At 44.7% G+C, this 144,179-nt stretch overlaps 1 protein-coding gene across 1 annotated transcript; it reads left to right on the forward strand.

Moving 5' to 3' along the window:
* Positions 1-47,425: 47,425 nt before the first annotated feature.
* Positions 47,426-85,187, forward strand: BMP10 (bone morphogenetic protein 10). The gene is made up of 2 exons (XM_069214182.1): positions 47,426-47,901; positions 79,193-85,187. The coding sequence occupies exons 1-2, from the start codon at positions 47,571-47,573 to the stop codon at positions 80,140-80,142; spliced, it is 1,281 nt and encodes a 426-aa protein (XP_069070283.1). The 5' UTR covers positions 47,426-47,570; the 3' UTR covers positions 80,143-85,187.
* Positions 85,188-144,179: the final 58,992 nt, after the last annotated feature.

A 144,179-nucleotide genomic window follows, 5' to 3' on the forward strand; every position in this document is an offset into this window, starting at 1 on the left:
GTCCTTCTCCTACCTGGCGGCCAAGACATGGAACTCCCTCCCCACCAACCTCAGGACCACCCTGGACCACTCTGCATTCCGGAGACGACTCAAGACCTGGCTCTTCGAGCAGCAGTAACCCCTTCCCCTGAGCGCCTTGAGACCCGCACGGGTGAGTAGCGCGCTTTATAAATGTTTATGATTTGATTTGACTTAAAGCCTTGCGTCACACATGTACCTTTGCGTTGTGCAAACATGAATCAACACTCTTGTAAATATGTCCCAAACATAATTCTGGCATCACATTTTCTTTTTGGCAATAGTGGGCTTTTGGTATGCACTAAGAGGGTCTACACCAGGTGCCAAAAAGACCTGCTGTTGACAACAGCAAACACTGGTTGCTCGAATTTTCAATAACTTTACATCAATAGTTAACTAGGACATTGGTTAATCAGAGGCACATTCAAGGAGATCCTTTTCCTGCTTGGGTGCAAGTGTTACTGTAGCCTCACTCAGAAAGTGTCATTAGACCAATCTGAGCAATGTAATTGAAGAGTACTAATTTTAACTAGTGTAGAAAGCTGTGCAGAAGTCCAACGGGAAGCCATTTGGTTCAAACTTCCTCAATGTCTTTAGGCCACCTATTGCCATAAACACCTCTACTTTGGTTAGGGAGTGTTCCGCTCTCAACAGCCTAGGGAACCTCCTCTTTTGTATATACTCATCCAGAGCTGCTTTACCGTACCCACTTTGTTATATAATTCCATGCAGGATTCTCTTAAGAACTGCATTTTATCTGGCTTCATTCTGCATACTCTCTCCTACATGACTTTGTGCCTAGATTTCCTTTAACTTATTGGCCAAAGTCTCTGTGCTTTATTTCTCCCTTCAAAGTATCTTATAATAATTTCAGCCAAGAAGTCCATCTCCAGGATTTTCAGCTGCCACCCTAAGGCAATTACTTGAATCCAGGCCTTCTGGGAAAGTGTTTTCATGTGACTGGCTTCAGCCTCCCGGGGTTCTTTACTGAGTTTGATCCTCAGGACATCCCTGATGGGCTTGAGTCTGGCGGACTTCCTTATAAAACCCCCTCTTTAAGGGCATCCTACACATTATTTGTATCAATGTCTTGACTGTCAATCACTTTAAGGTATTTAGTAATGCTTTTCTTGATGCTGTGTTTCAAAAGAGTATCTTTAAGCAGACTTTCATTGAGGAACACAATTCCAGGGTTTCCTTGGCCAGGCCTTTGGGTGTATTAATGTACATGAAATGCACCAATGCTCCAATAGGGTTAGAGGCCCCTGATGCATCTCTTTCAGTAAACAGTACTTGCCCAGTAGCACGTAGACCATCTCACATACCATTTGTGGGCTGCTGAAGATGGGAGTGATCCATCTGCATTGGATGGAGGTAGGGCCAAGTTTCTATCAACCCTACATCATTTAACAATCTCTTCCCGACATTTGACATCTCCCCTAGTGCCACATACCTGTTCTCGGTTCTATTTGTTTACCTTTCATTACTTGAATTAAGGTGATAAACTGGAGGAACGGACACCCAGTCCAATTTGCCAGCGTCTGTATTGCGTCTCGTAGTAAGCTCTTCTGGCCTCGATTACTTGGCATAAATGAAATTATTGTGAGCACTTACTTTCAGTATATACCCTTTTTGTTATCTACCTACCTTCTTTCTTGCTACCAGGCCTTAACACTTATCGAGGAGACCCGAACTCAGGTATGTTAAAATGTAACAGCTAAGCATGCAAAGCAGTTGGAGATACTGCTGTCCTTTAACTCATACAAAGTCCCGCCATAATCAACCCTTACAACAATCATAATGAACACAACCTTAAAACATAGCTTTATCTAAAAGACCAACAACCGGGCCAAACAACAGTCCTCTCCGATTCTACCTTAGGTTTCCCTTCATTTATGTGTACATCCAACACACGGCTAGCCTATTTTAGACCACTGTCACCCCTACTGCTTCAATCAACACTATAACATCTGCCTCTCTATTGTTTGCTTTTTAGATGACCATATCTAGTGTTCCCAAACCCTACACTGCCTTGGATCCCATTGCCTGCCCCACGCCCACCATTCCCCTCTGCAGCTCCTAGACTCTTGCTGAGTTTCTTTAGTTGTCATATGACCTCTCTCCATTTCTTTTCATCTTCTCCCAAATCAGCCATTCATCTCCTTATGGCCACCTTTTGTCATGTATAATCTCTTTTTGAACACATTTAGCCCAGGGGCCTGTCTGCTTCAGATGGCTTTCCTTTTTCTATACCTAGGATGGAGCAGGCTTCTTCTGGCCAATTCATGGTCCATTTTCTTCCTCTTCTTTCACAAATAAGATGGAAAGAATTTCCCTATCTATACCTGACCACTAGGTTCTTAAGGAACCCAGTTCCTGGCTGGAAAGCTTTCCTCTTCTTTATCTTTACAGTTACTAGGGAAAGATCCTGGAACATTTGAGGTTTCACGCCATAGAAGGACAGTTCAATATTGTTCTGAAGTTTGATCTTCATTTTTTCTTTACCTTTGAAGTAATTCACTTTTGCCAATACATCTTGATCCAGGCTACAGTTGGCTTAAAACTGTGCAACTCTGTGCTCATGAGATACATGGACTGGCCATCCATCCATCTATTTGCCCCAAGCCAGCATCAAACAGGTTCTGAACATGTTATTTAATATTTTTTCCTTCTCTGCATTTAGGGGTTCCCCTGGCTCTTATATCATACCCCTCCATCGTTCTTCAGACCTCCAGTTTATCCTAAAAGGAAATGCCTCGATCCATTAGGAGGAAGAATCTAGCCTTCAGATGTTTCTGATCTAATGCAAGTTCATCCACCATTTCTTCCAAAGGATTGATCTGCTCATCCATCTCAGATACATCTATGAATGTTTCCTTCAAATCCTGCAAGAATACTTGTTTGTCTTCTTTTGACTGAGTTTAAGTCTTCCTTGATGTCTCTGAAGAACTGCATCATTAATGACTTGGTTACCATTTGGCTTCTTCAGACTGCGTGTCCTGTACCCCAGGATAAGCCATTCCTCATATGGGCCACTTGAGGACTGCTTGTCACTATTCTTGTAGGATCCTTTCTTAAACAAGTCCTAGATGTTTCTATCTTTCTTGGTCTTGCTTTCTGAAACAGGTCCTAAATGCTTCTATCTTTATTGGTCTTGCTGCACACCATGTTTCAAGTGCACAGCGTATGAGCACCTGAGCATCACACCATGCTCTGTTTGCAGTAACAGGAACTGGGTGTAGAGCAGCCTTGAGACAAGAAACATACGTGGGGTGGATAAAGTGGATCATGGATAACAGGCAAGTGCTTCTCAATTGAAGTCTCATGGGTGATCCCCAGGGAGAACCTTCTCCCGGGGTCTTTCTGCTACCGTGAAAACTACAGGGCATATTTATGATCCCTGTGCCATGCTGGAGCATCACTTTTTTTTAATGCTCTGGTGGTGCACACTACATAATCAAATCTATGATGCCACGCAAAGCCACTTTGGGTGACTTTGCATGGCCTCATAGATATGGAATAAGACAAGGCAGCACAAGTCACTGCGTTGCCTTACTTTGCGCTAGGGAAGTGTTCCATGGGCATTGCAGTGAGATTTCCCACACAACACCCATGCATTTTGACGCTGCTCCAGATTTACAAAATGACGTAAACCTGAGGAAGTGCCAAAACCTCACACCTCCCGAGGGGAGGCAACCCAGGTGAGGCACTCCACCTTAGAACACCACCATACAAGAAAAAGACTATTGGTGGTACATCCTTCTCCGTTCAAGCAGCCAGGCTACGGAATTCATTACCCCCAAATGTAAGATCCACGCATAACTATCTTGCCTTCGGAAGGCTACTCAAGAGTTGGCTCTTTCCTTCATAATCACCATATTCAAACACCAATGCCTGTGTTAATAAATATTTTTAATCTGATTATGTTTATATTCTAGATATGTATAGTTCTTTAGGAAATATATATCACTACTATGTCATAACAACAAATTACACACATAGGTGGTCATTATGGACATGGCGGTAACTACCGCCAACAGGCTGATGGTCCGGTCTGCCAAATAATGAAGCACATGAGAAACAAGCAGCAGGCCATCCACAATGCCATTTTGGTAGTCCTGCCGATGATGGGGGATGTCACCCTCAGCCCGGCAGAAAGGCCCTACTCACCCACCAAATTATGAAACACCACACCACCATCAGTTCCGGGGCGGGAACCAGCGCCAGGCAAAGCGTGACAGAAACGACCCATAGAAAGGGAAACACTCACAGTAGGCACACAGAACATGCCGACGCAGACATGGAGCAAGTGTTAGATATAATCCCAGTGCTTCTGTTTGTCATATTTTCCAGGACCGTGACTGACAACGAAGACGATGGTAAGTACCGCTGCCTAGTACACATGGGAGGAAAGGGCACAGTTACAAAAACACCCATCCACACCTCAACGCACTCCCAACCCCTCCCACCATCCCAAGCCATACATACCATAACAAGATGTACTTACCAGACACAAGCCAACAAATATCTGCACCAATGCACACACCTGTGCACCCCCCGTGAAACGCTGCACAATGGCTCAATTTAGCACCAGCAGCTCTGCTGGGCACTCAGTTTAATAATAAGAAATATATTATAAAATGTCCAATCAAGGCCATAGGCCAGTCCATAAACAAGTCTCGTAAGGGCAAATATAGGCTACACTTGACTCCTACGGTGGCAAAGGAAACTCCACTGAGAAGGGGAATCAATGGGGCAGCCAGGCACCTTAGAGAACGGGGCTGGGGGTTGCGGGGTGGTGAGTCAGGTCTGAAAAGGGGGGTCTTGGGCTTAGGTTTAGGAGGTGGAGGCGGAGAGGGTTTGGGCTTGCCCTTGGAAAAAGGGGGAGTGGGCCTGAACTGGGGGTGGCAGAGGGACCTGGGGCAACACGGGTCTTCCTTCTCCCTGGGGAAGGGGCATGAGAATGGGAAGGGCAGACAGGGGAGGACTTTGACGAGGAAAGAGTAGACTGGGCTAGGGCATGGGAACGTTTAGGGACAAGACTGGGTTCAAACAGGTCAATGCGGGAGAGGAAAAGCTTCTTAGGTGCAGTTGGAGGGGATTTGGAGCTAGGCCTGGGAGTGGAGGGTGAGGGAGTGGTGGTATGAGGTGTAGGTGTGCTGGACATGGATGCAGGTGCATGTTTAGTTTGCTTATGTTTGGTGGATGTGTGTGGTGTGGATGGGTGTGAACGTTTGAGTGTTTTGGAAGGAGGGGGTGGAAACAGTGGGAGAAGACAGGCTGCCTGTGTACATGGATTTTGTGTGGGTGTCTGCAGGTCTGGTGAGTGTGCTGCAAGTGTATGTGAATGTAGTTGTGGTGAGTGCAGGTGTGGTGTCTGGAGTGCATGACTGGATGTCAGCTGTTGTGGTGACTGCAAGAATGGGGGCAGCAGCAGTGACTGAGGATGCAGTGCATGTGGGTGTGCATGATGAGGTGACAGACAGGGAGGCGGGGAGGCTGACACAGTGGGGGAGGTGGATGTTGTTGTGTGTGCTTTTGTATGTTGGGTGTGTGCCTGCCTGTGGTGGGAAGTGTGGTCCATGTGTTTCTCAGTGTGCTTCTTGTGTGTTGATCTGTGTGTATTGCTGTCTGTATGTGTGTTTGGGATGGGTGAAGGGAGTGGGGTGCTGGAAGGGGTAGAGGTGGTAGGAGGAGGGATGGAAAGACCAGGGACACTGGCTGCCGTCAAAGAGGAGGCCAGAGCCTGAAAAGATCTCTGTAGGCCAGACATGGCACTGTGAATGCCTTCCATCTGGGATGCTAGCCCCTCGGTGGCATTCACGATGGTTGTCTGCTCTACAGCGATGGTTCTCAGGAGGTCAATAGCCTCCTTAGTGAGGGCAGCAGGGCTGACTGGGGCAGGGGATGAGGTGCCTGGGGCAAAGGAGATGCCCACCCTCCTGGGTGGGCGGGCACAGGCAACTCGGTGGGGAGCAACAGGGAGGGTTGTGATGGTATGAGGGGTGGTGGAAGATGACAAAGAATGGGTGGGCCCAGTAGGGTCCACCACCACCAGGGAGCTGCCATCTGTGGTGGTATTTGAGTCACTACCTCCAGTGGTAGTTGCCACCCCTGTGGTACTCCCCTCGCCCTCCAACCCACTGGTCCCCTTGGTGTTGGTGGACTCTGCCTCCTGGGAACCGTGGACTGCAGCATCCCCACTCGCTGGTGCCACAGCTCCCTCACCAGATGATGCTAATGTACACAGGGACATAAGAGCACAGGGGTGGGGAAACAAAACAAGAAAGAAGTATGTTAATTCCAGGAAATATGTACATGCTGGGACACATACACTCCCACCCAGCTCAGGCACAAACCCTCAGCAGACACAACACATGTTATGAATGTGCCTCTGACTGGTAGGCATGACCCCATAGTATACTACATTCCCATCCTGACCCACTACTCTGATACACTTTGTGAAGTGTACAAATGAGAGACGATGCCAAGCCAACACATCTTCAAGTTCATGAGGCTACATTGAATACAATGGGCCAAACAGGGCACCCCTCACAGGCCCACAGACCCTGCCAAAACTAGCTATGACACTATCCCATGGAAGTGGAGGGGGCAGGACTGCTGGGACACACCTGTCTATGCGCCTGGAACTACTATGCATGCACCCCTTAGCATCCAACTACACTTATCATAATGGCATTACAACAGTGTTGGTACTCACCCCCTTGTGGCTGCTGTGCTGCCTTCAAGCGTCCATCCAAATCCGGATAGGCCACTGCGCAGAATGTGGGCCATTAGGGGGATCAGGGCCCAACATGCACCCCTCCCTTGTTGGGAGGCCTTCCCCAGCTGGGCCTCTCTGGTCTTCCTGGCCCAGTGCCTCAGGTCCTCCCACCACTTCCTGCAGTGGGTGCTCTGCCGGTTGTAGACCCCCAGGGTGCGTACTTCCTTGGCGATGGCTTGCCACAGTACCCTCTCCTGATGGGCGCTGACCTGCATGGGACACACAGAGTAAAGAAACAGATGTCAGTGCGGGTGCCCCATACACAAATGCCATACCCCTTCGAACTGACATGGCCCATTGAGACATACATATGGACAAATTTCAAACCAAAAACTGCCAGACACAATACGGGTGAGCAAGCACACAGCGAACAAAAATGCATGCAGTTATCCAACACATTCACATACATCTAAAGAGGACAAATAGCAATTCACCTGCTCCTCTGGTCTCCATACAGCTTGGCATACAGGGATAGGATCCCGTCTACCAGCTTCACCAGCTCCTCCGCAGTGAAGGCCGGGGTCCGTTCCCCTGTGACATGTGCCATCTCAGGGACCAGAGTCAGGACACCGCAGCACACGCAGTGGAGTTCTTCCCTTCTCGTAGTGCAGGAGTCAAGGGCCTGTCAAAATGGCGTTAGATACCGCGATGGTGTGCACCGTTACCCCCGGCGGGGATCATGATTGGCCAAAGTTCACCATTGACAGCCATGTTATCCAATGATCAGGTGCACAGCGGTGAACACCATCTACAGCCATGGTGAGTTACACCAGCGGAATGAAGTCGCCTCCACACGACACTACCTGGATGGCAGGAGGCTGCCATTTTGCATCCACCACGTCTCCATAGCCTGGCCAGGGGCTTCCGTCTCCCCATCGTCGAGCACTGACATGACTACTGGTCCCCCACATGTAATCATGGTGGGATGTGTGTCTACACTGTGATGCCATTATGACTGAGACACCTCACCACACATTAGCCTGACAGGATTACCTCATTCTTTGTGTTTGTGTGCGTTACATATGTGTCGCATTGAAAACATGAATTGTGTCACCATGTGATGCAAGTGTATGTCCAAACCCAAGATGTGTTCCTTCATCACCCATAGGTACAGACCCATGTGGCAAGGGAGAGCCCCATCTGTTTACAGACCCCTAGTAGATCTGGCCACCATGGAGGAATGTCACCTCATCATAACTTACCAACTCAATCGAGCTACAATCCTTGACCTCTGTGCAGAAATTGATCCTGTTCTGAAGGTGGCTAATAGGAATCACCATGCCATACCTACAACTGTGCAGGTACTATCTGTGCTCCATTTTATGGCCACAGGCTCATTTCAAGTGACAGTGGGCATGGCAGCCGGGGTATCTCAGCCAATGTTCAGCCACATCCTGTCCAATTTCCTGAATCCACTTGTTCAACACTTGCAAAGTTATGTCTAGTGTCCGTAAAGGGCTGATCTCACCACCATCAAATCTGGATTCTATGCCTTTGCAAATATCCCCCATGTAATAGGTACCATTGATGGTACCCACATAGCCCTCATACCCCCAAGAGTAAATCAACAGGTGTATTGGAATCGTAAAAACTATCACTCCATGAATGTCCAATTGGTGTGTACTGCTGATCAGTACATTTCACATGTCAATGCAAGGTTTCCAGGATCAGTCCATGATTCATTTGTCCTGAGAAGCAGAGGTGTGCCACACGTGATGGGACAACTACAGTGGGGCAGAGCTTGGCTCATAGGTGAGTGTGTATGACACTGGAACAGTTACATAGCTGACAGCCAGGCTGCATGCAAGTAAATTATGTGTGTTTCAACCCTCTTTCGCCCACACTTGCAGTGGATTATGGCTACCCCAACATGCATGGCTCCTGACAGCTGTGAGGAATCCCAGGACAGATGCAGAAAGGAATTATAATGAGGCACATGGTTGTACTAGGACCATAGGACTTCTGAAAGCAAGATCCCGTTGCCTTCATCACTCTGGAGGATCCCTGTGCTATGTCCCTGACAAGGTGAGTAAGATAGTGGTCGCCTGCTACATGCTACACAACTTGGCTGTGAGGAAAGCTATCCCACTTCTGGAAGAGGAGGATGCTGTCCAACTAGCCCTGCCACCTCAGAGGAGGGATGAGAGTGATGGTGAAGAAAAAGGGGAAAACATCACCTCCAGGACCCAGCTAATCCGGCTATACTTCCAGTGACTCCCAGGTACAGTTCCTATGATGCTGATGGCGTCACTGCATTGTTTCAGGCTGACTCACGTAGTAAGTACTGTGGTGTCCTTTACCAGTGATAAGGCCAAATCATGTCTGAAGTGGCAGATGCCATTTAACGCAATGGAATGTACAGTGTGACATACTTCAGACACTACAGTATGTTAGATCCCCTCCTACAATAAAAGCCGCATTGTGGTGGTAACTGGCTAGTGCTTTCACATTCACAATTGATAGCTCATATTGATTAAGGACAGATATTTTGAGTGCACAGGTGTATTTATTCCAAGTCACAACATCCATGACTGTTGTGTCAGTGGAAGGGAGTGGGTACATGGTGAACAACATACTCAGGTACACATGCTCAGCTGTTAGTTGCACAGGGGTATCGTCCATGGGGCCATTGGAAGATGGTGAGATGGCAGTGGCATGTTAACGAGATAGCTCGGTGGCACACAAGGGAGACAGTTCAGGGCAAAGTCACTTCCTGGCACTAGGCTTGTTCTTGGCTGGTGTTTCAGTGGGATGTCTGGGTCTAAGGGCACGTTTGCCAGGGTGAAGCTGGGCTGCAGGGGTAGGGGTGCTGATGTCCTGTGAGTCTTCTGGCAGTGTCACCAGTCCAGTAGCTATTGTAGATGTAGATGGCAGGGCAGTGTCCTGGCTGGTGTAAGGGGCCTGCAGTTGGTTGGAGTACTCAGGCTGGATGTTTGCCTAGCGCTGCAACACCTCTGCGATGGAGGGGATGGTGGCATTGAGCTGTTTCCATTGCTCTATAGCCTCCTGGTGGTGTGCTACCTGCAGCCTTTGATTCTGCTCCAAGGGGACCAGGATCTGGCCCATCCTGTCCTGGTAATGGTGGTATGCTCCCAGGACCTCAAAAATCACCTCCTGGGCAGCAGCATCCCTCCTTGGGCCACCCCTTGTGCCACTGATGCCCTCCCACTGGCCCTAGCCCCCTGTGCCTGTGTCCCCTGCACAGGTCTGGTGGTGGGTGGAGACTCGGGCCTCTGTACATGTTTGCAGCCAGTCTGTGGCCTGGTGACACTGGTGTGGGCTCGTTTGGCCAGAGCTGATGGTGGTGGCTGAGTGGTAGGGGTGTCAGTGGTGTCCTGGGTGGGGCTTATGGAGGGTGACTGTCCAGGGCTGTGGGATGGGCCAGGGATTTCCTCTGTGTCCAGCCGTCCCTCTGCACTCTCATGAGTGGGGCCTTCATCTTCAGGTGGAGGACTGGCACTCCTTGACGTCTCCGTCTGGGTGGCATGTGTGTGAGAGAATAGAGATGTGGGTGTCCTACACTTTCTTGTCAATTGCCGCACCAGTCAGCAGTAATTGGCGGTTGAATTCCCATGTAGTGGCATGCAAGGTCCCTTTGTGTACATTGTGATGCATTTATTGAGGGGGTGGTGGTGTATTCTGGGTGTTGTAGTGCTACTGGGATTACATGCATGGGTTGGTGAAAGTGCACAGGGGGCTGGATGGTGATTTGTGTGGGGGATTGTGGGCATGCAGGTGACTTGGATGTGAGTGTGTGGGTAGGGGATGGGGCCCTGGTGGTAGTGAGAGGGATGGGGTGATACATGCATTAGAGTTGTGGTGACTGTTAAGGTATTGCAGTTGACTTACCCGAATCCAGTCCTCCAGTGAGTCCAGTGAGGCCCTCTGGGTGCAGGATAGCCAGGACCTTCTCCTCCCAGTCAGTGTATTCGGGGGGGGAGGTGGGGAACCACCACCAGTCTTCTGTACGGCGATGTTGTGCCTGGATGCCATGGAAAGAACCTGCCTGCGCAGGTCGTTCCATCTCTTCCTGATGTCATCCCTTGTGCCTGGATGGTTTCCCACGGCATTGACATTGTTGACTATCCTCTGCCATAGCTCCATTTTCCTGGCCAAAGGTGTCTGCTGCACCTGTGCCCCGAATAGGTGTGGCTCAACCTTGAGTATTTCGTCCACCATGGTCCTTAGTTCCCTGTCTGTAAGCTGGGTGCTTAGGGGGTGCCATGGTGTGTATTGTGGGTGGTGTGTTGTAGGTGTATTGGTGAGGGTGCTGTTGTGGTTGGGTGTGTGGCTTGGATGGTGGTTGAGCAATGTATGAGTTTTGGTGGTATTTTTGTGTGTGTGACTTTTGTGATGGTGAGTTCACTGTATGCGTGTTGTGTTGTCAATATCTGTTGTGCTATTGGGATTGCAAAGGATTGTGGGGTGTGTATGTGTGTGTTTTAAAGTGTTGTAGATGTGTCTCAGGTGTGTGCTTTTCAAACTTGCCAATGTGTGCATTTGTTGTTGGCGGGTCCCATTGCTGACCGTGGTGGTCCGTACGGCCAATAGTCGTTCGACATTCACTGTCCCCCTAGCTGATTTGTGTATCATTATTTGGTGGATGGGGGATTTGTCTGCATGGCGGTGGCAAGCTGAGGTGTACTGGCTTTCTACCCTCGTTGGCCCTGGTGGTGGGTGGAGGTCATCATTATGCGGCGGTATGCAGGTCACCGCCACTGGCGGTCTATTGTTCACCGTCAGCACGGCGGTCGGCGGTGATTGCAGACAAGTTCATAATGAGGGCCAACTCTTTAAACCTGTGTAACAAATGTATATTTACTCATGGTTAAATATGTATATGTATATGTGTGTGTGTGTGTGTGTATATATATATATATATATATATATATATATATATATATATATGTGTGTGTGTGTACTTATGTATGTGTATGTTATTCTATGCTTCACATGTTCATAGGTCATTGCATAGCTCCTAGATAAGTTGTTATATTAGATACTTATGAATACCTGCTGTCATTTTTATATCACACTAATCAAATATTTAATTATCATAAAGCATTTGACTATTCAAAATTGAGGAAAGATAAATTAATATTAGAAAAATACACTTATTAATTAACTTCAAATATTACAAATCTTGAAAGTCTGTGTTTCTGCCGTACTACTTTTCTTCAAACATTATTATACCTATTATTATTATTACTATATATTTACATATGTATTTATTTATTACTCTAGTCCTACTGTACTAGAGAAATATTAAAAAAATTCTATACATACAATTCAAATTATAAATAAGTACATTAAAGTAAAAAATAATAATGAAAAAATTAAAGAAAAATAAAGAACGATTAATATATATATATATATATATATATATATATATATATATATATATATATATATAAATTTATAAATAAACAAAAATAATATACGTTTACTCTCTTGTAATCTTTACTTTGTCTACCCATCACCATATGTCATGTCTCTATCAATCTATCCTCCATCCCCACTCTGACTCATCCCAAACCCATTCTACTACTTTCATCTCCAAAATAACCCTGCCTAAGCTCTTCCCTCCTCTTCCACATCTAGCTTACTCAAACCTCAGTTTACTACCATGAGCTCCCAAACAAGTATACAACATTTTCCCTGTTATCTCAATTTTGACTCATCCAAAACCCCTCCTGCTTCTATGATCTCCCTAACCCTTTCCACAGACTCTTCTCTCCTCCGTCTCTCCTTTACTCAACCCAAGCCTCATCCTATTACTATAAACTCCCAATTAACACTTCTGGAGTCTTCCCTCCTCTATCCCTCCGTTACTCTAGTCAATCCAACTAACAAACTCACATATCCTCTGCTCAAATTAACTTATAATAATTCTAAAACTGTACTCATATTTCCCTATACTAATCCACCACTAATTCTTCTTGGGTTCCGGAGTAGCGTGCTACTTGCCGAAAAGCACTTTGACGTCTGTTCAGGGGCAGTAAGCGCTATATAGATACTATTACAATACAATAAAATAACAAGGAGAAACATTTTGATTTCTCCTAGCTTTTTTCCACTTTCTATGTGTGCTGCATTCTGCATTTTCCAGCACGCATTGAAAAAGGAAAGTGCCTCTCCTTCCAAAATGATTCTGTGGTTATGAAGCCTACATAGGATGGACCTTTCAATGGATAGTGGCCATCTGTTCTGTGGCAGAATGGCCACTGGTCAAGGGTTTTCAATGGTGGAATGAGATATGCATTAACATACTTGACCTCTTGACCTCTGCTAATTTACAAAGGCGACCCAATCTGGTAAAGGCTAAATTACCAGATTAGTTCAGATTTGTTGGCATTCACAACAATGCCAGTTATATAAAATTCTTAATTCAATAGAAATGGAATTTACACATTCCTGAAGCCAGATAATAGATTTAAAAGAATTGTTGAAATGAAGTGGCCTCAGTAATTCAGTAATCCTGAAGTTCAACTGGGTATATCATAATTACTAGCATTTCTAGAAAATGCCTTAGCTTGTTCCTATAAAAAGGCTTACTTTCGTGTATTTAATGTTAGACACAAACCAAGGACAATCATAATATTTTCACTATGCTCTATGGAAGACATTTAAAGAGAATACAGTATTTACCAGAGAGTTCCCATTTTCTTCAGCCTAATGGCAACTTGCACTCACCTCATTTCCGAGGCAAGGTTGATCATGAGAATTAAAATTGGTACCTCAAAAATGATAGGCCAAATATCGATTTATTAAACTAAATGATTTTACTATCCATTAATCTAGTTTCCTTCTTGGAGTGGTAAAGAGATAACTCCTGAATCTAAGCATGAGGAAAGAATTCCCTGTGATATGGTTCAATCGTTCTATTTATAACCCTGAGAGAATAGAAAATAAAGAATGCACAAAGTTATACATGTTATTAGAACAAAGACAAAATCCTGAACAAGGATTTCAGTTATAAATGAAAGTCATTTTTGTAGGGATTATGTGAAGAGATTAAAGTGGTTAAGTGGGGTTCACTGTCATACAATATTAGATTGTATATTACAACAAATACACTTAAGGTGCATATGGGTAGGTCACTGATAAAGAAAGAGATATGGTCAACATTACACTGCTTTTAGTTTTGTTCCTAGGGAGAATAAGAATATGATGGTGGTCGGAGGGGGCAGAAACTAGAGAGCATTGCTTTTACGATGGCTTGCATCACATCTGATGTGCATATTTAATTTAAACATCTATAGAGTCTATAATATGAACTACACTTTCTCCTTCTGAGAACAAAGGAACAATTCTACATAGCTATACTCAGTGTTTTATTTGTAGAAAATTAAGTGCCAGGGTCCTCAATCTCGTCAGGAGGTCACACCAAGATTCCAAGTTCTATCTTAATAATGTGTGAAAAATGTCATCAATTTTTATTATCTCTGTACCATTATCATGGAATCATAACCAACTAAGTTAGTATAGCATACGTATGAAAATCTATCTTTCTTTTGTTTAATTGCAATTAATATCAGGTTTTAAATATTATGTATAATACTGTTTTTCTCTGTTTATTGTTTCTGTTAATAATTGTATCATTTTTGTAACTTAATCTCTATCATCTATGTTTGTTAGATAATAATTTAGGATTAGGTTGTAGGGGATTAAGGTTGGACTATATAAAATGTTTTTGGTACTTTATAAAAACATTTTTGAAACGTATGTTTAAAAAATATGTTTTCATGCCCTTATCTAAAGTGTACCTTTTTAATTGAATGTCTATCATTTCAAGCATGTTTTATTATGTTAGTTTTAGGGGGGAAAAAGTTTTAATAATGTAAAAATATTTTTTGTTTAATTTATATATAACTTTATATATTTTTAATGTAACACTAAAGTTTAAAAAATAGTTTAACTTGAACTTACCAATATCTTTAAATCAAAACTGTTGTTGTGCTTTTCTTTTAAAACTACATATTTTTCTTTATTTATTTTAATTAAATGTTTTAATTTATTATTAATATTCCAGAATCCAATATTTTCAACAAAGTAGTTAAGTTTGGAGTTGGAATAGTAAATTCAACTTCCCAAGTGCCAACAGTTTCACTAATGCAACTATGTTTGGTATGGGGATAGTATATCTATCCCCCACCCTCAAAGTAATGTGATTTTTAGGTTATAGTTAGTATGGGGCTTTGTCACAGTTGTTCAAGGTGTGTGTGGGTGGCCTAATTAACATAATTGTGATTGTAATTGCATTCATATAGAGTTTACTACCCTTGATGAGGCTCTGAAGTGCTTTATGACGAGCAGCAAGCTACTCAGGATCACAGGGTTAGTGGTTAATCCACTGGTTAAATGTCGGTTATTGCATTTATTCATGTGCTTTCAAAAACATAATGCATGCATTTAATCCACTTACTTTGTAATAGATTACATTTAATACCATTTGGGTGTAATCATTTCTGAGGTATGTGGTTTCAGTTGAATGGTTGGTGAGACAAATAGACTGACAGAGATTAGGTAATGTTAGGTTGCAGAGATAGGGTTTTAAAGCCGGTGAAGTTGTGATCAATAAAATGAGATGTCAGCCTTTTGCATAATTACAATAAGAGAGATTGAAATAGAGAGGTATGATGCCAGGAGGAAGCTATACTCAGAAATAAAAGGTATGCAGGGGATGGAAGGTAAGAAGAGGATCACTCTAAAGAAATGTAGAAGAATCAAGCTTAAGTAAGTCAAAGTAAAAAAAATTCCATGCAAGGTTCTATTAATGTAATGCGAGAAAGTTTTCTAAGATAGCAAGCAATCTAAGGATGTAAACTGTAGAAAGCAATTTGAGGATGTAAGCTGCAGAAAGAAAAACATTATACATAGTGCTCCATGTGAGTCTGTGTCTACACATCCCTTGTTATGTTATGTTGGGTTGTATAGCGCACTAATCACCGAAGAGCGTATCCAGACGCTTGGTCAGAAGTGCAGGTGTGTGATCCCCAAGTTGTTCATAGTAAGACCCTTGTATTCAGCTTCTTGTTGCGCTCAAGAAGTAAGGAGGAGGCTCTGATGTGTAGTGGGAGGTCGTTCCATGTTTTGGATGTGATGTAGGAAAACAAGAAGACTTCCTGATCTGCTTTGATGGATGTGGGGTGTGTGTGTAAGTAAGTGTGAAGCTAAGCGTAGGTATCTGGTTAGCTGGTGAAAGTGTATGTGGTTGCTTAGGAATGCTAGTCTGGTGTTGTGCAGAGCTTTGCAGGTGTGTATTAGGGATTTGAATTGTCTGTGTTTGTGGATGGGTAGCCAGTGGAATGCTCTGTGGCGAAGTGAGATGCCAGTGTAGCAATGGAGGTTCGGTATGAGTATTGCAGCAGTGTTCTGTATGGTCTGAAGTCTGTGTAGGAGTTGCTTGTTGATTTTCGCGAAGACCTGTACTTCTGTCTTGTTGGAGTTGAGCTTCAGGCACCTGGTTTACAACCAGTCTACTACCATGGTCGTGCAGTTGGTGAAGTTAGTTCTGGTGGTGGTTGTCTTGTCCGCTAGGGAGAGTATGAATTGGGAGTCATCAGCTTAGGAGGTGACGGTGATGTCTTGTGATCAGATGATGTTCATGACCGATATCATTTATTTGTTGAAAGAGGTGGAGTGGAAGGACAATTTCGGTGGGACTCTACAAATCAGTTTATTGGTCTCTGATGTAAAAGGTGGCAGATTGACCACTTGGGTTCTTCCTGTGAGAAAGGAATACATTCATTTGAGAGTGGATCCTTGCATGCCAATCTTGTAGAGTCTTCTGATGAGGATGTTATGGGCGAGAGTGTTGAAGGCTGTAGAGAGGTCGAGCATCATGAGGGCTGTTGTTTCAAATGTCGTTGGTGGCCACAAGTGCTGTTTCGGTGCTGTGGTTCTTCCTGAATCCTAACTGAGTATTGTTTAGGCAATGGTGGAGTTCAAAGTGGGTTGTGATTGCTTGTTGATGGTTTCTCAGTCACTTTGGCTGGATAGAGGAACATGGAGATGGGTTGGACATTGCTCAGTTGATTTAGTTTAGTTGTGGGCTTCTTGAGGAGGGCGTTAATGTCTGCAAGTTTCCATGCTTCTAGGAAAGTGGCAGCCGTGATGAGGTGTTGATAATGTGGGTCAGGGTGGTGTTGATTGGTGATGTTCCCAGGTTGTAGATGTGGTGTGGCATGGGTCCATTGGGGCCCCTGAGTGGATGGTGTGCATGACTGCTGCTGTCCCGTTTCTGGCGAGGGTTATCCTTTTGGTCACGTGGCTTTCTTGGCTGGTGGTGGGTAAGTTAGCAACTAGTTCTTTGGGGTTCAGTTGCTAAGAGGGGAGGTCAACCTGGTTCCCAGGGTCACAAGCATTCATTGACACTGCCTTGTACTGAAGGATTAGAGAAGCTCTATAACCCTTTGACAGCTGCAGCAAAACTCGGCGTTAGTCACTCCAGGATGATTCCTCCTCGCTTGGGATCTGGTAGTATGTGTGCTGGTGCACCTCGGACTCACTACAATCGGGCAATAGACAGGCACATAGTGAGAACAGGCACAAACATAACCAAAAACCTCCAAATATAATACAGGTGCATGCTAACAGGCTTGCAAGCGTTCACCCACAACTACACACACGTGAACGCATACAAGCACTAACATACAATTACCCACACTCACAAACATAAAACACATTCTAACACAAACACATATAAACCAGCAGATGCACCAGACACACAACAAAACAGTTCTCTCTCTCTCTCTCTCCCTCTCTATCTCTCGCACACCACATACATGCACTCACATCACTGTACTCTGTGTATCATAGCGACAGAAGCCTGGTGTGTCAAGACATGCATTGTTTTCCTGTTAAAGACTGTGCAGTACTGAGTACCAGCCTGGTTGTGTAGAAAAGCACAGCGGGGTGAGAGCCATATATGTTTAAACACAAATAATGCCTGCTGAATACCATTTCAAGAGGCCTCAGCTTATAGCTGAAATCCATTCATCTTGTTCGCTGCAGCGATAGTTTGTTTTAAAGTGTCACTCAAATATACCACGTGACAGCTGTTTATCTGAAAAATCTTGGCTCTGCAGAACCTGACACTGAATTGATGTGGAAATTGAGTTGTGGGATATACTGAAAACCAAAGTATAATCTGACTCATGGCCATGCCATGAGTGATGTAATATGTGAGATCACAAGCAGGGGCATAACTTGGTCAGTAAGATGGGGTTGTGTGAGCTTCAGATTTTCCGACAATCAGACTGGCATATAATTTTTAAATACATTATACGACAAGCAGGGTGCATGGGAGGGGCCTAAGGGGCAGTTGAAAGCGAGTAGTACCTCTTTTAATGTGGATTGGTAGAGGTACTAAGGGAGGAAAAACACAATATTATGTGAAATTACCAATATTTCTGATGACTTTAAAAACTGGGAGCGAGAGAGTGTGTGTGAGTTTGCATCTGAATGTACGTAAAGAATCCTGGTGAAATCTGGCAGACATCTCACAATACCCGACTGAAAGCATCTGTACCCAACTATTGATCAGGACATTCATTTATTTGGGGGGTGTAGCATCCCACACCTCCCCCGCTGAAGCTACGCCCCTGGTCACAGGCAGTGCATTGTGAGGGCGCAAGTTTTAGTTAGCTCAGGTAACTATAACTGCTGAATTTCTATGGTGTTGTGTGAGTAAAAGCTGAGCCTAAGTATAATGTCCCTGTAACCTTTGTTTTTTCAGTGAATATATATATCTATCTGTATATGTATCTTCACTGAAAAAAAACAAATGTTACAGGATCGTTATAGTTAGGCTCACATTTCACTCATACAAAACCAGTGAAATTCAGCAGTTATAGTTTCCTGAGCTAACTATAACTTGGGGCCCCACAATGCACTGTTTTATGACCTCACATATTACATCACTCATGACACGCTTAGTGACATCACTGATGACATTACTGATGACATCTTATATGACATTACTGATGACATCATTTAGTGTTTTCTAAAAGTTTGAGTGTTGAGCATATATACCAAGGTATTACAAATGTTAAAATAGTATACTTTCTGTACTACTAATTAGTGATACAATTTATAACATATATTATGTGAGTGGCTGTGTGACTGTGTGTATCTGTATGTGAGTGGGTGTATGAGTGCCGGTATGGGTGTGTGAGTACGTGTGTGAATGTCCGTATGGGTGTATAAGTGAGTATCTGTGTGAGTGAGTGGTTGTGGAAGTGACTATACTGGCAAGTGAGTGGGTATGTCAGTGACTGTATGGGGGAGTGAGTGGCTGTATGGGTTGGGTGAGTGGGTGTGTAAGTGACTGTATAGGTAAGTAATTGGGTATCTGAATGGCTGTATGAGTGAATTACTAGCTGTGTAAGTGTCTGCATGGGTGAGTGAGTGGCTGTTTAGTTAAGTGAGTTAGTGTGTGAGTGGCTGTATTGGAGAGTAAATGTCTGTGAATGGATAGATGTGTGAGTGCTTTAATGGATGTGTGAATAGGTATGTAAATGGTTGTGTGGGAGTGTGAGTGAGTGTGTAAGTGCTTGTATATGTGAGTGAGTGGCAGTGTTCATAGGCTGTATGAGTGAGTGAGTGTGTGTGTGAGCGGATATATAGGTGACTAAGTGGGTGTGTAAGTACCTGTATGGATGAGTGTGTGTTTCTGTGAGTGGTTGTAGGAATAGCTGTATGGGTGAATGAGTGGTTGTGTGAGTGCCTGTATGAGTTACTGACTGGGTGTGTGACTGGCTCTATGGATGAGTGAGTTGTTGTGGGAGTACTTGTATGGGTCTATGAATGGGTGTTCGAAATGGGGTCTGTAGTTGGTAGTCGGTTTGCACCCTGACAAAGTAGGGACCCTCTAGTCAGGATAAGGGAGATACCTGCTCAGATAACGCCTGCTCACCCCATTGGTAGCTTGGCACAAGCAGTCAGGCTTATCTCAGAAGCAATGTGTAAATCATTTGCACATAACACACAGTAATAAGTGAAAACACTACAAAAGGACACCACACCAGTTTTTGAAAAATAGCCAATATTTATCTGTGCAAAACAAGACCAAATACGATAAAAATCCAACATACAGTAATAAAAATATGACTTCTGCAAGATTTACTCAAAAATACAGTTCCTTGAAGTCAATAGCTCCACCTGGGGCTATCACAGTGTCGTGATCAACAAAACCAACAATTCAGGCCGGCTGCGGTGTCGCGGGCCAGCTACGGTGTCAGGATGACCCAGCAAATAGTACCTTGGATTTGTAGGGTGTCGTGATCCTCGCGGTGAGATCCGGAGAGCGGCGTGGCTGAGATCGCGGTGTCTGTTCCAGAGTCGGTGCAGGAGTCGTCTGGCCCTTGAAGTCACACACGTTGCAGATCGAACTCCGGGCTGATGAAGTCAGGAGCACAGGCGTGGATGGCATCGGGGCTGCAGTGCGAAGTGGGACGATGCGACGTGCGGTGCCCACAGGTTACATGCAGGCAGCGGCTCAGTGACGGCATCCAGCGGCGTCAATCAATCTAATATCTTAAGTGAGTTACTCACCCGGTAGGGTCTCAAGGCGCTGTGGGTGGGGTGGGGGTGTTACTGTTCGAAGAGCCAAGTTTTGAGGCATTTTCTGAAAGTTAGGAGGTCCTGGGTCTTGTGTAGGTTGGTGGGGAGGGAGTTCCAGGTTTTGGCAGTGATGTAGGAGAAGGATCTGCCACCGGTGGTGGTGCGTTGGATGCAGGGCACAGTTGCGAGGGCGAGGTCGGCGGAGTGGAGCTGGAGAGTTGGGATGTGGTAGTTGATTTGTTTGTTGAGGTAGGCCGGTCCAGTGTCATGGAAGGTTTTGTGTGCGTGGATTAGGATTTTGAAGATGGTCCTTTTGTTGATGGGCAGCCAGTGTAGGGATCTGAGATAGGTTGAGATGTGCTTGTGGCGAGGGAGGTTGAGGATGAGACGTGCGGCAGCGTTTCTCGATGCGCTGGAGTTTTCTCTGAAGTTTGGATGTGGGCCCTATGTAGAGGGCATTGCTGTAGTCCAGTCTGCTGCTGATGAGGGCGTGGGTGACCGTTCTTCTGGTTTCTATTGGAGTCCATTTGAAGGTCTTGCGTAGCATGCGGTCGGTGTTGAAGCATGAGGACGATTTGGCGTTGATTTGCTGAGTCATGGAGAGAGACAAGTCAAATATGATGCTGAGATTGCGTGCGTGGTTGGTGGGTGTTGGGGGTGGTCCTAGGGTGGTAGGCCACCAAGTGTCTTTCCATGCTGTCTTGTTGGGTCCAAAGATGATGATCTCGGTTTTTCCTGAGTTCAATTTGAGGTGGCTTGCTGTCATCCAGCTGGCGATGGCGAGGAGTACAGCATGTAGGTTATTCTTGGCGGTTGATGGGTTTCTCGTGAGGGAGAGGATGAGCTGGGTGTCGTCGACGTATGAAATGATGTTGAGACCGTGGGGGTGGATGACGCTGGCGAGTGGAGTCATGTAGATATTGAAGAGGGTGGGGCTGAGTGATGATCCTTGGGGGACCCTGTAGGAGCCTGGCCTGGCTTGTAGTGGGTACCAGAGGTACTTACACCTTGTGCAAGGTCCAGTTATCCCTTATTAGTGTAGAAGAGGTGTTTCTAGCAGCTTAGGCTGATAGAAGGTAGCTATGGCAAAGCAGCTTAGGCTGAACTAAGAGACATGTAAAGCTCCTACTATACCACTGGTCATATGCACAATATCATAAGAAAACACAATACACAGATATACTAAAAATAAAGGTACTTTATTTTTATGACAATATGCCAAAAGTATCTCAGTGAGTACCCTCAGTATGAGGATGCCAAATATACACAAGATATATGTACACAATATAAAAATTATGCAGTAATAGCAAAAGGAAGTAATGCAAGCAGTGTAAAGTTACAATAGATTGCAATAGGAGCACATAGGTATAGGGGCAACACAAACCATATACTCCAAAAGTGGAATGCGAACCACGAATGGACCCCAAACCTTTGTGAGCTTGTAGAGGGTCACTGGGACTGTAAGAAAACAGTGAGGGTTAGAAAAATAGCTGACCCCAAGACCCTGTAAGGTAGGTGTAATGTGCACCTACAACCCCCAGAGAGCACAGAAGTCGTGATAGGGGGATTCTGCAAGGAAAACCAACACCAGCAATGCAACAACAGTGGATTTCCGGACCTGAGTACCTGTAAGACAAGGGGACCAAGTCCAAGAGTCGTGACAGTGTCGAGAGTGGGCAGGAGCCCGGGAAATGCCAGCTGAGGGTGCAAGGAAGCTGCCACTGGATGGAAGAAGCTTGGTGTTTTGCAAGAACGAAGAGGACTAGGAACTTCCCCTTTGGAGGATGGATGTCCCACGTCGTGAAGAAGCTTGCAGAGGTGTTCCCACGCAGAAAGACCCCAAACAAGCCTTGCTAGCTGCAAGGGTTGCGATTAGGGTTTTTGGATGCTGCTATAGCCCAGGAGGGACCAGGATGTCGCCACTTGGATGAGGAGACAGAGGGGGTGCCCAGCAAGTCAGGGACCCCTCACAGAAGCAGGCAGCACCTGCAGAAGTACCAGATCAGGCACTTAGAAGAGGAGTGAACCAGAGTCCACCTGAAGTCAGAAAAGGGAGTCTCACGACACCGGAGGACAACTTAGAAGGTTGTGCACTGCAGGATAGAGTGTTGAGGACCCAGGCTTGGCTGTGCATGAAGGAAATCCTGGAAGAGTGCATAGGAGCCAGAGCAACTGCAAATCACGCGGTACCCAGCAATGCAGTCTAGCGTGGGGAGACAAGGACTTACCTCCACCAAACTTGGACTGAAGAGTCACTGGACTGTGGGAGTCACTTGGACGGAGTTGCTGAGTTCCAGGGACCACGCTCGTCGTGCTGAGAGGGGACCCAGAGGACCGGTGATGCAGTCTTTTGTTGCCTGCAGTTGCAGGGGGAAGATTCCATCGACCCACGGGAGATTTCTTCAGAGCTCCTGGTGCAAGAAGGAGGCAGGCTACCCCCAGAGCATGCACCACCAGGAAACAGTCGAGAAAGCCGGCAGGATGAAGCGATACAAGTTTGCAGTAGTCGTCTTTGCTACTTTGTTGCAGTTTTGCAGGCATCCTGAGCAGTCAGCGGTCGATCCTTTGGCAGAAGGTGAAGAGGGAGATGCAGAGGAACTCTGGTGAGCTCTTGCATTCGGTGTCTGAAGAATTCCCCAAAGCAGAGACCCTAAATAGCCAGAAAAGGAGGTTTGGCTACCTAGGAAGGAGGATTGGCTACTAAGAGAGGTAAGAGCCTATCAGAAGGAGTCTTGACGTCACCTGCTGGCACTGGCCACTCAGAGCAGTCCAGTGTGCCAGCAACACCTCTGTTTCCAAGATGGCAGAGGTCTGGGGCACACTAGAGGAGCTCTGGGCACCTCCCCTTGGAGGTGCAAGTCAGGGGAGTGGTCACTCCCCTTTCCTTTGTCCTGTTTCACGCCAGAGCAGGGGTGGGGGATCCCTAAACTGGTGTAGACTGGCTTATGCAGAGATGGGCAGCATCTGTGCCTAGCAAAGCATTTCCAGAGGCTGGGGGAGGCTACTCCTCCCCAGCCTTCACACCTATTTCCAAAGGGAGAGGGTGTTACACCCTCTCTCAGAGGAAATCCTTTGTTCTGCCTTCCTGGGCCAGGGCTGCCTGGACCCCAGGAGGGCAGAAACCTGTCTGAGGGCTTGGCAGCAGCAGCAGCTGCAGTGGAGACCCCGGAAAGGCAGTTTGGCAGTACCCGGGTTCTGTGCTAGAGACCCGGGAGATCATGGAATTGTCTTCCCAATGCCAGAATGGCATTGGGGTGACAATTCCATGATCTTAGACATGTTACATGGCCATGTTCAGAGTTACCATTGTGACGCTATCCATAGGTAGTGACCTATGTATAGTGCACGCGTGTAATGGTGTCCCCGCACTCACAAAGTCCAGGGAATTTGCCCTGAACAATGTGGGGGCACCTTGGCTAGTGCCAGGGTGCCCTCACACTAAGTAACTTTGCACCCAACCTTCAGCAGGTGAAGGTTAGACATATAGGTGACTTATAAGTTACTTAAGTGCAGTGGTAAATGGCTGTGAAATAACGTGGACGTTATTTCATTCAGGCTGCACTGGCAGACCTGTGTAAGAATTGTCAGATCTCCCTATGGGTGGCAAAAGAAATGCTGCAGCCCATAGGGATCTCCTGGAACTTCAATACCCTGGGTACCTTAGTACCATATACTAGGGAATTATAAGGGTGTTCCAGTATGCCAATGTGAATTGGTGAAATTGGTCACTAGCCTGTTAGTGACAATTTGGAAAGCAGAGAGAGCATAACCACTGAGGTTCTGGTTAGCAGAGCCTCAGTGAGTCAGTTAGTCATCACACAGGGAACACATACAGGGCACATACTTATGAGCACTGGGGCCCTGCCTGGCAGGGTCCCAGTGACACATAGACTAAAACAACATATATACAGTGAAATATGGGGGTAACATGCCAGGCAAGATAGTACTTTCCTACAGACCCCACAAATGGTCTTGGTGGCTTTGGACCGGAATGGGGGGAGGCGAACTCTCTTAGTTCTATCGGAAAGGAAGGAGTTGAGCCAGTCCAGCGCTTTGTGGCGAATTCCAGCATCGAAAAGGCGTGTATGAAGGGTTTGGTGGCATACGGTGTCGAAAGCTGCAGAGAGGCCTAGAAGGATGAGGGCAATGGTTTCACCTTTGTCCCGTCTGGTCCTGATGTTGTCTGTGCAGGCGATGAGGGCAGTCTTGGTGCTGTGGTTTTTGCGTAAACCAGACTGGGAGAAGTTGAGTATGTTGTTGTCCTCCAGGAAGCAGGACAGTTGTTTGTTTACTATCTTCTCTATGACCTTCGCAGGGAAGGGGAGTAGAGAGATAGGTCAGTAGTTTGTGAGGTCTTTGGGGTCTGCTTTGGGTTTTTTGAGCAGGGCATTGACTTTGGCATGTTTCCAAATATCTGGAAAAGTTGCGGTCTCGAAGGAACTGTTGATGATGGCCCAGAACTGGGGAGCAAAGATTTGGCTAGCCTTGTTGAAAATGTGGTGGGAGCAGGGTCTGTTGGGGAGCCTGAGTGGGTGGAGCTCATGGTTTTGCTGGTTTATTCATCGTCGTTGGGGGTCCAGGTGTTCAGCCAGATGGTGTGGCAGGGTGTTGCGTCGGTGGTGGGTGGCAATGATATGAAGCTTTTGTGTATGTCTGCGATCTTGCGATGGAAGTAGCTGGAGAGGGAGTCGAAGAGGTCTTGAGAGTGCGGAGGGTAGGTAGTGCAGGATTTGGGTTTGGTGAGTTCTTTAATGATGGTGAAAAGTTCCTTGCTGTTGTGTGCTTTGTCGTCTAAACGTTCTTTAAAGTAGGAGCGTTTGGTGTTCCGGATGAGCTTGTGGTTTTTAGGCATGGCTGATTTGAGGGCGGCGAAGTTGCTCGCTGATGGTTCTTGACGTCAGGTTTCTCACTTTTCCTGCATTCTCGCTTGGAAGTCTGAAGTTCTGTGGTGAACCAGGGAGCTGTCTTGTCAGTCCGGGTGTTGTTGTTTTTTTTGAGAGGGGCAAGGGAGTTAGCGCATACGTCGAGCCATCGTGTGAGGGTGAGGGCGGTGGCGTTAGGGTCGTTGGTGATGGGTGGTGGGGCTTGGGCGAGGTTGGAGATCAGTTGTTCCTTGGAGATCTTGCTCCATTTGCGGTAGGGGATAGGAAGTTGTTGGTGGTGTGTGGTGGGCTTCAGGAATGAGAAGTGGACGCAGTGGTGGGCAGTCCAATGGAGTTTGGTGGTGTGAGTGAAGGTGATGTGGTTGCTGGAGGAGAATATGGCATCAAGCGTGTGACCGGCTTAGTGGGTGGGTGAGGTGACCAGTTGCTTGAGACCGAGGTTTGCAAGGTTGTCCAGTAGTGCAGTGGAGTTGCAGTCATTGGTGTTCTCTAGGTGGAAGTTTAGGTCACAGAGGAGAAGGTAGTCCGTGGAGGTGAGGGCGTGGGAGCTGATGGCTTCAGCGATGGTGTCACAGAATGGGGGACGTGGGCCTGGTGGTCTGTAGATGAAGGTTCCTCTCAAGGTGGTGTTGTCGTTGATGTGTATCTGAAAGTGTAGGTGCTCTGTGGCATCCAGGGTTTCGTTGGTGTTGGTGGAAATCCTGATAGAGTCTCTGTGTATTATGGCGATTCCTCCTCCTGGTTTGTTGATACGGTCTCTTAGGATGATTTTATATCCCTCTGGGATGGCTATGGCGATGTCGGGTTCCGATTAAAAGTGGAGCAACAGCAGTGGGCACAGAATTTACAAAAAGTACGGGGAAAACAAAGTGCAAAAACAACAGAATACAATTACAAGAAATACAACAAATGCAAAGATATGCCTACCACTAGGCACCGGGGATGAGGCGCAGGGGGGTGCCTGCGGGTGATGGAGGGCCTCAAACTCTTCACAACAGCAGGGCATGGTCTGGGTCACGGAGGCAGGATGGTGGAGCTATCTGCCGTGCCGAGTGTACTCCTGGCCTTAAGGCAGGTCAGGGGTCACATTCGGCACCGCGCAGCAGCCGCCATTAAGAAGTGGAGGTGATAGAGAGGAGCAGCTGGGAGGCAGGAGGCAGGAGGGAGTGGCAAATGGGGGCGGGGCCGCAGGGGACACAGCGGCAGGGAGGAAAACCGTCAAGAGCCGGAAAATAGAACCAGGGCAGGACAAAAACGGGTGGAAAGCGGAACAACAGCAGTGGGCACAGAATTTACAAAAAGTATGGGGAAAACAAAGTGCAAAAACAACAGAATACAATTACAAGAAGTACAGTAAATACAACAAAAGCAAAGATACGCCTACCACTAGGCACCGGGGATGAGGCGCAGGCGGTAGCCTGCGGGTGGTGGAGGGCCTCGAACTCTTCACAACAGCAGGGCAGGGTCTGGGTCACGGAGGCAGGATGGTGGATGGTGGAGCTGTCTGCTGTGCCGAGTGTACTCCTTGCCTTAAGGCAGGTCAGGGGTCAGTGAGACTAGGGCTGCGGTGTGAAGCGAGGCGGTGCAATGTGCGGTGTCCGCAGGTCACGGTGCAGGCAGTGTCGTCATCATAGCGGAAGCGCCCAAGCCAGCGGTGCGGGACGGGATGGTGCTTTGTGACCCTCACGAGCGGTGTCCACAGGCCCCGGTGCAGGCAGAGATGCCTGGTGATGACTCTGGAGTCGATGGTGCTGGCGTCGATGGACCGGGGCTGCGGTGTGGGATGGGAAGGTCCTTCATGCTCCTCACGAGCAGTGTCCACAGGCCTCGGTGCAGGCAGTGGTGCCGGTGTCAGTAGGAGTGGCGGCGGGGAGGCCCAGGCTGCGGTGTGAGCAGATGATGCTGGAGTGCGGAGTCCACAGGTCGCGTTGCGGGCAGCGGCTTGGTGAAGTCATCTGATGACAGCACCGGTGAGACCAGGGTCTCAGTACGAAGTGGGGAAATGCGACTCCGTGCGGCATCGGCAGGTCATGGTGCAGACCAGTGACTTCGTTGGCGGCGTCACAGTGGTTTCTCCTCTTGAACAGCACAAAACACACAGTTCCCAGTGCTGCAGGTCGAGGAAACTGAAGTCTTTGGTGTCCCTAAGACTTCGAACAGGAGGCAAGCTCTACACCAAGCCCTTGGAGAACTTTCTCAAGCAGGACGCACAGCAATGTTCACCCTTTGAACTCTTTTCAGGCAGAAGCAGCAACTGCAGGCTAGTCCAGCAAAGCAACACAGCAAAGGGACAGTACTCTTCCCCCAGCTCTTCAGTTCTCCTTGCAGAGGTTCCTCTTGATTCCAGAAAGATTCTAAAAGTCTGGGGTTTTGAATCTTCTTATTGTACCGCTTTCTGCCTTTGAAGTTGGCAAACTTCAAAGCAAAGTCTCAAGTGTTTGACAGATCCTTCCCTGTCCAGCCCAGGCCCCAGACACACACCAGGAGGTCGGAAACTGCATTGTGTGAGGGCAGGCACAGTCCTTTCAGGTGTGAATGACAACTCCTATCTCACTTCTAGCTCAAATGGCTCACCAGGATATGCGGGCTACACCCCCTTTGTGTCACTGTCTAGAGAGGTGCAAAACAGCCCAACTGTCAAACTGATCCACACAGACATCCTCAAACAGGCAGAGTCACAGAATGGTTTAAGCAAGAAAATGCCTACTTTCTAAAAGTGGCATTTTCAAACAGACAATTTAAAAAGCAACTTCAATAAAATATGTATTTTTAAATTGTGAGTTCAGAGACCCTAAACTCCAAATTTTTGTCTGCTCTCAAGGGGAATCTGCACTTTAAGGATATTTAAAAGCAGCCCCAATCTTAATCTGAGAGAGATAGGCCTTGCACAGTGAAAACCGAATTTGGCAGTATTTCACTGTTAGGACACATAAAAAATGTCTGGTATATGTCTTACCTTAAACATATACTGCACCCTGCCTCTGGAGCTACCTAGGGCCTACCTCAGAGGTGCCTGACATGTAGTAAAAGGCAAGGTGGAGGCCTGGCAAGTGGGTACACTTGCCAAGTCGAATTGGCAGTTTAAAACTGCACACACAGACACTGCAGTGGCAGGTCTGAGCCAGGTTTACAGGGCTACTAATGTGGGTGGCACAACCAGTGCTGCCGGCCCACTAGTAGCATTTGATTTACAGGCCCTTTGCACCACTGGTGTACTTTACCAGGGACTTACCAGTAAATAAAATATGGCAATTATGGATAAACCAATCAACAGTACAATTTACACAGAGAGCATATGCACTTTAGCACTGTTTAACAGTGGTAAAGTGCCCAGAGTCCTAAAGCCAACAAAAACTGTTCAGGAAAATTAGGAGGAAGGAGGCAAAAAGATTAGGGATGATCCTGCAAAAAGGGCCAGGTGCAACAATGGGTATGTGAGTGGTTGTGTTGGTGCATCAGTGGGTGTATGAGAGGTTGTTTAGAGGTGTCATTGGGTGTGTGAGTGCTTCTGTGGATGATGTCATCAGTGATGTTACTGACCATGCCATGAGTGATGAAATTTGTTAGGTCATAAGCAGTGCATTGTGGGGGCGTAAGTTTTAGCTAGCTCAGGTAACTAAAACTGCTGATTTTGCTGGTTTTGTACAACTGAAATGTGAGCTTAACTCTAATGTCCTTGTAACCTTTGGCTTTTTTCATAGTATTGCAAAGGTTTTTTTTTTAATTTTGTTTCGTAACTATAACATCCCTGTAACCTTTGGTTCTTAAGTGAATTTGTAAGTTTTTTTTAATGTTATTTTCTAACTGTAACCACTAACCTTTGACAGTAAGTGTGTGAGTGAGTGCATAGGTGTCTCAGTAGATCTGTGAGTGGGTGTGTGTGTGTCTGAGTAGGTCTGTGAGTGGGCACATAAGTCTCAGAGTGCATCTGTGAGTGCATGAGTTTCTGAGTGGGTCTGTGAGTGAATGCATAAGTCTCTGAGTGGGTCTGTGAGTGGGTGTGTGGGCCTGAGTGGGTCTGTAAATGGGTGCATGAATGCCTGAGAGGGTCTGTAAGTAGGTGTATGAATGTCTGAGTAGGTCTATGAGTCGGTGCATGAGTGTCTAAGTCGGTCTATGAGTGGGTGCATAAATGTCTGGGTGGGTCTGTGAGTGAGAACATGAGTGTCTGAATGCGCCTGTGAGTGGGGTATGAGTATCTATGTGGATGTGTCAGTAACTGCGTGAGTGACTTGGCCACAAGGGAATCGCACCTGCCTGTTTATCCAACAAGAGTCCAAAGTTTTACACAAAATGTCTACCTAACTGAAGTACTTTGTAATGGTTAGTTAGTAAGAGCTACCATATTGGGTAAATGTCAAGTGTGTATTCTACACTACAGCTGCGTGACGAACCACCAGGAAATGTCCCCAGGGACCTTGTGTGGGTTTAGCAATGTGATTGTTCCTCGTGACTCTTTCTCCAGAATTCTGTGATAACAAAAGTCCTCCTATAGAGAGGCCATCAAGACTACAAAGACATAAATCTCCACCAAGCCAATGTCCATCCTCTTATCCATATGCTGTAAGTGCCTGTGTGTTTTGTGGAGATGCCCCCATATCCCTCGGCATCACGAACGCACCACCAGAATGGACAGCAAACGCACTTGGGGGCCTTTTGATAAGCTGTTCTTTCATTCAGGTAAAAGGGTGAAGCCTTTTTATTATTTATATAAATGGGAGAGCCACCACCCCCAGCCATTTTCAGCCCTGGAGACCCCATCCCCTAGGGACCACCACCATTCAAAGGGGGAGGGTTGCCATGCGGTCCCCTCCCTGGGTCAATTTCGGCCCAGGGGACCCTATCTTCTGAAGCCCCCCAGACTTCAATGGGGGAGGGGGCCACACAGGGACAATTTTGGCCACCGGGACCCCATTCCCTGGCACCTGGCCATGTGTCCCTGGGTGCTGTGGTCCCAGCCAAGGCACCCAGTTTGCAATGGGACTGCAGGGGGAGCGTCAAGTCCCCTACGGTCCCAGCTGGCTTCCCGCCTTCTGCAGGACCAGCATTGTTCTCACACACAGGGATATGCTAAGTATGCAGATCCCTGTATGTGACAGCAATAATTTTATCTCTTTCCCTGCACGTATATCTGCGGGCAGGGAAAGAGATGAAACCTCCGCTTCCAGTGGGCAAGAGCACTTTGACAGCTCTCGCTCACTGGAAGTGAAGTGTTTGCTCTGATTGGCGGGAGCTGTTAAAGCTCCCACCAAGTCAGAACAAACACTAGGTTCAGGGGTGGGCATCCCAGACATAGCAGGAGCTGGCCCTGGGTAATAGAGGTCCCCAAGGCCATTATTGACTCCACAAGGGGGACCGTGTGGCTCTCCTGTGAGCCCCCCCGGCAGTCGTTCTTTTAAATAGAATTGGCCATGGAGAGGTGGTGGTTCCCGGCTGTGGAGGTCTGCGCAGCCCCTCCTATTTTTTTCAATTTTGGCCCCGGAGAGGTGGTGGTCCCTGGGGCCTGAGGGGGGTCTGCACAACACCCCTATGTATTTTTTACATTGTTGTCCCTGGGGACCTGGGGGTCCTCAAGGCTTGCTGGGTATAATGTACAAGAGTCCCAGTGAGGTGTTGGTCCCAGGGGCATAAGTATGCCCATGGTGGGTGGCCACATGTGCCCCCTCCTCTAATTTAGCAAGGTAGTAATGACCCAGAACCTGGCAACTCCTGTGGGCTAATTTAGAAAAGTAGTAATGACCTCAGAACCTGGCCCTCCTGGCGGTTACATTAAAAACAAGCATGGGAGACTGCACTTTTTTTCATTTTTGCCGCAGAATTGAATTTCACAAATTTGCAGCAAACACTTTAAAAAAATGTTTTTTTTTGCCCTACCAGGGTCCATCTGGGACCCCAGGAAAAAGGCTTGGGGGTCAGGGTATTCCTAAACTGCCCTCTTTCCTTTTTTTCACTTTTTTTTGTGGGACTCAGCTGGAGCAGAGTCCCAAGATGGCTGCCAGCACTTCCTGGTTGAAGTGTTGGCAGCGAATCAGAGCTCTGCATTTCCCTGCACAAGCTTGTTATTCTTTGCAAAATCGTCAGGGAGGATTTGTGGTCATATATATACAAATTTGGATTTCCTTAATTTACTCAACAACCACTGAATAATAAAAAGCACAATCTGCAAACAAAATCTAGCTTTCTGCCAAATTTGGTGTATTTTAATCCAGCGGTGCGGGATGTAGTCGGGTTCAAAACCCCTATGGGAAATGATTTGACAAATGCACTTTACTCCCCCTTTTTCTCTGCCCCGCATGATGGATGACCCTGAAACTTTCCATGCGCACTGAGACTTTACATCAGCACTTTACTCTTTAAAGTTGGGTTTTGCTTTAATACTTTAAATATTCATACCGCTGCCTCCTTTCAATCGAATTTGATCAGTTTCAGCGTCTTTTTTTGCTTCTTAAATTTGCCTCTATTTTTCTATATTGGTTTGGGGATTTTGGGCCAGATGTATGAAGCACTTTTGAGATTGCAAATGGCCCAATTCACAGAACTGGGTCTTTTGCGTCCACAAAAATGCTTTTTTGTATGTACCAACACCAAACTGTGATTCTACAGAATTTCGGATTGTGATTCGGTATTTGGAAGGGGTGTGTTTAGAGCTTCCCTTCCAAATACGAATGATAGTGGTATATATTGATGTTTTGTGACTGAAATGCGTGGCAAAACATAAATATTTTACTGACACCTGAATGGCAGTGGTAACCCGTTCACAAACGGGAAGGGATCCCCAAGGGACTCCTCCCCACTCCCCCTTTGTGAATGTTGCAAAACATTTTTTAAAGTAGGCATTAACCTTCAAAAAATGAATATTACACTTTTATTTTGTTTAAACATCCTGCTTTCCTTTAAGAAAAACCAGTTGCAATAAAAAATAAAGATTGCTTTATTTAAACTCAGTCACAAACATTGAGGTCTGCTGTCTCCAACAGGCCACCATTCGTCTGATAGCTATCATTTCTAATGGGCAAACTGTGACCTACCTCATTAATTTTTTATGAGGTGGGTCAATTTGCAACCCAGTAGAAATTGATATTTTAAATGTAAAACTTTCATACTTTAGGAATTGCAATTTTGGAATTATGATTTAGTAAAAATCGCAATTTGGAAATCGCAGTTTTCATTGTTAGTAAATCTGGCCTTTAGTCTGGTGTTTAAGTGCCATTGTTTAACTGTATGAACTTAGCACACAGTTCTGTGGTGCTTATCTGCTGCTTGTGCGATAGATTCCAGGGATTAACCAAACATTCTTTAAGTACTCTCTTTTGCCTAACCCGATTGCGATTTTTAAGTTGGTAGGGTCTTTCCCTCTCAAATTAATATGTCAATTCCCGACAAGCACTAACTGATGGAAAATGTGCATGTTTACAAATCAGGCCAGAGGTCGTGTATACAGTCTCTTGCATTGCTCTGCCTCCCGTGGCTCCACCCTCTACGTAGAGGCCTTTCCTTGGCTCCTCTGAACTTCTGACCCCTGTCAGGAGTTTGAGGCCCTCCTCCACCCGCAGGCTTCTGCCTGCACCTCATCCCTGGTGTCTAGTGGGAGAGCTCTGCTTTCCTACTAGGCTACCTTCTGCCTCTCTCCACCTTTTGCTTTGCTTTGCTTTGCTTTGCTCTCTGCTCCACTACTTAGTGCTCCTTTTCCTTGTTTCTCTCTTACTCTGCTCTATCTCTCTCTCTTTCACTTTCACTCTCTCCCTCTCTCTCTCCCCCACCGCTGCTGCCCTGCGGCCCCCCCCTCTTTTTCAGCTCTGCCCCCTATTTTGCACCGTTTTTTGTCCCCCTCCCACCTCCCAACTGTCCTCTCCTCCCCTCTACCTCCCTACTTAATGGTGGTGACTGCGTGGCCGTGCAGCGGATGCACGCAGCGGGCACGCCGAAGGGACACCAAAGGCAAGCCTGTCTGCACCCATCCGTGCCTGGACTGTGCCCAGTGCCAGAACCCCTGGCTCCCGTCTCCCCCCCCCGCCGCCATGCACGTCTTCACTACGACGCAGCCACCCTCCACGCCCTCAACACCGGCCGCTCCCCCGCCTGCCTTCAAGCCTCCCCGCAGATCACACGTGCACCCTTCTCCTGCCGGAACTGCACCTTCACCAGCCTCCATGCCAACGACCCACCCACCAAGGCAGGACACAACTATCTCAGATGTATCCCCCTCAACACCCACTCTGTCCACAAGCACGCAGTAGAGCTATGGAATCTACTCAACTCAGCCTCCCCAGATGTCGCCTTCCTGACCGAGACCTGGATGAACCCCTCCTCAGCGCCTGACATCTCCATATCCATCCCAGACAGCTACAAGATCACCCGCAGGGACCACTCCAACAAACCAGGAGGAGGCATCGCCATCATCCACAAGAACACCCTCAGGATCATGACCAATACCGAAGACACCCTCAGCACCGCCAAACTCATGCACTTCCAAATCCACACTGACCCAAACACCACCCTCCGAAGGACCCTCATCTACAGGCCCCCAGGCCCACGACAGCAGTTCAGCGACTCCAATACCGACATCACCAGCACGCACGCTGTCGCATCCACTGACTACATACTCCTCAGAGATTTAAACTTCCACCTTGAGAACACCAACGACAACAACACCGCCACCCTGCTCAACAACCTCTCCAACCTTGGCCTCAAACAGCTCATCACAACACCAGCCCACTCCACAGGACACACACTCAATCCTATTTTCTCCGCCAGCAATCACATCTCTTTCAGCTACACCACCGAACTCCACTGGACAGGCCACCGCTGCATCCACTTCTCCTTCAAGAAACCCACAACACACCACCACCCACAACGGATCCCCCACTGTAGTTGGAACAAGGTCATTGAAGACCATCTTATCGCGACCCTCTACCAGAACCCACCCATCTACACCACCAACACTGATGTAGCTGCCCGCAACTTCAGGCAATGGGTCAACACCTGTGCCAATACTCTCCCCAATCAAGCATCCCTCCAATAGACTCATCAACAGAAAGGCCTTCTGGTTTACTGCCGACCTCCATGGATCTAAGCAAAGCTGGCAAAGACTCGAAAGAAAGTGGCACCAAGATAAGACGCTGGACAACCACACAGCCTTCAAAAACGCCATCCGCAGACACCACCAACTCATCTGAGCCGCCAAAAGAACTGCATTCAAAGACCGAATCAACGACAGCACACAGAGCCACAAGGAGCTCTTCAACGTCGTGAAGGAACTCTCCAACCCCAGCTCCAACGTCAACAACATCCTGCCATCCCAAGACCTCTGGGACTCCCTAACCTCCTACTTCCACCACAAGATTGCAGACATCCACGACAGCTTCAGCACCCAGACCCCCCCCCCTGGCAACCACCAACACAACAGATTCATCTCCGAACAACCTCCTACTCTCCTGGACCCCCGTTAATGACAACGACACCATTGAAATCATGAACACCATCCACTCCGGCTCTCCATCTGACCCCTGCCCTCACCACATTCTCAACAAAGCAAGCTCAGTGGCGAAAACGCGGCCCTCATCCTCCTGTACCTCTCGGACACGTTCAACACTGTCTGCCACCACACCGTACGCTCACGCCTCAGCAATGCTGAAATCCACGACAGAGCCCTGGACTGGGTCACCTCCTTTCTCACCGGCAGAACCCAGATAGTCCGCCTCCCCCATTCCACTCGGAGGCCACTGAAATGATATGCGGCGGACCCCAGGGTTCGGCCCTCAGCCCGACCCTCTTCAGCGTCTACATGACCCCGCTCACTAACATCGCCCGATCCCACAACCTCAACATCAACTGATACGCCGATGACACCCAGCTGATCCTCTCCGTCACCAAGGACTCCGCCAAGACCTACCTCCACGAAGGAATAAAGGTTATCTCTGAATGGATGAAGAGCAGCTGCCTCAAACTCAATTCCGACAAGACGGAAATCCTCATCTTCGGCTCCACGCCCTCCGCATAGGATGACTCCTGGTGGCCTGCCATTCTCGGAACCGCTCCGACTCCCACTGACCACGCACGCAACCTAGGATTCATCTTGGACCCCTCACCATTCATGACCCAGCAAGTCAACGCCATCTCCTCCTCCTGCTTCCACACCCTCCACATGCTCTGAAAAATCTACAAATGGATACCCACTGAAACCAGAAGAACAGTCACCCAAGCCCTCGTAAGCAGCAAACTGGACTACAGCAATGCCCTCTACGCAGGAACCACGGCCAAACTCCAGAAGAGGCTGCAACGCATCCAGAACGCCTCTGCACGCCTCATTCTGGACATCCCTTGCCACATCATAGACCACCTAAAAAACCTGCACTGGCTCCCAGTCAACAAGAGAATCAACTTCAAACTCCTCCCCCATGCTCACAAAGCACTGCACAACATCGGACCAGAATTCCTCAACAGACAACTCTCCTTCTACACCCCGACCTGGCATCTCCCCTCCGCTGACCTCTTCCTCCAAACCATCCCACGCGTCCGCAGAACTACAACCGGCGGTAGATCATTCTTGCACCTCGCCGCCAAAACGTGGAACACTCTTCCCACCCACCTGCACCAGACCAAAGACCTCCTTACCTTCAGGAAACTTCTCAAGACCTGGCTGTTCGAGCAGTAGCAGCACCTCCCCCCGCACCTTCTCCCCCACTCCCCTCCTCAGTACCTTGAGACCTTCACGGGTGAGTAGTGCGCTTTACAAATCCCTGTTTGATTGATTGATTGATTATGCTGTACATCACATAAAGGCTTACAAATTTGCAGACACATTGTTCATGACACAGCTTCTCCAAATTTTTAACATTCTCAAGAACCCTTTTCGAAATCAAAGATTTATCTACTACACGTGCGCCCCAGAAGTTTGAGTGAAATGTTTTGCAGAGATCACTATGGAGAGCATGAAATGACAAAGAGGCACCTTCCTGGACAGTAAATAACAAAAGAAGATGGCATTCTGTGAAAAAAGTCTGAGGTAAATCTATTCACTGTGTCCTACATGTAGGTGGAACAAAATACTTGGGGTCATATTAATGAGGGACTTGCGCTGCTGAAGCGTCACTTTTTTGATACGATATGTATAAGGGCACTTGTTAGACCTGACAGCCTTAGGGTGGTCACCCCTAACTTTTTGCCTGCCTCCCTCCACTTTTTGGACACTGTTTTTGCTGGCTTTTAGACTCTGCTAACCAGTGCTAAAGTGAATATGCTCTCTCCCTTTAAACATGGTTATCTTGGATCATACCAGATTGGACTATTTAATTTACTTATAAGTCCCTAGTAATGTGCACTATATGTGCCGAGGGCCGGTAGCTTAAATGCTACTAGTGGGCCTGCAGCACTGGTTGTGCCACCCACTTAAGTAGCCCCTTTTCCTTGTCTCAGGCCTGCCATTGCATGGCCTGTGTGTGCAGTTTTACTGACACCTCGACTTGACATTTAAAAGTACTTGCCAAGCCTAAACCTCCCCTTTCTCCACATATAAGTCACCTCTGATGTGCGCCCTAGGTAACCCCTAGAGCAGGGTGCTGTGTGGGGGAAAGGTAGGACATGTAGCTGTGTAGTTTACATGTCCTGGTAGTGTAAAACTCCTAAATTCTTTTTGCACTACTGTGAGGCCTGCTCCCTTCATAGGCTAACATTGGGGCTGCCCTCATACAATATTGAAGTGGTAGCTGCTGATCATATTTAGTATGGCCAGAATAGTAATACCAAATCCTGTTGACTGGTGAAGTTGGATTTAATATTACTATTCTAGAAATGCCACTTTTAGAAAGTGAGCATTTCTTTGCACTTAACTCTTTCTGTGCCTTACAATCCACGTCTGGCAGGGCTTGGTTGACAGCTCCTTGTGCATTCACTCAGATACACCCCAAACAGAGGGTACTCAGCCTCACTTGCATACATCTACATTTTGAATGGGTCTTCCTGGGCTGGGAGGGTGGAGGGCCTGCTCTCACACAAAGGACTGTCACACCCCCTACTGGGACCCTGGCAGACAGGATTGGACTGAAAGGGGACCTGGTGCACTTCTTAGCCACTCTTTGAAGTCTCCCCCACTTCAAAGGCACATTTGGGTATAAAACAGGGCCTCTGCCCTACCTCGTCAGACACTTGTTGGAGAAGAAACCTGAACCAGAACCTGCATCCTGCCAAGAAGAACTGCCTGGCTGCCTAAAGGACTCACCTGACTGCTTTCTACAAAGGACTGCTGCCTTGCTGAACTCTTGTCTAGCTGTGAAAGTGCTCTCCAAGGGCTTGGATAGAGCTTGCCTCCTGTTCCCTAAAGTCTCAGGACCAAAAAGACTTCTCTTTTTTACTTGGATGCTTCGTGCGCTGACATTTTCGACGCACAGCTTGATCCGCGGTGAGAAAAACTCTGCACACCGACGCTGATCGACGCGACACCTTCGGGATGACCGTAACTTCGATGCACGGCCTCGCAAGGACAACGCCTCCTGACCTCCAGAGGAGAAATCGACGCAACGCCTGCTGTGAGAGCGAAACTTCGACGCGCAGCCCCGCAGAACGACATGCAGCCAGAAAACAAGCAGGAGAACCCACGCACAGACCCGGGACATCTGGTAATCCCTGTGATCCACAGAAAGAGACTGTCCGGGCGCCGGAAAACGACGCACGACTTTCCCGCGTGAAAAATAACGACGCAAGTCTGTGTGTGCTGGGGAGAAATTGACGCACACACCGTTTTTCCACGTATCTCTTCTTCTGTGGCCCTCTGAGGAGATTTTCCACTCCAAACCAGGTACTTTGTGCTTGAAAGAGACTTTGGGGGTCATTCTGACCCCGGCCGGCGGCGGAAGCCGCCGGCCTGGCTGGAACTGCCAGAATACCGCTGCGCGGTCAAAAGACCGCCGCGGGTATTCTGGGTTTCCCGCTGGGCTGGCGGGCGACCGCCAGAAGGTCACCCGCCAGCCCAGCGGGAAACACCCTTCCATGAGGATGCCGGCTCCGAATGGAGCCGGCGGAGTGAAAGGGGTGCGACGGGTGCAGTTGCACCCATCGCGATTTTCAGTGTCTGCATGGCAGACACTGAAAATCTTTGTGGGGCCCTGTTACGGGGTCCCCTGCAGTGCCCATGCCATTGGCATGGGCACTGCAGGGGCCCCCAGGGGCCCCACGACACCCCATACCGCCATCCTGTTCCTGGCGGCCAAAACCGCCAGGAACAGGATGGCAGTATGGGGGTCGCCGGTTTTCCGTTTCTGACTGCGGCTGTACCGCCGCGGTCAGAATGCCCATGGGAGCACCGCCAGCCTGTTGGCGGTGCTCCCGCAGTCGTTGGCCCTGGTGGATTTTACCACCAGGGTCAGAATGACCCCCTTTGTTTGCTTTTTAAATACTTAAGACACTTTATGTCACTTTTCAGTGATATCTTTACAAATTCACATTGCAACTTAATTCGTTCTGACCTACAATTATCCTGATAAATATTATATATTTTTCTAAACACTGTGTGGTGTATTTTTGTGGTGCTATATGGTGGTAGTGTATGATTTATTGCACAAATACTTTACACATTGCCTTCTAAGTTAAGCCTGACTGCTCGTGCAAGCTACCAGAGGGTGGGCACAGGATAATCTTGGATTGTGTGTGACTTACCGTGACTAGAGTGAGGGCTTTTGCTTGGTCAGAGGGTAACCTGACTGCCAACCAAAAACCCCATTTCTAACAGCACTCAAGGCCACTTTGTGTGGCTTTGCATGGCCTTATAGATATGGAGTAATGCAAAGCAGCGCAAGTCACTGCATTGCCTTATTCTGTGCCAGGGAGGTGTTCCATGGGCGCTGTGTTCAGTTTTCCCATGCCCCACATTTAGATTAGATGTAACAAGGAGAAATATTTTTATTTCTACTCGTTTTTTTCCTCTTTCCATGTGTGCTGCATACCTGCACTAAAAGAATCCTGCATACCATGGTACAAGGGTGCCTGGGTTGGCGTTAGGGAGGCAATTGTGCACCAGCACAGAGGGAAAGGACAGGAATGCACCGTATTTCACAAATGCAGTGCATTTCTGCCCATTCACAATGTCGTAGGGCAGTGCTGCAAAAAGACTTGCACTGCTGCCGTACACCATTCCTCCATAAATATGGGCCTTGGTGGGAAAAGGAATTTGCACACCCCCTGGCAGGCAAAGGGATTCTTGTGCTTAGGTCCTTCCAAAATTCTTCGTCAGAGCTTTTTTTTCAGAAAATATTTTCCAGTCCTGTCTCCACGATATACAGATTCACCGGGGGAGCGTGGAGAAGAGGTTGACAGAATTATTCAAAAGCATTTAATGAACTCTACCACCTAAAAATATCCTATAGTAGCATTGGGGCTCTAGGTGGCACCGTCCATCTAAGGTAAAAGACTGATACAGTCCAAATTCTAAAAGGCAGGTCTTGAATTGTCCAACTTTCACTGATGGCCAGTGTGTCTCAGTAATTATAACTCTGACGTGCAAGCACTAGGCAGCGGTATACACAAAGCCTGGAAAATTACCATGAGTCCTATAACGTCACTGCCTTATCGTTGACACAACCAGTTTCATATGAGAACTTGCTTTCATGCCAATTAGAGGGCAGTGAGATATCCCTGGGACATTGGCACTGATGATGCACGCAGTATTTCTTATGCAAGGATGAATTGCGCTTGAATATTTCCAGGAAGCAAGTGATAGACATTCTTTCCAAATGGGTGCCAAAGAGGCCTGTTTCTTAGTTCTGAATGTTGAAGGGGAACTACAGTTAAGTTCCACTTTTAGGCTTTAACCTCCATGTACTCTAAGCTTTTATTGAACCCCTGTTGAGAAGATTATATTCAAATGCTGGTGTCAGAAGTTTGTTGAAATACTGTAAATAATGAAACAATACTTAAAGGATACATTTGAAGGGGACTCAGAGTACCATGAGGTAGAGAGGCTAGCAAGCAGAAAAAGTAATGCGATGACAAAGGCTTATGTTCATTAGTGTTGGTTACACAGTGTGACACTGGCGATAACATTAGGTGAGGTGACTCTATAATGTGTAGGGTGTGCTCACCCTTCGGACATGAGCTGGTCTGACATCGAGCTTGCCCCAAGACGATTGTTACAGATTGACAATGTATCCTTGCCAGGCGTACACAAATAGCCAAAGACCTAGTGACAATGGCATATAAATTATCATTTTTTTCCATGCCTAACAGCATCGTGGGCTTAAGCAACACTGGTACTAGTACTTAATGGTCACTAGTTACATAAACTGAGTGTGTGTGAGAGATGGGATTGCGAGCAGTGAAGTAAGCAGACGTGCCCAAAACATATAGAACACTAATGTCCAGCAGGGTACTTCAGCATGGAATGATCAGGCTGTTGGCTGTTGTCAAGAGTTCATGGGGGCACTGGAAGGTCATTTGCATGGCTTCTCTAAGACCAGGAGATGAGCCTTGAGGGACATTTTGAATATTGGAAGTGGACAGACCATGCTTTCAAGTCCACAGGTCCATGTTCCAGTAGGATGGGGCAAGGAGAGGCGACAGGATACTTGAACAGAGTCACAAAGGGAGAAAACAGGAGCATGCAATAGTGAGCTAAAGGGGGAGGGAGTGTCTGGGAGTGGACTAAAGAGACTTGAGGTGAATTGAAGACTACACATTTTTATTCGTGTCGCATTGACACTTAATTGTGCCGACCAAGAGCTTTGGAGCAGAGCTTTATGCACTGGCACTCATTCATTTACAAATTAAGCACTGCCAGACATCTGGCTTCTCCTATTCACACATCATATTAAACCATTCTGATTGTTCCTTGTGTGCTAAGAGAACTACATTCTACTCCATACATAATTAGTTACTAAGGTGCACCAGAGGTTACCAAAATTATTAGCATCATATTCAACTTGGAGAAGGACTGAGTGGGACGTGAACCAAACTTCAGATACTGTTCGCTTCCAGTGAGTTAATCATTGCTTCCTGGAAACTCAGAAACTTAAAAAAATGTATCACTTAGGAGTGAGTTGAGGATTTGTGATGAGTGGCACCATCAGGGTGTAACTTTGGAGGGGGTGGTGTTTGGGCGTGACATCCCCCACCCCCAAAAAACATAAATGCATTCTTGGCTTCGTAGTTGGGTTTGGGGACAAGAATTGGGTCTGCTACGCTTATGTTGGTATTTCCCACGTTTGGTTGAAAAATGGGAGATTCACACCCCCTGAATGTCACTGTCTAGGTTTTGAACCTGGCACCATTCATGGCAAATATTTTGTATTCTATATTTACTTTGGGTCGCTTCCTTCAGCCATTGGTCTGTTTTGTTCTGAAATTTTCAGCCCTTTGCTGGGAGATTGTCAATCACATATTGGATAAGCCCACGGGAGTATTTTAGTGGCACTGTTTTATCTATTTTGGTTGTTTAGGTGTCTGCCTACGTGGTCCTGTCCCACTGAGGTGCAAGCACAGACAAATGCATCTGAAAAATGGACTTTAGAGACAAGAAGGGTTGTTTTTTCTATAGCATTCATTTCCCTGATGCTTTTGTCTTCGCTTTCCAATAACACACGGTGCAACGACCAAACCTATTGACTTTGCCACTGCTTTCATTGGGAGGATACTGTCAGACAATGTATAATCAGAATTAGGTATCTCAGAGTTGGATATGTGAAACATATCATTGTAAATGGAGCAAGATTTTCAAGTACCTTTGATAGGAGTGTGAACACATTACTTTTCTATGGTTTATATCAACAAGTGCCTATACAGGGCTTTACAATAGGACACCCTGGTCGAATGCCAGCTCACTTCATAAACAAGTCATACCATTTACTGGCCCTCGTGCCTATTTCATGGTGACAGCTGGCCTCAAAAGGAAGGTTTGAACTGACATGCTGACGTGTGGTAAAAATGTATGCAGAGAGGAAATCTGCCAATGGTGTGAAGTTAATGACATCCAATCTGTCATACTGTTGAGGGCTCCGGAGAGCTGCCAAGAAGGCGACGTGGCAGAGACCACGCAGGCTGGAGGATGGCAGTCCAGCAAGTATTGCGCCCAGCCACCTCCACTGCTGCATGAGTGTAACACAGTGTGCAGGCATTGGTGCAGTGGAATAGCATGCGTGCCATGGGGTTTTAGTGCAAACAGGAAATTGCACCCACCCTTAGTTTAGTAGAAAAAAACACACCAAGAGTTAGGGTGTTGTTGGCCACCTCAAACCCACTAGGGACCTGGTACCACTGCACCTGCTGCACTGTTGATAACTTTGTCCCTGTATTCGTGGTAAAGGTTAGACGGCCAGTTTGACTAAGAATAAATCGCTCCCCTAAATATAACACATATAATCTTGGCTAAAGAGATGTCTAAACAGTAATGGACGAGAAATGCCTCCAATAAAGAAGTTTCGCTATTGCGCAAACCCCATCTGCTTAGCTGCTAGTGAGATGGCCATACATGAGCCTGGGTTAGGGGTAGCAGCTGTTAGACCCAACTTGCATTTTGGCAACCCATGGTTTTGTTTCTGCTACCGCTGACCTTAGGGGTCATGAAGGCAGCTGTAGGAACAGGAAGTAAATAGGGCCATAAGATCCCTGATTACTTTATACTGCCTCCTCTGGGGTCCTTCCCAATACTCCTCAGCGGCAAGTAAAAGAGTATTAGGGGCTTAGCGGAGACAAGGAGTTACAACTGTAATGTCTTCAGCGTCAGAGGGCATGTAATGTCGCTTTTGCTACCCTTCCCTACTCCCGCCATTTTCGTGAATGAGCGACCACATGGCCATGGTCCAAGTAGCTGAAGAGAAGGGATTGCAGGGCTTAATTCTAACAACGAGCCCAAGGTGTTACCTTTGCTTTAATAAACTGAGTGATTCCAGTTAATATTATTTATTCAAACCAATATAGCAAGGGTATCACTGTTGTGCTTATCGTAGGCAATAGGCAGTTGCTCTCAGCACAACCTTGGCTGGGACACCATCAAACGGGAGGCAAAGAAGTGCACTAAACATGAATAAAAGGCATTCTTCACCTATGCACTCATGGTGTGGAACAACATCTCTGTATCCATCAGAACCGACCCAATCTTGCTCCATATTAGGAAAGAGCTAAAGACACATCTCTTTAAGGAACACTACATCATGATGGAGTAATAATCCACTCTCATTTTTTGACACCAGCTACATCTCAAGCATTTTACCCTGTACTGCACTCCTCTGCTTTCAGCTAGGTTTGTGCTATACAAATACCACATTAATTCAACCATACATACATACTACATCAGTGTGCAGAATTGGTAGAATTACGAATTTTTGGGGGATGATATTCTAAGTCTTGGTCCTGGGATACTGTGTAAACTGACTATCAAATGGAATTGCCCATTTATTGCGATAATATTTGAAAGACACATAAAAAAAACCATCATTAAAACTACAAACCACAATCAACAGTTTCAAGCACTTATTTAGAAGGGTGCCATGTGGGTGGGGAACACTCCCTTTAGGTATCTGGAATCATTTTCACTTTTATGATTTTTATTTCTTTGTGCATGTTGCACGGGAACAAATCTGGAGAGGAATGATACTGCTTAATCAACTTCTTAATCAGTGGTATCCAAAGTAGATCCACGAGTGAGATATTCATAATTAATACAAACTTGCATTCAGGCTACCTGTGCGTCTCTTATGTGGATATCCAGCACACCTGACATAAATCTGTTCTCCAAGACCTCTGTTGAACATTCCTGATATAAAAAGGCCATAGACAAATAAATAAATGGACTGACAACACCCCATTGTCCAACAAATCTCACCAGACTTGAAAAACTCAAAGCTGACTGAGCTAAAGATGTTTACTGAAAAGTCACGAATAGATTACATAAAAGAATTGCCAAAACCAGCCCAAGAAAGCTGCTGAGATCCATATTAATAAACTCTTCATCAAAAGAGACCTGAAGGAATATAGAAAAACAACACCCAAAATTAGAACCAAACAAGGACTGCACACTCCATCAGCAGTGAAGAGTGTTGGTGCATGTCTAAAACTGATGGAGGAATGGATGGCAGCATAATCAGAAAGGTTTTTAAAACTAATTTCTGCCCCTCAGTGGCGTATTTGGTTGGAGCCAGGTCAGGATTGACTTTAATTTTTTATTCAATAGCCTGGTGGGAAGTTGCCAGATTTCCCTTGTGGCCAATCTACTGCTTCTGTTTACATGATGTAAATCAATAGTGCAGATTATATGAAGACTGTTAGAAAAGTGACCTAAGCACTACAAGTTTATAGTAGAGACACCAGTGAGAACGCGTCCCTTTATGATAAATTACTACACATTGGGACTCGTTTTAGGCCAATGAATCTTTTGACCCTGTTGAGAGATACCTTAGGACGAGATAGCTAATCAACATGTTAATTAATACGTCAATAATGTTATCAATATTTATTATAATAATGCATTTCACTTTAGTCAAAGACATTAATCAAACTCACGACACCACCATGACCTTGCAGTCATGAATAACCACACCAGTTTAGTATGAATTAAGTGATATTTATTCCCTATTGGTTACAATACTACTAGCAAATTTATTAGTCTCAAAACGAAGAAACATAATAACATAGTCACAATATGGCAACTCTGATAAGATTTCATCAAGGCAAGAATCACAAACATTAGAATATAACACAGCGTGAACATAAACTATAATTAGCAGAGTACATCAGCGCATGGTTCAACAAAGCATAGATTCAGTCATTTGTCCGTTTGCATCAGTTCTTAGTGAACCCCTCACCTAACCTCTAATTAGCATTGGCATGTTGGGCTCCAAGCAAAACAATTTTGTAACACCAATTTTGAAAACATCTAACTTTGGTTCCTGTCAAAAGAAAAGCAGTTGGTACCTAGAAAGGAAAGCAAACAGACAATTACAATTTTATTGTCATATAGTTACCCTCCAAGTTTGGGTCAGCACTCAGGTTCTGTCTTCGTCTTCAGGGCATCAGTTGATTCGCCATCAGTCAGGAACTCAGCTCACAGGAAAAGGGACACTTCCCTCATACGGAGGTAAAGTGTAAATGGGTAATCTAAGGACAAGGATGGTTCTAAGTAAAATCAGCAAAGTCACTAGGCAAAGTGAGAAAGCCTCTAGATCACATCAAATCGCATCAGCATCTCCCTAACTAACTCATTTCCGTGTGTCAAGGGGTTTTATCCCTTTTCCATTTTACATTCCCCTAAAATCTAATTGGTCAAGGGGTTGCACCCCCTATCTATAACCAAATAAAATCACATTAAGTCATAAAATTTGTCACCCCACAACATTTCCCACGTATTTTATTGGTGCTTATGATTGACGTCTTTAGCGGGTGGTGTGTCCGGTATAATTTCATCGTCTTGGGGTCCTTTGCACATCTTCGGTCAGTGGCTCCATTGTCCGTACCGGTTTAGGCGACCTTGTTAATCTACGCTGTTGCATTTGGTTAAAAATGTTACTATAGGCAGGGTGAATTTCTTGAGAACGGATCCACTACAGTTACATTGAGCTTCTAACTTTTGAAAAAACAAGAGTTCATGTCCTTTAGCAAGTCAGCACACTGCACGATAGAAAAATACATTTAATATGAGAGCCAGGCCTCGACTCATGCTAAGGCCTACTGCTTTATTAGCAGGAATCTAATACATTTAGCCATTCAACATTAATGTAAAATCACAATTTTAATAAACATTTTGCCATTATTAGTCAGTTTCATTAGTCCCCCGTATACATTTGCGGCCACTCCCCGTGGTCACATTTCAAGTGCACGTTTTAGCAAAACATGTTAATAAAGTTTCTATGTGGCATCATTTACATTAGTTCATAAACATTTCATGGTAATTATTGATTATATAAGCTACGCTCTCTCACCAGTTTTCCCGCCTGTTTTAATTGCCTCCAGCCTGGAATTTCACAGGCTGTAGAGAATATCAGATTCAGCTCAGATCACATTGGCTGCCAAGGAGGTAGAGATGCATTCAAGCAGTAAGATTTTGTCAAAAAAGTAATTGTGGGTCGTGACCTTTATGCAGACTTTATGAACACTCGACAAAGTAATGTCAGTTTTATAACACACTTCCCAAAAATCAGATAAGCTGGAAGACTTTTGAACCTTAGGCCTCGGTGATGCTTCACTGGTTGTCGTGGGGCCAATGTGACTCAGTTTCCTTTCTTCTAAAATTGATACATTCGTATAATATCTGTTTGGAAAAGCACCTCTTATGCCTTTCACGGCGAAAACCATACTCTTATCTGTCTTTACCTGGTCCCAACAAAACTAAACGAAAATGTAATCAGAAAATGTAAGTGTGGCCCCCGGAGGACTGAAGTGGGCGTAGCGCAGTGCCGCAAAATTCTTACTGAAATCATAGGCCTCAAGTGGAGCTGGGACTCTTGATGAGGTATGGCCCTTCTCCCCTAGCGTAAATACACCACTTTGAGGGATCAGGGCGCAGTACAAAGGTCAAATCAGGTCTAATCTGTCAGTGAAAGGGAAGCCCAATTATCTTCATCTAGCACTTGTGCAAGGCACTTGTGCTTGTTTTCCCAAAACATGCAGCGGCTGATCAGACTGCTGATCTGAAACACTCTCCTACCGCCCAAAATCCGTAGTGCTGCCGGGTGCAGAGATGTCACGTGATTCATGTGGCCTTTGTCAACAAGTATAACTTCGCAGTGAGGATGGGGCCTTTTCTTGAGCAATTCTTCATAACGCCCAGTAGAGCTTCTATTTCGAGCTGCGTGGGGAGGCCATGCACTCTCTGCACACGGCCAGGTCATACTGTATGCTAGTGGCATTCCATGGCAGCCTGCGAAACAGCTTTGCAGAAAGGCAGTGGTCAATCTCAAAGGGAAGTTGGCTGCAAAAAACTAGACCGGACAAAGCCTTCTTTTTCTGTGACAGGAAAGCGACCTATCTCATCGCCAGTGTCAGAATGTGCAAATGTTTACAAAATGCTCATTAAGAGAGGGAGGATTACGAGATAACAACAGAATCTGCCGAACAGCCCACATTGTCCAGATAAGAGCGTCAAGGAAGCCATAGGAAGCCATGTTGTCTCATTAATGGAAACTGTTTTTTCGAGGGGAGGGGAGGGGAGAGTTAGCGATAGGGAGGGAGTGGGCGAGAGAGTGAGGATGGTCACAAGCAACAAACGAGGGCTCTTCAAACTTGTCAACTTCAGATGACACGAGCTGTGCATTCCCCAGTGGATAAAACAGCCTACGAGGGCGCAGAGTGAAAGCCATTTGAGATAAGTCAGTCGAGGACAGGAAGGAAAGGGGGTAAAAACAATGGATTCTAAGGCTCTGTATTTTTTTGCTGGTCTGTGCGTGCTGGTGGAATTGGGAACCTGCAACCCCATCATGAGCCTGGAGGATTCGCTAAATGATGAGCGCCCATTATTCGACGAGGTCCTGACGGAGCAGGGCGGCCTGGATTTCGACACCCTGCTTGAGAGCATGAAGGATGAGTTCTTGAAGACCCTAAATCTCTCAGGGATCCCCGGGCACTCGCCAGTCAAGGTGGACCCACCAGAATACATGCTTGAGCTGTACAACAGGTTTGCCACGGATAAGTCCTCGATGCCATCGGCCAACATCGTTCGAAGTTTCAACAATGAAGGTAAGTCGGTACACCTTAATGATTACTGACTAAGGTTCATTAGCATCACAAAATAAATTTTACTCAATACTTTTTTAGCTTCATAGAATTTACCTTCCTTATACCTTTCGTGTGAATAGAATAGAAAAAAAATACCAACAAAAACTAATTTTGGACTGAAACATGCAGATAACCCACTTCCTTTAGAGCGGAGCAGAAACCGCTGACCAACCTCAATGGTAATGTTAGGGGCATGTATCAGCCACACTTGGGTGTGTTCTCTGAACTCACAATGAAAGGCTGTCGAACGTAGTTGCATGGCGAGCTATAGAACAGGAGAAACTTGCAAAATAAGACCTAGATCTGTTTACTTAGGGAACATCCTAGAGACCAAAAATCTAAGTTGGGAAGTACACGTCCATCAATTAACTCTGCACATGTGCCATAGAGTCCATGGATTTACAGTGGAAGCTTACTTATGTGGAATGGTGTAGATCATAGTTGTATTATGTATTGGCATGTTTAATTGCAGTGAGTTTAGTTCAGAGGCAAGTAATTCACTGTTTTGCATCACAGAGCAATCGTACCTTCAAGAAGAGATGCACATATGGTACAAGGTTGTTCTTGTCTTCACACACAAATTTTAATACCCTCATTTTAATGCACTTTCTTTGGTTGCGTAAAGTAGGACCCTGAAGCCCTGGTAGCGAGGTAGAGCACCAAATCTTAAAGGATATGTGCTCGGGCCATGGTCTTTATCTATCCGAGGTTCCTATTTTTTTTATTTCACTCCGCTGATTTCTTTAGCAAACATGTTAACTCAAGGAAGTCTTGCAAATGTAGTTCTGCATTCATTGCTGTCACAGCAGTGTAGATAGATGTGTGTAAGTTGACTTGAAAGCATGGTTCATGTGTACCTAAATCCCACCTTTGATAGTCCATGGATAGACTTCTGTAAAGAAAACACGAAACTCTTTAACACATTTTTGGTTAGTTTAGTGGATTAACCATTTGCTTATTCATACTTACAACCGCTACCAAGGCAGTGAATATAAATCAGTTACACTTACCATTGTGTGCTGCGGTGGCTGAGCCAACAGCACCAAAGTGGTGGTATGTACATAGGAGGTTCCATTTTGGAGGAGAAACATTTAGGTGGAAAACCCACAACTCTCTCTCTTTGATGGTGGAAATTTGCAAATATAGGTATTGGGAAAGCACCTCACAGTGGTGCACAATGTCATTTTTACCTAACATCTGGGGAAACTATTTTCACGAAAATTCACCAGCTGTCATGGCGTTATCTCTATCAGATAATGTGGCAGGGAAGTCACTGTTGAATGTTCCCAACCCTCAAGCCACTAAAGAGAGCAGCCATATTACTGCAAGTGCGGACATAGAATCCGGGGCTTTTGGCAGCGTCTCCATTACCACCCACCACACATCAGGCATCTGTCTAATTAGAATGACTCTTGCCCCATCAGCCTTGGGGGTGACTGAGTCTGGCCTCGTGCATGTCAGCCATAACTTCTGTCTGCTTGCTGCAGAGCTACATTCTGGTCAGCGCTACCCAGTGAAAGGAGCATAAAGCAGATTGTCAAAAAGGAGGGCGCAGGTGCCCTTGAAATACACGCTTCTTGAACACTTTTAAATGCTTTCCGATACCTCAAACATTTCTGAAATTGAGTATTCGACATGCTCTTTTTACCGTTGGTTGTCAGACGAAACCAGCAAACCATAGGTCAATTTGATTTTTTTTCGGAATATTTTAATCAGTTGTCCTCATTTCACTTCTTGTGCATCAGGGCCAGTTGTGAGAAGGAGCTTTGAGAAGAGATGGGGTCGCTTTTTCAATGTTACTGATGACGTATTAAAAGACAAATGAAAGAAATAACACAAAATACAGAAATCCTTCATAAAAGGAAGACAGTTGTTTTATAATATATAGGTGTCAGCAAAAATTTCGCTTCCAAACTAATGTTGATGTTTTCTGAGAAAGTGATAACAGGCCCTCTCGGACCCAAAGGCATGGACCAGCCATATAGGTGGAGGGCGCCAACTCTCATTTTGGAGACTAAGGTGGTCATTCTGACCCTGGCGGTCTTTGACCGCCAGGGCGGAGGACCGCGGGAGCACCGCCGACAGGCCGGCGGTGCTCCAATGGAGATTCAGACCGCGGCGGTAAAGCCGCGGTCGGACCGGCACCACTGGCGGGGTCCCGCCAGTGTACCGCGGCCCCATTGAATCCTCCGCGGCGGCGCAGCTTGCTGCACCGCCGCGGGGATTCCGACCCCCCCTACCGCCATCCAGATCCCGGCGGTCGGACCGCCGAGATCCGGATGGCGGTAGGGGGGGTCGCGGGGCCCCTGGGGGCCCCTGCAGTGCCCATGCCACTGGCATGGGCATTGCAGGGGCCCCCGTAAGAGGGCCCCTACATGTATTTCACTGTCTGCTGCGCAGACAGTGAAATACGCGACGGGTGCAACTGCACCCGTCGCACAGCTTCCACTCCGCCGGCTCGATTCCGAGCCGGCTTCATCGTGGAAGCCTCTTTCCCGCTGGGCTGGCTGGCGGTCTGAAGGCGACCGCCCGCCAGCCCAGCGGGAAAGTCAGAATTACCGCCGCGGTCTTTCGACCGCGGAACGGTAACCTGACGGCGGGACTTTGGCGGGCGGCCTCCGCCGCCCGCCAAGGTCAGAATGAGGGCCTAAGACTTATTTTTCATCATCAAGTGTGAAAGAAGGAGGAAGCGAGAGAGAGTTTGGAAACCAGTTATAAAGAGAGAGAGCAGGGCTGGTAAAGAGCTTTGAAAAGTGAGATATAAAGGCAGGCAGTTTAAGCTGCTGAAAGACAGGAGCAAGAGATGAAATCAAGGCTAGGCAACTTTGATATTGCCAACTGCTGCTTTTGGGAGCATCAGCAGCGGGTTCATAAGAAAGACTTTGGCCAGCTTCACTTATTTTTATGGCAGAGGGAAGCAAACGAACAAACGCCTTTCAAGAGGAATTAGAGATGGGAGTGCACTCTGCTTCGTTATGTTGGCAGAGCCAAGGCAGGATAGATTAAGGGCCTGATTCTAACTTTGGAGGACGGTGTTAAACCGTCCCAAAAGTGGCGGATATACCACCTACCGTATTACGAGTTCCATAGGATATAATGGACTCGTAATACGGTAGGTGGTATATCCGCCACTTTTGGGACGGTTTAACACCGTCCTCCAAAGTTAGAATCAGGCCCTAAGTCTTTGTTTGTGATGCATACTTCACATTACATCGACTCAAGGCTGTTTGTATTTAGAGCATGAAAGTCAGTGCCTTAGCAAGGAGCCATCATTAGAGCAAAGGAAACTGAGATGGTGTGCACATTCGCAGTTATCACTCTCAGACTTCTTAAAGGTGTATGGAAAACCTTGCATACATCACCAAATTGCAAAGTTCTGTGCTTTGCAATTCTAAATTGAAAAATCATCACTTTTGCAACATGTTGAAAAATGAATATATTCACAGAAAAAAAATCAGCATTAATATGCCATTGTGCAAAGAAAAACATCGCAAAAGCTAAACATGTAGAGAAAACGCCTGTGCACATTTTCCATCTTGGTTAGGTTTGATTAGAGTAGAAATTATCACAAAATTCTCTGAAACGGTTCGTGCAGTGGACAGAAGCGCTTCACGTGGCCGAAGGTGTGCAAAAATCAGGTTCCTAACCAAGCTTGCCATAAAATAAAAACTTAGCACATTCTAAGCAGATGGCCCTCCAATGCCAGAAAGTGTGAAACAGGTCATCAAAAGCACCTAAGAAGCCCTCCCGGATTCCATGCTCTTGCACTCTGTGGCCTCTCTCGAGGTACTGTCCCCACTGGTAATGGTTACGTCAGAGAGGTACTTGAGAGGACTGCATGCTACCTATAGAGATTTGTATATCCATGGCATCTGCATGTCACAGTCTGCATGTCACAAACAACATTGGCTCAGTTTTTAAGTCTTTTTGTTGCAATTGTTAAAATAAGTACTAGTGAGTTAGATGCTGTTAGCATCTGTGATAAAGCAACGAGTAGTTCTGCATGCATCAGAAAAATTGTCAACATTGATAACATTTTTGTGTGAAGTAAATTGCCATCTCCTGGAAAGTGGACAGAGATGTCAGGTCATTGCACATAGCCTATTGCAAAAATGCCTAATGACCAAGGCCCAACTGAAACCTGTGCCACACATTTGAGACATCACCACAAAGCACTACCCTTCTTGGACATTTTAATGGCTTGTCATCTCCTGCAGGACCAGTCTGGCTTCAGTTTATACTGCAGCATAGAGACAGCTGCTGTCTCTTGTCATCTTCAAATCTTACATGAGGCTGCTTGGTGGGTGTTGGACTTTTGGCCATACGCATGGTCATCCCTAGTCTTTTTGCCTCCTTCCTCCTGGTTTTTCTGACCTCTCGCTGTTGGCTCTAGGACTCTGAGCACTTTATCCCTGCTGACCAGTGCTAAAGTGCAGGTGCTCTCCCATCTAAAGTTGGTATGATTGGCTTATACCTAATTGGCATATTTAATTTACCTATAAGTCCCTTGTACAAATGGTATCTCTATACCCAGGGCCTGTAAATTAAATACTACTAGTGGGCCTGCAGCGCTGCCTGCGCCACCCACTGAAGTAGACTTTCAAACCTGTCTCAGGCCTGCTAGCGCAGGGCCTGTGTGCGCAGTTTTCTGCCACAGGGACCTGGCATCTAAATTTACTTGCCAGGCCCAGAACTCCCCTTTTACTGCATGTAAGTCACCCCTAAAGTACGCCCTAGCTAGCCCTATGGGCAGGTTGCCATGTATGTAGAAAGGCAGGGCATGTGCCATATTGCATGGCCTGTCCTGGTAGTGACAAACAGCCTAACTTGGTGTCTCACTGCTGTGAGTGCTGCCTTCTCATAGGATGCATTAGAAATGCCCTGCCTTATGTGTAAGGGGTATTGTCTGATTTATGAGGGGTAGCGTAGGCGTGTTTGGTATGGTTGTGATGGTGATAATAAATACTGCTTACTGGTGTGGGTGTATTTTTTATTACTATCACAGAAATGCCACTTCTAGAAAGTGCGCATTTATCTGTGCTTATAATTCTGGTGTTTTGCAGCTTGACTCCAATCCACGTCTGGGCAGAGTGACAGTTGGGGCTTTGTGCATACTTTTCAGACAGCCTGTACACAGGGAGGGTGGAGGTGTCACAGAGGTGCATCTGCATACTGAATAGTCTTCCTGGGCTGAGAGAAGGGAGAGGCGGGGCACACCTACATTTGTAAAGGCTGTGCCCTGGCCTCACACAATAGGGTCGTTAACCCCCCACTGATGTTTGGAGCCTGTGCTGAAAGGAGAGAGGGGGCACTCCCAGAACCAGTTGTAACTGGCTGGAACCTCCTCTCCCTGTCATTGTAAAACACTGTAAAAAAGGACTATAAGTACAGGGGAATTTTCCCCACAATTTGAACATTCTTGGAACTTGAAACTGGACACAGGACGCTGATGAATGGACTCACCAGGAAACCGCCATGGACTGCTGCTGCTGTGCTGACCTGTGACCTGCCTGGTCACTAGGAGGAACTGCCACCAACCGCACCCCTTGTGCTGGCCTGTAGCTGGACCCACCAGCCCTGTACCTTTTCCTTGATTATTGTTCCCAGGGGCAGGGTGCTGTGGCCCCTGACCCCTGCAACGATCTTTTCTTTTGCCCAGAGAAATCACCAGGCTTTAAATGGTTCCTAGCGCTTTGAAAAGCGCTTTTCTTTGGCCCAAGGAAGAATCACCGCCGCAGCCCTGGCTGCAGAATTTTCCTAGCGCTGTGAAAAGCGCTCTATTTGGAGCCCCCGGATCACCGCCGCAGCCGGGTTATTTTATTATTTCAGACCGCGAGGATCGCGCTCAGCTCTGTGCCCCCGGGGCACGAGAAAATCCACAAACAAAGAATCAGGAGCAAACCTGCTCCTAGCGGTGCCCCCGGGGTAGGGATCGCTCCGAGGAGCGCCCCCGGGGCACCAGAAGGCCCTGCCTGGGGCCGGTTGCAGCCGGAGGGCGAGAGGAGAGGAGGACGCCTCTCCCTCCCCTGGAGAAGCCTCGGAAGGCTTCGGTCGCCGGTTTCCGTCGGAGGGCGAGAGGAGAGGAGGACGCCTCTCCCTCCCCTGGAGAAGCCTCGGGTGGCTTCAGTTGTCTTGGGAGCGGGCAGTAGCCTCCTCGAAGGCTCGCCGCGCCCCCGGATTCCTCAGGGCCCCTGCGAGGGCCAACCTTTCAGTAAAGGGGTCTCCCTTGGTGAAAGGGCCGACGGAGGCCCCGGGAGACCCCAGGAGTTTGCGGGTCCCCGGAGGGGCCCGTTTCTCAACCGGAGGGGGTGCGTGGCACCCCCCTCCCCACCTCAAAGGTTTCCCTGACTAGGGCGCCCCCCCTCGAGAGGGCCGGTGGAGGCCTGGGGGGGCCCCCAGCGTTTACGGTCCCCCGAGGGGCCCGTTTTTCGTTAAGGGGAGGTGTGTGCTACCCTCCTCGCTCCCCACATTGTCAGGGGCCCCCATTTTGCGCAGAGGAGCGCTGGGGCCCCCTTTCTTCTTTTTCTTCAGGCACGGAGGGTGCCTGCTTCATCAAAACAGGTACTGTCTAACATGGACCAATATGCTGATAATTTAAAGTTCTTTCTACAGACTTTATTCATTATGATGTATTGCCTACCTGTTCCCTGATGCTTTGACATATGGGTGCACATGTTCCTTTTATGGGCATGACTTGCTAATATGTTTGCTTAACTTGCCATAGATTTTCTAATGTTCCTACTATGGGCGTTTTATGATATTCTTATGACAAGTGTTCTAATGTAATTACGTGTTTCCTGACTACTGCTTATGTTGCAGAATACTGAGTAACCTGTGTGTTATGTGTGACTACTGCTAGTTTGCAGAGTAACTAATGTGTAACGTTCTGACAACTGCTAAGGTAGCAGGATAGTACTGTTATGTGATGTTGGTCTAATAATTACGTTGTGTACAATACAGTGTATTTTCATATAATCTGGTGTTGTGTTTCCTTTGTGGTGGGGATATTGCGTCACATGTATGTGTGTGTTGTGCAAACGCTTTACGCATTGCCTCCGGGTTAAGCCTGACTGCTCGTGCCAAGCTACCAAGGGGGTGAGCAGGGGTTATCTTGGACGTGTAACTCCCTTGCCCTGACTAGAGTGGGTAAGTTCTGCCTGGCTGAGGTGCATACCCTAGCCAACCAGAAACCCCATTTCTAACAGTGGGGTACTTACAGATAACAGCATCAAGGTTCACCAATACTCTGATGATACAGAACTCTACTTGAAAATCTCCTCTGATTCAGAGATCCAGTGCCTGAAACACTGCTCTCACATCATCCAGTGCCTACCTGAAGCTTAACCCAACCATGACAGGATGTCTGTTATTTACAAAGAGTAACCAACAAGATTCAATACAAACCTGGCTCTATGATATGAACCTTGATGGCTTTGAAACCCAACTTCACAGAATGCTGAGTCATTTGGATTCATCCTACTACAACCCTCACCCTCAAGGAGCACATTGCCAAAAATAAAGACTGTCTGGTACCAGTTCTCTCTTTTAAAGAAAGCTTATCTGTTTCTTCCAGAAAGTGACTTTAGAAATGCTGTTCAAGCTCTCGTAAGTCGCATTGGATGGTGGCAATGCCCTACTCCATGGCTTCCCAGACTCCTCAATGGCACCCCTCTAGGGGCATGCTACACGCCACAGCACATTTCACCCAGGGCCTGAAGCAATATGATCATATCACTCCCATCCTGACAGAACTGCATTTGCTTCCCTGGCAACTCGTTCCGTGTTCAAAACCAGCTGCATCATTTACAGAGCCATCATGACCGGCACCCCAGCTTATCTTGCAGACAAGCTTCTTATCTCTGGTGGGACTCTGCACACCCTCAGCCAAGACACCATTGGACTGCAGACTATGGGGTGTAATAATAGAAAAAGAAGGCGGCAGGCATTTTCCATCGATGCACCCAGGATCTGGTAGCGTATCACTGTATTCCCCAGGACTTCCAAAATGATGCTCCAATTTAGGGAAGAGTTGAAGGCTTTTCTTTAAAGAACCCTATATTGACAACGCAGCTTCCTCTCTTATTTCTTGTTGGCTTTATGCTTGCTTTTGACTATGTACAGTGGTCCACTGCCTTTTGTCTAGGTTTCCACTATAGAAGTAGCCCATAGATACAAATAATTAAATAGAAACCTCGAGACTGCTGATATGGCAGCCATTGCTTTGTTTTTTTTATTGTGTTGGTGGTTGCAGGCTTCATTTTTTCTTTAAATTCACCCACCTGACTTTCCTAATTAGCCCATCACACCCCCTTTCTGTGCATTGTACGTGATACTTCGTGGTTCCTCTTCATAAGCTGTCCATGCTCCTTTAAGCACACCAAAGCCACCATGTTGCGACCGCAGTAGTATGTTGACTACTGTGGCCTCATATCCCCCGCTCCTTTTCCTGTTTCCCACTATTCACTGTTTCTTGTAAAAGCCCATATGACCCCACCACCTCGCAGTCTCTGCATAGGTTGGACCTACCCCTTCCTGCATACAGAATCTGCCATATTAGACCAGCTGTTACAGTTTGTTTTTCTGAGGGTATTGTAACCCCTCATCCCTTGAAGCATCACGTGCTCATCCACAGTCTCTTTCATTCTTCTGACACATTAGCAAGGCATTGACAGAAGGCATGCTTCCTCAAATTCTGTCAGCAGAAACCCTACATTTTTACAGTGGATTCTCAAAGCAGATGTGTCCTTTGAATTCCACCCTTGGCCTTTAAGCTAATTTACTCCATTTTTCTCCAGAGGTAAACATATTGCCTGCCAGCCCCTTGGCAATTCTCAGCAGAGAATTCAAGGCCAAAAGTCACCCAAATTCTGATTTGTTAAGGTTTGGACCAAAATTTCAAATGGAATACTCAGTTAAAGTGAATTAGGCCACTAGGAAAAGCTTAATGATTGAGGGTGTGCTCCAGGGACTGAGACTCCTACTTTTTGGGTGAAACTGTGATCTTGGGCATAACACTCACAGTAACTAAATGGCATTGTGCACCAAGAAGTGTGGCTCTCACTTAGTCAGTCAGACTGTGTTTCACCTCAAGAACCTATGCGGTCAGTTAGTCTCTGTGCTCCTGTATACGTGTGTTGTCCTACCATGAGTGCTTATTTAGGGGTAGGCTCGACACTGCAGCTGTCCCATGCCCTAGTGTTACAATTTCTTTAAAATATACATAGATTGGATTTGGTTGCACCTAAAGGAGTATTACCCTCTTACCTCATACTATTGGCAGTTTCATGTCTTTCACCTTCTCAAAAGTCTTTCTGTTCGAAGAAAAGAGGGGCTATTTCACACCTGACAAATATACACTCAATGACCACACAGTTGTCACATTCAGTTCTATAGCTCCTTTTTCAATATTGTACAGAAAGCAAACCTTTTTGCTACTTTTTCCCTAGTAATATTACTAAGATAAATAGATCGGGCTTTATTGTAGTAAACAGCATTTGGCTATACAATGCAGGCAAACAACACTTGTGCATGCCTTTAATTGTATTTGTTATGGCATTAAAGTCAGACCTATTGGCTTTGCCAAAGCTTATTCTCTGTGCCCAAGTCTCATTTGTCTGTGCTCCATGATCTGCTCACTGTCTAGTCCATGCAACTTGGGATTCTGAATGCCTAACTTTGCGCCAATGGAAGTGAGATGCAATCATACCATTATCTCAATAAAATATACTGGCGCCTGCAATCCATGCACACAATCCTATCTTCAGTTTCCTTATTACTGGTCACTAATGAGGAAATGACTTAGCCGATAAATTATAATAAACTATAGTTGAGTTCTGATGTCATAATGCCTGCTTTACCTTCTCATCTGCTTTTCTGAATGAACAGCGAGAAGCAGAAAGGAGATATTCATGGCAACATATTTATTTTTTGTACGGCTTTTGCTCAGCGTTCTGGCTTATTCCTCTTAGTGGTCTTCGAAGACCCGGCTACTTGTAATCTCCTTACAATGTATGGCAGGGAATCCTTTATTCTATTTCTAATAGATACTTGAGTACAAACACCTCCGAGAGAAAAATAAGTGCTACTTAGCTGTAACTATTTAAAATGCCACAGCAACATAGAACCCCCGGTTCTCCGCATCATCATTAGGCCAGGGTCCTTAGTTCTGAGATTTATGATTGGCTGTTGGTGTACATCTGTTTCCACATCCACAGATTTTGCTATGTTCTTGATGGCTGATTATTTTCATCATGTAGTAATAGACCTTTTGCATTGTTTGTATCATTCTAGCTACTATCTGCATAGATTTGGTGATAAGAATTGCAGATGGTTGATTGAATGTCGCTTTACATCTGTCCTTAGCAATGGATGTAGATCTTTGAAAATGCTGCTGAATTGTTTTCAGCGTTGTGTGAAAATCGAAGTGTACTCGGTTTGGTGTTTCCGCTTCTTTATATTTTTTAACGCTGCTCTCTGGGTAAATCTTTCTGGGTTAACTATAGAGCACTTTCAAATTTTCTGCCAGGCAGAGTGTCCTTATAGTAGAACTGCAGCTTATGGTGAAGCAGATTTGCTGGATCCTTGTCCTGTGATCCAGGCGTTTTCTTAAGTAGGGAGTTGTTGACCGAAAATACAATATTCATTTGACTGTTCAATTATTTGATGTGATCGGTGGACTTTTTTGTAACTGTGACTTTAGCCACAGTTCCATATTTGGCAGTAGTCACAATGGTGTCAAGGAAATGAACACGTAATTATTCACTGTAAACACCATCAAAACATAGCATCATACATAGAGTCATCCCTCCTGCATTCAACCATCATAGAGCCAAGCCCACACCAATGGCAAAGTACTGCAATTCAACATTACATACATAATTTACAATACTACAAACAACATCGTACCATCATGTAGCACACTATGGCAACGAGACACACCTCACAACCAGCAGCCCCTCCACGCGTAACCTAGTTAGAGCCAACTCACTTGCCAACATGCAACACATCATCTCTTCAACAGCACTAACCCAACCTAAAGAACCCATGGCACCTGCCTGTCTGCAGTCAGACCCTGGTGCGCATGATCCAGAGAGCTGTGCATCAGTGACCAACCCACACAGCCTAGAGGAGCGTGTTATATCCAGACAGCTGAGAGGAGGCCACACTGAAGGCAAGCACATATAAGGCAAAAACCAGTAGCAGTGCGTAATACCTGTTCAACACTGATGTAGTATGATTGGAAGAAGTCAAAGCTGCAAGAGCGTGAGAGAGTAAGCAGTTTGGAAAGCCGGGATTTAGCAAAGAATATGAAGTCTATATTTCCATCAAGAATTGTGTCATAAGTGGTTGCAAATTGGCAACTACATATCTACAGTTGCTGAAACTGCAGTATGATTGGATATTTTATTATCTTGACTAAGCGACAAAGTAGCATGGTAATGGAGTAGGGAAACACCGGTACTGTGAGTTTGGTGAGCAGGTGGTTATATTTGAAGTAGGAGAGGTCATCCAGTGTGTCTATGGAGAGAGATCGAGAGGTGAGCATGACAAGATCCTACAATAAAGACCGACTGGGGCCCACTAATGAAACAGTAGAGGCACATCTGCATCTTTCAGAGGTGGAGAAAACACAAAACGAAAGTGAAAAGCGTTCTGTTAAACGTCTGCAGATCAGATCACATATTTGGCACTTGATCACTGGCATAAGTGCAGACATCGTAATCTGCAGGCAACTGTACTGGATGACAATAGGTTTTCTTAGTATAGTCGTCAATCCCCAAGGCTAAGCAAATAGCCTGAAATATTATGCTGCCAGGCAGTCTTTCTGCCCATTATAAAATGTACCCTCGCTGATCGGTTGCCATGTATTCATTTGCCATATATGTTTTTTGATGAAGAGTGATCCATAGGTTGGCATGTCCATAATTTATGAGGAATAATGGTTCACGGGTTGGTAGGTGTGTCCCGAATTTAGGATGTATGTTGGTCCACAGATTGCTAAATATGTATTGGTTTTAAAATGTGCAAGAACAAAAAGTTTCGTCCAGATTCAGTCAGACAGAATTTTCTCACGGTTTCACTCATCAAATATTGCCTGGGTTAACCATTTTCCTGTGGAACAGTCACAAGATTAACTTTGATAATCGAAAAATGAAATAAAGCTGAGTGATGCAGAGGAATTCAGACATGTAGATTTGTGAAATGTGTGAGAAGCATGTCCTCACCGCCATGCATTCTAACCTTCTTAATGGCCTGCTTGTTCCAGAGAACCCAGGAGTAACTTCGGTTAAGAACTCAACAATCCTCTCAACTACTAGTTCTTGTATCACCAGTAATGGGACTCCCTCCTCCCCCATAGTTCACAGATAGGCAGATATCACCCTTGTATCTTAGATACACACCAGAAAGCACCCCTCCTTTCCAAAGAGTAAACGGTCACAAATGTTTCTCAACACACTCTATCTTTATGACTTAAAGTTCCCCTATCTAGGGCCTTGGTCACAGTAGCTAATGATGTATCTCAGTATTTGTCACAAGCATCATGATTAGCCTGGAGATGACCATTGTGTATCCAGTGACCCGCTAGGAAAGTTCAATGGCCAGGTAGGTGAGCCTTGCACTTATCTTAACATGGGCAGGAATGGCTTTGAAGCAGGCTATATGTGATTTAAACTTCTCTACCCAGTCTTCAGCCATGTCAAGGACCACATCACATGAAGAGCTGTATTCAGCAGTGACTGCATCCATTTATATGTAAAAAAAATTGACGTTGATCCTCTATCCGTAAATCCTCTCTCTCCTCAATTATTATTCAAAAGAAGGGACAAGACAACGAAAATATTCACTGACATGGTCAAACCAATGTTTCTTTTGTCTGTGTCTTGCTTTCTTATGGGGTCAAACTATGTGTGATTGGTCGATGCTATAATGAGTTTCACTTCTTGATGGGTGTGACAGGTTCCTCACTGTTCTCTCAGACCCTCCTTCAGAGTGCCAGTGTGGTGCATGGTTGTCTTAGGTGGTTATTTTACTTGAAGTAAAAAAAAAATGTTTTTATTTAAAAATGGTATGGAAAAACAAAAATATTTCTTTTTCCATACCAGTGACTAGCCAGGCGCTGTACTTGACTTACTCAAAGGCTTGGCTGGAGTATTTTAAAGCATGATTTGTCAGTAATACTCTTTGTTAGAACTTGCATCCTTGGTGTGGTTTCCTCTGACGTTTTTACCTTCTGACCTTCTGATTTGCAGACTTCGTTTTTGGGCACTTTACCACTGCCAACCAGTGCTAAAGTGCATGTACTCTTTCCCTAAAATATGGTAACATTGGCTTTTCCACAATAGGCATATTTCATTAAATATAAGTTCTTAGTAAAGTGCACTACATGTGCCCAGGGCCTGTAAACTAAGTGCTACAGGTGGGCCTCCGGCAATAATCATGCCACCCTCTTCAGGAACCCTTTAAGTACGGCTCAGCCCTGCCGTTGCAGAGTCTGTGTTTGCACATTTAAACTGTCATGTCACAGTGGTAAGTTAGCCCACTTGCCAGGCCCTAAACCTTCCTTCTTAATACATATAATTCAGCCCCCCTAAGGCAGGCCCTGAACAGCCCCTAGGGCAGGGTGCAGTGTACTTAAAATGTTGGACATGTACTTTTAAGTTTTACTTGTCCAGAAAGTGAAAAACTCTCACATTAATTTTTCACTACTGCAAGACCTATCTGTCCCATGGATTAAGATTGGGATTTCCTTATTACCTTTTTTAAGTGTAATTTTCAATTGGGAGCAGATAGATATTTCCAGATTTGGTGTCTCTAAGACTCACAATTTAAAATCACATTTTATGGTGACGTTGATTTTAAGTTGCGGGTCTGAAAATGTTACTTTTAGAAAGTTGGCATTTTCTTACTTTAACAGTTCTGTGCCTCTGCTTGTCTTTGAATACACGTCTGGGTGGGTGACAGTTGGGCTCTTGTGCATTCCCTCTAGACAGCCACACACAAAGGGAACATAGGTGAGCCTGATGGGCCATCCACATCCTGATGGGCCATTAACACCTTCATGGGTCATCCTGGGTAGGACGGGAGGGAGACACTTGCACCTGAATAGGCTTAGTGCTGAGCACTCACAAAGGGCTGCAACCTCCTGTATTGTGTCTGGAGCCAGGGAAGGAAGCACAAGGACTTTGTGCTCTTCAAAGGCCTCTCTTTGAAGTCTCCCCCACTTCGAGGCACAACTGGGTATAAGTAGTGGACCCCAAACCCCACCAAATTAGTACACATCTGGACCGGAGGACATTCTGCTAGGGAGAAGGACTCTCCCTGGAGCTCTGCTGGAACACTACTGGACTTGCTGGACTCCTGCTTTGCTGTGCCTGCCCTGCTTCCTGCTATCCTCCCTGCCCAGGAGTGAGAAGGACTAGACCTGCATTTCTACATTCCCAGAACCAAAGTGACTCCAAGGGCTTCCTGACTTGCCTCCTGTTCTGGAGTCTCAAGGACATCAAAGAATGCCTAAACATTCCCAACAGCTCCTGGGCTCTGCCACCTGTGAGTCCTACCTTGCCAATTGATGCCAATATAGTCCTATGCCCTTTTAAGTGGGTTCTTCTGTGCTGCAACTCTCGATGTCGATGCATCACCGCTGTTGCGCCAATCAGAACCACTGCATCTCTCCTCCACAATGACACATTACTGCTGCAGCTGAGGACTTTGCATTGACGATTACATGGGTCTGAATCAACAGATCACCATCAGCCCTGGCGCTTCCCCTTTGTATTGTCGGCTGCGAGGTTTGACGACAATGCATCGCCTTTCTTGCAAAGGAGTTCAACGCCGCACCACAGCACGAGGGTCGTTGACAGTTCATCCCCAAATTGCCCGGATCAGAACTGATGCGTTGCTGTTTCATCGCCTCCCTTGCTTCTCATGTTGGATCCTCAACTTCGACCCAACCCTCCTTCCAAAATGCTGTTTCAGTGGGACAAGGTTGGTCTCTGTAGCCGGCCCTCTATCCATGGCGGTCGGCCTGAACTTTGGAGTGACCCTGGTCTAGCACGACCAGATAGCCCAGGTTGACAGTTTAAGTTTCCAAGCACTACAATTGCAGATATTAATCAAACATTAATATCTGACTCCTACTTAATGGATGTTTGTCGTTTTGGTCTTGTTTTACTCATAAAAAGATAATCTATTTTTCTAACTTGGTGTGGTGTTTTTTGTGGTGTTTTCAATGTGTTACTGTTTCAGTGTTGCACAAACACTTTACACATTTCCACCAGGGTCCATACCTCTGCCAACTAGAGACTCAATTTCTAATACTCTTGTAGTAATTTCTGTGAATAATAATTGTCTTACTCTTTTGTAGGAGTATCTTAGCATGTGCATGTCATTCTCTAAAACCTACCTTAAATTTTCTTAAACCCTAACCGTTTAGCAGTTTGCAGTCCCTATTTTCCAACATCTCCCAGTTGCTTCTCCCACATTTACTATAAACATGTACACATCCATGTGCAGAGATCTCCACACTCATAGTGGAGATCTCCCAACATAAGAGATAGGGTTAGCGCTGGTGGAGACCCTGGGCCTGAGATTTGTGAAAGGCTTTTGTGAGTTGTTAAAGTAGTTTCACAAACGCACGTAAAAGAATGCCGCTTTCTGTATTCCGGAATGCTTTTTTGAATTGACCCTCAGTCAGTCGCACTCCTGAGTCAGGCAGTAGGTATCTAGGATTTGTATATTCTTTAAAAAAAATCAAATCAGCAACAGTGGCTATTCAGATTTATAGTTTCACTTTTGAATACGGAGATGCCACTCAAATTCAGTGGTTTCAATAACTGCAAATAATTGCTTGTCTCAATAGAGATTACTTCTCTGTCTCTCAGATGGGAGGAGCTAATCTATACTACCAACACATGAGTAATGTACTGTGTGCAGCAGGAGACACCGAAACTAGCAGGCCTCTCCCTGGACCCAGGAGAGAAGTTCAGAGTAGGGGCTTTTTGAGCTTTATGGTAGACTAAGGCACAATTCAACCCTCTCTGCCTCGTGCCTGCAACATATGCATGCACATGTGGCTGAAAAGCTTGTGCACCTTTGTTAGGAAAGTTCAATGTGCAGTTGTTACAGGAATGTGCTTAAGCCCTCTCAATTCAAGATCTCAATAACCTATATAGTCAAATCCATACCCTTGGTGAGGTTAGTTTATTAAAATGTGTATTTAAGTTATAACTGCAATTACTTTAGAACATACCATGGAATCATTATTTCTGCTGACTAATTTCTTGTTCCTCTCATGACACCTTCATTAAGATCATTTAATTTATTTAGGCAGTCATATGTCTTGTAAAAATTCAACACATTTGCATACACCTCCTATAAACGATTTGCTCATTGGCATGAATGTAATAATCACCGAGCAGATTTCCGCCTCATTGGCATGACAAGAGATTTACACAAACCATTTGGAAATTACTTGCATAATATGCGTCGGGTCTGCCAGCTGACACAGTGTCATCGAGTGTTGCATGTTACTGGCACTCTTCACATGGTCACCTGGTCAAGTGCAGATACCACACAGTGAAGAATGGGTGGACTGGCAATCCCTACACAAAGTGGATTTCCTGCCCGCACCTAGAAACTCCATACTTAAATTTGATTTTCATGTTCTACAACCATTCCGTGATATGCAAATCAGTGTTTTTCAGAGGGTAGTAAGGGTTGTCTTTGTCAGTGATGGGAGCAAAGCTCTGCCCCTCCCCATGGTCACTCCCCCTTCAATGTCTGTCTATAGCTACTCAAGCACCGATGGATTCTAAACTCTTGCCTCCTTTCCATAAAGTGGAAGGTCTGTAAACTGCAGCACGAATAAAATGTAGGAAATGCACATTCTAATGGTGCAGCATACACTCTAAATATATCAGCAGGCCTGGAAAATGTGCTCCAATGCTTTATTTTGCACCGAATTAATTGATGGATCTAGTAGTTCCAACTCTGCACTTGACTGAAGTTGTTTGTAAATTATGCTGTCAGTTTTAAAACCTTAGGTTTTTTGCCAGCATGAAGTTTTGGCATTACTGCTGTCAGTGATCTGTATTAGACTAATTCTGTATATGTGTGTTTTACTTGTTCCAAATCAAAATCACATTTCAGTTCCAGCCTGCAAACGGGAGGCCCAAATCGTTCCTTTTTAGTATCACTTTAGTAATTCATACCTTTAAAAATATTGACCTAGGTTATCATGCTAATAGCATGATTTATATTAGATTGAAAGTTGGACTGACTCTCCATCTGAGAGGTTGGCTCGGCTGAGGATAACAGTCAGTCACAGGGCTGCTAAGTGGTCCCATGTCACTTGTGACAATCTTAGCCAACTCCTGAATTTTTAGCCAGTATCCATTTTTAAGCTGGGAATTTAAAGCCCATGTGTACATAGAGGAAAACAAATTTACTGGTGGCACAAAGTCCCAAAAGACTAAGGCCCATATTTATACTTTTTTTAGCGCCGCATTTGCGCCGCGTTTTGACGCAAAGTTGTATTTTGTAAGTTTGCGCCGCTTTTGCGTCAAAAAATGACGCAAATGTGGCGCTAAAAAAGTATAAATATTGGCCTAAGTACTGACTTCTGAAAGTGATGACTGGCTGAAGGTGTTATTCATGAGTGGGAAACCTAACAGTTCTTGTCTGGCTCACCTACGAAAAGCAGGCATGGTTGTGGCAGAATCCATCTTGTCAGAGATGAAGATTGTTACACGCCAAGATCACCCTGGAAAGACTAGTAGGTCTGCGTGACTGCCATTTGCTGTTTTTTTTATTATGTAGACCTATTGACGTATATTGCCGTCTTTTGTCATTAAAGGCTATGCTTTCTGCCGATAGTAATATATTTCACTGTCAGGAGGATGTATCTTTCCAAGTTGACAGATGTATATATAAATCTGGGGAATTTGTGTCCGCGAAGATTGATGAATAATGTACTCTAGTGTTGATGATGCAGATACTGTCTTGTGCTACTGATGATCATATTGCTTATGGCCAGTAGTAAATCTACTCTATGGAGGTGTTGAGGGATATAAAGTATTCGGAATTCGATGTGTTTTAATGTTTGGTGCCGACAAGGCATAAACATCTGTGGGTCTTGTTAAACATTACTGACTACGGCCATTGGTTTATGTGCTGTCTGAGGTTTAACTGCATGTCCTAACTCTGAATGGCAATACACATACAACTTAGTGCCACTGAACCACATGCTATCATAGCAATTCAAGCTGATTATTAACTGAAGCCATTGTAACTTAAACTCTGTGGACATCATCACTCATACTCTATCATTTTTTGTTTTTAGATTTTGGGCGCAATTGTGATTTTCTGTTTAACATTTATTTATGTTTTTCTATCAATGCCACTGATGCCAAATCATGTGACACCATTCTTCACACAAATTAGTACTATTAGTAGTATCTAAGATGTGTGAAAACTGTACAGCCCTGAGAATTCCACCTTACACCTCAGGGCACCTGTCATTATGCACAAGGCCAGACTTACAGTGCTGCCATCTGGCCAGACCATATTTTGCATCATCAGCCCTAAACCTCGGGCCAGTGCCAGCACCTGGGACTACTACAAATCTTCTGTGCTCATCATCCCAAAGTGACTTTCCACCACTGCAGTGCTGCTTCCTTGCTGTAGCAGTTGTATGTGTACTAAGGAATCTTTTAACACTAATGCACAGTTTGCAACGGGTCTTACATGAATAATGCAAATATTCAAGGAGTAGAAACAATTCTTGATCTTTATTTATCCCTAAAAGCACATAATTTAAATCCATTTCGCTTGTTGCTGTTTAAGTGTATTTTCGGTATCACTTCGTCTAAAAATCCTTTTTATAGTCAGAAATGTGAGAGCTTGAATATTCTTTTCTTGAAAATTAGCTTGGTGGAAATACTAATGCCAGAAAAGGTAGTGTTGGGTAAAGAGTAGGAAGCTGCTCTACAGAGCAACAGCTGTGTTAAGAAGAAGGGCAGGGTTGAGCTGTGGTCAGAATATTGTGAGTCAAACAGCCAAGAGCTTGTTGGGGAACTAAAGCTATCAAAGCCAGACATAACAAGAGGACAACAAACAGGCAGACAGGAGCCAAAGGGTATGCTTGCATACAAATACAAAAGTTAGTGTGCATAGAATTGGAAGGTGCTTGTGTTGGTGAAGTTTAGGAAAGTCATTAGAAGCTCAAGGGCTGGGGCACCATCTAGAAATCCATTTTCTTTGCTTCATTAGGAACTTATGACATAAATATTATGGCACTGGGCCACACAGTCCTCATTTAGGAGAGAGCAAATTAACTGAATAGGAAAAAATGAAAAGGAGAGAGAACCAAATGGTTTTATCCCTGTGCAATCAGCAGATATGTGGGAAGGTGATCACGAGTTAGAACTTAGGGTCCGATTTAGGTCTTGGCGGAGGAGATTATTCTGTCACAAACGTGATGGATATCCCGCCTGCCTTATTGCTATCCTATGATAGCCTATGGAGACCGTATTATGGCAGAAGGGATATCCGTCTCATTTGTGACAGAGTATTCCCTCCACTAAGACCTAAATCAGGCCCCTAATTTCCAAATGCAGCAGAATTAACAAATCCAGAAAAGTCAAAAATGTCCTTTCTTGATGGGCTGCCCAGGACGAGTCACAAAATTAAAGTCTCTGCAGCAGCTGTGGAGGCAGGCATGTCATAAGTTCATTCTGGGGCTACTTCATATATTGGATGAGAGGCTCATATAGTATGAGCACCAGTTTCTAAGTTAAAGAAATAACCTCAATTGAAAGAAAAAAAACACAAAGCCGCTCCAGCATCTGGTGCCATCTAGTGGTGGTGGTGTTAGCTGCCAGTCCATAAATAAACAGCACATGCAGTCTTGCTAAAAATTTAGAAATACATTATGCAGCATGAGTGTGGGATTTACAAAGTGCATGAACCTGTGGAATAATGATGCCCTGGCTCCTCTTGCTGATGCCTATAAATGAATGGAATTTTTGAAGCTTTGAGCCTCCATGTACAACATAAACAACTGTTGATGGTCATACAGATTGTAGCTTTAGGAGACAAGGTAGACCAAGTGACCATGGCCAAAGACAACTCCTCCATGACAGTAATGTGGAGCATGGGGTGTACACAGTCCAGGAGCCAAAATGAAAAGTATGGAGAAGGGGTGGAAATGTCTGCATTATGAAATGCCCCACACTTGATTAAGACCAGGTGTTATTTAGGTCTACTTTACAGCGTTAGGCACTGAACTCTGAGGGTGGACCCCGAGGGGTCTGTGCATATTAAAAAAGTCACAATGTGGAGACTCATATATGAGGATAAGGTAAGAGATAATGTGAACTGTCCTGGTGGCTCTGGGCGTTCCTGTGAAAAAGTTGTATTGCTGAGTGAGGCTGGAGATTCGAAAGGGCTATTGTCGGGGCAATGTCAGCATCTGGTGTCTGACTTCTATAGGGAGATGCAGCAAAGAAAAAAAGTCTTCAAAATGTTAGAGAACCAAACTGTTTGGAAGTCTGTATATGCAGGTAATCTGTCCTTTCTCCAACACCATTAAGACTTTAGAGTCTGAATGTTAGACCTAGCATCCTTAGAGTGGACTTACCCCAGGCATTTAGCCTTTTTCACCCTCTTTTGTTGCAGTATCGTTTTTTTTGGCCTTAGGACTCTGAGCACTTTACCACTGCTAATCAGTGCTAAAGTCATGTGGTTCTCCCCTCAAACATGGTAATATTGGTGTATCCACAATTGGCGTATTTAATTTACCTGAAAGTCCCTTGTAGAGTGGTATACCATATACCCTGGGCCTGTAAATTAAATGCTACTAGTGGGCCTGCAGTACTGATTGTGCCACCCACTTAAGTAGCTCTGTAACATGTCTTAGGCCTGCCATTGCACAGCCTGTGCCTAGAGTCTCACTGCCACCCCAACGTGGCCTCTAAGACCTCTTGCCAAGCCCAGAACTCTCTTTTCTTACATATAAGTCACCTCTAAGGTAGGTCCTAGGTAGCCCATAGTGCAGGGGGCCATGTAGGCAGAAGGCAGGATAAATTGTTCATGCCCTAGTAATGAAAAACACCAAAAGTAATTTTTCATTACTGTGAGGGCTGCCCCTCTCAAAGGCGAGCATTGGGAATCACTTATAACATTTCTAATCTGTAATTCCTGATCTGAGAGGAGTAACTGCATCATTGTAGTACCATTGGAATGGTAATGATAAATCCTCTTTACTGGTAAAGTCAGATTTATTGTTACTATTTTAGAAATACCCCTTTTAGAAAGTGGACATTTCTCTGCACTCTCTGTCATGTGCACCTGCAGCCTCTCTCCAATACAAGTCTGGCTTGGGATAGGTGACAGCTACACTTGTGCATTCTCTTCGGACACCCACAACACAGGATACTCAAATACATCTGCATTCATCTGCATACTGACGGGTCTTCCTGGGAAGCAGGTTGGGAAGGGCTCACACTTACATTTCAAAGGGTAGTGACTAGAGCACAAAGGAGCTGATTAGTTCCCACTGGCAGTCTGGGGCTGAGGCTGACCTGAAAGGGTGACCTGTTCTCTTCATAAGAACGCTTTTGTAGTTATCCCCACATTAAAGGCACTTGTCAGTATAAGTACTGGGTCTCTTGACCCACTCAAGTAGGACACTCCTGGACCCAAGAAGTCTCTTCTGGAGCAAAGACTGCTGTGTGGCCAGATTGCCATTCTGCCAGAATTGACTGTTCTCAGAAACTGCTACTCTGTCCTAACCGCGCTTCCCGGCACCTGTTGACCTCTGCCCTGCAACCTTATGACCCATGAACCAGCACAGTGTCCCCAAGGTGTTATTGGCTTGCCCCCTGCTTTTCGGGGTCTCAGGGACATCAAAGACCTCGTCAGCTACAGACCTGCATGCCCCCCTCGTGGAGCCTGGGATCCTGCGCTGTGTGTTGTGCTCTAAACGGCTTCACGGCTTGCCTGCTTCCTGGTGGGGCCGTGTTAGTTTGGTGAACTCCGATGATGGGAGTCCCAATCAGATTATCAAGGTGGCAGGCCATCCCGCTGGTTGCTGGAGTGACATGGGGAATTCCATCCTTGCCAGTGTGACATGAGCCCATATTGTGAGCGTGCTCCATTCCCCAGTGCTGGCATGTCCAGGAGGAGAGATCGGACAGGCGAGGCTTGTCACAACCCTCCCCAGCCTGAGGAACTAGCTGGTGGGTGGGTCAAAAGTCAGTCAATGCCTTCACCTGCCACGGGCAGACCCCACCTTACTGTGGCTGTTATTTGACAGCTTTCTGGGGTTCAGCAGAGACAAACCAGTGTGCCGTCCATGCTGCTGCCCCCGTGTTCTCAGCAGTGCCCCTTCACCTCACGTCCCAGCAGTGCCTTATTCCCCATTAAGAGAGGGGCATCTACTTGGTGGGTCATTTCACCTGAGTGGCGTACAGACTTCCGCTGCGCTCCTCGCATCCAAAGATCCCCTTGTCTCTTTTGGGACTGGGTTGTTCCAGATGAACCTGCACTGCGCTCATGCTGTTAAACCTCTGGACAGTAACCTAATTACCAGGCTGAGCCCGAGCAGCCGTAACTATGGACTTCCTTCCAAATTCTCTCATCGTATTCCCCAAGGCACTGTAGAGGCTCTGAAATGAGCTCCACTTTAAGCACTGTGTTCATATTTTATCAAGTAAAAAATATCCAATATCCTGACTGGATTTGTGATGTTTTGATCTTGACTACATATGAAAGAAAACACCTTTTTGGAGAATCCCTATTTGGCGTATTTTTGTGTTGTTGTCACTGTAGTTACTGCATGTATGTTGCACTAATACTTTTCACATTGCCTCCTAGGTTAAGCCTGACTGCTTGGCATCAAGCTACCAGAGGGTAAGCACAGGTTGATTTAGGGTGTGTATCTGTCTTGCCCTGACTACAGTTGTGGGTTCTGCCTGGCTGAGGTGCATACTCCAGCCAACCACTGAGCATTGGTGATCAGCGGTGAGGATAGGATCTGTGTTTGTGCAATACCATACAGCGATTAAGCGTGCACTACAACTCCAGGCTTAGGCCTACTCTTCTTATTTTTTGCCTGACCTTTTGACCAAGCAAGGCTAGATATTCCTCTGACCTGAGTGAGACCACACTTCTCTGCTTCTGTGATATTCCAATTTCTGTACTTTTCCAGATAATCTACATTTTGTGGTGATCTTTACCTTGCTAACGAAAGCCAACCTGTATTCAGATTGGTTGGAGAATTGGGACCATTGGTCTTCGAGTCCTTCTTGTATATCTCATACATAGATTGTACAGTCAGAGTTGCCTGGATAATGATGTCAACTGCAGTAGAGATTTAACCACTGAACAGTGAGTTGTGTTGCAAAGTACGACAAAAAGTTGATGTGAGTACATTTTCCGTCTTGCTGTATATCAGAGTGTCAATAACAAAAATCTTGTTTGAAATAAATATCATAGTCCCCTTTAGGCAACACAACGGCTTTCTAGTCTGTTCTTTCCATAACCAAAGAAAATGAGAGAAGAAATTGTTGGCAGTTTTGTATTAATTGCAAAGAAAACTGCAGAAAAAACAATTCCTTTCCAATCTTTAATTCAAATTATATATAGTGTAAAATTCACTATGTTAATCCCTCTTCCCATTTTTAGTAGAAAAGGTACCTTACCTATGTTATGTTGCATTATGGACATGATAGCTTTTACTGTTTTTGATCGCATTAAATGTAAATCCTTTCAGAACAAAAAAAATATATTGATCAACACATTTACTTTATTCTCTTACATTTTAAAAAAACTGAGGGGGTCATTACGACCTCGGTGGTCTTTTCGCAAGACCGCCGAGGTACTGCCGTGCTGAAGACCGCCAGTGGTGGCGGTCTTCCGCACCACATATTATGACCGCTGGCAGGCCGCCGTCCTTTTTCGTACGGAAAGCCACCAGCAGCCATACTGGTGGGTGGTGGGAAAGTGGAGGTTGCTCAACCTCCACCGCCACCTCAACAGAACACAGCCCACTGAATCACGTCCCATGATTCGGTGTGGCGGTGTTCTGGTGACGGTGTTCTGGTGGCGGAGCTGCCCCCATGGATCCCGTCCTCTCCCAGAGGATCAACGGACAAGGTAAGTTGATCATCCGTTAGGGGAGGGGGTGGGGGGTGTTGTGTGTTGTGTGCGTGCATGTGGGTGTGCGTGTGAGAGTGTAGAGGGGGTGAGTGAGTGAGGATATGCATGCAGGGGGTGCTGTGTGTATGGGAAATGTGTGCGGGTCGGACGGTGTGCATGCCTGTTTCTTTGTGTGCGGGTATGTGTTGTCGGGGTGTATGTGTGCGTGTAGGGGTGTGTGTATATGTGCATGTTGGGGGAGGTGTGCGTGTAGGGGTGTGTATATGTGCATGTTCGGGGTTGGGGTGGGGAGGGGGTTGTGCCACCTTTGGGGGTTGGCAGGGGGGTGGGGGATGTGGTGGGAGGATTCTTGAGGGGTTAGCGGGGGTGGGGGAGACCCCTATCAGTGCCAAGGAAGGAATTCCCTAGCACTGATAGTGCCTACCGCCATGGATCTCATGGCGGTTCCCAACCACCCGAGATCCATGGCCGTATGCAGGGTCCTGATACCGTCGGTGGTCTAGTGATGACCGCCGCGCTGGAGACCGCAATCTCCAGCCCAGCGGTCTACACCGCCATGGCGGTCGGAATGGTGAAGTGGCGGATGACCGCAGCGGTTAATTAATTTTTTTTTCCTCCAGCCTGTTTGCGGTCTTACCGCCGCTTTACCACCGGCCACCAGGGTCGTAATCATCCCCTGAATAACTTAAATTGCGTGGTTAGGTGGGAATGGTCACTGATATAATCCCTAGGATGTATGGAAACAAACCACAACCATACATTTTACACATCCTAAGGTATTGTTAGGTTCCTGGACATCCCTAACTCTGACTGACTGGTTGTGAAATTGGGCTGAACATGATAATTGTCAAACTTCCAACATGTTTATATCAAAACATGATAATTACATCCAGTTACCATGATGCAGAAGGATATCTGTGCCAAGACGTGTCCCCCCCAGCTTTGGACTGCTGAGCCCCCTGAGCATGGGGCTACCAGGCATCTATTGGTTTTCCATGGGTTCATGGTGCCAACTAGTGATAAACTGAGTACAATTCATTTTCAGCTACAACTGAAATACTGGTGATGGATACCTGTCTTTTGGTCACAAATAACACTGCTGGGCTCTCTTGAACTATACCACAACCGTATATTTTTCACATTTACATATCCTAAGATTTGTATCTCTGGGTGTCACACCTCCCTTACCCTGGCTGGCTGGAGACTCTGCTGAACATAATGTTTGTCCGATTTTTAGGAACTAATACTTCCCAAGGCTAGACGCAGCTATCTTTCTCTGGTCTCCTGAGCAGGGCGGTACCAGACATGTATGGATTTTCTATAGGTTCAGGGATCCCACAGGCAATACTCTGAGTTTACTGAATTTTGGAAACTTGCAAAGCAACTGAAAGTGAAATACTGGTCTATGGTACTGCCTTTCCTCACAGATATGACCTCTGACAAACAACATAACAGATTCTGGCCAGAGTATGCCATCCTTTTCTCATACTTCAAGGTTCAGTTTGTCAGGTACATAACGACAAATAAGAATTTTGAACCCTATTCACAAACTTCATTTTATAGTACGTAAGTCAGTACTACAGTAGTGAAACTCATACTACGAAATGCTATTTACTGACTTATTCACTGACAGAGACCTCCGCCTTTGCCACTCTTATCTTTTCTGTACGGTTATATGTCGGAACCACGGGTGCCTAAACCACCCGTGGCTCAACAACGAGGTCGGAACAACGACCTCGTTCTAAACACTAATGCCTTTACCACGAATGCGTTTACAATGACTTTACCGTTGTAAACGCATTCCTGGTAAAGGCATTACCAATCAGCATGCACAACCCAGCATGCTTCCACCCCAGACCCCCACCCCACTCCTTAAACCTAAACCCTGACCCCCCCCTTCCCCAAACCCTAATAACCCCCAGGCCCCACCCCACCCCGCCCCAAAAACTAAAAATACCCTGAGTCCCCACCCCGTCCCTAAAACCTAAACCCTGCCCCCCCAAAACAGCCCCAGTCCCAGCCCAACTTACCTCCTCCTTCACCGCGTCCACTCCAGACTTTGTTTGCTTTTGCATGGTGGGAGCTGTCAAAGCTCCCACCAAGCAAAAATAAACAGCTATGTCCTGAGGGTGGGCATCCCGGGACAAAGCAGGAGCCGGCCCTGTGGGGTGGCGGTCGCCAGGGCCATCAATTTGTTCCAGGAAGGTGGTGGTTCCTGGGTTCGGGGTTCTCCAACGGACCGCCTTTCATCCTTTTTGTTGTTGTCCCAGAGAGGTGGCGACTCCTGGGGCTGCTGGGGGTGCTGCACAGCCCCCCTGCATCACATTTCAATAAAGCCCTGGGGAAGGGGCAGTCCCTGGGCTGTGGGGGAGCTGCATGGCTTCCCAGCATCATATTACATTTGAGCCCCGGGGACGTGGTGATTCCTGGGGCTACGGGGGGGGGGCCGCGAGGCACCCACATCACATTTCATTAAAGCCCCTGTGTGCCCCCTCCTTATCTTTTTACATGCCCCTGGGACCTCCCCTACCCAGTGGCCTTAGAAAAACTAAATCGTGAGCCTGCGCTTATTTTATTCTTTTTTTTGCATCAAATGCGTGGATTCCCTGCAAATTTGAAGCAATTATTTTAAAAAATAAGTGTTTTGTGGTCATCAGAGCTAAGGGTTAGTGTGTAGCTACCCTGACCCCTATTCCTTTTTTTTGTTACTTTTTTGTTGTGGCTGTCAACACTTCCTGGAGGAAGTGTTGGCAGCCAATTAGAGCTCTGCATTTCCCTGCATGAGCTTGTCATTATTTGCGAAGTCCTTGCAGCCAGAGAAATAACGTTTGGATTTCCTTTAATTTCTCAAAAACTACTGGACGGATTTACACCAAATAAGCAAATGCGTAGTTTGCGTACCGAAAGTTAGCTTTCTGCCAAATTTGGTGTAATTCTGTCCAGTGGTTCAAGCTGCAGGCGTGTTGAAAGGTCCTATGGTAATTTACATAGGAAGCGCAGCTTTTTTTACCCCTCCCATTTTTCATTGCCCTCGCTTGATGGATCACCCCAAATCTTTCTATGCGCAACAAGAAATTTTGGGAAATTTTGAGAAGATTCGTCAGACAGTGCCAAAGATATAGACAAGTTAAAAAACTATTTTTCAATGGAAACATGGTCCAAGCTACAACTACCTACTGGGGACCGCCAGTAGGTAATATATATATATATATATATATATACATATATATATATATATATATATTTCTCACTGAAAAAAACAAAGGTTACAGGGATCTTTTGCCTAGGTTCTGAATTTACTCTCACAAAACCTTAGAAATTTAACAGTTATAGTTAGAGTTATTTCTATAACTATAACTCGCGCCCTAAGGTAACTATAACTCGTGCCCTCGCCATACACAGTTTTCTGATCAATAATCTTATTACAAATGTTGCAGTGATAATAACAAAGAAGCCATAAAAGGTGTCATTAGTGATATAAAATGGGGAGTAATTAGCTGCACAATTAAAGAAAATCCAAATTTGTATATCTAGGGATGCGAAGGCTTCGTGAAACCACCTGGTCTTGTGCTGAGATCTGATTGGCTGCCAACACTTCAATAAGGGAGTCCCAGAAAAAAAGATGAAAAAAAACAAAAGGGGCCAGTGGAAGGACACCCTGACCCCTTAGCGCTGGTGCTGCGGTCCCAAAGGGATATTTTGTTTTTTTATTTTTGCCGTGAGTTGCAGCAGATTTGGCGAAAATCGAAAAAGAAAAAACGAGCACTGTCTTTCTTTAGGGCTTAGCTTTCACATGTAATTACATATCAGAGGGAATTTTTGTTAGTCTGAAAAAACAATCATGGCATCAATCCAAATTTAAATGACAAACTAAATTACAAAATATTGAGCATATGATTAAAGTGATCACCCACACAGTTGTGAGGATGGCTTGTCATGAGGTAGTCTGAGGTCTGCAAGGGGATTACCATATATGTGGATAGCGTCCTCTTTAGTTCTTTGTGGAACCAACTGATGTGTATGCCCCTGGTTGTGTATAGGTCAATAGAGATTGATGAGTGACTTAGCATCGTATCACCTCTCCACAGAGGAGTTCCAGAGGTTACATTGCCCCAGTTTGTTCATCAGACACATTAAGCCCCTTAGTGATCAGCACCTGTTTATGTTAGTGAGGGCTTCGGAAGGATGCTACCTCTTAGGGTTGCAAAACTGCTCAAGCTGTCTACACTCTCAGCTTCAGGAAGGGGAAGGTAGGAGGTGGCTCACTTGCTGTTGCCTTCCCTTCCTACCGAGCCCATGGGCAGAAATAGGTGGATGCCACTTTATTTGAACCAAGGATGATGGTTCACTCCTCTCTGAGGTTCAGGGTTGTGAGGGGAAAACCAGATATGCCTGGGTTCTCTAGCGACCAGCATTTTCCCCAAGCAAATTCTTGGGAAACTGAATGGCCAGAGATTCTCTGTATTTCTCACTGGTAACACATTTACAAAAAAAGATGGGGATATTGTTGTTTCCAGCTCAGTCAAAAGGGATAGCATCACCCAGAGACTTTTACTTATTTTATCCAACTGAACCCCTCCAGTGGAGCATCCTAGTGCTTGAACCATTTGTTTCCAAAGGGTCCCTTTATTACTACATCAAAGGCCTCGGGCCCTACACTATTTTGTCCTTAGCCTGGGCCATTGCAGTTCCTCAGTTTCTCCTGCAAGTCTTTCCCGAACTCTGTCTTCCCCAAAGACCCCAGGTTGACCATCCACTTGGATCTATTTTTTACCTCAAAACATCTCACTTTTCCTTCAGGGCTCTCAATTGCTTGGAAAACTGACAACGTTTAAAGAAAATACATAAAGTTGTGAAATCGGTTGCCTTTGTAACTTTGGCACCCTAAACATGGAGACTCCAATTTTTCACTGCTCAATCAAGTTCATCTAAGGACTTGAAGAGTTTGCACAACATCCCTGGATATCACCCAGTTGTTTCCCTGACAGCCTTGAAAGAGATGCATTAATCCCTGCTGAATTAAGAAGGATGCAAAGAGAGTAAGAGGCATTTACTGTAGATGGTAAAGAGAATCACTTAAAGCCCGTATCTGCCCAGCAGGTTTCTGCCCCCTCCTATTGTTTGTTGGGTCCAATGTGATACGTTGGTAACAACTCGGGACTATGTTGAGACTTTCACCTAAAAAAAACTTCAGGTAAAGTGGAGGCAATACTAAAGGCAAACTTAGGGCAGACAGAGGTATGAGGAAAACATGCCCATAGTACAGGGCTGTCTTTAGCATTGGTGGCACTCAGCGCTGCAATCTTTGTTGGCACTTCCACACACATACAAAAAATGGTGAGTACTATGGTTTCATATTAAAGATATACAGTATAAAAACAGAGTATAAAGGATATTCTCAACTGCTCTATAAGTGGAATATGGAATACATATGAGCTATGGATATTAAAACACCATCCTTCAATTATAACTGTTTTATTTTAAAGCCTAAAATGATACACATATTGTGTTTATATAGTTATTGACATGTACTGAATGTGTTTATTTTGTAAAATAAAATTTCTATATTGTAAGTCAATTTAGCTTTACAGGCTTTGACTTTTGCCAGGTTTTGGCTTGGGAATCTGGAAGCATAAATTTGGTCTCTTTATCGGACGCACCTAGTAAAATCTAATGCTCACCTTGAGTCGTTGTCTCCGATACCTTCCACATCCTGTGCAAATGTTTGGAAGTTGAAATGCAATAGTACAGCAAGCTTCTGACACTCACTACGCCACCAACCTGAGCCCATATTTATGGGTTTTGTGGCGCAGGCCAGCGAAGCCTTGCTGCACTGCTCTGCATCACAGTTAAATGGCGGAATGTGCCATATTTATCCAATAGAGTGCATTCCTGTTCTTTCCTCCTGTGCTGATACGTGTTTGGCATCCTTGTGCCAATGCAGGCACCTTTGCACCAGGCTGCAAGGGTGCCTGTGTTGCATGCAGGATTGTTTTTGTCTAGGAAGGGACACCTTTCTGCACAAATACAATCCTGAGAGGCTTTTTTCTCTTTCTGTGTGTGCTGCAAAATGCACCACACATAAAGGAAAAAACGAGGAGAAACACAGATATTTCTCCTTGTTACACCTCTCCTTGGGAGATGTATCTTTTTGGCACATTCCTATGTTTACCAAGTTTGGTAAACCTGGAAATGGGTAAAAAACATGTGATTTGCATTGGAACACCTACGCAATGCCCATGAAACACCTTCCTGGCACAGAGTAAGACTACGCAGGGATTTGCACTTCCTTGCCTGACTCCATATTTTTGAAGCCATACAAAGCCACACAAAATGGCTTTGCATGGTTTCAAAAATATGACTTAGTGGTTTGCGCCACACGTGCACCACATTGCGTGGTGCACGCATGGAGCGAACCATTCATAGATAGGACCTCTAGACTATAAAGCAGTTAAACTCTGGACCAGATACTAGACTACAAGCATGTGTTGTAACCATAAGCACTGTTGTCTATCTTTCATTTCCATGATGACCCTCATTTTGATAACGAAAGACAAACAACAGCTCTCTTTGCTTCTTTGTTAAAAAACTCTAATGATGACCCCCTGAGGTTGGCGGCTGTGGGTGCCTGGTGCAGTGGCGCTGGTATCACCAGCCTAAAGAAGGCACTACCAAAGTACCCAGAGCCAACTGACAAAATATGTGTGAAAGTGACTTATCTATATTTATCATACAGTTACGATTATGGTGTGCTTTCTATTGCAATTACTGTATTGTGCAAGAATGCTGTGCTTTCTATTAAAAGTTCTGTATTGTGCAAGTGTTAAAATGCAACAAAAAAACGTTTAAAAAGTTAGACAGTTATGGCATTCAGTGAAAAGATTACTTCAGTTTGTGGTAAAGCTATGTTACAGGTCAAAGCAAGGCAGATATATGTTACTCATGTGTTAGTTTTGTCAGGCATTGTATTTCAATATTTTTATGTTGACTGGGCCTCACATCCATGCTTTTATGATCACTATAAAATGTATATACACTGTCATACCAAATGGCAAATATTTAAGCTAATTTGTGTTGGTTTTCCACTTTTTAGACCAATCTGCACAGATCGGTGATGTGACCAGAGTGAGAACCTATCCCCTCCTCTTTAATGTCTCCATTCCTCACCATGAAGAGATCACCATGGCAGAATTGAGGCTCTATACCTTGGTTGAGCGGGATCGCATAATGTACGAAGGAGTCGATAGAAAAGTGACAATTTATGAAGTCCATGGACATGAAGATGTAGACCAAGGGGGCACTGGGAGAAAACTGGTGCAACTGGCCTCTCGCCAGGTCTATGAGACCAGTAGTGACTGGGAAACCTTTGACATGACCGAGGCTATTAGACGCTGGCATCGGTCCGGAACCACCACTCACAGGCTCGAAGTCCACATGGAGACTGTGGATGATGGAATTGAGTCCACTAGCGATGGGCAAATGTCCATTGATACAAAACCAGAGACCAAGCATGTTCCCCTCTTGATCGTCTTCTCTAATGACCAGAGCAATGACAAGAAAGAGGAGAAGAAGGAGCTAAATGAGATGATCGATCATGAGCAGCTCTTAGATTTGGAGATCTTAGAAGCAAACAGCCTGAACGATGGCCCCAGCGAGGAAGCATTGCTCCAGATGCGGTCTAACATCATCTATGACTCCACCTCTCGCATCAGGAGGAATGCCAAAGGAAACTATTGCAAGAAGGCTCCCCTCTACATCGATTTTAAGGACATTGGTTGGGATTCCTGGATCATAGCGCCACCAGGATACGAGGCATACGAGTGCCGCGGGGTCTGTTCCTATCCCCTGACGGAGCATGTCACCCCAACAAAGCATGCCATTGTCCAGACTTTGGTGCATCTGAAGAATGCTCATAAAGCATCCAAAGCCTGCTGTGTACCTACGAAGCTTGATCCCATTTCCATTCTCTACCTAGATGCAGGGGTTGTCACGTACAAGTTCAAGTATGATGGCATGGTGGTAGCTGAGTGCGGATGCAGATAGGAATGACGATCAAGCATGTACATTTCTTGGGTCAATATTTAATGAAGAAATCTGTAAATTTGTACAGTTTTGATTTAATATTTAAACAGTTTATTTAAGAACGTGTGTACAGATTGTATGTATGCAAATTTCACGTGTTACCAACAGGCCCACTCAGATGTAAAGTTTTTAAGACACACATGATGGTCTGGTATGGTCTCCTCTAATGTTCTTTAGGCACAAAACGTTAAATATTTTTATATGTATATCTGCTTGAAAAAATCTATACGTATTTACATGTATGTTTAATGTGAATATTTTTCTACCATTTATAGGAAAACATTACCCTATTTTTTTCTCAGGGAGTGCCAATGTTTCCCTTATTTTCCACACGTATTGCTTTTTTCACAATACGATGTTGGCAGTTTACCGTTGTTGCAGGATTTTCCACTTCGCATGGGACAGAGAGCCGTAGTTGTAACTCCCATATAAATGTTGAAAATCTGTCTGCTCTGTACCGGAGAAATGCATCGTAATGTTTTGAGTTCAATGCAAAGCAAGTGGTTTTATGCAGTTTAGGCCCCGTCCTGAGGAAAATAGCTTCATTATCCTTGTGGTGTTCACTGCCGTGCAGGAAAAGAACATATGCAACATAAGTTGATATTAGCTGCAGTGTCCCGCCCTTGCTTATGGCGCCAAATAACCAAAACCACCCTAAACGTGCATTGTCACCTCACAATAAAGTACAAATGCAAGTAACAAAGGGGCTGCCTGAGAAAATAAAATGGAATGTTTCCAATAATACCTAGAAACAATGTTATAATTTAATTATTATAAATATTTAAAGGCCTAATGAGCCAACTATGTACAGAGCCGTTACAACTAGTGAACTATAACAAAACACTGCTTTATTAATTGTCATTGAGTAAAGCAAGATCTCGAGTAATTGTCATATGTCACATTGCAAAATACTGATTTGATAGCAGGGTCGGACTGGGACAGAAAAGAGGCCTTGGAAGCAAAATAAAAGTGACTCCAATTAATGAATCACATAACTAAAAAAGTGGGCCACATTTGCAAATAGGGACATTTTGAACCTGTAAAGACACACTGATGGTGCCTTGCACGATTTGAGGGACTGCATGCATGTGTTTGCTTCAGGCAATGTTTGTGGTAGTATGGGGAAATCAACGTAAAAATCAGCTCATTATAAAACAGGCTCGCAAACCGGCATAAAACACAGCCCACACATTGACCTGTCACACCAGTGCTTCTGGCACTGCCAGACTGACCTATGGCCCAGTCTGACCCTGTTTGATAGGAAAAACTGCTTACCCTTGCTGTTTTCAAGCATAAAAATGTGAACAACATTCCGGCACGTTGGGGTCCAGAAACCTCTTCCGCCTTCAGCAACCTATTGCTGTGGCTTTACCTCTTGAAGGGAATCGCAGCATCTCCTTAAAATAATGAATACAATATATACAGTAAACATATTTCTAAAAACACTGCCTGCTGTTGCCGAGCTACTGTAAGACTGATAACCCTCCCTCCCCTATCAGCCCTCACCTTCAGCCGCTGACAAAGCTAACCCCCACAAAGGCGGGTTTCACAGCAGAGCCAGCACAGGAAACGCTCTAACCAGATAAAGCAGATGGAATGCCTCTGCATAATTAGGCTTGTACCGAGCTCTTGAAATAACACAGGAAGGACATGAGAATAATTCAAATGAAAGGAAGAGAAAATGCGTTTGGTGTAGACCTTAGACCAGGGGTCTCCAATCTTTTCTGCAGTAAGAGCTACTTGTGTTCAATGAAAATCATCCTGAGCTACTAATATTATTAGTTATGCATAACAGACCACATCAAACAAGATGACATTAGTGACTACGCTATGCAAGTGTACAAGAAGTAAACACGTTGACAAATCAAGCAGGATTTTCAGCAGGAATGAAAAAAGGCTTTGCCAATTTACACAAAGCCTTGTCATGGGTAATACATAAAAGCCATAGCCTGCAGTGTCTCTGTCACTGAGGTAATAATGTAGTAATAAATCTTGCCAATGCCACATAATGTATCAATCAATAACAGATTTATATATATATTTAGGAAATGTAACCAAACTTCTCCTAACATCAGCTTAAGAGTTCTGACATTACACATTTTCATCTCAAATGCACTCTTTTCACTTTTAGTACACATATATTAATTGATCCTAGCAAAGGCTATTGGTTTATTAGGCTGGCTGCACACTGGAGAGCTACTTACAAGTATCTGGAGAGCTACTAGTAGCTCACAAGCTACTTGTTGGAGAAGCCTGCCCTAGACAATCAGTGTGGTGAAACAGCAGGATGTTTTTTCTATAAACGTTCTGAGAGGTGGTAAGGGAAGTGAGAGGCAAGTTTAAGTCAGAGTGGGGTATTACTTTATTGGTCAACTATAAGAGTGGTTCTGCAACTGAAACTTATTGTTTTCAGAAGGGATATATCAATCAAGGATTTAAAGACAAGGTGGAAGATGCTTGAGTAGGTTGTTAATGGGTGACACTGGTGTGATTTTCTTCATGGTGAACCATTTCTTGCCGAGATAAGTATTTTTAAGAAAGATTAAAGCCACACTGCAGAGCTACTGAAGGCAAAACATTGATCAAGGTTTTTGATGACTGGAACACGCAATTAGGTTCTTTAGCGAGGTGCTTGCTACGTAGTGTGTGAGTATCATTAAGTTGCGAGAATGGGCAGAGAGAATGGGGGAGCTAACCTAATGCTAGATTTTATGGAAAGGACGCAATGCCAGTTTTTGAGAAAATAACCCAATCCCATTTTCCACTGAACTACCCTGATGCAAGGTTCTGTGACTTCATTCCTCTATGTCTTCAGTATGACGGATTGTGGGAGCCAGTGTCCAGTGGAGTGAAAAGAATGCAGAAAGTTGAACTAGAAGATGAGTGAGAAAGACCTAGGAAAGTAGAGATAAATGAGTGATAATGTATCTGAAGTAGGTACTGGAAATGAAAAAACAAGGCAAGACTAGGAGAACAGGTTGAAATGATAATGGAGCTTGAGGTGGAACTAATTACAAAGGAAATAAGAGAGATAAGCAAAGGAGAATTTAGTTAGATGACTGAGTGAGTTTCATGGTTGCAGCTGACATTTCCATGATCTGAAGCCACAAGTTTGAATTGTGGCATGATCAACTCAGCCTTCATTCCCCCTGAACATAGTAAATTGAGTACCATGTACTGTACAGGTGTACAAGGAACACCTGTTTTGATAGCACTTAGAAACAGCACTATATAAAACATGTTATATTAAAGCAGTTATTAAGGGGTAACACTTCACAGATCAATAATTAGAGACAGGACAAGGATGCACTAGTGTGCTATGTCACTGTTCTTAATATACTCTAAATGCACGATAAGCAAGGCCAAGGTCCCAGTATCTGATCTGTGCAAGAAAATTGATCTGGATTGACTTTTTCTTCTTTCCATCATCAAACATATGACTAAGAAAGGCAGAGTAAGGTTGAACATGAACATCGTCACATTGCCAAAGATAATAAACACAGATGAAAGACTGAGAGACTGTGATAAGGCTCATTGCTGTCTGGCCAATTACATAACAGAAATTCACGTATTTGAGATATATAATGCGGTTTAGTGCCTATTTTTTTTTAGAACTCCCCAAAATACTGTTTTCCTGAGCTATGCCAGGGTACATAAAGCAAGAGAAAAAAAGATCTCTCTGAAAACAAGATCTATGCAAGTTATTTTCAGAGACCAGGCCCGTTCATTTCCTTTTATGTCCCTTGTTGCCATGAGAAGGGGAAAAGCTACAACTATTTCCATTCATGTCATCAATGCAATCACTTCCTCTGCTCCCATAGCGCAGTATTTGCTGCCTTCATTGATTCCTAGGATTTCTGCAGTGTTGTCCTACTCCTGCCCCTGTGGAGAGTAGAAAAAAAAGTTAAATTATGGAACCTGTCTGCGGCCGCTGACATTGTTGATATTACTGATCAGATATTCACATTCTGCAATGTTATCGTTCTCGTATGAATTTTATAATTGAAAAACCAGCCAGGGTGCCCATTTCCTTCCTCACACAAGGGCACATGACACCACTGACTGTCGTGGAAGTGTATAGAAAGAACCCCGACAGTAAATTCTGACAACATGAATGAATATTGTTCAATGAAAAGTGTTTTTTTAAGGTTTTCACTCAGGCTGACACATGTTTGAGAACTTTAGTGAAGTAAAGGACGATATTTCCAAAAGACATGCGTAAAGAAATTACTTTTTTATTAGGAAAAAAATGTGAACTATGATACGAATTGAGGAAAAATAGACTTGTCTTCTGAGCACAAATGTTTTTACTTGGAAAATGTATGGCAGTGCTCCTCTGACTTAGCGATGACATCCTTCGTGTGTCCTTCAGCTTACCAGAGCAAGAACAAAAGCAGAAAAAGAGCAGTGCTCTCCTGGACCTGAATGTTGAACATGTACATTTGAAATGGGGAGGCTTCAAGCTACACTGTCACATGCCTTGTTTCCGCCACTTTCCTGCTGCAAATCGGGGTGATAAGGAGGTGTCCGTGTCGAAAAACAATGGGCCCGTCACGTTATTTTTACAGAGCTGCAAATTGGTCAGATTCCTTGGGGGGAGTGCAGCTGACGCGAGTCCGTTCTGGCTTGGGCCAGTTCCTACTGTACGGCCCCCATCAGCCATCTGTCCTACACTTTTAAGGCAACGCTCTTCTCAATGCACATGATAAGAATGGTTGTCTGTGAAGAAATCAGCTGGACACTTCACTGGGATCAACGCAGCCGGGCTGAAGAGACAAAAACTCTTGTTATCACGCGCCAACTCAAGCCTGCTGGGAACCCATGTGCGCTCTTCCCTATTTATTACACTATTTATTGACTTGTCTGTGTCTGTAATATAATGTACAGTATGTTAAAAAAAAAGATTTATTTTTGTGCTTCGGTGTAACCTCCACTCAGACTTTTGAAACGTGTGTAGAATCTTTTGCATTGTACAAATGAGTGTAAATACAACATTGCCAATGTTTCATCTGGGTTTCTCTGAGTGTGCTTTTAATTTGGAATACCTGTGTGAGATGGCTTATTTTATTGGATCTGGCTATGGAATAATCAACTGTGAGGGTGGTCTCAAGACGATGTGGGGGCATTGGAACAAGAGCATTGAGATTGGACAGGCCGAGTTGACATAACTTTGCAGGAACGTCGACCAACGCACTAGGAACAGATACAACCTTTATAGTAAATTTATGATATAAGGGCACGACAGAGACGAGGGGTTAAAATGGTCGCCGCTTTCTATCCTTTTTCCTATTCAGAAACTTTGGAGAGGAGTTAATTAAAAAGAAACAAAAAAAACTATCTAATCATTTCTCTCAATTTACTTTCTACCTGGAGGAATGTGGTGTCTAATGACATCATTCCCATAGTGAAAATGGCACATGGAAGCCATGTCTTGCAACCGTTATGTAAGGCGGTGGATATAAAGCATTATCCCCAGATTACATAAGGGTTTCAAAACATGTCTTATTTTATTAATAACACACCACCAACCAGACCCTGCCTTAAGGCTGACCTGCACGCTTTAAAATGGTCACTCCCCATACAGTGTAGGTGTGCAGTGCCCAGAATAATGGTGACTTTTAGCAGCCCTCCAAATAGTTCATGATGAAACCATGTGATAAGCTTGTAAAGTAGGGTGATCACCTGATATAGAGGCAAATTCTGAGCAGGACTGTAAAATTTCAGGGCATAAGGTCAAAGGTCATGACAAACATTCAGAACAAAAGATCAATTTTATGAACAGATCAGAAGAGACGCCATACTTTACTACTTTATCAGTGCGTTTATTATTTTATGTATTACACTGTTTATTTACTCTGCTATGTGTCTGATTTCCCATAGCCATGTTACATTCAAGTGGAACATTATGCTCTTGTCAATAGAAAATTGATGCTCTTGAGCACATAGTGAAGATCATAACTCACACCAGAATCTACCCAAAGTTTCTTGGAGAAAACGTAACTGCAACATTTTGATTATATTTCTAAACACTTTAAACCCAATGGCACGCAGTGCTGATAACATCAAAGCAAGAGACTTCAAACCTAAGAAAAATGGATGAGGGATGCAAATGTAGCATTCACAACATATTGATAAATCCCATGAGTACTCCATGATCATCAAATCAGTGATAGGCCAGACAGTACATCCCCATGTACAGTGCAGTGCATCATTACCCCCCATCGAGCTTACCCCACCAATGGCACAGTGCATCACCACAAAAAGCACAGGTACCACCACTCTCAGAACAGTGTACCACCGCCTGCAGAAAAGGGAACCATCACCCACTATGTAGTGTTCATTCGTGCATTTTTGGAGACAGTTAAGGCTTACCAGGCTTACATAAACCAATCCTGCATTGCACTGCGACTCGCAATTAGGAAGGGAACACCCCTACCTAATTGCGACTCACAAACCCGTTTTGCGATTCGGTAACCAGGTTACCGAATCGCAAAACGAGGTTTGTGCATTGCGATGTACTTTTTGCACGTCGCAAACAGCAAAATTCGCTGTTTGCGACGTGCAAACTGCTTGCTACATCTGGCCCTAAGTGAGTGCAAAAAAGGCTACCCTAAGCTTCCTCCTCCAGAGTGGAGGGCAGTAAACTATCTCCCATTGTCAAGCATGAAAATGGAGCCTATATGGGAAAGTGAAGGTTGTCAAAGAAATGTTCAGAAAGATAGTCAAAGTAGTGTGACAGGCAGTGTAGAGATAGACCTGTATAATCCTTTGTAACAGGTACTAAACTGGACAGACAGCACACGTCTGTCCATGGTTGCGATATCAGGCATCCAGCAAAACTTCTCTCCAGGTTATCCCTCTGTGGACAGTGATGCTCTGCAGTTGGGATAATGCTATACGAAATGGGTATAGTGTGGAATGGGCAGTGGCTTTGCCAAAGGGAGTTAGAGCTCATATAGAAAACAACATTGAACTCAGATGTTAGGGCTATTTTTCTACAAGGTAGCTCAGAAGATTTTGCCCAAGATGCACTGACATATTTGTGCCTTGCAAGTCAAAGAAGTGAATCCTGGCAAGATTGAGCCAGCCCACTATTCTCTCCCAGATGACAAAATCAGTGGGGCTGAGTTTTGTAATAATGACTTGAAACATTTAGGGGTGTGTATGCCAGATAAAAACGCCATGATGGTAATGCATTATTTTCCACTCTGATATGTTAGTGACAACAAGGACAATTTGTTGGACTCGGTATATTTCTTGCATGCCACAAGGGTGTGTTCCCCTGCCCTGAGTGCCCATCTGCATGTCTAACTGGTATCCTGTGATTTTATTTTGGCCCTGGCCTAGGCCTTCCACAGACTATAAAAGTTCAAGATTGAGCTCAATTGAACTTTGGGTAGAAATTGTTACACTTAACCCTGATTCATGCTTCTACTGATTACTCTACATGTGGGAACCCAGAACCAGGGAGCACGCCGGGCGAGGGTACACAGGGAGGGAGTAAGGTGGGTGTAGTGTCTACATAAGACAGCGCCCTGGATCACAGATGTTCATTGAATCGTGGAGCACTTAGTACAACTGTGTGATTAATGTACTTTTATTCTTGCCACTATAAGCACTGAACTGAATATGAATTTTATTTTGTTATTTGGTTAATTGTTGAGTTCTGAGAAGCCTTGCTGAGTAGCCTGTGACTGCTCTTCCTTGGTACTGTGAGAGTCAACTGCAGAAGGGGCTGTTCTCGGCCAGGTTTGCAGACATAGCAGAATGGGTTCTGGGAAATCAGTGGCAAAATACCTCAATCCACAGTACTACTGGTAGCTCCTGACAAGCAACAGTATTTCTTCTAGAGGTCTGTCCCTAGAGGAACTGGAGGACAGGCGGGAGGCTAGGAAGCTCCAGTTGGAACAAGCCAGGCTCAAAAGAGAGGCAGAGAAAGACAAAATTGCCATGGAGGAGAAGAAAATAATTTAGCTTACAAGCTAAGCTTAAATGAGCTGGACTTAAAGAACAGGTCCAGCACAGATGGTGTCAGCAGTCCTACAGTGCCCTTTGAAGGAATCATACATATACCCAAGGTTGTGATGAAGGATTCTGTTGTGAGGGATGATATGCAGCAGTGACTTAGGGGTTATGAAGTGTCAGTAAAAATAAACAGGGTCCCCGAGAGAGAAATTGGGGCGCAAACCTATAGAAGTACTTCTCAGTAGCGGGAAGGGACATCTTGTTGGCTTTGGAGCAAGGAGATCAGATGAGGTACCCCACCATGAAAGAAGCCCTAACCAAGAGTTAGAGTCTCACCCCAAAAAGTTACACAGCAAAGTTTAGGGAGAGTACTAAACTTGGTTCTCAAACTTGTGTGGAGTATGTTGATTCTCTTTCCAGAGCACTGGATGGTTGGCTGAAGGGCAGCAAGCTAACAGACTATCAGGGGCTGTACAATTTGATTGCATGGAAGCCCTTGTCTATTAATTATTTTCTAGAGCTGAACCAGCACTTGACTTACAACAAGCTTGCTAAGCCCAGGAAGCTTGTGAAGGAGCAGGACGCTTGCTCAGCACGAGAGTCCAAAAAAGGTTGTATGCAGGGGAGTGTGGACAGGGTCCCCAACAGAAGAAGGGGGAGACAAAGATAAAAGTAAGTAGTTCTCTGAAGGGCCCCAAACTAGCTCCCCGGGTAAGTATTCCCAGCTCTCTGTTGAAAACAAAAGTTGGTTCCCTTTAGGAAATCCTGAAAGGAAGGCACCCCTAAAGTGTTTCTCTTGTAATCAGGATGGGCATTTCAGAGGAAGTCCCAAATGTCCCAAGCGTACACAGCCCCCCACCAGTGGGCAGTCACTAGGGGTGGCGAGGGTATCACTTGGGGAGGAGTTGACCCCAGTTAATAGTGGGGAGCCAGCTGAGGTAACCCTAATCTCCCTGGGTGAGGGTGAGTTGTCCAGAGAAACTTAATGCCTGACAACACTAAGAAGTACAAGCAGTGGATGACCATCAATGGAAGGTGGGTGGAGGCTCTGAGAGACACAGAAGCCAGCATGACAACTGTCTGCTGCCATCTGATATCTGAGGAGCAGGTAATCCCTAATGTGGTCTACCAGGTTGTAACAGCAAACAACAGTGAGCACCAATGTTTGGTAGCTCAGGTTCTCTTTGAATGGAGGGTGAGGTCTCAGGTCGCTTGAGGGTAGCTGTGAGGCCATCCATGCCTGTTGATTATCTGCGAGGGATTGACCTGGAGCATACCGCCTAGAAGGAGGTGGAGCTCAAGTCGCACTTGTAAATGTTAGGACTGTCAGAGTTGGTGTGCATGACAACACAGTGCATGGCCCCCAGAGAGGGTGATCAGAAGGACCTGATGCCTGAAACAGTGGCCCTGGTGCCTGACAGAAGGATGAGGGGCAAGAGGCACAGGAAACCTGCTCCTAATATTACCACAGGCCTGGGATGAGGCAGAACCTGAAGGGGATGATCTGGAACCTACAGGGTAAGAAGTGGCTAAAGTGGGGATGTACCTGAGCTGACCCATTGGCAGCGGGAAGGAGGTACCATGAGGAATGTGAATCTCCCACGTTTGAGTGGGTGGGCATTACCATTTTGGGACCTCCGGATTCCAAGACGCCATGGGCAACAGGTTTATCCTGGTCTTGGAGGACCATGCCACCCAGTACCTGGAAGCTATCCCTCTGAAGACACTGACTGTGCCCACCTTGGCCAGGGTACTTATGGGGATCTTCAGATGCTGGGGTTAGGGGTGATTGAGCTCTCCAACAGTCCTTGGTCCAGCCCAGTGGTTCTGGTCCCCAAGGCTGCTCCACCTGGTGTCATCCCTGACCTAAGGTTCTGTGTTGACTACTGTAGGCTCAATGCCATCACCAAGACTGACATGCACCCATTCCCCAAGCTGATGAAGTCATTGTCCAGTTGGGAGCTGCCAAGTTCCTCAGCACATTTGATCTAACGTCTGGGTACTGGCAGATTGTCTTGACCGAGAGAGTAAAAGAGAGGTCTGCATGCTCAAAACCAGAGGAGCAATATCAGTTCCGTGTTATGCCCTTTGGGTTGTAGAACACCCCTGCCACATTCCAGAGGCTGGTCAATCAGGTTCTGGCTGGGTTGGAGAACCTCAGTGACATCTACATAGGTGATATTGCTGTCTTCAGCTCTAGCTGGGAGGACCACTTGCACCACTTGCACCACCTCCAGGAATTGTTGAGGGCCCTGGAGAATGCAGGCCTCACTATCAAGGCCAGTAAGGGCCAGATAGGGTAGGGGTCTGTGGTGTACTTGGGACATCAGGTAGGGAGCAGCCAGGTGGCACTCCTACAAGCCAAGGTTGATACTATTCTGGCTTGGGCACCCCCTCAAAACCCATACAGAGGTGAGGGCCTTTTTAGGCCTCACTGGATACTACAGGAGATTTGTCAAGGGGTATGGCCCCATAGTTTCCCCCTTGACAGAGCTGAGTTCTAGGAAGCAGCACGTCAGGTGATCTGGACAGAGATGTGCCAGACTGCTTTTGACACCCTGATGGAGGCAATGTGTCCTGCACCCATCCCCAAGGCTCCTGACATTTCCAAGGAATTTGTGGTGCAGACAGATACCTCAGAGCATGGTGTAGGAACAGTGGTTTCACAGCTAAATGAAGAGGGCCTACACCAATCTGTAGCCTTCATTAGTGAGAGGTTAAATCCCAGGGAACAGACATGGAGCGTAATAGAAAGGGAAGCTTTTGTGGGGTCTGGGTGCTGAAGAAGCTAAGTCCCTACTTGCTTTGAACTCACTACTAGGTTCGGGCAGACCACAGGCCCTCCAGATGGTTAATACAGATGTGGGGTGAGAATCCTAAACTGTTGAGGTGGTCCATCTTTTTTTTTTTTTTGAGGATCTTCTGCCTTAGTGGTGAGAACTCCAGAGAGAATGTGCAGCTCTCCCCACTTTCAGCTGGGTGGGACATGGGTTAGCTCTTGGCATAGCTCTTTCCCCTGTCTTTTTGCTTCTAACCTCCTATTTTTGATCCTGCGCTCAATTTAGTTTTTGCTGGCTTCATGACTTAGGCAAAAATAACGGATGATGGACGGAATGCTGAGGAATGCAAACAAACATAAAGAACTGGGTTAAATGCCTAGGATTTTTTGGCAACCATGCTACCCCAGTTTTGACCCAGCCATATACAAACCAGTCTTGACGCTGCTCCCCATGGGAACAGTCCACCCCAAACCTCCAAGTCATGTCCTCCCTTAACCGGTAACAAGCATCCTGGGACTGGTTGCGGAATATTACTCCTTCATCAGGTAGGCTAGCTCAAATCCAGTGATGCAGTGAGCACAGGACCCACTTTTGGACATATCTTTCCTACTTAGGGCAACAATAGCAAAAAGAACAGATGATGGATGAAAAGCTGAACAATGCAAACATCCCCGAGTCACAAAGATCTGGGTTTAATCCATCATATTTTTTTGCCCACCACACCACCCCAGTTTGGACCCAGCCATATGCAAATTAGTCTTGACCCTCCTCCCCATGAGAACAGTCCAGCCCGAACTGCCACGCGAGGCCCTCCCTGGACCGGAAACAAGCATCCTGGGACCGGTTTTGGCGTATCACCCCTCATCGGACAAGCTGGCCTTGGTACAAACCACTGCCAACTATTTCTAGCAATTGCTATCACCTAATGTAGCATAATTGTATTTCAATTACTGACTTTAGAAGGAAGTTGGCATTCAACTATTGATCCACAGGGGGAAGCATCCCAAAAAAAGGGTCCTGAACAACGAAGTCGTGGAAAACGAAAGCGGAACAACGCTTTCATTTTCCACCACTTCCTTGTTCAGGGCCTTAACCACGCATGTGCTGAACCACGTACATGCATGGTTAAGGCACAGAAGGCACAGAAGAAGGGAGTCGGCTGAGGAGGACAACGCGATCAAGGAGGGTATTTTTAGTTTTTGGCGGTGGGGTGGGGGGCTCGGTGATTAAGGTTTAGGGGTGGGGGAGGGGGGTCAAGATTTAGGTTTTAGGGGTTGGGGTGCTTTAGGTTTTAGGGGCGGGTTGGGGAGTCAGGGTATTTTTAGTTTTTGGGGGTGGGGTGGGGGGCTCGGGGTGATTAATGTTTAGGGCCGAGGAAAGGGGGTCAGGGTTTTAGGGGTGGGGTGGGGGGTTGGGGTGCTTTAGGTTTTATGGGAGGGGTGTTTGGGTGGTTTTAGTTTTTAGGGCTGGGGTGAGGGGTTCTGGTAATTTTGGGGGGTGGGGTGTTGGGGCGTGGGTGGGAAGTCGGGGTATTTTTAGTTTTTGGGGGTGGGGTTGGGGGCTCGGGGTGATTAAGGTTTAGGGGTGGAGGAGGGGGTCAGGGATTAGGTTTTAGGGGTGGGGTGAGGGGTTGGGGTGCTTTAGGTTTTAGAGGAGGGGGTTGGGGTTGTTGTAATTTTGGGGGTGGGGGTTGGGGTGGTTGTGGGGGTGGGGAGGTCGCAGTAATCTTTAGGGGTGGGGAGTACCAGGAATGCCTTTACAACGAAAAATCATTGTTAAGGCATTCATGGTAAAGGCATTAGTGGTAACAACAAGGTCGTTGTTCTGACCTCGTTGTTCAGGCATGCGTGGTTCAACCATGCGTTGTTCCGACATATAACCATCCACAGGTTCATTTTCAGGAATAAATCCCTTTATCTTTTTGCTTACCAACTGAATGCCCCATTCTAAGCTAATCTTCATGTGCCTCAAATTGATATTTTCATCCTATTATATTCCCATTCAATATTCAGCGGTAGCACAGCTAATCTACAGTGGCACATGAAATATAAGAATAAAGATGCCATCTTTATGTTGTCTGTCCCATTTCCTAGAGCATTGTGGTATATCGCCCCTGTTAATTGTTTCACACACTCAGGCCCTCATTACGACCCTGGCGGTATAGAACCGCCAGGGCCGCGGCACGCGGGAGCACCGCCGACAGGCTGGCGGTGCCCCGCAGGGCATTCTGACCGCGGCGGTAACGCCGCGGTCAGAACAGGAAAACTGGCGGTCTCCCGCCAGTTTCCCGTGGCCCGTTTGAATCCTCCAAGGCGGCGCAGCTTGCTGCGCCGCCGAGGGGATTCTGACAAGCCATACCGCCATCCTGTTCCTGGCGGGTCGGCCGCCAGGAACAGGATGGCGGTATGGCTTGTCGTGGGGCCCCTGGGGGCCCCTGCAGTGCCCATGCCAATGGCATGGGCACTGCAGGGGCCCCCGTAAGAGGGCCCCACTTTGTATTTCACTGTCTGCATTGCAGACAGTGAAATACGCGACGGGTGCCACTGCACCCGTCGCACCTTCCCACTCCCCCGGCTCGATTACGAGCCGGCGTCCTCGTGGGAAGGTAGTTTTCCCCTGGGCTGGCGGGCGGCCTTTTGGCGGTCGCCCGCCAGCCCAGGGGAAAACTCTGAATACCCGCCGCGGTCTTCCGACCGCGGTGCGGTATTCACGACGCGCAACTTTGGCGGGCGGCCTCCGCCGCCCGCCAAAGTTGTAATGAGGGCCTCAATCTTTAATCAACAACATTGTTTACCCATGTGTTTTCCCTCATGTTTTTTGACTCGTCATTGAGAACCTCCATGTATGTCATACAGGGAGTAAAACCTCCCTATTCCGCACATAGTACTGAAAAGTAGTATGACAAGATTTATCACATCTATCATCCCGGCCTAACTTGCACCATGAGATATTTACCACAGACAATCTTAAACATTGTTGCTTATAGCTACGTGGATATTGGTCTATCACTGCACCTTGATGAATCAAGAAAGTGACACAGACCTCAAACTAAATGCTACTGCAGTGGATATACTCTTTCACCTAAGCTTAATCACAAATCAAGCCTCTCTCCTTAGCCCACTTTCCAAAATACATTAACCGCCAAAGTACATTGTGGATACCAATGAAAGAGCACTGACCAGTTCAAACTATTACCCTCAGTGAAGGCTGACCTTTCAGATGTGTCAAAACTATATTATGCCAAACGTTCATTAAATTGGCTTAGTCCTCAGGTTGACTAGAATGCTCCTAGCTCTTAAAAGCTAATTGCTTTTACAACTTACCTGACTAGCTCTTTCTTCTTAACTCGGTAACTAACAGAATACATCAGTCCTTGACCACTGTTTCAGAACACCCTTTTAATAAACTGGTTCCCAATAATGAATAGCAATATCAAACTACAGGCTGATCTCATCAAGTAACATGGGTGAGCCTGTGCTTCACAAAAAGTGCTCTACCGGTCTACCGCAATCTGCACACAAACCACTGATGTGATTCACCTCTGCAGACTCTTGGAAACAGACCATCTTCCTACAGCATTGATAAAGAATCTGATTTCTTAACCTCCCATTTGTCAGAATGTTATTGAGACCAAATGTTTGCTGACCAACTTGTTGGAAATGATTATCTTTTGGATGATGTACCCCCAGATTTTTACATTGACTGTTTTTGCTGGTTGTACAATTATTTGCCCTTCTGCTACTCAGTGGTTAAACTTGTGCCATCCCTTTAAAGTGATGAAAATGGCATACCAACAATTTACAGTATATGTCCCTAGTATAATTTGCCCAAAGTATATCCAGGGTCTGTAAATTAAATGTTACTAGTAGGCTGCAACCTTCATTGAGCTACCCACTGCAGTGACAATGGACCAGTAACCTTGCTGTGCAGATTTAAACTGCAAATTTGACCAATGAAAATAACCCCTTTTGACAGCCTAAACCCTCCTTTTTAAATATTTATAAGTTACCTCTAAGTAGGCTTTATTGCCCATTATGATAGGGTGCGTGGTATTTAAATCTAGGACATGTAAAGGTTAGTGTTAAACATATCCTTACAGAGACTAGCATCTCAAGGCTGTTTACACTATAGCAGACTTGGCTGTTCAATAGGAAAGCACCGGAATAAAATATTAGGCTTAATAAATGTTATCTCTGTCCAGGTAACAGCTCAAAATATTTTTGGTCTTTAAATATTTATTACACACTCAATTCACTGGTGAAGTCAGATTTGTATTCAATATTTTGGAAAGATGACTTTTAAAAAGTCACCTTGGCCCTACCTGAAACCCCTGGAAGCTAAAACTGCATTTAGTTCTTTCTGGTCTGTAATTAGCATTTACATGGGCATGAATAAGGTGTGAACTTGCTCTCAGGATAGGGTGAAGTACCTTTGTGTGTGGAGGTGTTGTTGTGCCCTTGACAGGATGGCCTGTGGGATGGGCCCAAAGACTTGATTAACTTCAATAAAGGCATACACTATCACAAGCACATGTAGCTAATACCCTGGCCTACATCTTTCTTTTGTCCCTATGGCTAGGCCAGCCCCTATCACAGTGAGCCTCTTGTTGACATCATAGTGTCAGATCCAGATACATCTGGAGTGTCAAGACCTGCTTGTCAGGTCTGCTTGGGTTTTCATGAGACTTTGTGGGCACACTTCAAAAGAGGGAAACAGAATTGCAAAGCAGTTTGTGTATTCATTCACTGCCTGGTTGCTGAAAGCTCAGCTTTGTCCTATCAGTCTTCTGCCTCTGAGTTCATTGGGAGTTCAGGGATGCCAACAACTGGATTTTAGTGTAAGATGCGGGAGGACACTGGGATTACCATAGTATACTCCCCACACACACACCCCAGGCCTCAGAGCCCAAGTTTAGTGTGGCCAAAGAATTTGGCAATCTTGAAAATGCCCAAAGTGGTTAAGGGTGACCACACTGACTAGCTCGGGCCAGGCAGAAAGGTTACATCTCCAGGCACCCTCTTCAGAACACTAGTGGACCTGTGAAAGATCAGAAGATGATTCAATCTGTCATCTGGGACACGAGAAGACCCTAGAAGACTGAATCTGTCCTCCCTCTTCCACCGAGGACAAAGAAGTGGACTCTGAGGGTCATATGGCTGACCACCTATTAAAGCTACTGGGACAGAGCAAACTACAAGAGGCCTTTTCCTTCAACTGTTCAGCTGACCAATGGCAACAGGACCTGGACTGGATTCTGTGGCATCTGTCTGACATGCTGTGAGTCTATAGCTGCTTCCCCTGAGGTCTTAAGGACTAAAGCCAGAAGATGAAACCTTTGACCAAGAGAAACCGGTTTAAGCTATCCGGCCTGTGGTTCATAGTAGTCAGCATCACATTGTGCCTAGGTCCTGTTTTAATGAGACCATTGACTGCTATTGACACTTTGTGCTTATTGGAACTATGTCTACCTAAACTGTTAAAACATCATATCTCTGGTTCCCTTTATTGGATTTTGTCATTTAAAAAAATCTTTTGTTTTCAGTTTTAACATAAACAATAAAACTGCAGTTAAGGGGAGAAGGGGAGAAATGGCCATACAGCTCAGCAGGGGTACTCCAGTTAGATATGAAACTGACGATGCAATCCGCATGTTAACCCAGAACCCGACAACCCATAACCCAACAATTATAATCAGTTTCAGCCACCGTTTCCACAAGAGTGGTTGTTATTCATACTCGCCTTTGCTTACTCGCTCCCGTGTTGTCCAACCCTTCACTGCCCGTGGAGTCAGTAGTGGCTTTCTGATCTAAAAAGACAGTACAAATGTCTCCCCACACTGCAAGGTCCAGCTCCGCTCTCTCACCCCGTCTACTGAGTCTCATGTAGGATTCCTCAGCCACAGCCCATTCCATAATGTCTCTATGCCACAATCAAAGTCAGGTGTCCTCTGTCCCAACCATGTGATCGCGACTCTGTGCCTGGCTAAAATTAATGCCTGTTGCAAGAAATTGTATGCCATCTTCTTACCCTTAGGTCGCGGAACAGTAGCCAGTAGGCAGCATGGTAATTGTAAAGACGGAGACCGGCAGTAACAGGTAATATTTTATTCTAAAATATGCGGGGACTTTACAGGAGCAATGTCGGAACCGCTCCGTTCATTCTGATCCTTTCCTTCCTAACCGCCACCTTCCGAACCCCCGTCTCGTAGATCGAATGCGAATGTCAACCTTTCACATTCGATCTACGCACCACACATCTTCCCCTCTTATCAACAACAACAAAACAAATAACATACTTAAAATTTGGAAAATACATATAAGAGAAAATACATAATACATGTACCTCTAAAGGAAATTAATTTTTTACATTGAATTGGAAGCATTCCCATTTAGTTAACTTCCAATCACAAATTCATTGAAATGCCTTGGTAATTTCCTTTCTCTCAAACTTTTACGAATAGGTATCACGTCATCCTCCCGATTCCTAGATTCAAGACCACGGAATTCACCGCCTCCTTCACCTCTGTCTGGCCGCGCATCCTCGTATCCCCACAAATATCCACTCTCTTCATCAAAATCTTCACACCCAAATTCCTGGGGAATGTTACTTGCTTTAAACAAACTCACATGCCGCAAATTACGTACTCTTCCATCCTCAAGCTGAACTGCACCATTCAATACCTTCACCACTTTCATAGGGCGTGACCATCTCGCATTCCCTTTATTTATTAGCCCAAAATTCTTCACACGTACGTACTGTCCAACTGCCAAGTTTGGCATATTTTTTCCACTATTGATTTTGCTTAAAACTTTGTTTTGATACTCTTGCACCCGATTTCTCACAGAGCTAAAGTCTACCCCACCAAAACTTCCTTGCCTTCTGTTCATCAACCACCAAGGGATTAGTTTAGAAGATGGTTTCCGACCCCTCAGTAACTCAAAAGGTGTTTTTCCAGTGACTGAATGTGGCGTAATTCTGTATGATAACAACATATTTTGGATGGCCTCCTTCCAAGACAAATTAGATTCTAAAGCTAATTGTATAGTGTCCTTAATAACCTTGTTGAACCTTTCAACCTGACCATTGCCTTCAGGATGGTATAATGACACCCTCACATGATTTACCCCACAGCTCTTCAAAAAGGAACTCATCTTAACAGAAGTAAGTTGTACACCATTGTCCGAAACAATAGTTTCAGGAATTCCTTCCCTCGCAAATACATCTTTTAAGAATTGGATCACAGTATCAGTAGTTATATTGCCAACCATACGAACCTCTGGCCATTTGGAAAAATAATCAACTAGGACAATCGCATACCCTTCCTTAGCAGGTAAGTTAACAAACGGACCCATAAAATCAATTGCAACTTTGCGCCACGGGCCATCAGGCAACTCAACCAACTGTAATGGTACCACTAATGGTTTCACAGACTTATCACTCAGTACACACTTACCACACTCTCTTACCCAACGATCTACCATACCATCTAACCCCGGCCACCAAAAAACTTCTTTGATCTTCCTCCTGGTACTTGCCATGCCACCATGACCTTCATGTCCCAACTTAACAATGGTATCACGCATACCATAGGGAGGCACAATTTTATCACCTCTTAATATAATATCATTCGACACAGACAATTCCTCTTTAATCTTCCAAAATGTACTGCTCTCACCTCGTAAACTACGTTCTGATGGCCATCCTCTCAAAATAAACTCCTTCACTTTCAACAAAACCTCATCCTTCTGCATTTCTCTCATCCACACGCATTCAGATAAATTGTCATGCACATTCCCATTTTGCAGAAACATAGCATCCCTATAAGTGAACGCAACATCACACTCTCCATCATCAATTTCCTCGGCACTACTATGCGATAGTGGTAACCGAGACAACCCATCTGCTACACAATTACTTTTCCCTGGAAGATGCAAAATCTCAAAGTGATACATTTGTAATTTGGAAGCCAACCTTGCCAACCTAGGAGTGAGGTTCCTTCCCCCTCCCGCGCTCAAAATATTAATCAAAGGTTTGTGATCCGTACAAATTTTAAATTTGCGCCCCCATATGTACATCCTAAATCGTTGCACAGCCCACGTAGCGGCCAATAACTCCTTCTCAATTACAGAATAGTTCCTCTCTGCTTGAGACAGAGTACGAGAAGCATATGCAACCACCCATGTGTCTCCTTTCTTCTTCTGAGACAAAACCGCACCAATACCATATGCGGAAGCATCTACTGCTATAATACATTCAGCAGTTTCATCAAACGATTTGAGACAAGAGGCATTGACAATTTCTTTCTTTATAGTCGAAAACTCCTTGGAATGTATCTCTGTCCAGCAGAACGTCGCATTTTTCCTCAGCAAGGCACGGAGGTTCTCCACCTTGGATGCAAAGTTTTCCACAAAGCGAGAATAAAACTCTGCTAGGCCTAAAAATGATAACAATTGTTCCTTGCACCTTGGTTCTGGAGCCTCACTAATAGCTTTGATGTGACTAACCTTAGGTCGAATACCATCCTTAGAAATAATATGACCTAAATATTCCACGTGGCTCTCTCCAAATTTGCACTTTTGATCCTTAGCAGTTAATCCATAGTCACTCAGTGCTTGCAATACTATTTTTAAGTTCCGGTCATGCTCACTTCTGTCGCGACCATATACTAAAATGTCATCCTGGAATACCTTTGCCCCCTTAACATTCGAAAGTATTTTGGACAATTCCCTCTGAAAAACTGCAGACGCACTAGCCAATCCAAACGGCATCCTTTTGTACTGGAACATCCCCTCCGGTGTAATAAAAGCTGTACAATGTTTAGACTCAGGACTTAAATGTATCTGGTGATACGCACTTGCCAAGTCGATGGTTGAAAATACAGTAGCATCTCCAATAGACGACATCAATTCCTGCAAATTTGGTAAAGGAAATGTATCTATCCAAATTGCATCATTGAGTGCCCGCAGGTCAACACACAACCTGAGGTCCCCACTGGATTTTACCGAAATTACAATCGGAGAAACCCAATCGGAGCACTCAATGGGTTCAATAATATCATTATCACACAAATCCTTTAACATCTCCTTCAATTTTTCTCTATAATTCAAGGGAACATTCCTCAACTTCTGCCTTATGGGAACAGCATTCTCCTTTAATACAATTGTATGTCTAAAATGTTTCATTCTTCCCAAACAACCACTAAACACGGTGGGAAATAGTCCCTTTATATCATGATACAAATCATCCTGTGAAGTATCCATACTCACAATGTACACTGGCGGAGTAGCATTAGGGTCCACCCTCAACCCCAATTGACATATATGTGGCCAACCCAGAATAGTTGCCCCTCCTTCTGCCACAAGAACTTCACCTGAACACTTCTTTCCAGCATATTCGATTTCTGCCTGTATTTTTCCTACAATAGCAATTTTATGACCAGAATAACTGCAAGGACTGTTTTTTGTTTTTTGTAAACTCCTTCCAGGCCACAACTGATTAAATAGAGACTTGCCTATTATAGTGTACCACGCACACGAGTCCACCATAACTTCCAGTCGTGCACCGTCAATATTTATATAACACTTCGGAAATTGAAGCTCTTTTCCCTTAATGTTACGCTCTTGAATACTTAGTACCAAATTCTGAATTCCTCCCTCAACCTCATCATCATCCACATTCTCCACAACACAACTCACTTTTTTCTCGAAACTTCTGCAGACGCGTGCAAAATGTCCCTTTTTTTTACATGCACTGCAATTTTTCCCAATCGCCAGACAACCATTAAAATTTGCAAAATGCGAACTGGCGCCGCATCTAAAGCACACTCTAGTATTGTTATTCATGCCAGACTTGTTATCCCCACTACCAGACCAGGAAACCATTTTTTTCTTTTTATCCTTGCAATCCCTGTCTTTGCTTACGGTACAAACGTTGTCACAATCTTTAACTTCCCTCCTCATAGTTTGTATGCAATCTTCGGTAATCTCAATGCTCCTCGCCACTTCAACAGCCGTTTTTAAAGATATTTCCCCAGAAGACCAAAGTTTCTCCTGTATTTTTTTAGATTTAGTCTTCATTAATAATTGGTCCCTTAAAACTTGGTCATATGTCATATTGTCAAAAGCACACGTAACCGCTAAGCCTCTTAACACTGCCATATACTGGTCAATAGACTCATCAACCTTCTGTTCCCTGGAATAAAATGTATATCTTTCCATAACTACATTTATTTTCCGGCCATACCTATCCTGTAACTGTTGTAAAGCACATTTATACACATCTACCCCATGCACATTATCTACAGGTGGTAAATTTTTAAATTCCCTTAACCCTACAGCGCCCAAACGATGTTTAAGCAATGACAGGTGCCTATCAGGTGAACATTCGCCCTCTTCCAACACATCAACATATGCCTCAAATAAATCCAACCACAATTCCCACTGAATGGGCGGATCTCCTGGTTCATTAAAAAAAAATGGTGGAGGTTGAATACTAGACATTCTGTAATTAATAATGTCCTATATCAATAATTACTGAATGCAGTTGTATTTTTTATTTTTTTTTAAAACAGAGTCCAGTCACAATAAATTCCGGCACATCCAACAAGTCAAATGTATAGATAAAGGTTCTTTTTGTAATTATAAGCACAAGGTGTGCCTATCACCGTATTCCAAATTAAACGTACCAAATTCCTTGTAATTGTATTTATAGCACACTAAACGTGCCTAGTTCCTTGTAATTGTAGACAATATTTGCAGGTACGAAGTCTACTCCTTAAAGATGGCTGCCAATTTTCTATTTGTAGGCACACAGGTGTGCCTATCACTGTGTTCCTTAATAAAGATTGAAAAGATCTCCAAACCACTTCAAAATGGCTGCTTCAACTGTGTTGTTCACTCTCTAGAGTAATTTGGGCACACTCCAACCCATAATTCCTGGCGTAGTTGCAGATATTTTTCCGAAACAGGAATCTTGCCAATACAGGACATCAAGAAGTACTTAATGCGCCGCCCCTCAAGTTATGGAAACACCAGCAGCCAGAAATTCGCCGAAAATAAAAGCACGATCCTCACCTCCGACATCGCTCCTGCCCGCCTCGTCGCCACTGTAAAGATAGAGACCGGCAGTAACAGGTAATATTTTATTCTAAAATATGCGGGGACTTTACAGGAGCAATGTCGGAACCGCTCCGTTCATTCTGATCCTTTCCTTCCTAACCGCCACCTTCCGAACCCCCGTCTCGTAGATCGAATGCGAATGTCAACCTTTCACATTCGATCTACGCACCACAGTAATGTTAGCTCAAGGAGTAAGTGTACCATTCTCTGTATCTCCGCTACCACCCGGTCCCAGTAACCCTGTACCTCCCTACACTACTAGGCTAAGTGTATAAAGTCAGCTCCTGCAATGCCACATCTAGGACACGTGTCAGGGCAAATAGGGGCCTATCGATGTGTGATTTTGAGCGTGAGATAAGTCCTGTTCAGAAAGTTATAGTGAACCAACTTAAAGCGTGCATTACAAGATACTCTGTGAGGTCATTTACACATGCCCAGTCCCTCTCTGTGAGTGGAGTATCTAAATTAGTGTCCCAGGCAAGGTGCAACCTCGGGTGCGGTCCTATAGCGTCCATACGCATGGCTTTATATAACAGCATGACCAAACGACGGCCGACGCCGCAAGTCAAAAGGAAGCTGAGCGCATGTGTGGGCTTGGGGGCAGCAGGATAGAAGGACTATGCCATCCTACCTATGTCTGCCAGGCCAGTGTGGTGTAAGAAATGACCGGGTCAGATTGTAAGTGTATTGAGGGCCTCTTCAACAGAAATAAAATGCTCACCAGGGTACACGTACCCGAGGAATTCAGAGCCACCCTCTCACCATGATTGGTAGGATATATGTATTATTATTCGCCAGACGGGCTCCATTATCCATTTTAGACGTTCTCGGTGGAGCGGGCCCGTTTCAGCAGTGACCGAGCAAACTAATGCCAAATTATGGCCATGTGTCTAACAATAGGAGGGGCATCCCAAGGAAGGCCTGCACCCTCCATGAGGAGTTCACGCAGGCGTCCTGCAGTAACCCGTTTCAGCAGTGACCGAACAAACCAATGCCAAATTATGGCTGTGTGTCTAGCAATAGGAGGGGCGTCCCAGAGAACGCCTGCACAATCCATGAGGCATTCAGGCGGACGTCCTGCAGTACCTCTACCATCCAGCAATCACTTTTCTCAGTTGTTGGCAGGATAGAGCCCATGGGCAGTGTTCTGTACTGAGCTGCAAAGTAATATAGGTCAAATCTTGGACCCTCGAGACCTTCCTCTGTATATTGCCTCATCAGAGTCGACAATACTAACCTACTGTGCTTAGGCACACACAGAAGAGATATTAGGATGGAGTCCAACTGCCGGAATATCTGTGGCGGGAGTGAACATAATGAGTTCTGGAGGACGTATAATCATCTGGGAGCAATACCGTTTTAGCAATGACAGTCTGTCCATCAATGAAAGGAGTGGTGAGTTCCAAAATAAAACCGAGGACTTCAAGCCATCCACTACTCTATCTATATTGAGGTGAAGTTGGAGCTTCCGTGTATGTGCAACTTTGATTCCCAAATACCAAAACTGCATTGTCTCCCAGCGGAGGCCTGTGTTAGGTAAATGTTCCAACAGAGTCGTGGCCAGCGAGGTGAGCGGAAATATCAGAGACTTGGCATGGTGAAGTCAAACCCTGGAGTATGTCCCAAATTCTTCCATCAATCCCAACATTCTCATCATTCCGGGTACAGTAACTTGGGAGGACAGATTAAACAAAGCATCATCCGCATAGAGTGAGATGATATGGCACACATCACCTGATCAGACACCCCACTCCCACATCTCCCCACGCACCCATATTGCCAATGCTTTCATCAAGTTCAAACAAGAGCAGTAAAAGCGGGCAACTCTGGCGTGTCCCCTGACCCAATGTCCATGCTTCTGAACGAAAGTGGCCCACCCGCACCCTGGCTCAGGGTTCAATATATAGCAGGCACACCTAGCCCCGATATTGAGGCCCAAAGCCCATGACACAAAGGACTTCCAGATTTCCCCAGTCTAATGTGTCAAAGGACACTAGTGCCATTTCCTCCTCCTCATATTGTACTTTGGAGAGAATATGAGATAGTCGTTGCAGGTTCATTGCAGCGCTACGACCTGGTATGAAGCCACACTGGTCTTCATGAACCAGGTAAGGCATATGGTTGGCCAGTCATGATTCTAGTACCTTGCATAGGATCTTCATATCTGAGTTGGTCATCATAAGGGGCCTATAAATAGTTGGGTCAGATTCGTCACCACCAGTTTTAAGCAGCATACATATCTTGTCTTCTCTTATAGTCGGGGTTCAAGTTCTCGCATCAAGAACTTCTAGAAAGATCTCCAGAAGTCTTTGTGTTACTGTCTCTCAGAAAAGTTTGGAAGCGTTCTGGTGGGAAGTTATCCCTCCCAGGTGCCTTCAGATGTGGGAGTGCAAGTAGTGCTGTCTTAAGTTCCTCCAATTCTAAGGAATTACCTTCGCCCACAGCCTGGGGATTTCTAGTTCATTTAAGAAGGAAGTGTAGTTCTGCTCATCTACGCCACGGTGTGCTATGTATACTCACTGAAGGTGCCGTTGGAAGGTGTGCAGTATATCCATTCTGGAGGTGACCCTAGGGCCCTCAGGGGTTGTCAAGTGAGTCACTTGTGGCAGGACTTGTTTCCTGTGTAATATCCAGGCTAGGTAGTCTACCAGACTTGCCACCCTCCTGGTGTAATCTCTGCCTGTCCTAATGTCTTAATGTGTATTTATTCAGACGATTGCGGGTTTCTGCAACTCGCCTATGTAGTGAAAATTACGTTAGGCAAGTCAGTAAAATGTAAAGTCGCATCTTGTAGTCAACCAGTTTAGCTTCTTTCTGGTGAAGTTCCACCTGAAGTTGACGGCGCACTCCACAAGATAGCACCAGACATGCATCCGGCATCACTGTCTTAACGGCCTCCCATTTCATGGATCTGTGTGTTGTGGAGCCTCAGTTCATGTCCAAATAATCAGTCAGGGTGAAAGACATCCGACCTGGTCCTCTACTATGTCCACAGGCATTCTCTGTGCTCTACTACCCTGAGCACACCCCCATGTCACCCGACAGCAGACATACAAGTGATCAAACAGAAACGGGCTAAATATGTGACCTTGATGTCTTCCAAACTCAGAAACTCACAAATCAGCATCCTGTTCAGCCTACTGTAAGTGTGATGAGTTCAGGAGTGGCACGAAAGTATCTGTTGGGCAGGGTGTGCCAGCCTCCAAGCATAATGTAGTCCCATAGTCTACATTACATCTTGCAGTTCTGCTGTCATATGCAGTTTCGTTTCCATCCTCGGGGGTGGGGGGGTTCGGTCCTGATTAGGATTTAGCACGCAGTTAAAATCACCCAAACAGAGCATGGGCGAGTCCATGGTTTGTGTCAGTATGTCCTGCATAGTGTAAAAGAATAGTGAGTTGTCATTGTTAGGCGCGTAGGAATTCAATATGGTCAAGTCTTGCTCATCTTAAGTAACCTGCAACAGGACATATCGACCCACTACAGCAGCCTATGAATATGTGTGGGAGAATGGGACAACCAGGGCCACCCATGTTAGCTTTCCCCTGGCATAGGACAAGCAGGAGGAATGAAAAACCTGCTCCCTTCATTTCTTAGGTAGTCGGGCAGCCTCAGAGTCATCCAAATGCATCTGCAATGCCGATTTTATGTTGTTTTGGAAAGGCGAGGACTCAATATCTTTTGACATATGAGCCCAGGCCATGTACGTTCCAGGAGGGAACCCTAAATATTGATCTGCAACTTCTTCCTCTCCTGGCTGCCCATGACCTCCCCTCCTGCTCTTGAATCTGACAAACTAAATAACTGAACAACTGATTTTTGTCATTTTAGTGCCATTTTGTTTAATACATTTTACTCTATTTTTCTAGTTCTTTTTGGATATTTATAGTTCTGCATTTCATCATTTAAACTATTTTAGTACTGCATAAATACTTTACACATTGCCTCTAAGTTAAGACTATCTGCTCTGTGCCACAGCAACCAGGCTGTTGAGCATATTTTTAATTAGTGACTTTAGAGATTCTGCTTGACAAAGACTATGATTATTACCTGAGGTAGGTCCTTCTCCCTTTTCCCCCCAAAAGGCCCTGTGCTCGCCATGGCACCAGATTCAAGCTAGCCTGGCTGATGAAGGTTGATACCCTGAAACCGGTCCTGGGATGCATGCTTCTGGTCCAGGGAAGACCTGGCCTGGCAGTTTGGGCTGGAACATTACCATGGAGAACGGGGTCAACACCGATTTGAATATGGCTGGGTCCAAACTGGAATGGCATGGCGAGCAAAAAACTGATGGATTAAACCCAGATCTGTGACTGGGGGTGAATTTTTTATTTGTTCTGCATTCCATCCATCATCTATCCTTTTTGCCTTTTTCACCCTAAGTGGGAAGGGTATGCTCAGACGTGGCCCCCCCTATGCGCTCAGATTCAAGATAGCCTGGCTGATGTGGGGTGACTCCCTGAAACCGGTCCCAGGATGCTTGTTTCTGGTCCAAGGAGGACCTCACCTGGCAGCTTGGACTGAACTGTTCCCATGGGGAGCAGCGTCAAGACTGATTTTCATATGACTGGGTCCAAACTAGAATGCCATAGCTGATTAATTAAACCCATATCTCATGGGGACAAAACCAGGGATTCTTTAGTTAAGTAATTACATACAGAATATCAATAGTCAAAATGAGGTACAAATCGCCTAACCTGGGCTGCATTAAGGCGAACAAATACATACAAAATGTCTTAGATGTCAAGAAACTGGATTGAGCACAAGACTAACCCTCCTCCGGTGTTATGTGCTAATTAAAACACAGCATGATGAGAATTCCCTCTGGGGCTATAGAAAACTAGTCAAATTGTGCTGTACTAACCCCAATAAAACATGAATAAGAGAGTGATAAATCAGAGTTGTATCTGACCCACAAAGTAATGCTATACGTTGCAAATTTCAAACTCCTGCAGCAGTGTTGAGGGGTGTCTGTGATAAGATACCACATACCAGTGGCGGCTGGTGAGGTTTGTGAGTGGTGGGGCTGGGCTTGTCAGCGGGGGGGGTGGGTGTGCGCATTTTGTTCGGAGGTTAGTAGAAATTTTAAATATGTATTAAATATGCATTGGTTCAAAGAAAAAATAAACCTGTCTCCAAGATGTATGGGTTTACCCATTTGTATATAAAATATATTATCTGACACCCATGCCCCCATCACAAAATCTTACTAGTAGTCGTAGATAAGTCAACATGTGCCAACATACACAAACTTTGTTACATCATCATTTATCAATCATAAATCAGCCAACATTCGGACAACTTTGATGAAAATGTGAGCGCACCTTTATAGCATTTGCATCACTGTAGATTGCGATTAGACTCAGATTCTGCTAAACAAACACACTTGATCAACATGAAGTGGTGCCACCTTTATATAATTGTTTGAACTATGAACCTTTTTGCTTTGGCATTGAGCAATCAAGTTTAATGTACTACGCCATGTGTAGATCTAAAGCTACTCACTGGTGTCAAATAATCTACTGGGCTCTTCAGGGGAAAAGGATATTAAGCCATATTGATTCAGTAAGGAAGTCCATCATTTTAAAGCAAGAAATATTATCAACAAATTCACTCATTATCAGTCCATGTAGTCCTCATGGCCCTAGATATGGTAAAAAAAAGGCTTCTAACAGCACAGCAAACGTTACAGTTTATGATTTTGTAATTTGGAGAAGAGCAAACAACTAATCTTCATCAGCCGGATAGCCATCAGAAAATCCAAGAAAAGGCCACTCATGGAGCTGAGACCACCCATTGCCTGGTAAAATACTTTAAAAAGTGACTTTTTATTTTAACTGCACGTTGGATGCCCAGCTACATTGTGACGTATTCACTGTCTCCTTTTTCAACGTATAAAGTGTTTATGTGCCATTGTAGCATTGTAACTGCCTTGCCTGCGTTTGTTGGCTGTTTCTCAAAGACAACGCAAGTCTGTGGCAAACTGTGCCTACAATTAAAGACACTGTGCATCATCGACTGCGGACCTTCCTATTTTGTTTTCCACATCCTGAATCTTACTACCAGGGGTACTTTTCCTCAACACAAACTTTGATTATACTATTTTTTGTGCCGTGGTCATACTGCTGTTATTATTATTGTGTACCTTGGTACACATACTTGTGCCTATTAGGGTAGTTAGGCACCCGACCTATCTGGCACCAACTTCTCATTTTACTGACACTTTTTCATCATACTTGTTGTTACTCTACAGAGGTGCGGCTTCTCTCACCCTTACTACCTTTGTGTGTTTTTTAACATAATGATGGTGTTGGTGAGTGGGGAAGATAATGCCCCCTGTTTTATAAAGTTACAACCAAGAGGCTATTATTGTTTAATTTTTTTTAAATGATCGCTTTGTTTTTTAAAGGGGGCGGAGCCCCGATGCCCATGTACAGAAACCACCACTGCCACATACTTTTACAAGCGGCTCTTGTGGAGACCGCACATGTGTCTTTAGAATCTGGTCTGGTATGCAAAGCTAAGCTTTATATAAAAGCAAACAAAACAAGCCCAAAGCGATGACATTCCTACCTCATATAGCACATCCGTGACAATACGCGTCCTATCAGCGTTTGAAAGCTATTATACAAACGGCCAAATCGTGCCTCCATAATAATTCGGTGCAACGTGCTCATGTGACAGGGACATAAGGGTGGCGTAGGCGTTGAACTAGTAGCCGCTCACCCCTGGATTGAATGTGGTAGTGGGGTGAATCTGGAGCACGCACATTCGTGAAACGCAAAGAGATGTGCCCTGGTGGTTTGCATTAGAAAAAAGGCTTCATGCAGAGTAGCAGAACCGAAAGTCTAGTGATGTTCTGCAATGGTATGAATTACTATTTGTGAACATATATTCATGCCAGACATGTGAACAGAGCATAGATGGGAGCAAGAAGACATAGATGGTATATATTAAGCTCCACATTATCAATATCACTGGTAAAGGGATTTTTTTTCATTATACTCCTCATAGTCAATCACAGAAATCTTGTCCATGGTTTCAGATGGCATGGTTACAAACTGACCCATTCATCCTGCTTATTGAGGTCCTCCTCCATTGATCTCAGTATCTGCATTCCGTGACATTCCAGCTCAAGTAGTCTGAAGCTTTTGTCACTGCCCCTAGAATCTGGTTTCAAAGTTCCCAGCAGATTTGATTTGCAGTATGTCGAAGTTCCAGATAATGTATCACCAAAGGTGCTCCATGGGTCCTACAATTAATCTGACTCATGTGTTGTAGGATGCATGATTTCACCTTTTGAATGGTCTGTCTTATACTGTATAAATCTTCTGATATGGACACCATATCCCATATACAACATTTTAAGAATTGCAGTTAAAGTATTTGATGCAGTACTATGGATGAAGACTTTAGTTCCTTTACACAGTTGACAAGCCACACATTGACTGCATTTGAAATGGCCTTTGATCGGTAGAAGCCCCACTGGGATTGAAAAGTAGGAGCTGTGCTGATAGGTACATTTGGGCTCCTTTTGAAGGAACAGAGTGGTGGTTCTTTGTGTTGTGTCCCTCACGAGGTGCCAATGTTTGAAAATAATGCTGCATATGGCATTGCTATTGGTATGGAAGGTGCTAACAAAAATCATGCAATCTTCTGTCTCAGTATGAGTTTTGGGAGTGAGTAAATGTTTCCTTTGGGCATACCATGTTCTTTTTCTGGAACTTTTAAGTAACCTTGTGGGATACCCACTCTCTGCTGGGGGGAGATGAGCAAATCAGCAATTTCTATGTACTCTAAGGAACTGTCCATAGGTGAGGTTATCGCTTAAGCCTCTGAGGTGGAGGTTAGAGTACATAAGAAGGGAATTTCTTTCAGTTGGATTTCTGAAAATTGAAATATAGAGTAACCCATTTTCTGTGTTGATGGTGAGATCAATAAATGTGATGTGTGGGTTACTGTGTTCTAAAGTAAATTGTATGCCAGCAGAACATGTATTGATCCAAGAACAAAACTTCTGGAGTGCCATACTGTTGCCCTCCCACATGAGGAACACATCATCGATGTAACAGCACCAACGGATAATGTTAAACTCAAAAGGCTTGGTGTTATTGAATAGGTATGTACTCTCAAAGTCACCCATGTACAGACTCGCCAAATCTGGGGAGAATCCTGCTCCCATTGCCAGACCTTTTTATTGGTAATAAAAGCCATCAAGATATTTAAAGTAATTCTTTTCCAGGGCAATGTCAGTTAGACATACCAAAAATGAAATGGGGACCCATCGTGGTTGGTCTCTGGCGTCTAGGGTTTTCCTTATTACCCTCAACACCTCCTGTTGTGGGATATGTATTTTATATATAATGCCTGAATGTTCCTGGTCACCAAGATCTGGGTGGAGCTTTTAAATCTTTTTTCTTCGGTCTGTCTAATGAAGTCCATGCTGTCCCTCATGAAGGAGCGTATAAGTGGTATAAATGGCTTCAAAAAGATATCCACATATGGGTTCCAATAGGGGACCACAACCTGATACAATTGGGCGGCCTGGGGGCCTAGTGGCGTTTGTGTGTATCTGCGGGATGGTGTATAACACTGGAATCTAGAAGTGAGTCACATTCAGGAACCGGTGCTCATGCTGTGAGAGAAAGCCTAGTTCTAAACCTTCATCTGTGACACTTTTAATGAGAGATCTGAACGAAAGAAGGATTTCCATTTCAAAAATAAAAAAGAAACAATGACCCACCCTCCCACCATGCAACTTTTCTCTCTTGGTGAGGGTACATTGAGGACTTTTCTGTGCCCCTTACTGACAGATTTTCCTGGTGGTGAAAGGCATTAGAATGTCTGCTCATCTAAATTAGGTGGGAAGACATCCAGGCAAACCTCGGTTCGTCCTTACTCTATGGGGCAGTTGGAGGGTTTTCACCATGGCAGAGACGGGGTAGTCTCCACCATCGTCAAGCACTTGTCTACCAGAATTTAAAGGGGGTGGGTGGACCATTCTGTTTGTGGGGAGGGAACCCTGAACCCTGTCGCCGTTGCAATGGAATTCCCTCTCCTCCAACATATAAATTGGGCCCTTAGTCATACTCTGTTTCCTATTGTACTAATACATGGCACAATAGGTATACACTTAGATAGCAGGGCAAGCTGTCAGATTTGAAATCCAAGTGGCGATACTATTGGGTCAGAGGCCTTTACACACAGAGACGGGATATTATGAGCAGAAGTGGACTGGAGTGTGTCTGAGGTTTACACCCTACCAGACATTCCTTTGATTACTGCTGAAGACATGCACATCTTTCTAGCTCTAATCAACACAACATGCAGGGAGGGAGAGAGCCCATCCCTCCTTGGAGCATAATCTGGCTGATGCTTGGCAGAATTTGGATTAGGCATAATGGGAGGCCAAAGATAGGCAGATAGGAACAAATACCCCAGGATGGCAAAATTGGCTGAATGAAGGTGCAGGCTAGGATTGCTAGGGATCACCGTGAAAGGCACACATTATCAAAGGCTGGATCCAATAAGACATCAATGCAAACTTAATTTAGTGTGTCACAGTCAATTCTATAAAGACACCAGCTGCACAACTATTTCAAAACAATGTATGCACATCATAAACACTCAGAGGAAAGAGAAGAGTCACAATTATGGCAGACTTATTAGACTCTGCTTTCTGATAAGGTCTAGAACTATCCTAAGGGATGAAGACACAGGAAATATGTGTAGCACCTCCAAGTGGGCTTGTACACTGGGCAAACACGGATGGCGTAGTTCATAATCTCATGAGGACCTTCGACCCAACACTGGCCCCAATCCAGATTAAACTGATATAAATTTCCACCTGCCCATGACATATGAATGGATAAACATTTTTGGAAATCCATCAGCATTTTAATTGACACACAAACCAGATGCTTCACAGTAAATTGTAGCACATGCAGAGAGATGGACCATTGGAAGTATACAGGGTTTCACCTTTATTGATGTCTAAAGGTAATTATGTCAGAAGTTTTTATTTAATCTCAGCTGCTATTTCATCTCAGCTTCAAATGGAAAGGTATGGAAGGTAGGGGAGCCTGCAAAGTAACCTAGTCCTTCTCAGTGTTCTAAAATAACAATTGAGGAAGGTTCTGACTGATAGACTAGGCAGGTTTGTAGCCATCTCAGGCCTCCAGGGGGAACAGATCTGGTTCATAGTCAATGTATATATACCTCCACTTGTAGTCAGAGACACCCTCTCGGCCGTCCCGCAGATACTCTTCTTGACCATTCCGGACACAACCATAATTGGTGACCTGAACACTTTCCTTGACCCTCAGATGGAAGCCCAGGAGTACTCCGTAAAGTGTCATGGATGTTCAAGTTGAGACGTTCACTGGGAACACGCGAACCATGAGGATTGCTGTTTCTTGGGGAATGTACTACTCTCATACCCACCACTCATCCACTGCATTATTTTCTATTTCCAGTGTCCGAAGTGTACATGGCCCAGAGCACTTGCATCCCTGCCCAATGTCTATCACACGACTCTTCGGTAGAGCTTGTAATTGGTCACCCGCATTGGTTCCTGTGGGGCTTGGGGTTTGAACCTGTAGTGGTTGAGAGATGGTGGTTTCACTCTTATTTGACTTAAATCTGGGCTTTGTGCCTCTGCCACAACAATATGGGATTGACACAAAGCAGTCATAAGGAAAAAATAATGTACTTTCTGATGGCCCATGAAAGGAATAGAAGGAAAGAAGTGTAAGCCCATCTGCGCCTGTCCACAACTCAGACGCAGCCAGCACCACCCATTCTGTCTCTCAATGCTCAGGTATCTCTTTTTCCGCTCTTATGCTAAAAAATATCTCCAAACTTGTGCCTCAACGTGATACATTTATACAACTTGACAAGATAGAAGTCCAGTCTCATGTAGAAAATGTAGAGAGTGCTTTGGTGAGGTGGCTCTTTCGCCCTAACCCGGACCGCTACCTCTTAACTTACGCCTTTTACAGGGATCTTTGATTAATGCCAGGTCCGTGAACAAGCATGCTCAAGAAAGACATGATCTCATTTGTGAACTCCATTTAGGTTTTTTGTTTATCACAGAATCTTTGCTTAAAGAGTGGTATAATTGTGATATTGTAGTTGCCCTCCCCCCAGGATATTTAATATCTAGGCAGGATAGACCTGATCGCCGGCCGGGGGTGAACGGGGGGGACTCACAATCATTTTTGAGGAAACCTTGAAACTCGACACAATCAACTTCCTATGTAACAATATCTCTTCTTATTTTTTGGCAAAGATACAGGGAATTTGTAAACATTTTCTCATCTTTCTCTCCCCCGAATTAGCTCCGAAGAAATAATGGCTGAAAAAGAAAATCTCAACCTGTTGACAATTCACACCATTTCAATGGAACCGTCACGCCAAGTCATCCTGGCATGTAAATCTGGATCGTCCAATGATCCCTGCCCCCTACAGTCCTTCATGAATTGGTACATATCGTGACCCTTGTAATCAATAGCATCCTGAACAATTCCTTGACTCTAGGAGAAGTCCCAGAAGAATGGAAGACGGTAGTGGTGAAACCACTTAAGAAGAAACTGCCACTTAGTGCGACTATCCTGTACGACTTGAGACCCATCTCTGTTACCAGCATTGAGTAAAATGCTATAAAAATAGTGACTACTCAGTTAATCTCTTTTTTAGAAACTAATGCCCTTCATGCTTTTCAGTCAGGATTCTGTGCACTCAACAGAAACAGCCCTGATGGAAGTGGCTGACACACTGAAACATACTCTTGATGAAGGGAAGAATGCTTATGTTGTTGGGTAAAACCAACAAACTCACCCTCTCATTTTGGTGGCCAGAGACTTTCCCCTTCCACCCCCACACACAATTGATATAGTCAGGAATCTTGGAGTGAAATTCGACTCCCAGCTGTCTTCCTGCCCTCATGCCGAGGCAACTGCAGGTGCTTGTTTTAATTTAATCAAATCATTGAAGATATTTTTTGATCTTCTACCATTATCTGCCAGGAAAACTGTAGCAAGTGCCTTTATTACCTCCAGGCTAAATTACTGTAATAGCCTGCTTGCCGGATTCTCACAACAAATCCTTCAGAGGTTTCAGATTGTTCAGCATGCTGCCACAAAAGCAGTTTTTAAATGGCCTAGGAGATCTTCAGCCTCAGCAGCCTTAGACCTCCTCCATTGGCTGCTGATCCATAAGAGAGTGGGCTTTAAAATTATTCTGTTCGCCTACAGAGCCTTCAGAGGGACTGTCCCTAAATTTTTGATCACAAGGCTTGAACATTACCGTACTAATAGATCATTGAGATCATAACAGGCCAACTTATTGAAACTGTTCTATTTTAAATTTAAAACGAAAGGTGGTATATCTTTCACGACTCTTGGGGAAAAGGCCTAGAACTATTTACCCAGTAACTTGAGGTTCATTGGCAATGAATCTGCTTTTAGAAAACATCTTAAGACCTGGATCTATGGGATTTCGGATTCCCTTTGCTACTCCTACATTCTGTAACATGTTTCCGTTTTTGCTGCTATGGGTTCTTTAGCTATCCCACCAAGTTGCTGTCCTACACTAGTGGCAGGATGCTCCTTTGGGAGTAAAAGCTGTGCTTTCCAAATAACAAATCAAATCAAATCAAGTGGTGAGTTTGGAGGAAAAGATATTTGAGCACAGTTTAAAGTGTAAGCACTGGGACTATGAAACCATGGGAGTCGCAGATTCCTCAGGAATGGGAATACACATGATACTCTCATGCCTATTACTCATTCTCTACAATATTTTCTATTCCCAGAGGCCGATGTGCACATGGTCTTAAATACTCCCATTTTGCCTCAGTGCCTATCAGACCACTCTCTTGTAGTGCTCATCACTGGTCATCCTCCCTGAGTCACGAAGGCTGTGGCGGTTGAACCCTTGGTGGTAGAGAGATGGGGATTTTTCGGATTTCTGCCAACAGGAGGTGTCAACCTTTTTGGACTTAACTCTGGACTTTGCTCCCTCTACCACAACAATATGGAAATGATAAAAATATCTGACCTGGAACAGCAATTGATGCTTGAGCACAAGTAAGTTACCCTTTAGAGATGAATGGCCTGAATGCTTTTGTTAAAGAATAAATTGCACGATAGAGCAAAAATAAAATGAAAGCCACTCAGTTTTATAGTAGATGGGGAACATGTCCGGCAAACATTTATATGGGCTGGTCAACACATCAATCCAAGGTTAGTGACAGTTATCTCTGGACGTAATGGGGAAACTACCAGATTCTGACTTGAAACTGTTCACTATTATCAGAAACTGTATAAAGCATAGAAAGGGGTTAGATAGTCTATTAAAGGAAGACCAAATCCTGTCGGAATTAAAGCAATGCCTTCTAGCTAGATGCCAGGCCCTCACAGACTTCCTGTAGAATATTTTAGAAGATTTGGTTGTCCCCTGACCACTCATTTGATGTAACTTTTTGAGGAGGTGGTCCGATATGGCACCCTGCCGGAGGGTCTGCATAGCAAAACTATCTCTAATTTTGATACCAAATAAGCCCTCAACGGATTGTGTCTTTTATATGCTCATCTCTTTCACCAACATTGAAACCAAATTCTTGATTAAGATCCTGGCCAATCGCTTGCTGGCTGTCATCCGCCCTCACGTCCACCAAGACCAAAGCAGTTTCATGAAGAAGCCTGGGACTCACCAGTCTCTCCAACACCCACATGCTGTGCTTGACTGCTCCAGCCTCCTGAAAAGACCCAGCGCCTTAGCCCTCATGGACTTTGAGAAGTCATTTGATTCTGGCTACTGGCCATTCATGTTCCAGGTACTGGAATTCATGAAGTCTGATCTGCTATTTAAGAAATATGTCAGAATCCTATATTGTGTCCCATGGGCCTGAGTTACTGTGAATTGGGTAGTTTCCTCACTTGCAGAATGGGTTTGCTGCACTGCATGTTTGAAAGGATTTGATTGTGATGAGACGGAGTGAGGACAGGGTAGCCCTTTAAGGGGGACAACATGCCCTTGTATTTACAGGACCCAGAACTCTCTGTCCCCAGGCTAATGCAGATGCTGCAGGTTTTGCTGAGACTTCTGTCCTCTGAGTAAACTGAGAAAAAACTGTTTACTTCCCCATCATACGTGTGCACACTCTCTTCCCTGCCACAGCTAAGCTCAAATTGGCATCCAGCTGTTTCAGATATCTTGATATCCCCACTGCAATGAACCAGCAAGGAATTGGGAATTTAATGTGGACCCTCTCTTTAAGCAGGTAAAGAAGGATATGATGACCTGTCACAATTACTGGTCTCTTTGAGGTGAAGTGGTGACTTTTTAAGAATGGTCTCTGTCCTGCAGTTGTTTTGTCTATTACAAAACTACCCATTTGAAATTCTCTCATAGGCCACATCAAAACAACCTTCCCCAGTGAAGTCCTTTCTGTGAGCATGGTTCCTAGTACAAATGTCCTTCATTAAATGCATAATGCCTCCCTATGCGGGTTGATTTGGAATCACCAACATTTAACTGGATAAATGGGCATCCCAAATATTCCCCATTAACAATTGGATATTTTCTGATCACAATGATCCAAGCATCTGACTTTAACCAGCATAGCTAAGGACAGGTATGGCCATCAAGACCTACATTATGTGTGAGTTGGATTGGTAGCCTTTTCCTCAGTCGCCTGCCCTACTCAGTTGGCACTGCACTTTTGAGGGATCCTGTGGGAGGGTATTTCCCTAAAACCCTCCCTTTGCCATGGGTTCTGGCTCACATAGGTCACCATATTTTCAGGCTTCCAAACCTGTAATAAGATAGGTATTTCCAGATTCAGGGCCTGATTACGACTTTGGTGGCTTGGTACTGCTGTTGTGGTAGCGTAGGAATCCCCGACTAGGCAGTCTGCCAGCTGAATTATAATGCTGGTGGTTCCATTGACGAAAGACTGCCTGTGTCCCGCTACCACTGCCAGTCTTTCAATCCCGCATCAACGGCGGTCACAAGCTACAGTGGCTGATGGCTGGAGTCCGTCCCCCGTTCCCACAGGAGGTATTATGATGTGGCTCACCGCCAAGCTGACTATGGTGTGAAAACCTCCATACCTCACCTGGCAGAAACACGAGATGTAAGGTAAATACCTACTTTGAATCCAGTTTCCACTCACCTCCCGTCACAGAGCCCCTCGTCAAGGTCCTCCCTTTGCTACAGAGACTTACCCATGAAGAAAATACACACCGTTGGTGTCAACTCCCTAGGTGAGCCACTTGTACCTTTCTTCAGTGTTACGATGGCTGTGGACCGGTGCTGTTGGACAAGGTATGTTTTCTATAGGTGTAATACATATGTGTGTATTTTCAGACTTGTTTTGTGTACATACACACATATGTATTAGTACTGTGGAACAAAGTCTACAAAAAAAGAGGATCCTAGCAGGATGGTCCACCTCCATTGGAAGACCGCTGCTGTCAAACTGCCAGCACAACAGAAACATCGTAATAAGGTGGGCACAAGACTGCTGGCTCAGCAGTCTTCTTGGGACTGCCATGGTGGCAGTGTGGCGGTAAGACCACCAAACTCATAATAAGGCCCTTAGAGATGTATGGGAGGCGACCATATTAAAGGCCTAATTTAGGTTTTGGCGGACGGGTTACTTTGTCACAAACATGATGGATATCCTGTGTGCCGTATTAAGACTTCCAAAGGCTATAATCAAATCGTAATATGGCGGACGGGATATCCGTCACGTTTGTGACGGATTTACCCCTTCCACCAAACTTTAAATAAGGCCCTAAGGGCCTCATTATGAGTCTGGCGGTCTGAGGACTTGCGTTGACAGTCAGACCACCACACTTTAGAAAGTCCAGCCTCCCAATTATAACCTTGGCAGGTAGAACATTGTTCCCGAAGGCATGACGGTGTCAGAGTTGTACTCAGCCAGGGCAGCGCTGAACTCAGCACCATCTGGATGATTACAACTCCCTTTATTGCCAGCCTTTCAATTGGGGTCTGACTGGCATGGAAAGGCTAGCAGTGAGGGTGTCCTGCCCTACCCAGCACCATCGGAATGTACACTGGCTTCTTTAAGGGAGTCGAGTGCTATCTTGTAGCACTGTTCCTGATGGTCTGACCGACGGGAACGCTCTATTGCAATGTTCCCACAGGCATTCTAATAATAAAGCAGCGGGGGATGCCACTGCCATGGCGGTGGTGTCCTCCCCGCAAGTTTGGTGGACCCGCGGTGGGACCACCAAACTATTAATGAGGCCCTAAGTCTTTTGCATAATTAGTGGAAGAGTTCACACTGCAGAAGTCCCAGTTTTATAACTACCTTCATTTATAACACATTTTGGAAACACAGAGGGACTAGATTGGCTCTCTCCCACGTTTCTGTTCACTGGAGGTGATGGTAAAAATGAAAAGGGTGGTTCAGAAGCCATCCCTGTAGTCAATAATAGCCCAGATCCCTTGGGGCTCCTTCTTGCAGAGTAGGACCTGGACCTGGGAGAACTGAAGGAGGCAGACTGGACCTAGGCAAAAATGACTTCCAATAGTCTGGCAGTGTCAATCGAATTCCATCTAATACAACCTAAGTATATTAACAGAGTCCCTCACAGCACCCATAGGCTGTGGAAAATAAAGAGAAGCCCCTCCCCTAGCAGCCTTAATTCTGGATTAGAAATAGGCCCTTTCTTTCACACAATACAGTTGTGTTTAGAGATTTAGCAGTACTGTAATGAGCTCCATTAAACATTAGTGGAGATATCTCATAGGATAATCAAGTCCACCCCTAAAATGGTCCTACTGAGTTTAATGGATGAATGGGGTGGCCCACTGGGAACCCATGTGTTGGTGGCCATGGGGCTGCTTGTATCCAAAAGGGACAATGCAAAATACTGGAGGGCTATGATGCACCCCTAAAACATCTACAAGGTCTGAGGACTCCCAAAAAGAAAAAGAAGATGTGGAGTCAATGGACAACACAAATCCTGAGGGTCTTTGGCACCCGTTGATCTTATCACCTTGGCACAATATTTACTCTGATGTGGAGACAGAGGAGGTCAGTCGATTCTTTATATGAGCTAGGTGTCTGTAGTGTGCAATTGTTCTTTTTAGGTTTGTGTCTGTTAAAAACACAAAAGAAGTGTTGCATAAAAATGAGAAAGGTTTTTGTCTTAGTTTAGATAGGGACCTACCAATTCAGTACAGACTAGTCTCCGACCTCAAGATGTTGGATAAACTCTCTCTGTTTAGTGGCAGAGGTAAACTATTGAGTGAAGGTCTGACCAATCTGGTACTGCTTTTGGCTTTATTGACATTGTCACTGTCTACAAAGCCTACAGATACACACTGTGAAGTAACAAGGGGTTTATTGAAATAATTTGGCTATGTCAGGCAGCGCAAATGTTCATTTGTCAAGCCAGGTCATTCCTCCCGAACCTCTGGAAAGTTTCAGGGGTGTTCTTTAGTCTGATATGGTATAGGTATTTCACTTTTCATTTTTATTGGGAATTTAAGAATCAGATATTCGCTGTAAAACAAGCAAGTAAACATCTTCCCCATTTGAAGATATATTTCCAGCTCAATGCCCAAACTCAAAATACATATTAAATTCCAATGCCCTACAATTAGGAAGGTTGGGGGAAAGGGGGGAGTGGGAGTAAAAGACAGGGTAAAACAAAACCTGTGCTTAAACTTAATACTCACACAGATTTCACAAAGGCAATTTACACTTGTGAGTAATTTATACATGGAATGTAATGCCAGATGTACAAAGCTTTTTTGAAGTTGCGTTCAACCCGATTCCCAGAAATTGATTTTGAAAGTTAAACTTCAGAAAAATAATTTCTACTTAATTGAACATATTTAAATGCATTTCAATATAACAAAAAATGAAGTTGATAGTGCTATAGCATTTTTTTTTTTATTTCCTTCCACTTTCAAAATACATATATATAAAATCCATTTACATTCATATTTAACCTAATACATTTTTTACTCATTTATTGCAAAGTTTCCTAAACTTTTTTAAATTTTTCATTTACATTACCATAGGGAGATCTCCACCCCTAAATAAAATCTTCCAATCTCCCAGTGGTGAAGCACGGGCAAAAATAAAATAAAAGTATTTACTTCACACAATACGTGTACTCATTGTATCTTCTGCTTTTTCTTCGAACCTTTGCCTCTATGTTGTGTATGAACCCTAACAGTTTGTCATAGAAAAATTGCTACAGAGGTTTTCGGTACTGGCTCTCATATGAATCCACTGAGCTCCACCAACAGAGATCTGTCGGTCGAGAAATGAACAAACAACAACCTATGTGGTCTTATGTGGGGAAATTATGGTAGGTAGGTGAGAGAGAAAAACACTGGAAGTCACTTACACTTTAACTATTGAATTAAAAGAAGGTGCCTTTGGAACAAACCAGATTGGAGTAATGAAAACCTAGCATATATTTGTTATTTCTTTCAGTAGACGCTCACCCATTCTATGAATGGCATACTTCATCATCCGAACTTATCTTAACCTCTATAACTAGGATGGGCTCAATGTCACTGGAGGGAACACTTAGGGGCTGATTACGAGTCTGTCATACAGAAACATCTGTCTGCCAAACTCCCGGCAAGGAGGTTGCTGCGGTGCTGCGACCTCCCCACCGGCCCCATTACAACTTTTCCACTGGGCTGACCGGCGGAAACCAAGGCTTCCAACGGTCAGCCCACAGGGAAAGGTGTGGCAGCATTGCTGCAGGCTCATAACAGAGCCAGTGGCAATGCTGCCACACACAGGGGGCACCAGTGTGGCCCCCTGCACTTGTTCTCCACCGGCCTTTTCATGGCAGTGGAACTGCCATGAAAAGGGCTGGTGGGGAACAAGGTTGTAACCAGCAGGACAGCGCTGAGTTCAGCGCCACCCTTGCTGATTACAATCAGCACTGTCATCAGCCCTTTGGGATCTCGGATCCTAGAGGGGATGGCGGTAGGCTGGTAGGTCTGCCCACCAACCTCATAAAGTGGCAGTCGGACCACCACAGCTGCACGGTCCGACAGCACCACGAGTCTGACAGTCCTAGTACCGCCAGACTCGTAACCGACCCCCTAGATATTCATTCTTGAGGTATAAATTAAATATAAAATTACTTTAAGTCTATCCGGGTATCCCTTTATGTTGTGTGTCCAATGTATGATTATAAAGTTAATATGTGGATGCTTATGGATTAATTTCTCCATCCATCCATATTGTTGTCATCACTTTTCAGCTGGTATTTAAAGGTTCCTAAGGGAGCATAACTTTCATCAGTACTACAGATTACCAAGCACACACACACCGGGCCTCATTTAGAAGGAAATGGCACTGTGCTGCAAGCAATATTGCTGTGCCGAGCTGCGTCATTTCCAAAAGGCAGGAATGCACAGTAGTATCAAGAATACTTCACATCCCTATGTTTTCCCCTGCCCATGCGCTAAATCAGCTGCCATGCACCAACGCAGGCACCCTTGCATCATGGTGCAAGGGTGCCTGCATTGTGAGTATGATTGTTTTGTGTACCTCTCGTACAAGTAAGTATTAATAAGAGGAAAGTCACATGAGAGAAGTGAAAACAAAACAAAGATGACGGAATGGTGAACACAACTGATCAAATGGGATTAATACAGCTAAGCAGATGCTGGACAATTTGTACCTACTCTTCTGCTTCTTAAGTTGTTCAGGAAGCACGCTCACCATTAGTCTGCTTGGTCCATGGTTCCTGTCTGACCATGAAGACCCTCCCATTGTGTCTCAGCCCACAACACCACCGACAGCTGCTTCACAAATTTCATGTAACAAATCTCAGTCTTAGCCCTTCATTGTTTCTATGGCCCAATATTGAGGTATAAAATAGTGTAGTGCTAAAATATTCCAGAAACATATTGAGGACCAAAATATTGACTTGAAATACTTTTGAAGTCTAAAAAATCTACAAAAAAATGCTGTAGACAAAATAGTGACATTAAATAGATAGGTATACCATTTAACATTATGGCCCTCATAACAACCTCGGCAGGCGGTGGAGGCCGCCCATCAAGGTTGGACCGCGAGCAGCCGCCTATGTGGCCGCAATCCCGCCAGCCACATTACGACATCGCCGCTAGGTCGCGCTTTTCACTGTCTGCTATGCAGACAGTAAAAAGCTGGGTGGGGCTGTAACTGGAGGCCCCTGCACTGCCCATGCCAAGTGCATGGACAGTGCAGGGGCCCCCAGGGGCCCCGGAACTCCCCTTCCCGCCAGCCTTTCCATGGCGGTGTCTACCGCCATGGACAGGCTGGCGGGAAGGGGAATTGTAATTCCCTGGCCAGATTAAAACCACCGGGACAACCATGGCGGGAAACCGCCGGTCTTGGCAGTGCAACCGCGGCGCTACCGCCGCAGGCATAATACAGCAGATTGTACCGCCAGCCTGTTGGCGGTACAATCGCCAAAACAACCCTGGCGGTCTTTGACCACCAGGGATGTAATGAGGCCCTATATCTTTAAAAAGAAAACTTTAAAAAAAACATAATTGAATGTATATATAATAAAGAAAAGTCAAATTGAAAAGCTTAACATATATAACTTTAAAATAAATGTGAAAAATAAACATATACCAAAATTAGTTTTAAAAAAACATGTTATTTAAAATATAAAAATTAAAGAAAAACAAGCTAATAATAAAGTTGATTTTACATTAAAAACACATTATGCAGAAAAATATAAATTATATACAGAATTAGTAAATTGTAATACATTTGAGTTATACAATATAATTAATAAATCATTAAAAGTTTTAATAAAATATACATTCCTAAAATTACTGTCAAACAATAAAGAAAGCATAAACACATTTAAAATGTAAAATAGAAATATGCAATTAAAATGAATGTATGCCTTAAAATTAAATTACAAGAAACTAAAGATACTAAAATAAATACAAGACAATAATCACATTTCAATTAAAAACTACTATTCACAAAAAATATCACAAATAAAAACCAACAAATAATAATCAAACTCACTATGACTTAGATACAAGAGGAAACATATTTACAATTCTAACTCCAACGTAATAAACATTAAAAGATACACATAAATAAAGATAATAGCATTGTAGCAAAATTCAATCAAAAATAAGAAAAAAAAGATGAAAAATACTTAAGAAAATCAATTTACTATTCCCAGTCCATCTTGAACACGAGTAGTAAAAGAGTTGGACGTTGTAGGGTCAGAACTGTTATTCCCTTCGAAACCAAGCAAAAATAAAGAAAGGTTGTGCTTAGTTTAGGCTGGGAATAGTAAATCTGACTCCTCTAGTGTCCAGTGCTTTACGTACTCTTGCTGATGTTGGAGTGGGAAAACAATATATTTCTTTGATGTTAAGTGCTTTTTTAATATTTTCAGTTTTGAATGTAGTTATAATAGTCTAAACTTAGCAACAGTAGGGAAGGTAGTGGACTTTGAAGGAGTCATATCGTATTTACTATCCTAAGACCTTCCTGAGCAACAGTAGGTATAGTGTTAGACTTTGGAGGGGTCACCAGATGTACAATTCCCACTCCAACCTGAAGAGCAGTACTGAATGTGTTGGACTTTGGAGTGGTCAGATGTACTGTTCCAACTAAATATGTAACAAAATTGGGTAAGTATGCTAATTTAGGGGTTGGATTTACTATTTCCACTCCAACATAAACAACAGTATGGGAAGTGTTGGACTATGGATGTGGTCAGATTTACACTCCCTACTTAAACCTGAGCAGCAGTAGAGAAAGTCTTATACTTTAGTGGGATCATATTTACCATTTCCATTCCACCTCAGCCAAATACAGAAACCGTTGGTCTTCGGAACTGTCAGAGTTACTATTCCCACTCCAATCTAAGCAACTGTAAGGAAAATGTTCAGTTTTAGAACAATGAAACATACTATTCCAATCAATCCTGACCAGTAGTGAAAAGGTTTAAGGGCCTCATCACGAGTACAGCGATCCTCGGTTGATGGCGGTCGGACAGCTAGCTCCACGGCGGTCTCCTCTCCACGGTGCTGGTGGGCCGATGGTTGGCCCACCAGTCTCGTAGTGAGGCCCTAGGACTTTAAAAAATCACATTTACTATTTACAGTCCTAATAGAAACCAATACAAATGTATAAAATCCTAGTAGGTTAACATAAAAAAATGTTAATTAAAAAATTACTATCACTGAAATCATATCAAGCACATTATATATACAATTTTAAATAAATATACATCAATTAATAATACTATTAATTAAAGTATAATTAAAATATAAATCCACAACATACAAATTATTAATATACTGAAAATCCCAAAGCAAAACCATTAAAAAAACTATAAAATATAAACAGCATTTTTAAAGCTAAAAATACTACTGAAGTAAATACATCTATAAATGGCATATTGTTACCAAATAAACTGAATATAATTAAACACTGTATAAAATGTTAGAACAAATAATTCACAAAATTGAAACATAAAATCACCAAGAAAATGGAAAAATGATCAAAGTAAATTAATCAACTCTTGTTGCATGTAAACACACGAACACAGCATTAAAATTAAATAATACAATTCATTAAACATTATAAACACAAACACAATGCAAATAAACATATTAATTAACATGAAAATAAATGCTTTACAACGTGTCAAAACAGCAAAATATTGATTAGATGTTCCAAAACAATTAATTTTAATAACTGACATATTTAATAAACGAAGTAACTAATAAAAAATAAAGTACACAAGGAAAAGTGTAAAATATACAATTAACACACCTTCCTCCCTACTCCCCGACATATCCAACAAACCACCAAAACCAGAAAATCAATTTCTTATATGCTAAATACACACAAACATTACAAAAAAATACTAATTAATCAAAAATATATATTATTTTATGAAAAATGAATTACACAAAATGGTACACATTAACATTAATGAACTAATTTACTTAATAAATATTCTCATAACCAATTTAAATGTAAAAAATATTTAACATGTTATTACAAATATTATGATATATATTTCTAGACTCTCCCTATGGTTCTCCCAAACACATCCAGGAACATGTAAATGAAATAAGAAAATTAAATAAAATAAAACATAATTCTTAAAATATATTGCCAAGTCAAAAATGCAATCCACTGTACTACAGCATAATAAAAAATAGCGACAAATGGTAATACATTAAAATACTCTGACAAAAGAAATGGTAACAAAAAATGAAATACAATATTCAATATAGCAATAATATGACATAGTTAGGTGTTTTAACAAGGTAAAAAGACAATATTTTTACCTGCGATATTTTGGTGCATACTATTCTGGAAATCGCCGAATTTTTGCTAATAAAGATGACACTGTTTTTTAATAATGTGAAGGCTGAACACCCCTTTATTGACTACATACAATGTCCAATCATACTTCTTACTTTATTTTTGTCCCTGTCATGTCATGACACATTCATGGGTTTCAACTAAGCGCAATATCTCATGAAGTAAAAGGAAGTTAAATGTTATGCATACAAACTGCTTGTATTGTGTTCCCATTCAGGATCCTTAATGAAAGTGATAGAAAATATTGAAGAATTTTGAGCATTTTACGAGGTACACAGTCAATGTGGCTAAGACTGACACAAAGTTAAGGAATGTTGTTATAGAGGCAAAGGAATAGCCAGAAATATAAAATGGCCCCTATTTGAACTAAACTGCTAAAGACACCCAATGAAAAATCAAGTATGCCCTGCTCTTCCTAAACTGGCCCCCTTCACCCTAACATCCATCCATTTATCCTTTCAACAGCCCCAATTCCATACATCCTTTCACCTTTTCATTCTTTTATATTTTCCCCATTCATCCCTGCACCTTTTCATCCCTCCATTCTTTCACCTTTCCATCCATCATCCAAGTATTTTGTTCACGTCATTCATTCATCCTTTCACTGTTACATGCTTCATGCATTCATGCATTCACCCATCTATCCTTTTACCTTTCCAAACTTTCAACTTTCTGTCCATGCATCCATTCATCCATCCAATGATCATGTTATTCACACGTTGATAATCCATCCTTTCACAGTTACATGATTTCATCCTTTCACCAATTAATCCTTTCATCCAACCATCCATGCATCCTTTCACCCTTTCTTCCATTCTTTCAAAAGATTATTTCACCCTTCAATCCATTCATCCCTTTATCCTTCCAGTTGTCCATCCTTGTGCCATTTCTTCCTTTATTCTTTTCATTCTCCCTCCCCTCCACTTTAGCTCTTACTTTTCCTTAATTCCATATTTTTTACTTTTCACCTTTGACCATTTCTTGCTTCTCCTGTCTCCTCTTCCATTTTCTTTCTACCACCTTTTTTCCCTCACATTATGTTTATTCTTATCTTTTTTTCCCCATAGCTCTATTTCTATTTGCTGATGTATTACCATGTTAGATGTTTTCATCATGTCTTTCTTTCTCCTTCTTTAACTTGTCTCTCTTGGTAACCCTGCCCTGGAGAGTACAGAATGAAGAGTGGAGAGATTTGCAGAGAAGACCTTTAGTGGGCACTACATTACAAAGAAAGCAATCATGTGCAGTGGCTACTCCTCTTTTAAGCTGCTAACGCTCGGGGTACAAAAAGCCACTGCATGGAGGTCAGACTGATTACGTACAAAAAACGAAAAGTATTTGTGGTCTCCTTCTCTAAAAGCATGGAAGGTCTCTTCTCTTTAAACTGATACCAAATGAAGAGTGAAATGTGTCAAAATTACAATCTTGCCAAAACTTTATATGCAGAAACCCTTTTTGACAAACAGAAATCACATATCAGCAGTGGGGTTATGCAATATGAGGGCCTCCACTGCAGAATTCCCTTGAGTCTTCTAGATTGCACAGATATTTATTAGTCTAGGGCTCAATGAGGCCCCCCTGGGTGTTTGCCCCCCCACGCCCACGCCATAGGGGCATTACGCTCCACCATCGACATATGGACATGGAGTACCTTTTGCTGGGCTTCTATCTGCCATCGCTATTAAATGAATGGTGTTGCTTTTCTGTTTCTTTCTGCGCCATGGCACTGCACACTATCTGCCAGGCGTGCAGTGGCAAGGCTTAAGGGCCCCCCTTCAAAACAAGGAACCTGCTGGAGCTGTGGGGGCCTCTGTTATTCTAATTATTGTAAGCAGTTTTGTTTGGAATTATAACGTTCCCAGAATTACCCACAATTGCTCACTAAAACGTGCATATAAATTAGAAGAGGCTAGACAGCACACCCTGATTTCGCAAAGATTAATGGACAGGTAGAATACACATTAGAAAATGTTAACGATCCGTTAGCTCCAAATTCTAATAGTGATCTAATTTAATATATTTATATATAATTTATATATAATATATTTAATGATGCCCCCAGGGTGTTTGACGAAATAGAATCACCCCAAGTTCTTCGAAAAATCCGGCAAAACTGTAAACAGGACATGATGCATTCGTGAGAGAATATTGGGAACATGCTTAAGTTACATAAGTTCAATACATTCACAGCACTTTGGGGTAATCAAGGCCCATATTTATACTTTTTGACGCTAAACTGCGCTAACGCAGTTTAGCGTCAAAAAAATTTGCGCCGTCTAACGCCATTCTGAAGCGCCATGTGGGCGCCGTATTTATGGAATGGCGTTAGACGGCGCAATCAGACCGGCGCTGCCTGGTGTGCGTGGAAAAAAACCACGTAGACCAGGCAGCTCCGGCGTTGGGAAAAAATGACGTTAGGGCGTCTTAAAATGGCGCAAGTCAGGTTGACGCTAAAAAATCGTCGTAACCCGGCTTGCGCCATTTTTTTTCGACGCCCATCCCCCATCAACATGACTCCTATCATTGTAAAGATAGGAGTCATGCCCCCTTGCCCAATGGCCATGCCCAGGGGACTTCTGTCCCCTGGGCATGGTCATTGGGCATAGTGGCATGTAGGGGGGCACAAATCAGGCCCCCCTATGCCACAAAAAATAAAAAATAAAATACTTACCTGAACTTACCTTAATGTCCATGGGATGGGTCCCTCCGTCCTTGGGTGTCCTCCTGGGGTGGGCAAGGGTGGCAGGGGGGGTCCCTGGGGGCAGGGGAGGGCACTCTGGGCTCATTTTGAGCCCACTTGTCCCTTAACGCCATGCCTGACCCAGGCGTTAAAAAGCGGCGCAAATGCGCCGTTTTTGGCCACGCCCACTCCCGGGCGTCATTTTTGCCCGGGAGTATAAATACCACGTAAAGGCCTGGGAGTCATTTTTTAAGACGGGAACGCCTCCCTTGCATATCATTAACGCAAGGAAGGGGTTCACGCTAAAAAATGACGCACACTCCGGGCACTTTGGCGCCCGAAGCGTCTAACGCCATAGTATAAATATGGCGTTAGTTTGCGTTAGTTTAGCGTCGAATTTGCGTCGAAAAAAACGACGCAAATTCGGCGCAACCAGAGTATAAATACGGCCCCAAGTCTTTCCAGCCCTGACAGTCACTACCAATTTAGTGCTAAGGAATCATATTTCATGCATTGGTGATGTACTTGATGCTCGGGGCAACATCAAAGCCTAAATCAGACAAATAGCAAATTGATATAGTTACAATATCTTCTAAAAAGGTGGTAAATGTGCAGTTACAATTATTGATTATACCCTTCGACCATTTCATTGTTTGTTAGGTAATTTACAATGCCTACTATTTTACTGGGACTATGTTATTTTATGAAAAGATAGGATATAGATGATTGGAAAGCACAATTGATGTATTTGCGAAGTAAAGAAGTAGACACTGTTGACAATCTTTGACAGGTAACTATATCTATAACTAAAACAACATGTACCAGTGGCAAATATTGACTAGTTTGCTAAAAATACATCATGCATATTATACTCCAATAAAACTGTAAGAAATATGCCCTTAGAAGGAAAAAGTGTGTCTATGATGTAGCGATATCAATACAAACCAAACAAATGTTATACACTTTTCTTGTATTAGAGACATTTTGAGAATGAGGGCCTGATTACAAGTTTGATGGTCCACGGACTGCCATGGTGGCAGTGGCGGTGGGACCGCCATCAGGTTGGTGGTTGGACCACTGTAATAATATGCATGTGGTTTCATAGAACAAAGACCGCGGCGTTCCCCCTGCCACCACCAGGCAGCGCAGACTGCCGCGAGACAGGCGAATGAGGCAGTTGGAGACACTGTTTCCACAGATTATGATATCGCCTTCCACTGACATGACTGTGGGGCTCCAACCACCACATCCCAGCTGGTGGAAACAGAGGCATTAAAGGTAAGAACTCACCTGTAAGCAGCATCTCATATTATGTGCTGCCATGGAGCCGATCTATTATGTCCTGGCGCTGCTGATAGATGGAGCCCAAAATCCATGCCGCTGTGGACCCAACCGACAGTAAGACCACACACCTACTTTTGTCCCTAAACTCAACAGCAGATCGACGTGCCACCATCCATATGGTATGTGGTTTGTGCTCCATGGACCAAGTTAAATTTTGTGTGTACCGAGTCGGAGTCGTACACAATGAATGACCCAATCACAGCCCCATGATGCCCCCTTTTGGGCAAGTCACTGACACTGCACTTCCACACTCCACAAAACCAGACATGTCTGCTCATCTGAGTTTCAGGGACAGTGAAGTGTACAGAACAACGTGTCACACAACAGCAACACACATCAAACCACACGTAATTGAACTTACACCCTCACATTGCTCACATGCCATGGCTTGTCGTTATATTGAAGACACATATGTATGGGTGTGTCTTTTAACCCAAACACCCCTTCCATGAAACATGCATACAATGGAAGGTCAATGGGATGCACAATATTTTGTGAGACAAATATCCTAAGCTCACAATGTAAAGAGTACCTGCAGAATAGGGATGGGGCATCAGAGACACTCAAAGAAGGATGCTGCCCTGGGACACATTTCACTTTGCACATGCCCCTAAAACACTATTTACATAGGAACTGGGCCTTCATCTATCTCAGGGACAACCAATAGTAGAGGCTAGTGACATGCCAATCTACCAAACGTGTAAGTGCAAGTCAAGTAAGCAAACACAACAGCAACATTTTGGGTCACACATATAGATGAAGTAGCTGGAAGGTACACACATGTAGGAAGGTAGCACAATTGAACACCCTCTGTGTGTGGACAAACAAAACTCTAGCTTGCACACATGATACAAATGTAGAATCTACATCAGAGGGACAAATCTAACACAATATATGTTGACATTGGCCAAGGCAAGATGAAATACTTACCATAGCAAATAAAACACAATGCAATGACACCCCAATTGGATTATCACCCACATATCCATCCAGTGAACATCTACCCTTGTCCTGGTTGACACCAACACTGCCCCAAAGTCAGAACTTGCCAACCACAGCAAATGAAACAGCAATCAGGGTGAATCATAGACACCTGTGGGCATACATTACAAATTACTCAAGAACAGCAAAAAGGCAGAAAAGTAATAGCAGGAGAAATGTGTACCCAAAAAAACACCTTGGGTTTATTAACTCTAGAGTAATGAGAGTTAGAGGCCATTGGCCAGTCCATTAGAAAGTCCCTGCAAGTTCTGTGCACCAGATTGACTATGATCACTGCCAAAGAACCTCTATAAGAATAGGCATCAAGTGGGCATGCAAGCACCTCAGGGATCATCCTTGGATTAGGTGGAGTTGGATTTGGGACGGGTGGGCTTCACTTTGGGAGGGGTGGGCTTAACGTTTGGAGGGGTAAGCTTCTTTTTTGGGGTGGGAAGGTAATGGCTGATTTCAGGGGAGGCAGGTGCGACAGGGGAGGCCTTGGATGTGGAGGGTGGGTTGGGATTTGGATAGGGTCTTTTAGTTTTTGGAGAGACGGTGGGGATCACAGGAATAGGGGCAAGGTCAAAAAGGAAACTTTCTTTGGGAAACATGTAGAGACTGCAGAAGGGATTAGGGGTTGGGAGGTTGAGTAAGTGGCTGTGTTGGCTGTGAGTGTTGACGCCGCTGGTGTACGCATGTCTGAGGCATGCTTGGGTTTGCATGGAATCTGTTGCATGTGTGAGTGTGGGCATTTGCGGTTCTTAGGGGGCTGTGAGGTGGAGGTGCTGAGTAATGTGGGAGTGGTGGCTGTGTTTCTGGGTGTTGGGGTGGTGCCTGGGGTTATGGTGTGTGGTGGCTGTGTCTGTGGGTATTGGAGTGGTGTCTGGGGGTATGGTGTTTGTGGTGTGTGGGTGTTGAGGTGGGGTCTGGGTTATGGTAGGTGTGGTGGCTGTGTCGGTGGGTGTTGGGGTGGTGTCTGGTGGTATGTATTCTGTGATGAGTGGGACTGTGTGTGTTGGGGTGGTGCTTGGGGGCATGTTGGATGTGGTGTGTGGGTCTGTGGGTGTTGGGGTGGTGTCTGTGGGTATGATGAGTGTGTTGTGCAGGTTGGTGGGGGTGGTAAGTGTGTGTGAGTGACTGTGTGTGTAGAGGTGTGTGTGTGTGTGGATGTGTCTCTGTCCTTGGGACAGGTAGGGGACTAGGGAAATTGGATAGGGAAGAGGTAGACAATGGGTGTTAGGATTGTGGGGGGTGGAAGGCTGCCATCAATGAGGAGGCCAGAGCCTGAAAAGATCTCTGTAGGCCAAACATGGCACTATGAATGCCTTCCAGGTATGCAACCATCTGCTGGGACTGCACCTGGATGGCATTCAGAATGGCAGTCTGACCAACAGAGATACTCCTCAGGAGGTTAAAAGACTCCTCACTCAGGGCAGCAAGAGTAACGGCGGTAGGGGGTGAGGTGCCTGGAGCAAAGGAGACACCCACCCTCTTGGGTAAGCGGGACTAGCCAACTGGGTGGGGAGCAACAGGGATGGTGGAGATGGAACTGGGGGTGGGGGACAACGATGGAACAGGAGCATGTCCTGATGGGTCCACCACCACTACGGCATGGCCAATAGAGGAATAATTAGAAGATGATGATGTGGCTTCTGTGTCCTCCGTGGCACTCCCCTCCTGGCCACTGGGTCCCACAGTGTCAGATGTTTCATGACGGGAGGTACCGTGGCCAGCTGCTTCCCCCCTTAGTTTTGTCTTGTCTCCTCCACTTGTCTATGTTGATGCTGAAATTACGAAGACAAATAGGGTCACTACAAGTGCCTGATCACACTTGAACAACAGCTGTGATTAGCAAACATTACCACAATGTACAGTAGCTCCCATCTACAAGCTCCAGCAATGTGGCTCCAAAGTTTTCAACACCACATGCATGCTACATGAACTGTGAAACAGCTGCCCACAGGAAATTCAGAATCACAGAATGCTCCATTGCATGGCTGAAGTTGTGAAATCACAATACCTAAGGAGCAAGTAGGAGCCGTATGGTTTGCTGTATGTAGCATCCCTCAGTAACATATTGTCACAAAATAGTATGGCAATGCCAAGTTCAGTCTCACAGATCCCACACAAGGCCATGCATACAGCTAATCTTCATATACCCAATACCATATCATGATGAAATGATGGCCAAATAATCCAGCCATGTTGCTGAAAGGAGAACAGTAGCTGGAAGAAGGTGGCATGGAAACACCCATGTCACACTGGAAAAAATCCTCAATGGTCACTTCCCTATGTGTACGTTGTCTAAATAGACACATGGAGGTTGTTCTAATGTTGCTCAGATACATAACACACCTTGCACAGAAATGTACACTGGAGAAAAATTTAGTAAAATGACAAGGAGATGTGTCTTCAAATATCCACACCACAATGAATCAGCTAGCGCCAGGGAAATCACCTCTCTTGATTGGTACTCCTGAGAATACCCTATTCAGATTGTATAAGTAAAAGCCAATAGTCCTTTGAATGTTGTAGAGACCATGGGATTCTCAAGTACCTGTTGAAGGCCCTTAACATGTTTCTCAATGGGAAGGCATGTCACTGTCCCTTTTTGTCATGGAAACACAGATTTCTCTGGTTGAATGGTTGTACACAACCACATATGATTCGCACATTACTGCAAGATACTACCCCCTGATGCATGTCAACAGTTAGGCAATGAACCTTCACCATCTAACATTAGCTAAGCACTTTGCTGAATGATTCTACATCAATGGCATGGAAATGCACATTGAGAGTAAAAACTGTAGTCCTATCTGCCAGTCCTTCTTTGCTTATGCAATTGTACATGCCAAATTACATGGAATGATGGGTGAGGGTATGTGTGAGCCAACAATCAATGGTGACACACTCCTGTCTGTGGCACCACATGAACTGTACCCCATCACATAAATCCAATTCCAAACACATGTTGGCATGCACACATTTGTGAGGGAATCAGACATCATCCGATAAAGTCAGGGGGACCTTGTATGAAACAGCAGTGAAAATGATATGGCAGAAGTGAAAGATACACATGCTAAAATGTAGGCAAAAGGAATGATGGCAACAGTGGTGTCACCAAAATCAAGTTACTGGACAGCCACTAATTACCAAGGGAAAGTATTGATCTGTGACTGCACCCAAAGAGCAATGTATGCTTTGTCACATGTATGATGGCCCTCTTTACATGACAGACTGTAGAATGGCTCCAGAGCTCGTGACACACTAAAGATAAATGGCCTGTGGCCTGTGGCAGACTGATGCCAATCTACTCACTCGAGCAGACATATGGCTGAGTACAGTGATCTATTATTTCATGTTGTTTGGGCTGACACACTGAAGACAGGTGGACTGTTAGGTACAAATGATACCCACAACAACAAACAACATGACTTGATTGATAACTGTACTCAGTCATGTGTTGGCCCTGGAAAGTTAATTGGTTGTGGGCTGTACTCTTTTGTGTCCCAGATCACTGGGCCAATATGCAAGGCACATCAGCGTGCACCAACTTCCATATCTACACAAATAATTACTCATCCTGTGTGTCACACATGAACCATCTCCAATCTTTAGGGGGAGATGGCAGACTCTAGTACATCAACTTGGCAATGTAATAGGCAGGAATATGCACAGGACTCACCCCCTTGTAGCTGCTGTGCTCCCCTCAAAAGCCCATCAGGGAGGCCACCACAGAATTGCGGACCATTAGGGGGTCAGGCTCCAACGTGCGCCCTGCCCACGCTGGAAGGACTGCCCAGCCACACCTCGGCGATCTTCCGGCCAGCATCTCAGGTCCTCCCACTCCTCCCCTAACCTTTTGCCTGTGGCTCCCAGGTTGTTGATGTGTGCTGGACTCTGTTGTAGCTGTTTTTGTTACTCTGGGCACTGTACCACTGCTATACAGTGCTAAAGTGCAAGTGCTCCTATATAAAATGTGTATGTAATTGGCTTTCCATGATTGGCATTTTTGATTTACTGGTAAGTCCCTAGTACAGTGCACTAGAGGTGCCCAGGGCCTGTACATCCGATGCTACTACTGGGCCTGCAGCACTGGTTGTTCCACCCACATTAGTAGCCCTGTAAACATGGCTCACACCTGCCACTGCAGTGTCTGTGTGTACAGTTTTGAACTGCCGATTCGACTTGGCAAGTGTGCTCACTTGGCAGGCCTAAACCTTCCCTTTTCTTACATGTAAGACACCCCTAAGGTAGGCCCTAGGTAGCCCCATGGGCATGGTGACTTGTAGGTTTTAGGTAGGACATATACTAATGTGTTTTATCTGTCCTGACAGTGAAATATTGCCAAATTTTGATTTCACTGTTGCAAGGCCTATCTCTCACATAGGTTAACATGGGGGCTACCTTTAAATATGATTAAAGCGTAGATTCCCTTTGGGAGCAGATAGACATTTGGAGTTTGGGGTCTCTGAACTCAAAATGTAAAATTACATCTTTTAGTAAAGGTTTTGAGATTGTGTGTTTTAAAATGCCACTTTTAGAAAGTAGGCTTTTCCTTGCTTAAACCATTCTGTGACTCTGCCTGTTTGGATTCCCTATCTGGGTTAGTTTGACAGTTGGCATCTCTCTCTAGACAGGGACACAAAGGGAGCTGGAGTGTAGCCTGTATATCATGATGAGCCATCTGTGCTTGGGGGAGAGAAGGAGTGGTCACTTACACTTGAAAAGGCTGTGCCTGCCCTCACACAATGCAGTCTCCAACCCCCTGGTGTGTGTCTGGGGCCCGGCCTGAGCAAGGCAGGATCTCACAAACAAGAGAGACTTTCCGTTGAAGTAGGCCTACTTCAAAGGCAGAAATAGGTATAAGAGCAGGACCCAAACCCCTGAAAAGTAGATCACTTCTGGAAATCAAGAGGAACCTCTGCCAAGGAGAACAGCTGAAGAGCTGAGGAGAGGTGCTGCCCTGCCTGTGACTGTGCTGTGTGGAGCTATCCTGCAGTTGCTGCTTCTGCCTGTGAAAGGGGTCAAAGACTGGACTCTGTTGTGCATTCCTGCTTGTGAAGAATCTCCAAGGGCTTTACCTGAGCTTGCCTCCTGTTGTTGAAGTCTCAGGGCCATCAAAGACTTCCCCTGCTAGCACCTGGACTCTCTGCTGAGACTCCTGCCCTGCCAAGTGCTACCTTCTCAAGTTCCTGGGCCCTTGAAAGGTGAAGCTTGCAGACTAAGACTGAAAATCCACGCACAGACCACAGTGCAGGGAACTTTTCCATGCACCTTCCGAGACAAGGCTGAGAAACGATGCGCCGCTGGCTTCGTGGCTGAAATCAACACTCCACCTGCATTGTGGCGGGACGATCAATGCAAGGTGGCTGGAGAAACAACACGCAGCACCCGCTGACGGAGGCTGTTAATGTCGCAACCACACATAGAGTGGTTTTCTGATACCGTGCAACAGGATTTTTGACCCAAACCTCACTGGGCGTGGAAAAACAATGCAAAGCCTACCCAGACCCAAGGTGCCTGTCCAGATCGACGCATCGCTCTCTTGCGGAGAGGAACGACGACGCACGCCAACCCAGACCGGAGGAGGAACGACGCACTGTCTCACTTGCGAGTGAGAAATCTACACATCGCTGGCCTTTTCCAATGCACACTCGCCCGTGCAGTGTTATTTTGAAAGCTACCCAGGTGCTTTTGCACGCTAACAGTGTTAGCACTGTTTTCTGAAGGATTTAAGACTCTTTTTGCTTTTTAATTCATAATTTGACTTGTGTATGGTGGATTTTTATCATTTTGGTCTTGTTTTGTTTAGATAAATATTACCTATTATTCTAAACCTGTGTTGTGTAATTTTGTAGTGTTTCCACTGACTCACTGTGTGTGTTGGTACAATTACTTTACACATTGCTTCTGAAGTTAAACCTGCCTGCTTGTGCCAAGCTACCAAGGGGGTCAGCGGGGGTTAACTGAGGGTGATTCTCCTTTACCCTGACTAGAGTGAGGGTCCTTGCTTGGACAGGGGGTAACCTGACTGCCAACCAAAGACCCCATTTCCAACACAATACGAGGAGGATCTAGGCCTTATCACACAACACAACGTTAATGTTAAATACATAGAGTACTTTTTTCCCCTTCCTGCACCATATACATCCAATGTAGGGCACACAAAATGTGACAACAGGCACCCAAAAGGTCTAACTGGCACACAGAGGCACATTGCAGCCTATGAGGAAGGAATGGATGGTGTTGAACAGAGTCAAATATGCCTATGAGTTTCTTACCTACTCCTCTGGTGAGCCATAGAGCTGATCATACAGGTGAAGGACCTCCACAGAGCGCCTCTCCAGCTCCCCAGGAGAGAAAGCAAGGGCCTATGGTTGTGTCCGCCTCGGTTGGAACCACTCACTGCACAGTCAACTTCCAGCAGCGGCCGTAGGCGGTTCCTAATGTCCAGTGAAGTAGGTCAGACATCCGCCATTTTGGCATTTGGAAATACATTATAGGGCCTTTATAAAAGCATCACAACACCAATATATGTGTCTGATCATCACAAACATTATAAAGCAACCTTGTTGTTTAGGTTCCACTACACAATCAACAGCGCAGTTTGTTGTTGGGAACAGATTGCATATTACAGTGGTGCACCGTCCACCACCACTGACGGTATTTTTGGTGGTCGAAACAGATTGTTAAATTTCAAGGAGAATTTGAGGAGCACATACCAGGGCATTGGGCAATCCATGTTGTGGACACATGTGTAGACAACCATAGGGGTCACATTTGGCCCTTATGTAGTTGACAGTTGTGATGTGTAATGGGTGTAATGTACTTGCAATCAGAAATGCTTTGCTATGTGACTTGTGCCACATGTATGGCTTGATAGCTATATTCCTTGTTTTGTTCTTTGTCCATGTACCTTCACCATGATATCTTCACATGGGCATTTCAGAGTTGTGACATTGGCAGGTATATGATGCCTTTTGGACAAATGAAATGGACATGGATTGTTCCTGGGAATGTAGGTCACAAACCTTGGGTGTACAAGACCAGTGCCATGACATCTTGCACAGTGATATGATGGAAGTTTGGAAGACTCCATTGGACTTGTTCCTTGTTGTGTGCTGACCCTGATGCATTATGTGTGTGATCATGTGGTCAGAAAATATGTAGTCCTAGGCCAAATTCATGTTAGTTTCCTTTCACATTGGCTAAACACTATTTTTGCATTAACTGTATGTAGCTGATGTTGTGTTTCATCATTGTAGGCCAAAGTGCCTATAACACATCACTGACATTTGTTTGTGTCATACCACCAGATGCCGAAGCACTGGATTGTTATGTCCCTATGATCAGAAACTGTTGTACTGCCATCTGACTGCGTCTTTCATTATATGATGTGGGTTACGTTTGTGTGGTAGGCAATATGGCTCCAGCTGGTGACATCAACCACTTTAATATTTGCCTATTCTACAGGACAATATCTGATAAATACCTTCCTTCCATGGTCTGAAAGTCTGTACCTGTAGATGTGATCATTTACCCAGTGTGATTCCATCATGTATGATTTGCTATGATTCAGACATATTGACACCCTATGAGCTGAACAAGGTAATAACATGTCTTCTTTGACAAGTCACTTGTATGTATGTGTTTGTGTGTAATGGTTGTAATTCTGAGCTGGACACTGTGTACATGCAACATATTCCTGCTTGCACAAGTACCTTGGATCTTCATCGTATGCTTCACATGGTCTGACATATCTACACACTTAAATGTTAATTTGAAGATAGCAGACAATGAGTTTGTGACAGGTGAATTTATTGCAATGCTGCTACATAAAACAAAATTGTAATAGAAATAAACAAAATGTAAAGTGAAGGGGTCAGTCATGGTGAATGAAATAATTGGAGTAGATGCCACACCATTGGAAGTCCAATGTCCAGAGCACTCCTCCCAATGGAAATGGAATGTGGTTGAGGATCAGTCCATAGAGTGTATGTGTGATACACAAAGGAAGACATTAGGGAGGAGGTTGCTTGCACCTCCTGGATTCTTACAAAGACGTCCCCCCTTCCGGGGGATCAGCAGCAACAGAGGCAAGAGTCTCTGTGGGTGGTTGTGCCTCTGGCAGGACCTCCCTTCCTGTGTCTGCCGCAGATGTACTTGGGCCTGATGTAGTAGTCCCAAAGGAACAGGAAGATTGGGATTGAAAGTTCCTGCTCAGGGTTGTACGGATGTTCTTCAGCACCCCTGTTAGGGAGAACATGTTGGAATTGTGGGCTTCTATTTGTTCGCACATGTCTCTATACATGTACCTCTGTAGCTGATTAATTTCCTGGAGTTTAGTCAATACCTGGCCCATCACGCCTTCGGACTTCTGATAGACCCCCAAGCCTTGGTCGATGGTATCCTGGTCATGAGTGGCCTCAGTGGCTTCACTCTGCCGGCCCTCAGCATCCCTCCCACAGACCCTACCCCCACGAGCCTATGTCCTTGGCACAGGATGCCCTCTCCAACTGGGTCCCAGAACCTCAGTGTCAGGAGTGTTGGGTTGGACGTCAGGATCCAGGACTGGGGGGCACAAGATGGTAGAAACTGTGCTTGGTACACAGGTTGTGGGGTTCGTTGTTGTCTGTGATGTTGATGCAACAGGGCTGAGAGGTGTAGTTGTGGGCACAGAGTGAAACTCACTGTTGCCGTCTGACCAGGTTGTCCAGATGTGCCATGACCGTCCTCTACACCACATGTCCAGGAGTGTTGTGATCACTGAGGTCTTCATCGGGGGAGGGTGAGTAGTCTGGTCGGAGGATGAGATCTGCCCAGGGGCTATGCCAGCTTGACCTGTTGAGTAAGAGAGTACATTGTTCCATCTACCTTCATAGGTTTTGTATCACAGTGAGTGGAGACACTGGACATTATTAGGTTGTAGGTTAGCCTATTGTGCCATGTTACTATGGTACTGGAGTACTTGACATGACATGTGTGAAGCTTACCTAGACTATTGGACTCAAGCAGCTCTGTAGATGTTCTGATCTTTTGCAGTTTGGATGAGGGAATTAAAATGACATTTTACCAACAGTGATGCCAACACTGTGGAGAGGCAACATGTGCATTTGATCATTTGGAGTGTGATACAGGCAAACACACAACTTTGTTGTATCTGTATCTGCAGTCATCATGTGTGCAGTGGTGTGTCAATGTGTTTGCTGCCACTACCAATCTGCTGGTGCAGGTTAAGACCTTAAGAATACTTGGTGTACAAACTTGGTAAGGTGTCATTCTTGTCCTCACTAGTTTAATTTTGGGATACCAGGTCAAGATGGTACTAGCTAGACAAACATGTCTCTGAATTGAGCATGATCTGTATTTTGCTCACTCCCAGGTGAGTAAACTTAATTTGAGAGTTCACACACAGGTGTCTTTGGGAAAGTTAACACTGGGCTGGTGTCTGTATTCACAGGAACAGGGATTATTGGGCTTTGAAGTCCGGCCAATCCTTCTACATCACACACTAGATAAATGGCATACTCCCAGGTGAGCAAACTTAATGTAAGAGTTCATGCACAGGTGTCTTTGGGAAAGTAAACACTGTACTGGTGGTTGGAGTGACAGGAACAGGGCCTCCTGTGAGTTGTAGTCAGGTCTATCCCTCTACTTCACACACTAGAGAAATGCTGGGTATTATATTTCTGTTGGCAGGCTGCATTTAGGTTGTAGCATACATTTACATGTTGAGACATATCATGAGTCCTGGGATGATTTATTGATGTTTCCACACCTACAGGCACCATTCCATCTTATGGCATGTGATGTGCCTTGGTAGCTGTGATGTTTAGTTTAACAGAACACACTGACAGCCTTACATCTCAGATACTCTGTGTGTTGTATATTTGAATAGTCAATGAACAACACAGTGGCAAAGCTGAGCTGTGACTATGCAGGACATTGCAGTTTGGCAACAGGTTTTGTGTCGTAACTTACCAGACTCTGCTCCTCCAGGTGTTCCTGTCACGTTCTCAGGATGCAGGATGGCCAAGACCTTCTCTCCCATGGAGAGTTGTAATGCAGCACTGGGAGGACCATTGCTCGTCTTGTTGGCCTCATTCTGTTGCCAGGAAGCCAGGGAACACACCTTGCCCCTCAGGTCATTCCATCTCTTCCTAATGCCCTTCTTTGTGTGCAAGGTGGTACCTACAGCATTCACTCTGTTGACTATCCTTTGCCACATTTCCATTTTCTTACTGAGAGAAGTTGTTGGACTTGTGCTCCAAACAATTGTGGCTCTACTCCTATGACTTCATCTACCATGACTCTCAACTCATCCTCTGAAAAACTTGGATTTTTGGTGCATGGCATGACTGAAAATAAAGTGAGTGCCAGTGACAAAGTAAACAAGAGAAATGATATTTGGGACAAAAATGAAAAAAACAGTAGAAGTGTGTGAAAGGTGAAAAATGGGATGGGCAAAAAGGCTGCCTTATGTGACAAAAATTACAAAACGTAGTGTGGTCTCTGTCTTACTGTGCTGCAATGGAGAGGCAAAGGATCATGGTCTGTATAAGGGTGTGTTTTATAGTGTGATTTGCAGGTGAGTCCGCAGGGCCCATAATTGTCACCTGTGTTGTTTTTTCATTCATCCAATGTGAACAGTTATTTTGCTGTACGCAGACCGCGGTGATCGACTGCCATTGGCTAACAGCTGCAAGGGGGCCGCCACATCGTCTGTGTGTTTGTAATAGGCTTGATTGTTGGCCTCGCGCTGATGGTGACAGGGTATGGACAGTCATGATTGCAGATTACAGCACTTCTGGCGGTCTGCACTTTGGCTTGGCGGGCGCAGGTTCTACCTGTATTCATCGTCATACGGCGGTCTGGGGACTGCCAGCATAGCATAGCGTTTTTGGGACCACTGTCTTGGCGGTCTGTTAGTCCAACCACCAAACTCGTAATCAGGCCCTAAGTATTTTCCTTCTGTCAGAAGGCATACTAAACCATCATGCACAGGATATTGTGCACAGAGGATAAGGCAAATAAGTGATTAGGCAACCTGAATGGCAATTCACCTTCCCAATGGCATTACCGGATTAACTATAGGTAGGTCCTGAAGGTTCCATGCCCATCAGCTTCTATAAAAGGGCAAGCAAAAGAATGATGGATAATCTCAATGGAAGTATTGACTGCAGAACAAAACACAAATTAAAAAATATTGAAATATGGATCATTTTCAAAGACACCCATCAAAACATCCATTTATTCATTGAGTCCAAGTCTTTTTAATGTTTATGTCAGCCCTTTGGCTGCGGTTGTTAAGCAATATGATTTCACCATTATTTCATATGCTGATGACACTCGACCTGTCATCACTTTGTCCCACAACACTGAGCATATGGCCTCTTCTCTCCAGGTGTGCCTATCAGATGTTGATGCCTGGATGAGCCATAACTGTTTAAAGCTGAATGCTGGGAAGACTGAGGTTCTGGTACAGGGCAAGCATGTCAACATCTGGTCCAACGTGTGGTGGCCAGTCAATGTGGGTCCTTTACCATCCCTTAAGCCCAAGGTTAAGAACCTGGACATCTGGTTTGATGAGAAACGTTCCTTTGATGCCTATATCAATGCCCTTGCAGGAAAGTGTTTTGGGAAGTTGAGATCCCTGGAAAAAAAATCTTCATTTCTTTCCTGAAAACAGTAGTCCAGGCTCTGGTTATATCCAGTCTGGACTGGAATGTTATTTATCTGGGTGTTACCCTATCTATACTGAATGGGCTTCAATGTGTGCAGAATGCGGCGGCTCGACCCTGCTTGGGCTCCTGAGATGAGCTTCTATTAGCACTACATTGAAGAAAAAGCACTAACTGTCAGTGAAACAGAGAATCACTTTTAAGGCTCTCTTTTTGCTACAAGGCTTTGTCCTGCCAAGGCCCTGCCTATTTACAATCCAGGGTTACTCCCTATGCCCCAGCAAAAAATATTAGGCCGGCTGCTGCTAAAATGGACTCTGTTCCTAGGGTTAAAAAAGCCAGAATTGGTAGATGTGCTTTTCGCCATTTGACCCCAGAAAACCTGGAACCCATTACCTCAGGGACGTCGATTAGAACCCTCGGAATTGATTTTCATAAAAAATTGAAAACTTGGCTTTTTGGACCCAGGTAAGTCCTCTTGTCTGTGTGCAACTCTTTCTAGTATTCAGCCTCCTAGAACAGGGACACTACGTGGCATTATTATTAGTATCATTAATATGACAATAAACTGATTCCTTCCATCTAATGAAAGTATGTGTTGCCAAATCTGCAGCATTCATCTTGTCCGTAACTTTGTTTTTTATCTTTCATCTTCTTTGTTTAAAATCTGTCTTTATGAACCAGACTGAGCATACTCTTACATGCACTTGAATCATTAACAGCTCTGGCTCAACAGTTTTCTGTTACTAATTTAAGGTTGCATGTCACATTATCAACTCTGAAATGTCAACTTGCAATAACAACTGCAAAACATTGACTTCCACAATAGCAACAGTTATTTCACACATACATAGCCTGACAATATTGTGAAAGTCAATATCTTGCAGCCAATATTGCTGCAGGTCAATATTTCAGAGACAATATTGTACTTAAACACATTAGTTGTAATACACAACATAATGACAGAACAAATAACTCTTGCCAGGCTTCACCACTGGCTGTACTACTTCTTGCAATATTGTTTATGGTGTTTGTGGAAAACTAGGACCAGTGGAATAAAGATCTGATCTTCTGGAAACCAAGAATACTTCTTGAAATCTATGTGAGTCATAAAAAGTGATTAAGGCCATGCATAGACACATGAATACCATGCTTTTGTATAAGCTAATTATCCAATGCACAACGTACACCAAATAATAATTAAATTTAAGTATATGAATCACCCGTTATGCATGAGCACAAGTTAATTTTGCAATGTGCAACTTACACTCATATTTGCATGGCAAAAATTAAAAGATCATGAGTTAGCACCTGCAGAAGCATATATGGACATCATACTTTTGCACGTACTAATTCTGCGATTCACAACTTAAACCAGATACTCATATAAATGCATGTCAATCACCTTATTCACATCCATAGGTGTCACATATGCATTATATAAGATACAACTTTTTTCTCTTTGTTCTGTACACCATCTCCTTCTTTTTATGCCAATGTGATGTTACAAAACACTGTAAAAGTGCGGGCAATCCAGCCACCCAAACTTCAGACAATTTTGAAATGATACCCTTTGTTGCTTGATTTTTCAGTTCACACTCCTACAGATGGATCAGTGCAAGTTTCCCCTTGTTCTACATCTATGCTACACAGATTAATTTCCAGAAAGCCAGGAAGTCTGATTCAGAGCCTGCACCCAAGCACCTTTAAAGTGTTTTAAACCTGGCAGGGGAATTAGACATGCAATAAAAGTCATGATCTTGTTTAATTCAAAAATATAATTTGAGGGGTGTGTTTCTCCTTCCTGGACTGTTCCCAAATGATAATCTATTTTTGTGTTCAAAATTATTTGTATTTAAAATTGTTAAATAAATAATATATACACACAGTATAAATTACTATAATGACACATTTGTAATCATTTTTATAATCAATTCCATTAAGAAGAACTAATGCAACATATCCACATAAACACCAATTGGTTTCCAGAAAAGATGAAATGAGCATGAGTTTTTAAGAGATACAAAACACAAATGTTTGCCCCTTCTCGCCTAAAGATTATCCAAGAGC

Source organism: Pleurodeles waltl, chromosome 11 (assembly GCF_031143425.1).
Source record: "Pleurodeles waltl isolate 20211129_DDA chromosome 11, aPleWal1.hap1.20221129, whole genome shotgun sequence".
In the NCBI taxonomy this organism is placed as follows: domain Eukaryota; kingdom Metazoa; phylum Chordata; class Amphibia; order Caudata; family Salamandridae; genus Pleurodeles; species Pleurodeles waltl.

Bases quoted from the DNA above. Each gene is read 5' to 3' on its own strand.
- BMP10 (XM_069214182.1), top strand. From the start codon at position 47,571: ATGGATTCTAAGGCTCTGTATTTTTTTGCTGGTCTGTGCGTGCTGGTG. The intron at 47,902-79,192 runs GTAAGTCGGTAC...TCCACTTTTTAG, and splicing joins TCGAAGTTTCAACAATGAAG to ACCAATCTGCACAGATCGGT.